The sequence below is a fragment of the Callithrix jacchus genome, chromosome 9 (genome assembly GCF_049354715.1).
Source record: "Callithrix jacchus isolate 240 chromosome 9, calJac240_pri, whole genome shotgun sequence".
Classification (NCBI taxonomy): domain Eukaryota; kingdom Metazoa; phylum Chordata; class Mammalia; order Primates; family Cebidae; genus Callithrix; species Callithrix jacchus.
Window position 1 is genome coordinate 30,378,664 of NC_133510.1, and position 144,179 is coordinate 30,522,842.

At 37.5% G+C, this 144,179-nt stretch overlaps 1 protein-coding gene, 1 long non-coding RNA gene, 1 other non-coding gene and 2 pseudogenes across 7 annotated transcripts; 3 read left to right on the forward strand and 2 right to left on the reverse strand.

Moving 5' to 3' along the window:
* Positions 1–9,901: 9,901 nt before the first annotated feature.
* LOC144577876 (uncharacterized) lies at positions 9,902–69,738 on the reverse strand. 2 transcript variants are annotated; one of them, XR_013522698.1, is made up of 3 exons: positions 69,630–69,738; positions 41,261–41,442; positions 9,902–10,106 (listed from the first exon to the last, which is right to left on the reverse strand). It is a non-coding gene; the product is annotated as an uncharacterized LOC144577876 (long non-coding RNA). The 2 variants fall into 2 exon arrangements; XR_013522697.1 differs by lacking the exon at positions 69,630–69,738 and adding an exon at positions 68,518–68,721.
* Positions 10,409–20,422, forward strand: LOC100406122 (SAFB-like transcription modulator pseudogene; annotated as a pseudogene).
* On the forward strand, positions 56,714–58,611 carry LOC100406492 (rac GTPase-activating protein 1-like; annotated as a pseudogene).
* Positions 69,114–106,591, forward strand: DBX2 (developing brain homeobox 2). 4 transcript variants are annotated; one of them, XM_002752350.5, is made up of 4 exons: positions 69,114–69,649; positions 84,319–84,414; positions 96,730–96,917; positions 104,274–106,591. In XM_002752350.5, the coding sequence occupies exons 1-4, from the start codon at positions 69,247–69,249 to the stop codon at positions 104,604–104,606; spliced, it is 1,020 nt and encodes a 339-aa protein (XP_002752396.1). In that variant the 5' UTR covers positions 69,114–69,246; the 3' UTR covers positions 104,607–106,591. The 4 variants fall into 4 exon arrangements, with proteins under 4 accessions (XP_002752396.1, XP_035111646.1, XP_035111647.1 ...); XM_035255755.3 differs by having other exon boundaries at positions 104,292–106,591; XM_035255756.3 differs by lacking the exon at positions 84,319–84,414.
* A 25,381-nt stretch (positions 106,592–131,972) lies between these two features.
* LOC118144685 (small nucleolar RNA SNORA9) lies at positions 131,973–132,101 on the reverse strand. Its single transcript, XR_004729435.1, has one exon. It is a non-coding gene; the product is annotated as a small nucleolar RNA SNORA9 (small nucleolar RNA).
* Positions 132,102–144,179: the final 12,078 nt, after the last annotated feature.

Here is a 144,179-nt window from a genome sequence, read left to right on the forward strand (position 1 = left end):
GTTTCTGTAAAGCAAAAGAAACAATCATTAGAGTGAATTGGCAACCAAAAGAATGGGAAAATTTTTTTGCAATCTACCCATCTGACAAAGGGCTAATATTCAGAATCTACAAAGAACTAAAACAGATTTACAAGAAAAAAACAAACAAGCCTATTCAAAAGTGGCCGAAGGATATGAACAGACACTTTTCAAAAGAAGTCATATATGAGGCCAACTACCATATGAAAAAATGCTCTTCATCACTGGTCATTAGAGAAATGCAAATCAAACTACATTGAGATACCATCTCATGCCAGTTAGAATGATGGTCATTAAAAAAATCTGGAGACACAGATGCTAGAGAGGATGTGGAGAAATAGGAATACCTTTACACTGTTGGTAGGAGTGTAAATTAGTTCAACCGTTGTGGAAGACAGTGTGGCGATTCCTCAAGGACCTAGAAATAGAAATTCCATTTGACCCAGCAATCCCATTACTGGGTATATATCCAAAGGATTATAAATCATTCTATTATGAGGACACATGCACACGAATGTTCACTGCAGCACTGTTTACAATAGCAAAGACTTGGAACTAACCCAAATGTCCATCAATGATAGACTGGACAGGGGAAATGTGGCATATATACACCATGGAATACTATGCAGCCACAAAAAATGATGAGTTCATGTCCTTTGTAGGGACATGAATGAACCTGGAAACCACCATTCTCAGCAAACTGACACAAGAACAGAAAATCAAACACTGCATGTTCTCACTCATAGGCAGGTGTTGAACAATGAGAACACATGGACACAGGGAGGGGAGCATCACACACTGAGGTCTGTGACAGGGGGAACTAGGGGAGGGTCAGTGGGGGAGGTGGGGCTTTGGGGAGGGATAACATGGGGAGAAATGCCAGATACAGGTGATGGGGAGGAAGGCAGCAAATCACATTTCCATGTATGTACCTATGCAACAATCCTGCATGTTCTTCCTATGTACTCCAAAACCCAAAACACAATAAAATATATTAAAAAAATAAAAATAAAAATAAAATGTGATGCCTAAATAATGAAAAAAAAAAGGAATAGAATAAGAGAAAAACAACTTCACCATCAAGCCTAAGACTGTCTCATTGTTTATCTCTCCCAAATGCACTACACTTGTAGTTAGCATGATTTGTAGGTCAGTCCCTCTTGCTAATGCATTCTCTTATTCCCATTCTTCTGTCTCTCTCCCTTGCAAAATACAGCTATCAGTATTGGTAGCAGTACTAGTTCTATTACTAGTACTGCTAATAGCTACACTGGTAATAGCCAACACTTACATAGCATTTATTGTGTCAGGTGTTTTTCCAAGTTCTTTATACATATACGAACTAATTTCATCCTTAAGCTAAATCTCTTAGATAGGCTCTATTAATAGCCCCCTTTAAAAGGTGATAAAACTAAAGTAAAAAGAGATTAATTTGACTGCTTGCCTGAGGCCACGCAGCTCATAAGTGGTGGAACCATAATTTGACCTAGGCAATCTGGTTCTAGAATCTGTGCTCTTAACCGTTATGTCTTATTAACCAAGGAAATTGGATCTGTAACTGATAGAGTGATCTAATTATCAATCATCTATCATCTGTCTATTTTATTAATTACCTTTTCCTATATATGAAAATTATTCACAATTACAGTCAGGTAGTGCATGACAATGCTTTGGCCATGATGAAGCACATATATATATGATGGCAATCCTGTAAGATTATAATGGAACTGAAAAATTCCTATTGTCTAGTGATGTTGTAATGTCATAGTATAATACATTACCTTTTCTATGTTTTAATATATAAATACTTACGATTGTATTACAATTATCTGCAAGTATTCAGCATAGTAACATGTTGTACAGGATTGTAGCCTATGAGCTATGGGCTACACCATATAGCTTACGTGTATAGGTTTGTCTAAGTACACTCTATGATGTTGACACAATAACCAAATTATCTAACGACACAATTCTTAGGATGTATCCCTGTTACTAAGTGAGGCATGACTATAATTAGTTTTTTTTTTTTTTGAGACAGAGTCTCACTCTGTCACCCAGGTTAGACTGTGTGGCACAATCACGGCTCGCTGCAACCTCTGCCTCTCGGTCCAAGTGATTCTCCCACCTTAGCCTCCTGAGTAGCTGGGATTACAGGCACCTGCCACCATGCCTGGCTAATTTTCGTATTTTTAGTAGAGACGGGGTTTCACCATGTTGGCCAGTTGAACTCCTGACCTCAAGTGATCTGCCCACCTTGGCCTCCCAAAGTGTTGGGATTACAGGCATGAGCTACTGCACCCAGCCTAGTTTTTAATGGTTTTAAATTAAAACACATAAATATGTAATTTCATTGTCAAACTTTCAGAGCAGAGCCAAGGCTTTTTCTTTGCTGATAAACATTTTTGATATGGTTTAGCTGTGTCCCTACCCAAATCTCATCTAGCTATTGGATACTGTGTTCACTATCTGGGTGATGGGATTCATGTCACAAACCTCAGCATCATGCAATATTTCCATGTAACAAACCTGCATGTGGACCCCCTGTATCTAAAACAAAGTTGAAATTAAACACAAAGCAAAACGAAAAACTTCTAGAAGATAACACAGGAGAAAATCTAGATGATCTTGGGCAAGGTGACGACTTTTTAGCTCCAGGAAAGTAATAATCGATAAGCTGAACTTCATTAAAATTAAATTTCTGTTCTGTGAAAAACTCTGTCAACAGAATGGAGGTTAACATTTACAAAGGAGAAAAACACTTGCAAAGGATATACCAGATAAAGACATTCAAGAGAATACATTCAAGATATATAAATAACTTAGAACACAATGAAAAATGAACAAACTAATGAAGAAATGAGCAAAAGATCTGAATAGGCCAGGTATGGTAGCTGACATCCATAATCCCAGCACTTTGGGAGGCTGAGGCAGGTAGATCACTTGAAGTCAGGAGTTTTAGAACAACCTGGCCAACACAGTGAAACCCTGTCTCTACTACAAATACAAAAATTAGCCAGGTATGGTGGCGCATGCCTGTAGTCCTGGCTACTGAGGAGGCTGAGGCAAGAAAATCACTTGAATCTGGCAGGTGGAGGTTTCAGTGAGCTGAGATTGCATCACTGCACTCCAGCCTGGGGACAGAGTGAGACTCTGTCTTAAAAAACAAACAAAAAAAAGTTTGAACAGACACCTCACAAAAGAAGATACATAGATGGCAAATAAGGATGTGAAAAGATACTCAACATCATATGTCATCAGGGAATTGCAAATTAGAACAAGATACTGCTACGCATCTATTAGAATGGCAAAAGTCCAACACATTGACAACACCTAATTCTTATGAGGATGTGGAGCATCAGGAACTCTCATTCATTGCTGAGGAAAATGCAAAATGGTACAGCCATGATTGAAGAAACTGTTTGGTGGTTTCTTACAAAACCATACATGCTCTTACCACATAATCCAGCAATTACATTCCTTGGTATTCACTCAAATGAATCAAAAAGTTAAGCCCACACAAAAACCTGCACCCAAATGTTTCTAGCAGATTTATTCATAATTCCCAAAACTTGGAAGTATGTCCTTCAGTAGGTGAATAAATAAATAAACTGTGGTATATTTAGACAATGGAATATTATTCAGCACTAAGTGGAAATGAATTATCAAGCCATGTAAAGACATGGAGGAACCTAAAATACATATTGTTAAGTGAAAGAAGTCTATCTGAAAAGGCTATATACTATGATTACAACTATATAACATTCTGGAAAAGGCAAAATCATGAAGACAAGTAAAAAGATCAGTGCTTGCCAGGGGTTGGGGAAAGGAATGATTTTTAGGGTAGTGAAACTATTCTCTGTGATACTATTATATTAATACATTTGTCAAGACTCAAATCTAAAACACCAAGCGTGAACTGTAATGTAAACTATAGATTCTGATTTATAATGATGTGTCAGTGTAGGTTCATTGCTTGTAATAAATGTACCATTCTGGTTTGGGATGTTGACAGTGTGTCTGTTGGGGGCAAGGTGGGGGACAGTAGGGAGTATTTTCAATTTTGCTATAAACCTAAACTTGCTCTAAAAGCAAACTCTGTTAAAAATTATTTCAGTCATCACTGTCCATTTTCTGAAGTTAAATGTCTTAAAAATCATTATTCCACGTGTGTGTGTGTGTGTGTGTGTGTGTATGTGTGATGGGAGGATAAATCAGGTCCCTATTACTCTGTCCTTAGCTGGACGTGGGAGTATCTCTTTTCTAACATCTGTGTTGGTCTCACTTCTAAAAGTACATCAGAAGAAATGAATCATAAACTTGTTTTAGTATAAAAACTGCCCCTCTGTACGTTTAAGCCAGGAAGTATAAATCTAAATTTCTTAAAGAGCTTCTAATTGTAGGGAAACATTTAGAAACAGTTTACTAATAGGCATAACCAAGCTTTATGCCCAGTTTCAAAGAAGGCAAAGTCTTTAGTACAAACCCACTCTCTTAGGTTGGGTCTTCCTCTCACAGCCATTGTCTTTGGGGCCTCCTGGCTTTCCAAAATTCCTTTCACATCCTACTTTACTCAAGACTGTACTCTCCTTTGGTTCAAACAATTTGCTCTGGGCTATGTTCTGCTCTTGTCTAATACATATTGGAGGGAAAATGCATATTATTGAGTAAACGTATTGTGTAAGCACTGTAATGGGCATCTGTTAAAAACTGTTTTGTTCGTTTGTTTGTTTGTTTTGAGACAGAGTCCCACTCTGTCACCCAGGCTGGACTGCAGTGACATGATCTTGGCTCACTGCAACCTCTGCCTCTTGAGTTCAGGAGACTCTCATGCCTCAGCTTCTGGAATAACTGGGACTACAGGCACCTGCCACCATGCTTGGCTATTTTTTGTATTTTTAGTAGAGACAGGGTTTCACCATGTTGTCTAGGCTGGTCTAAAACTTCTGTCCTCAGTGATCTGACCACCGCAGCCTCCCAAAGTCCTGGGATTACAGGCGTGAGCCACCACACCTGACCAAAAACTGTCTTAATACATAGCAATAACTTCAATTACAGAAGTTCTAGACATTCTGGGAGGTTGGTGGAAATGGTATTTTTAGGTAGCTCAGAGTTTTTATGCTCCTTTATTACATGCATTGGGCTAGCTCTTAGGGTCCTTTCTTTGGGGTCAATCCCATCAACAGATAACCTGCTTTTGGTTTCCTCTTTATTATTAAACATTAATTGGTTTTCATTTCTAAATTTCTCTGTATTTCTTTGAAAATGACAAGTAAAGTAAAATAATGCCATTTCCCCACAATTTTTTATTAGTCAAAGAGAAATGATGACAGTTAACCACAGCACTTAAGAGCTTTGGTGATTTTTTTGGTTTGTAAATGTCCTTGCTTTATGTATTTGAATGTTGAAAATAGTTATCTGAAACCTGTATGTTTTTCATCTAATTGAACCTCATCTAATTTTACAAATATGAAAGTATCATTCAACTAACCTCCAAAAATTAGTGGATGGGGCAAACTTCTGGAAATTGAATAAATAATGCAAAGTGAAATGGGAAGTTAGCAGTTAGTAACCTACTGAAAGTTTATGAGAATATATGTTAGCTGACCAATTTGACAATATCCTACCTGAAATTTACAAGTAAATGCCAATTTTTCATTTTCATGACAATTTAGTCATAGAAAAAAAAGGGGAGTTGGGAAGTTATGACTAACATTTCCCATAAATATCCATTAGATTTGGAGTATGTAGAGAATACTATGGCTGTGTCTTTAGTGTTGGGGAATAGAAACATAAAACAGCAGAAAGTAGAGACATAGTCCCGTCCTCAAATAATTTATAAACTATTTGAGTCAACTCCAATGAAAAATATTTTGTTAACCCAGCAAGAAAATAAATACGTGAAAGGCAAGCCATCATACAATATTTTTACTGGTTCATACCCCTAGGTATGAACCCATTCTTAGCCATGGGAGAGTGAGTGATGATATCGTTAATGTTAGTTTACAAATCAAATCATGGAGTGCAGAGTTTTCAGATCCTAGGTCTGCAACTTTCATTGCATCTCAGAACTGAAGTTCCACTGTAATAAAAGACAAGGGTTATTGTGATGGGCCAACAACTCCATGGATGAGGAAGTCTGGTGAAAGGGTCCTATATTTATACAAGTGGTTCTGCCTTATGATGTCATCTTCAGTGTGGTGATGTTTTACTTATTTCAAAGCAAGGAATATCTGTCCTATCCTAAGGAAACCAGATCACAGTAAAAGTAAAATCTGTTTCAATTTGAGAAAATATTCATTTAAGTATATAAACTATAACCATTATTAGGAATAGAATGCATTTCTTTTATATGAGTTTTAGATACTGATGGTATCCTCACTATAAGGGCAAGAGATTTTCAATATCTAAAAATAATTACAGATAGTCGCACAGTTATATAACTTTTTATTGTAATTTATTATTTGCTCTTGGAAAGCAAATTTATTTATTGTAATCAAAAGATGTGCTACAGGGTTATTTCATACATGGGAGATTTTCAAAGTCCTGCAATGATGACATTGATATAGTGCCACTACCCTGTTATAACCTTTGTATATTATTTAAGTGTAACAAATACTTCATTCATTGCTTGGCCTAAACTTTGCATTTGGTGACATTCTTGCTGCTGTGTTAATATCAGGTCTATTAAGCTGGACCTCATGGTCCATTACCCTTTCTTTAGATTTGACCCCATGAAGTTTAGGGGTCTTGAGCACAGTGTGAAAAAGCAAAGGGTTTCACTCTCACCCAAGGAGCTCATTAGGACTTTATAGAAACACAATAAATACTCGCACAGTACTAACATTTGAACTAAGGGATGCTCACCAGACACACAGCCTGGTGTCAGAAGGTGTCCATTGTTCCCTTTATTTAGGCCTGCACACTGATTTAGTCTGCTCACTAAAGAGAGTGCTCATTTGTAAGCTGGCATTTTTTTTCTTTGTAGGAAAGATTCATTTACTGGTATCTTAGCTTTGTGGGATTTTTTCCACCTTTCTCTGTCTTGATCCATTTTTTTAATGCTTCTACTAAAATTTTGGATTGCATAATTTTAATCAACCTCCACAATCCATGAAGGAATTCCAGTGAGAACTGCTGATAGCAGTATCTGTACTGGAGACCTTTATTCTCTCATAAACTACAATATATGATAATTCATCAATCCCATTTTCCTTATTAAATACAGTCCTATAATGCAAGTAAATATTGCTAGGTTGGAGGAGAACTGCCACCAACAGAGCTACTTTAATTTTAAAGCCCAGTATGCATTAACCCTCTGCTATATCTTCCAAAATTTTTATATTTTATAGTAAAAGGGTATGTCATTACACAGACAAATTTTTTTTTTATATTATTATGCTTAACCACTGCCAAAGCAAAGGTTTTCCTCTTTAAAATATATTTCAGTCTGACACTGTCATGATTTTCTTCCAGGGTTGCGTAGACAACATGAAATTGGATTTGTCTCCACTAGCAGAAGCAGCTTGTGACTGTGAAGTCCTTGTTTTCTAGGGATGGCTTTTGTGGGTAAGGTTGGAGACTTTCACTCTACTATTCAAATTAAGCAGATTTTCTTGAGCAGAATGCCTCTGGAACCCCCTACAAAGTCTCTTCCTCCTCAGCAAATTACTTAATGAAAACACCAGATTACACAAAACAAAAGGGTTTTTCCTATTGCTGTCAATCAAACTTTGATGGTTTTGTTTTTATTTCTACAAGAAAATAATGGGACAATTTTGTTTTACAAAGTCAGGATTCATTGCCACAACTCTGCATAACTTTCCAAAAAAATTTAACTGGAGGCTTGGGAAAAATATTGACAAGTCAACAATTTCCAGTTAATGACCTTGTGATGAGACTCAAATACAAGCTAAAATAATTATCATATTTTACCAACCAGCTACTTTTTTTTGTTTGTTTTTTACTTTTCCCCAGCTACTCTCTAAAGAGAAAAGTGACTTAGAATATAGTGTATGCTTCTATTTGGCATATGCCAAGAACATTTACTGATCCTTTATTATGTATTAGAACTCTGCAATTCATATTATGGATCCAAAAATGAACAAGAGTACTCTAGGAGTCACCAGCCTGGTGGGTAGACCCAACAGACCATCATATGACAGAGCAAGGTAGACCATTAATGGAGACTGGGCTGGAGGTGGAGAGAGGTAAAGGGGGTGGAAGAAGGGGAAAGCTAAGCTTTGAGAGTAAATTTCCCCAACAGTTAGTGGGGAAGAATGTTCTGAACAGGCAATACAGCAGGAGGAAAGACACACAGGTATGACAGTTCATGATGTATTTAGGGAGTAGCTTGTACCATATACTGAAGCAGAAAGCTGGGAAATGGAGAAGTGATGAGAAATGTATTTGGAAAAGTAGTTTGGGGCCAGAGTGCAAAGGTCTCTGGATACCATGCTAAAAAGGAATTTGGTATTTCCTCTTGATGGCCCTTAAGAATTTTGGCAGTCCATGAAAGGGAATGAATAAAACCACTAAGATGACCAGGTAGGTGCTTTATGAAGACAATTGATGGCAAAGAGGGAATAAGTTGGAAAGGAGAGTGATTCATTTATGGAGAATTATAGACTCTTGCAAGAATCAATGTAGGCAATCCATGAAGGCCTAAATGAAAGAAAATGGAAAAGGATGTGGAAAAGGATAAGAAATTGTATATTTAAAAGGCATTCATGAAGTGGAATTAATATAACCTATGATCAACAGCATATGGAGATGGGTAACAAGAGAGAAGTGAAAGTAGAGATAAGTGTGAAGTCTCTAGGCTAAGTGATTGTGTAAATAGTAATACCTAAGGCTAGTTTTTATGGCATATATGGTAAGTAAGGTTTTGGACAAAACTGAGTTTGACAAAGTAAGCAGAAAAAAGACTATACGTTATGGGATATATGTATCTAGAATTCAAGAGAAATGTCAGGCTGGTGGTAGAATTGGGGATCATCTTCACAGATGTATTATTAAATGGGAGAGAGGGACAGGGATCACAGAAAGATTTTACGTCACTTATCATCTCCAAATAATTGAGAGCTTTTTCAGGTGCTGTGTTGGGAAATAATTTAAGGCTACCCCTAGGCAGAGTGGGAAGGAGTTCCATGAATGATGACTAGTATCTACCATTGGCTCCTGAGAGGGAAGCGATTGCACCTATGTCAGATATTAGCTCTCCCCAGTAAGAGAAGGGAGAAACTTGAGAGCAAATTTCTGGAAAACAGCAATTCTTAAGGGATGGTGGGAAAGTTGTGCTGGCAAAAGAGAACAAAAAGAGCAGTCTGAGTCAGTAGAGAAACAAACCAGTATATGGTCCCTAGGGATCTCATATTAAGTAAATATTTGTTAAAGGAATGGATGAGTTAATAAAATCAAGTGTTGACAATTGTACTGCAATTGGAGCAACAGAATGATTCATAGCAAGCAGCAATTACTTAAAGAGTGTCATTGGATTGTTTGTAACTCAAAGGATAAATGCTTGAGGGGATGGATATCCCATTCTTTACAATGTGCTTATTTCAGATTGTATGCCTGTATCAAAACATAGTCCATGCCCCAGAAATATATACACTTAAAAAAGTAAAATAAATAAAATATCTAATAAGTATAATAAATATGGTGAGATTAAAAAGTCCGGAGAAGGAAGAAATCACATCAATTTTTTTAAATTTTTTATTGCATTTTAGGTTTTGGGGTACATGTGCAGAATGTGCAAGACAGTTGCATAGGTACACACATGGCAGTGTGTTTTGCTTCCTTTCTCCCCTTCACCCACATTCGTCATTTTTCCCCAGGCTATCCCTCCCCAGCTCCCCCCCACTGGCCCTCCCCTTTTCCCCCCAATAGACCCCAGTGTTTAGTACTCCCCTCCCTGTGTCCATGTGTTCTCATTTTTCATCACCCTCCTATGAGTGAGAATATGCGGTATTTCATTTTCTGTTCTAGTGTCAGTTTGCTGAGAATGATGTTCTCCAGATTCAATTTTGATTGCAGAAGGGAAGAAGATCAGAAAGACCTCTTTGGAAAAGGTAGGATTTGCACTGAGCCTTAAAGAAAGAAGACATACAATTTTAGTCAGCTGGTGGGCAGTAGGAGGTAAGGCAGAACAGATAACTTGAACAAGGGTGAAGGGGGGAAGTTGTGGCAGGTTCTGGGACAGAATATGAACCAATTGTACCATAGAAGACACTTGGGGAATCTTGAGTCTCTGACTCTGCTTATCACCACCCTATCTCACCCCTCTGTGTCTCCTTGGCTTTAGGTCAGGCATTGGCCACTTGGAGTTCTGCCAACAGAGAAAGAAGCATCCTGGCACCCCCATGTCTGTTTCTGTCACTTATGCTTCATAATGCTCTATGATGATGCCAGCAAGAGGTTTAGGAAGCCAGCTTTCCCCAGCTGTTGGAAGGAAGAATTTGCTGATGTAGGTCTGAAAAACCTCAGGGGACCTGAGACAAAAGAATGATTGCTAAAAATGGGAAGGCAGAAAATAGTTAATTTAGCTTGTGTTGTGAGGAGGTTCTCAGAAGGGACTCCAATATTTCTGGTCTTTTGGTAGCTTTCAGGATCGAAAACCATTATTTACCTTTGGATAAAATTCTCACTTTCATTTTTCTAGGAAGCATACTTTTTTTTGATGAGCATTTTAATCATGCATATGTGATGCACCCTACTTATTGTTCTAGCGGAACCCTGAGTTGGTAACATAAGCTCAGTTGCTTCTGACTGAGATAGTATCCTTGTTTGTGATGAAAAGCTGGACTTTTAACTTTCATTTTCCAGAATTTGGTATAAGCTTATTGATGGAAAGATTTACATTTTATGCTTCTTTTTACCTTCCAAAAAACCTAGCATTGTACTTTGCTCAATACATTATTTTGTGTTGACTGAATGTTGCCTGGCCATCTTCTTACTAAGTTTTATCTGAACATATAATACTGAAGTAGATATTCTATTAGCTTCCTACTAAGCTTTATTTGACCATATAACACTGAAGTAGCTCTTGTATTAGTCTGTTCTCATGCTGGTAATAAAAACATACCCAAGACTAGGTAAGTTATAAAGGAAATAAGTTAAACTGACTCACAGTTCCACATGGCAGGGGAGGCCTCAAGTCATGGTGGGAGTTGAAAGAAGAGCAAAGGGACGTCTTACATGGCAGCAGGCAAAGACAAAGCTTGTGCAGGGGAACTCCCATTTATAAAACCATCGGATCTCATGAGACTTAGTCACTATCACAAGAACAGTATGGCAAAGACCCACTGCCATGATTCAATTACTTCCCACAGGGTTCCTCCCACAACATGTGGAAATTATAGGAGCAACAATTCAAGATGAGATTTGGGTTGGGATACAGCCAAACTATATCAGCTCTGAAAAAGGTTTTTATCATCTCTTGGGAATAATGGTTTAAGTAAAACTTATTTTTTTAAAGGTATAAAATTAATATTATTTCACAATAGCCAGAAGTTGGAAACAACTCAAATGTCTAAATGGATAAACAAAATGTGACAGATACATACAATGGACCATTATTCAGCTATAAAAGGAAATGGCATTCTGGTACATGATATAACATGAATAAACCTTAAAAACATTATCCTAAGTAAAAGAATCCAGACACAAAGGACAGCGTCTTGTGTGATTCCATTTATATGAAATGTCTGGTATAGGCAAATCCATAGAGACAGAAAACAGATTAGTGGTTGCCAGAAACTGGAGAGAACGGATAATAGGAAGTAAATTCTTAATGTACAAGGAGTTTTTCTTTTGAGGTGATGAATAAGTTCTGGAACTAAATAGTAGTGATAGTTGTATAACATCATAAATGAACTTCATATACTAAATTGTACATTTTAAAATGGTTAAAATAGCACATTTTATGTTAGGTGTATTTTATTAAATAAAAAATAAACTATAAAAGTTAGTTTCATGTTCATTGTAGAAAATTTATCTCCCACAAAATTACATTCCATGAGAATTAGGGTAGCCAGATAAAATACTATACATATAGTAAAATCTAGTCATTGTTTATCTGAAATTTAAATTTAACTGGATGTGCTATGTTGTTCTTTGCTAAATCTGGCAATCCTATTGAAAGTAGAAATTTTGTTTTTATCATTACTTTATCCAAGCTCTTAGGACAGTGTCTAGAACATTGTAGTTCCTCAATATTAGTTACATGGATATAAATTTGAAGAGACATCTAAAAATAGAAACTACAGAAAGGAACTAAAAGCATTCATAGATCTGCAAACCAAGAAAAATAACTCAGAATTTTTATTTCCACCTAGAGCCTTTTTCTATTTTTCTTTCCCCCTTGTTTATTGTCATTACTATAGCATATAACTGCATATCCCTTAAATATAAGCAATAATCATAGCACCAAGCTCTCCTAATAAACATAAAATTGTAAAGCTGAACAATGGATTTTGTAGATATATTGTAATTTATCTATTTTTGTATTGTAAAATCTGTTTTAAAAAATTTCAATGCTTTATATAGTGTGCCAGTAAACATGTTGGTCTCTAAATCTTTGTTTTCTACTTCTGAAGGATAAGTTAACAGAAGAGAATTTACTAGATCAAGGACAATATACATCTTTTGGCATTGCAAAATCAATTTTCAAAGTGCCAAATTAATACACAGGTCTACCTGTGATGAATTCAGTGCTCATTTTACCACATTCTGGCCAGACTATTTAATAGTTTACAATCTTTGATAATTTGACAGAGAAAAAATAGTGTCTTGTTAACTCATAACATTTTAAAAAATACAGAAGGGGGCCGGGCACGGTGACTCACGCCTATAATCCCAGCACTTTGGGAGGCCAAGGTGGGTGGATCACAAGGACAGGAGATTGAGACCATCCTGGTCAACAAGGTGAAACCCCGTCTCTACTAAAAATACAAAAAAAAAATTAGCTGGGCAAGGTGATGCATGCCTGAAGTCCCAGCTACTCAGGAGGCTGAGGCAGGAGAATTGCTTGAACCCAGGAGGTGGAGGTTGTGGTGAGCCAAGATCGTGCCATTGCACTCCAGTCTGGGTAACAACAGCGAAACTCCATCTCAAAAAAAATACAGAAGGAACATTTCCTACATATTGGCCAACCAATCATTTATTCTCTGTTGACTAACTTTTGCCAATTTATTAGTGGAAGGTCTTTCTGTTCTCATTCATTTGTATGCTCTTATTACACATCAGAGATATGAATCCTTTGCCTGCCATTCTTTGAATAAATATTTTCAGTTCAGGCTGGGCATGGTGGCTCACTCCTGCACTTTGGGAGGCTGAGGCTGGCGGATCACGAGGTCAGGAGTCTGAGACCAGCCTGACCAACATGGTGAAACCCCATCTCTACTAAAAATATAAAAATTAGCTGGGTGTGGTGGTGTGCACCTGTAATCCTAGCTACTTAGGAGGCTGAGGCAGGAGAATCACTTGAACCTGGGAGGTACAGGTTGCAGTGAGTCCAGGCAGTGCCACTGTACTCCAGCCTGGGCAACAGAGTGAGACTCCATCTCAAAACATATATATATATATATATATATATATATATATATATATATATATATAAGTTTTCAGTTTGCTTTTAAAATTTTGGTCATGCCTTTTGTGAGAAGGGCTTTATTGAAGGATAAGATTGCTGGTTTATTGTTATGTATCTCATTATTTCCTTTGGTCTGAAACACTGGCAGGGTCAGCATCATCTGAGGGCCTGGGTGTCTGGGGAAAGACAGAGAAGATGACATGGAGAAAAAAAACAACAGAATTTGGTCACTGGAGAGTCACTATCTAATTTGGCTTTCTTTTTTCCATTCTAGGGTTTTTAAAATGTTTTTTGAGATGGGAGTCTCACTCTGTCACCCAGGCTGGAGTGCAGTGGTGTGATCTTGCCTCCACCTCCCAGGTTCAAATGATTCGCCTGCCACCACCTCCTGAGTAGCTGAGATTATAGATGTGGGCCATCACACCTAGCTAATTTTTTTGTATTTTTATAAGAGAGGTTTTTGCCATGTTGGTCAGGCTTGTCTTGAACTCCTGACTTTAAGTGATCTGCCCACTTTGCCTTCCCAAAGAGCTGGAATTACAGGCATGATCGATGGTGCCTGGCACTTTCTAGGGTTTTGTTAGTCCCAGTCAGTTACAGCCTTACTCCTTGCTTCACCTACTTAATGTGTATAGCCTAATTGTTAAGAGCCCACCTATGCCAATATGTTTGATTTATTCAAAGTTTTTTTTTTTTTTTTGAGATGGAGTCTCACATTATCACCCAAGCTGGTGATCTCAGCTCACTGTAACCTCTGCCTCCCAGTTTGACACGATTCTCCTGCCTCAGCCACCCGAGTAGCTGGGATTACAGGCACACACCAACACACCTGGCTAATTTTTAAAAAATATTTTTAGTAGGGACAGGGTTTCACTATGTTGGCCAGACTGGTCTCGAATTCCTGACCTCATGATCCGCCCACCTCAGCCTCTCAAAGTGCTGGGATTATGAGCCACTGTGCGCAGCCTTTTTTTTTTTCCTTAAGGAAATTCACTTTGCCTAGTTGAGGCTGGTGACTTTTACACTCACTGAGTGTTTTGTTTGTTTGTTTTTGCATTACAGATCAATTTTCCAGGCACTTATACAGTTAAAAGTTTAGCCTTGGAATATTCATTTAAAAATATGGTTACCAAGAGCACCTTATACTAAAAGTCCAGGACTGCACTTCAGGACAATAAAAATGATGCACTAAGGAAAACTGGACTTGGATGAACTGACTGTGTTGTGGCAATAGATTAGTGCACAGTATGACCTACTGGGGCTTGGGAAGAAAAAATTAGAATGTCTGCTTACATTTTATTTATTTATTTAGAGATAGAGTCTCCCTCTGTTGCTCAGGCTGGAGTGCGGTGGTGTGAACTTGGCTCACTGCAATCTTCCCCTTTCAGGTTCAAGTGACTCTCGTGCCTCAGCCTCCTGAGTAGCTGGGATTACAGGCACATGCCACCACACCTGGCTGATTTTTGTATTTTTAGTAGAGACAGAGTTTCACCATTATGTTTATTTTAGATCATTCTTTAAAGTGTTTATTTATCTAGTTCATAATATATATAACATGTTAGTAAATAAATCAACATACATTGAAGGAATTTATTAATTTTAAAAATAAGGATGCATAATAAAATGCTTACTTTGGAAATAACTGTCAGAGATAACTATAAAGTATAACCATTCAGTGAAAGGGGTACCAAAGAAAAGAGGAAAATGAGAAGAATGAGTAAGTAAAGCTTCATTCACTTTATTAGTTATTAAAGCTGAATGGTATCTCAATGTTACTTTTTAGGAGGTTGGAACTCTGCAAGTGGTAAACTATCAGTAATTTTAGAGCGAAAGCCTTTATGAGCTAAAATAGACTAATGTCATTTTAAATCAATTCAGCTGAGTTTTACTTCAAATAACTCTCCTGCTTAGTTACAAAGGAAGACAAACCAGTGAATAGTTAGGAGTTAATGGGATGGAAGTCTCTGATATATACATTCCATTTTGTGAATTAAACTGTTTTTGGTATATTTTCTTACTATTCTTTTTTTTTTTTTTGAGACAGGATTTCGCTCTTGTTACCCAGGCTGGAGTGCAATGGCCCGACCTCGGCTCACTGCAACCTCCGCCTTCCGGGTTCAGGCAATTCTCCTGCCTCGGCCTCCCGAGTAGCTGGGATTACAGGCACATGCCACCATGCCCAGCTAATTTTTTTTTTTTTTTTGCATTTTTAGTAAAGACAGGGTTTCACCATGTTGACCAGAATGGTCTCGATCTCTTGACCTCGTGATCCACTCGCCTTGGCCTCCCAAAGTGCTGGGATTACAGGCTTGAGTCACTGCGCCCGGCCTATTTTCTTACTATTCTTAATTTACTTGATGACATGTTTAACATCAGTGTATGACCAGATATCTAGCATTTCTACTATTTCCTATTCCAAGTTTGTCTTGGTCAAAGACAACTAGAGAATTGGTAGCTGCGGCCACCGGTTGTCCATATGTCTTTTTTTTTCAACTTGGAGGTAACCAAGGTGAAAGTTGTCTATACTTTTTGTAGCATCTGCCAAGCTCACAGTGGCCCTTACTTTCCTTCCATTTCACCGAGGCCAGGCCCCTGGATGCCATTTGGAGAAATATGCCTTGAAGGGTTCCCCCATCCCACTTCAAGAAAAGCTTTCGGTTTCTTTGTGGGGCTGAACCCAATATGGTGAGAGGACATATTCCTCCATGAAGATGAGGGTTCAGAGAAAGCTTGTGGGGAAAGAGAAAACAAAAGAAAAAAACAACACACAGAGGGAAGGAGGGCTTAGTTTGCTGGAGATTCCCATACTCCTGTGCTGCTTCTTCTCGTGAATCATGAGGCATCACTATGTCTTTGTAATAAATTCTTCACTTTCATTTTTTAAAGCTAGCCTTGGCTGGCCACAGTGGCTCATCCTTATAATCCCAGCACTTTGGGAGGCCAAGGAAGGAGAATCTCTTGAGGCCAGGAGTTCAAGACTAACTTGGGCAAGGTGTTGAGCTCCATGCTCTACAGATAAACAAATAAGTAAATTCATAAAGCTAGCTTCAGTTGGTTTCAATTACTAGCAGTCACAGTCCTAATGAGTACACGACTTACATCTGAGGCTTCACAGCTTTTGAGTATGGAGCAATACTCTGGCAAATGGAAGGCTGTATGCTCTTCTAACAGAAGGAAAGTGCAGGCACAGTCTCTCTTCTGATTAATTCCGTGTCACAGTTTCCCTCCAGGTTCCATTACATGTCTGCTAACAGTTTGTGTGATTGACTAAACTGCAGTAGCTAAAGTAGCTGAAGTCACTGGCTTAATCCTAATGACATTTATCTTTTCAACATGTTGCATGGCCAGAAACTTATTTCCTGCAATTAGTCAATTATATTACTTTAAATGTGTCTGTAGTTCTGTGGCAGTATTTTTCTGGTGAAGCTGTGGTCTCCTGGGAGTCTGCCTGCAGAAGTAAAGGATTAGAGATTTGACAGAGGCCAGACTTGAAGATCTTATGGGGTTTCTTCTCTAATGGCCTGAAAGAGGATGTGGACAGCACCCTTCTGAGGAACAATATGTTCCTTATGGACAACTGGGTGCTCAACTTATATGGCATTTGGATAAATATGAAGTTGTTTTTTGGTCAGAATGGTAAGGTCTGAACATACTAGATATACTTCTACAAATAAGAGGTTCTGCTGAACTCATCAGCTGATAGCTGCTTATATAATTTGAACTGAAGAATACTGTAAGGGTTTTCTCTACAAGAAACAATTCTCTCACAAAGCTCATCACCCACTCTTACAGGAAATTCCAACCGTTTTCGATCAGACAACGAAGTGGGAGCCAGGAATTACTCCCAGAAGGTTAGTGTTAAACTGCAGATGTTATCTAAGAGCAAAGGAGAATCCTGGGGATAGTATTGATCTCTCATTTTAAGTTGGCAAGCATTGGGGTTTATTATTAGACTAGCAAACTCTTTCCTAGGAAACTGGAAAAGAGAAGAGCTGGGGTTGAGAGGTACATGTGGGGTGTAATAAGGTTAGGAGATGTTATTAAATAGCTTGGGGTAGACGTGGATCCTCAGGGATGAGCATGGAAGGTTGGCACAACTAGTGCCCACACAATGGCCTCGTTGTGGTTGGATGCCAGAGAGGCAATAAAAAAGATCAAGGAAAGTGTAAAGAAATGTCCTGGGTGATGATTTAAAAGCAGAATGTTTCAATGACCTCAAAGGTTTGCCTTGGCTATTTTTTGATCAGAACAACTATCTATTTGAGTAAGTTATATTCATATCTGGAATGATAGCTCCTGAGTACCTCTAGTATCTACTATGTACCCGTGAAAATATAAGAATCAAGTTAGAAATGACTGGCTTTGTTCTTCTGCTCATTTTTCCCTTTACATTCCTCTTACATGAAGGGGATTCACTGTTGCTATGCACACATTGCTATGGCAGAATTAGATGGGAACAGATTTAGGCCCACACTAATTCATTATTGTCCAGAAGTTAACCCTAAACAGTTGTAAAACTGGCATGTCTTTGGACTACGGTTGCCAGATTTATCAAAATAAAACAAAAGAGGATGTCTACCTGAATTTGAATTTCATATTCAAAATTTTACTGAGTGCCTATGTTTTATCTGACAACCTTACTTTGAAACCAGTGAGAAGCATTTTTTTCCTCATAGAGGAACTTGTCATATTTATATAGAAAACAACTAAAATTGATCACTGCATATTCAATTCATGAAACAATTACTGAGCACTTTATTTTGGGAAATATTGTGCAAGCTGTGGGGGAAACTGAGCATGATTAAAATATGGTCACTATTTCACATATGCTCATAATCTAGTGGGAAAGGCATTTTGTAAATATCAATAGAATGAAACAGAAGGGGTTGTGTCAAGTAGATTGTGTGTTTTAAGACTACAGAGGAAGGAGTGATTATATTTGATGGAAAGAACCTGGATAGGATTCTGAAGAATAAGCGGGATCTCTGTCAAGGGAGAGGGGAGGAAGGACATTTCAGGCTCAGGGAACAGTGATTATGAGCAAAGCTTGGAGAAATGAATGCTCACAGCCCATGTTCAAGGTAAGTAGACTAGTATTTGGAGTAGAAAATGTGCAGAGAAATGTAGTGAAGTTACGCTGCAAAAGGTAGGTTATAGCTAGGTGGAGAAGGATCTTGGATATCACACTAATTGTGAAAATTTTATTTAATGAGGAAAGATGTGAAGAAGTAGGAAGACCCTAAAATAATTCTGTTATGGGAAGAGCATAATCCATCCTGGTTTGAGGACGACAACTCCCTAGCAATGTAAGGATGGATTGGTGAGGCAAGAGTCTAGAGGCAGGGAGTCAGATAAATAGGATGATGGCAATTATCACCAAAGAGGAATTGCGCTCATGATTTTAATAAAAATTAACCACTGTCTCTTTCGTATACTGAACTTCCTACTTTCTGGTTTTGAAGCAGAGTAAGAGCCCCTTCAATACCTATTCTGTTTTTGATCCTAGCCACTGAGGTCACATTGGCCCAAGCCTGCATTTCTCTCCCTGTAGCTGACTGCTCTGTGGATTGCAAGACACAACATTCTCCTATATATCTAAGAAGTTCACAAGACACTTTTTGGGATAACAAATATCCCTGTACCTCTGTAGATTGAAAACTGAAACTTACCACTCTGTTCCAAAAGCAAAAGGAAGTACACGATTGTGATGCTTATAGGAACTCGGGGAAGCATGAATCAATTCGTCACCAAGGACTTGCATCCACAGATCTGTGATTTGGGGTTCTTTGTAGAAAGGACAGTTTTATTTTACTATTAAAAATATAACCTCAGGTCATGTGCAGTGGCTCATGCCTATAATCCCAGCACTTTGGGAGGCTGAGGCAGACAAACTCTTGAGGCCAGGAGTTCAAGACAAGCCTGGCCAACATGGTGAAACCCCTGTCTCTACTAAAATGAAAAAGTTGTCTCTAGATACTGATGCACGATTTGGCTATGGATCTGACTACTCTTGCCAACAGAACAAATTAAAGGACTTGATCACAGAGAGAGGGGCAGGTTTCCTGAGAGTTCAGCAGCATAGTCTTCATCTTTTGAACGGTGGGATTGCTTTACTGGTCAAAGTGAGGGGAAAAAAGCACAACCTACTGAACGAAGGATAGATCCAAACTTCGAAAGATATCCCCAAAATTTCAATGACTCCAGAAGAAATGAGCTTCACCACCAAGAAATGAATTTAGAGAATCAGACACACGAGAAGTAAGAGGGGAGCGAGACAGAAGGAGAATACTGATCATTCATGACAGGCCTGATATCACTCATCCTAGACATTCTCAAGAGGCAGGGCCCAATTCTTCTATACCTACCAGCTGGAAAAGTGAAGGAAGCATGTCCACTGACAAATGGGAAACAAGAGTTGAAAGGCCCAAACGATCTGGGAGAGAAGTATCAGGGCAAGGCATGAGAGGTGCTCCCTCTGGGAAGTAGCGCTTGGGGTACAGGAGCAGAGAGGGAGACAGAGGAGTCATCATAGACCAAGGAAGTGGATCACAGCACTGACCTGAGGAGCAACATGTGGTTGAATGTCATGGATGGGACACAAGTGGACCAAGGAAAGAGTGGCATCATCCACCCTCTCAAGGGCCTAGCTGTCATGATACCAGGCGAATAGGTGATGGTTGGGCAGGCACAGGCAGGATAACCCGACATTCAAATAACGCATCCCCAATTAATAGAATTGTACAAATCAGTGGCAATTCCATACCAAGAGGAAGTGGCTCCAAATTTATGCCATTTAAGGATGGACCTCCATGATGATTCTGAAAATGAGCTATCTGCCATGGTTTTAAGATAATTTATTGAAATATCCTGTAGACTTTACTTGACTACTTATGAAAAGGACCTCTGATTTGCTTGAGAGTTCTATCATACTTTAAAAAAATTTAACATGGGCCGGGCGCGGTGGCTCAAGCCCGTAATCCCAGCACTTTGGTAGGCCGAGGCTGGTGGATCACGAGGTCAAGAGATCAAGACCATCCTGGTCAACATGGTGAAACCCCGTCTCTACTAAAAATACAAAAAATTAGCTGGGCATGCTGGCGCGTGCCTGTAATTCCAGTACTCAGGAGGCTGAGACAGGAGAATTGCCTGAACCCAGGAGGCGGAGGTTGCGGTAAGCCGAGATCGCGCCATTGCACTCCAGCCTGGGTAACAAGAGCAAAACTCCGTCTCAAAAAAAAAAAAAAAAAATTAACATGATTGCTTTTCTCAATTTTGGAGATGTTTAAATAGTTCTGTTGTAACTTTTAATAGTCTTGTGTATCACTCAACTTTTTTTCTTGCAGCACTGAGATACATTTCAAAGATAGAATTGAACTCATTTTGTTTAACGCTGTGTGAATAATAAAGAGTAGTTTGCAGTTGGCAGTGGTTTAATTTGCAGCCTTAGCTCTGTGTGTCTGACTCTAAAGTTACTTCTTTTCACCAAGCGTTTTCAGCCTCCATTTTGAAGGCTGCCTAAGCTTAAGAAGTCTTAGCTGTCTAATTTTTAGACAATAAGATTGTTCCTTGCCTTTCTGAGTGTTGTGTAACCTATTTTTGCAGAAGATACTGTTACATTAAGTGCATCTGTGTATCCTGGTTTAAAGAAAATGTAATCTTTTTTGAAAGAAAACTTCATATTCTGTATAGTTGCTAAAGTATTGAGAACCAATTTTCGGTTTAGTATAGCAGCACACTTGTTCAGGTTTGCATGGTATGAAACCAAACAGATTAATGAAATCTTGGCCATGAGGTTTATCTCGCAAGGTTCTTAGACCGAGATGTGCAGGTAAGTGCACTTTTAGGTAATCTGCACTGTTCGATGGATAAATTCCATCTCTGGGAATTGTGTGAATATTAATGTTTTCATATTCCCAACTATGTTGAGAAGTGGAAAAAAACCCAGGCTCTAGATGGTTTTAGAGTGAATGAGTTGGGTTTTCTTAATACTTGTATGTGGGAAGACATTGTTGTCTTTTTGTGAAAATAAAAATCCACACCTGGAAAAAAAAATAACCTCAGAGGAATGGTAATGGTGTCTTTATTTAAACTGAGTTTCTTTACTGACCACATTTTTATCTGTAATTCAGAGATAAATCAATACCCATAATTATAACTAAAATTCATTAAATATTATTTAACACTGAAGATTTTTCTAGTCAGTATATTAGGCATTTTATATGACTTATTTAATTTTCCCATTTATCCTATGAAAGGATTAGAGATGTAATTAAGAGAACATCTCTAATACATAAAGAACAATGAAATAATCATAAACACTATTAAAATTATAAAATATATGTCAAAAACATGCACATTATTGTTAAAAGATGCAATTTTCACTTAATAATTTGGTACAGATAACATCAAATATTAGTGCTGATAGCGTCCCATGTACTTCTGAGAAGATAAAAATTAACAAGACTCCTGAAAGGCCTTTTTAAAAATAAGTTAAATATTCATGCCTCAATGATCTTTATTTGTGAGGGAATTTGTACCAGATAAATAATTAGAAATATACACATAGATTTTTATCTAAGGATGTTGACTACAATATTATTATTGGGAAATCAAAAAGATCCGAATGTTTAACTATAAGAGATTTGTGAATCATTTTTTAATTTCATTTTTTAGTCATTTGTGAAGATGATGATTTTGTGTTCATTCTTAACATTTCCTTGGAAAAATAATATTAAAACATTTAAAAAATGGTCTTCATATAATTAAGACATTACAGAATATAATACAATATTTTAAAGAAATTATTCAAATTTCTTGATTTTTCTTTATTCTCTATTATGTTGATACATTGGAAAAGTAAATATGGCTTAAAAGTTTAGCAGTTAACTTTTTGTCTCCTTACTTAGCAATCAATTAATAGTCTTCATAACAAAATACAGACTATCATTACATAATAATCTCCGTATTTGTATCCATGTAATTCAGCCCATCAGAAAAATGCTGTCATATTATTACTGAATTTTCTCTTTGAGTATTTTTCCATAGACTTGGTTCAGACTGTAGCAAGCTAATGTTTGCTTCCCCCTCCCTTTAACATCTGCTTTATTTTTGAGTGAGAAAATAGAACAGATTTGAGCACCTAGGCAGCCCCTCAAAAAATTTCCCCGTTTAAATGAAATACAAGAGAAATAATCATCTTGAGGTCTCTTGCTACTTTAATTTGCTCTTGTAAATTCTTTACATTTTATTTCTCCTTCAATATACAAACTTGGTTCCATTTTGTAAAGTCTAGTGGGCTCCACGTCCAAATTTTTCTATCCACCTGACACTCACAAGAACTCCTGGTTTCTGTAAGGATTAAGCCAGGAAGCAGTTTCTAACTACAACAAATTGAAACGTTTGCACAAGGAAGTGCTGCTTTTATAAGTGATGGGAAACTTCAAATTTGATTACAAGCAACCTTTGGCTTCCTATCTGTTCAACAATAGGCCATGTTGTTAAGGGCAATTTCCATGCACAGCATGTGGGTCCCATTTTTTCATCCTTAGACATGGTTGTTTACTGTTCAGCACTGTTTGTGCATTTTAATCAGGGTTTTTCAGTCTCCCTTAATAAATCACTACAAAGCAAATGTACCAAAACAAGAACTATTATGTGGTATTGGTTGCCCTTACACATTATTTGCTGTCCTAGAGATTTACTCAGTATCCACATTTTGAAAAATAATGACAGCAAGAACAAAATCCATATCCCAAAGTATTATATTTAGAATTGCAACATTTCTGGCTAAATGCCCTCTTTGAGCTCCATTCTTTACCAGTAGGAGCCTGACTTTAAAATTCAGTTCAAGCAAGAATGACTTAACAATTGGAATCTGCCATCGGTCCTTGGGACTGAAAGTCTTTTTGATGGGATGAAGCTGACAGCCTAGTTCCTGCTTGGCAGGCATTCACATGAAATGAGCCTGTATTCGTATAGATAAATGTTTAGACATTCAGGTGTCTTGCTGTCTGAGAAGAGTATTACTGGTTAAGGCAATGGTAAGCAGAAGAAAAATGAGTTTTCAGGCACTTATGCCTGAGTGAGAAAGGACAATGACTTGTTAGCATCATCTGGCAAGCAGGCAAAAGAAACAAAGTTTGATCTCTCTCTTCCCTCCTAAGACTAAACTTTATTAGCTTTTAAATGAACTAAGAAAAAAAGCACATTTTTTCCTTCCAAGAGTTTTTTTGTCATTAAGTTAAATGCATTTTCTCAACTTCAGCTTCTAGCATCAAAGACTGATTATTACTAAGCTATGATATTTTAAAGCCCAGGCTAGAGGTAAGAATGCCCTGATGGAAAAAGAAATCAAGGGGTATTGTACAATGTAGATTTGCATTTCAAAACATGACTTGGCGCTTAGAATTTAGATCCAGCGATCAATACTGGATCACTGGATCTAGTACTGTTATAATGATATATGAGTCACTGGAAAATTAATAGCATATGTATGTATTATAATTTGAGGCTCGGGGGAGAGTTCACCAAATACAGGAACTACAGGACAACATTTTAAGTAAATGAATGATTCCTAAGCCAAGTAGTTATTTGGAAATGTCCATGCTAAACTGCATTGCAAAACATCTTGGATTACCCTTTGACATCACTATAAAATCCTCTGGAGGTGCTTTGCATAATTCTTCATTAACTTAGCTAGCCAAAGTGCTGTTTTGGATGTATCCTGGAGAAAATAATTCAGGAGTAAGAAACATATGGTTATGTGTTTAATTAAAAAGTAGATACAAGTGCTGAAACTATTATGAAAGCAACAGTCACACTTTTGAAGGTGTTCTTATTTTAATTCCTGCACAACAAATAGTATAGCACAAAAATATTTCATCTGAAAAATCAGAGCTTGGCATTTATTTCTAAGTTTTCTAAACTGTATCCAAATGTCCAGAAATTTACCCTTCACCCATCCTTTTTGCTCACAAATTTTTAGGTTTTTTTCTTTTTCAAATATATATTTTTCTCCAATCCAGGCTCTCAAACTTTGATCTCTTTCCTCATAATGCCTCCTAATGTTAGTGGTGGCATTAGGATAAGGCATCCTAGCAAATCTAATCTTTGCACAACAACTTCATTTAGTCTTTTAATAAATTCACTATAACTCTCTATTTCTTAATCCATAGTCCTTTGAGGCACAGACTGTTATGGTCACTCCTAATATTGATTCTCCCTTCCTCCTTAGTGAATAGACACTAATTTTGGCTGGGCGTATTTTGTACAGGTAAAGAACTACATTGATCAGCTTTTCTTGTGGCTAGGCATGATGATGTGACTACATTCTGGCCAATAAAATATAAGTAGAAGTATTGTTTAGATCCTCCAAAAAGAATTCTTAAGAAGAAGGAGGAATGCTTTCTCTCCAACCCTCCTATTCACCCCCAAATCCAACTGCCTGGAATATAGATGTGACATTGGAACTCTAACAACAGCAGGGACCTTGAGGATTTGGATGACATCTGATAGAAGAGGGATAGTTAGCTGTAAGAACCCTGACTCTCAGGAAACTTAATGTTGCAGTCATTCCAGTCCTGAGCTATGTTAGGTTTGCTTGTTATACATACTGAAATAATCTCATGCTCTAACCCAAGTATGAGAAAAAGTATGGAGGGTTTGACATGGGCTAGATTCTAGGACCTGTTGAAGCTGGGTGCTCTGATAACACTCTGAGTTGGGACTCTACAGGGCTTTGCTTTAAAAAGAAAGGTGAACCATAAATAATCCAGCACTCTCCTTTAGGATCTAGAAATATCAATTATTGAAATTGAATAAAAGTCATTCTGTATTGCTAGCATCTGCAAGTGCCTACAAATCATATGAAAATTCTTGCTACAGAAAGTAACATTATTCTAGGTCTCAACTCATTTCACAAATAAATATTTATATACAATGTGTAGTATGCAATCCAAGATAACCTGACATGTAAGTAGACTAGTTTGCATAAAGAGAATCATCAGAAACAACAAACAATGAAAATAGTACTGTAGGAACTCCAGATATGAAATTAATAGGATTGTTTTAAAATAGCTTGCTTGCCAAGTGCAATGAGATAAAAAATAATATTCACAAGACAAGATCCCAAGATGGCCGAATAAGGGGCAGCTTTGAAAGCAGCTCCCATCAAGAGAGACGCAGAAACTGACTGGTCTCCACAATTCCAAATGAGGTACCAGGTTCATTTTGTGGGTCTGGTTGGACAGTGGGTACAAACCAAATAGGGCAAGTTGAGGCAAGGTGGGGCACTGCCCCACCCAGGAGGTGCATGCAACCAACTGGAGGACCAGGGGATCTCCCCCTCTGGGACTTCTGTTTGGATAGAGCACTCCACCCAAGCCCCCTACAACCCTGTTCCTGTCAAAGAACAGGAGATATTCTACAGGCTAAAATGCCTCAGTGAGCTGCCTGAACAGGGCAGAACAGCAACTTTGGCCGGCACTGGGGCTGTCAGCATAGATGTAGCGAAGCACTGGCTGACGCCAAGAAAGCAAAAAAGCTGGAGGGCTGGAGCTACCAACACCCCAGAAAGAAGGGGAACTGAACACAGGGAAACAGCCCATACAGCAGGACAGGTCCCCTCCCCTCCCCACACAAAGCCCAGCAGGCTAAAAAAAACTCTCACTCCAGAGTTACACACCCAGAACACCAGTTAGAGAGTGACCAGGAATGATCAAGCTCAGCTGGGGGAAGGGAAGCCTCCATCGCAGAAGCCGGCCTAATTTTCCTGAGTAAATAAAAGACGCAGCAGATCCACTGAATCTGTGGAGCCCAGCAGCACCTCTGCAGGCAGACAAAGGAAAGACTGCCTCCCCAAACAGCTACCTGTTATCAAAACTACATAAATCCAATGAGATGGGAAGAAACCAGTACAAGAAGAATGAAACCATCAAAAACCAGAACGTCTCTCCCCTACCACGAGATCACAACTCCTCACCAGCAAGGAAACAAAACAGGATGGAGAATGAATTTGATGAATTGACAGAAGTGGGCTTCTTAGGTGGGTTATAACAAACTTCTCTGAGTTAAAGGAACATGTTCTATCCCAATGCAAGGAAGCTAAAAACCTTGAAAAAAGATTAGATGAAAAGCTAACTAGAATAAACAGCTTAGAGAATAACACAAACAATTTGATGGAGCTGAAAAACACAGCACAAGAACTTCATGAAGCATACACAAGTTTCAATACCCAATTAGATCAAGCAGAAGAAAGGATATCAGAGATTGAAGATCAAATCAATGAAATAAAACAAGAAGGCAAGAAAAGAGTGAAAAGAAATGAACAAAGCCTTCAAGAAATATGGGATTACATGAAAAGACTTAATCTATACCTCAACAGTGTAACGGAAGATGTTGGAGAAAATGAATCAAAGATGGAAAACACTCTTCAGGACATTATCCAGGAGAACTTCCCCAACCTAGCAAGGCAGGCCAACATTCAAATACAGAAAATACAGAGAATACCACAATGATACTCCTCTAGAAGAGCAACCCCAAGGCCCATAATTATCAGGTTCACCCAGGTTGAAACAAAGGAAAAAATACTAAGGGCAGCCAGAGAGAAAGGTTGGGTCACCCACAAAGGGAAGCCCATCAGACTCACAGAGGATCTTTCAGCAGAAACCCTACAAGCCAGAAGAGAGTGGGGCCAATATTCAACATCCTTAAAGAAAAGAACTCTCAACCCAGAATTTCATATCCAGCCAAACTAAACATTATAAGTGATGGATAAATGAAATCCTTTATGGACAAGCAATTGCTGAGAGATTTTTGACACTACCAGACCTGCCCTACAAGAGCTCCTGAAGGAAGCACTAAACACAGAAAGGAAAAACCAGTCACAGCCACTGCAGAAAAGAACCAAATGGTAAATACCAATGATGCAATGAAGAAATTATGCCAACCAAAGGGCAAAACAATCAACCAGTAATAAAATGGCAGGATCAAATTCACACATAACAATATTAACATTAAATATAAATGGACTAAATGTCCAAATCAAAAGACATAGACTGGCAAATTGGATAAAAAGCCAAGAACCATCAGTGTGCTGTATTCAGCAGACCCATCTCATGTGCAAAGACACACACAGACTCAAAACAAAGGGATGGAAGAAGATTTACCATGCAAATGGAGAGCAAAAAGAAGCAGGGATGGCAAATCTTAGTCTCTGATAAAACAGACTTTAAACCAACAAAAATCAAAACAAAGAAGGGCATTACCTAATGGTAAAAGGATCAATACAACAAGAAGAGCTAACTATTTGAAATATATATGCACCTAATACAGGAGCACCCAGATACATAAAGGAGGTTCTTAATGACCAACAAAGACACTTAGACTCCCGCACAATAATAGTGGGAGACTTTAACACTCCAGTGTCAATATTAGACAGATCAACATGACAGAAAATCAACAAGGAAATCCAGGACTTGAATGCAGATCTGGGCCAAGTGAAGTTAATAGACATTTACAGAACTCTTAACCCTGAATCCACAGAATATATATTCTTCTCAGCATATATCACACTTACTCTAAAATTGACCACATAATCGGAAGTAAACCACACCACAGTGCAATCAAATTAGAACTCAGGATTAAGAAACTAACTCAAAACTGCACAACTTCATGGAAAATGAATAACTGGCTCCTGAAGGTAGACTGGTTAAACAATGAAATGATGGCAGAAATAAAGATATTCTTCGAAACCAACGAGAAATGAAGACACAACTTACTAGAATCTTTGGGAAACATTTAAAGCAGTGTCTAGAGGGAATTTCATAGCAATAAATGCCCACATGAGGAGCAAGAAAAGATCTAAAATCAACACCTGTCGTCAAAATGGAAAGAGTTAGAGCAGCAAGATAAAAAAATCTCAAAACCTAGCAGAAGACAAGAAATAACTAAGATCAGAGCAGAACTGAAGGAGATAGAGACACAAAAAACCCTTCAAAAAATCAATAAATCCAGGAGCTGGTTTTTTTGAAAAGATCAACAGAATAGATAGACCACTAGCTAGATTAATAAAAGAGAAAACAGAAAAGAATCAAATAGATACAATAAAAAATGATATAACCACTGATTCCACAGAAATACAAACTATCATCAGAGGTTACTACAAACAACTCTGTGCACAGAAACCAGTAAACCTGGAAGAAATGGATAAATTCCTGGACACTTACACTCCCGAGACTAAACCAGGAAGAAGTTGAATCCCTGAATAGACCAACAACAAGGGCTGAAGTTGAGGCAGCAATTAATAGCCTACCAATTAAAAAACGTCCAGGTCCAGATGGGTTTACAGCCAAATTCTACCAGATGTACAGAGAGAAGCTGGTACCATTCCTTCTGAAACTATTCCAAACAATACAAAAAGAGGGAATCCCCAACTCATTTTATGAGACCAACATCATCCTAATACCAAAACCAGGCAGAGATGCACCTAAAAAAGAAAACTTCAGGCCAATATCCATGATGAACACTGAAGCAACAACTTCTAAAAAAAAATACTGGCAAACAGAATGCAACAGCAAATCAAAAGCTTATGCATCCTGACAAAGTAGGCTTCATCCCGGGGATGCAAGGCTGGTTCAACATACACATGTCTATAAATGTAATCCATCACATAAATGGAACCAAATATAAAAACCACATGATTATCTCAATAGATGTAGAGAAGGCCTTTGACAAAACTCAACAGCACTTTATGATAAAAACCCTCAATAAACTAGGTATTGATGGTATGTATCACATAATAATAAAAGCTATTTATGAAAAAACCCACAGCCAATATCATACTGAACGGGCAAAAACTGGAAGCATTCCCTTTGAAATCTGGAACAACACAAGTATGCCCTCTCACACCACTCCTATTCAGTATGGTATTGGAAGTTCTAGCCAGAGCAATCAGGCAATGATAAGAAATAAAGGGTATTCAATTAGGAAAAGAGGAAGCCAAATTGTCTCTATTTGCAGATGACATGACTGTATATTTAGAAGACCCCATTATCTCAGCCCAAAATCTCCTTAAACTGATAAGCAACTTCAGCAAAGTCTCAGGATAGAAAATTGATGTGCAGAAATCATTAGCATTTCTATACACCAATAACAGACAAACACAGAGCCAAATCAGAAGTGAACTGCCATTCATGATTGCTATAAAGAGAATAAAATACCTAGGAATACAACTAACAAAGGATGTAAAGGAACTCTTCAAGGAGAATTACAAACCACTGCTCAATGAAATAAGAGAGGGCACAAACAGATAGAAGAACATTCCATTCTCATGGTTGGGAAGAATCAATATTGTGAAAATGGCCATATTACCCAAAGCAATTTATGGAATTAAATCTATCCCCATCAAGCTACCAATGACCTGCTTCACAGAACTGGAAAAAAATACTTTAAACTTCATATGGAACCAAAAGACATCCTGCATAGCCAAAATAATCCTAAGCAAAAAGAACAAAGCTGGAGGCATCATGCTGCCTGACTTCAAACTATACTACAAGGCCACAGTAATCAAAACAGCATGGTACTGGTGCCAAAACAGAGACAGAGACCAATGGCACAGAACAGAGGCCTCAGAAGCAACACCACGCATCTAAAATCATCTGATCTTTGACAAACATGAGAGAAACAAGCAATGGGGAAAAGATTCCCTATTTAATAAATGGTGTTGGAAAAACTGGCTAGCCATGGGAAGAAAGCAGAAACTGGACCCCTTCCTGACACCTTACACTCAGATTAACTCCAGATGGATTAAAGATCTAAACATAAGACCTAACACCATAAAATCCCTAGAAGAAAATCTAGGCAAAACCATTCAGGACATAGGCATAGGCAAGGACTTCATGGCTAAAACACCAAAAGCATTGGCAACAAAAGCAAAAATAGACAAATGGGATCTAATTAAACTCCAGAGCTTCTGTACAGCAGAGGAAACAATCATTACAGTGAACTGAACAACCAACAGAATGGGAAAAAATTTTTGCAATCTACCCATCTGACAAAGGGCTGATATCCAGAATTTATAAAGAACTCAAACAGATCTACAGGAAAAAAACAAGCCCATTCAAATATGGGCAAAGGATATGAACAGACACTTTACAAAAGAAGACACACATGAGGCCAACAAACATGAAAAAATGCTCATCATCACTGGTCATTAGAAAAATGCAAATCAAAACCACATTGAGATACGATCTCACACCAGTTAGAATGGCAATCATTAAAACATCTGGAGACAACAAATGCTGGAGAGGATGTGGAGAAATAGGAACACTTTTACACTGCTGGTGGGAGTGTAAATTAGTTCAACCATTGTGGAAGACAGTGTGGCGATTCCTCAAGGACCTAGAAATAGAAATACCATTTGCCCCAGCAATCCCGTTACTAGGCATATACCCAAAGGATTATAAATTGTCCTATTATAAAGACACATCCACAAGTATGTTCATTGCAGCACTGTTTACAACAGCAAAGACCTGGAACCAACCCAAATATCCATCAATGATAGACTGGATAATCAAAATGTGGCACATATACACTATGGAATACTATGCAGCCATAAAAAATGATGAACTAGTGTCCTTTGCAGGGACATGGATGAAACTGGAAACCATTATTCTCAGCAAACTGACACAAGAACAGAAAACCAAACACTGCATATGATCACTCATAGGCGGGTGTTGAACAATTAGAACATGTGGATACAGGAAGGGGAGCATCACACGCTGCAGTCAATTGGTGGGGTCTAGGGCAGGGACAGCAGTGAGTGGGAAGGTGGGGAGGGATAACGAGGGGAGGAAAACCAGGTATAGGTGATGGGGGGATAAAGGAAGCAAACCACCTTGCCATTTATGTACCTATGCAACGATTGTGCATGATTGGCACATGTACCCCAGAACCTAAAGTACAATAAAAAAAATTAATTAATTAATTAAAAAATAACAATATTCAAAAATTTCAGGTGAAACCTAGAAACAATAAAAAATATTATAGCACATTTGATCCCTCCAAATACAAATTTTAAAAGTAAAAAATATAAAATACTATAATCAAAATTAAGAAATTAGTAGGTAGATTAAATAGCATATTAGCTACAGATGAAGAGAAAATTAGCAAACTGGAAGAGAGTTCAGAATAAAATATCCAAACTTCATATGGAGAGATAAGACAGAACACAGGGGAAAAGAGAAAAACATAGCCCATAAAGGATAGAATACAAGGTGTAAAGGTCTAATCTAAATTTAAATGGAGTACCAGGAAGAAATAACAGAGAAAATGGGAAGAAGCAATGTTTGCAGACAGAATGACTGAATTTTCTTTTTTTAATGTTGAAAAGCAGCAAATCATAGATTCAAGGACTTCTATAACTCAATTCAGGATAAATAAAATTATATCCATATCTTGACATATCATAGTAAAATAAAAGAAAAACAAGGAAAAGGACAAAAACAGGAAAAAGCAGGTTACTATGAAAGAAATAACAGCCTGAGAGCTGATCTTGCCACAGAAACAATTAGGCCAGAAGATAATAGTATGACATTTCTAATTTGCCAGAGTAGAATTTTTTTACCCAATCAAAATATACTCCCAGAGTAAATATAAAATAAATAAAAATGGAGCGATTTACTACCAGTAAATCAAGTGAATGAAATCTGAAACATATTTATCTGGAACAAGGAAAATGATACCAAATAGAAGGAGATTAAGGATGGAAAGAAAACAATAGAAATGGTAAAAATTCAGATAAATAGAAATAAATACTGACTACATAAAACAATAATATTCATTATTACTTATATAGTTTGAAATGTACATATAGAATTCAAATATATAATAATTGCATATAAATTGGGAGTAAATACTGTTAAAGTATTCCAAAGTCCTGTTAAGAAAAAACAAAACAAAACAAAGCCATAATTACACACAGCAACTGTTTTGGAAAGTAAACCAAACATAAAACAAAACAAGAATATAGAATATTCAAGCAATACAGTCAACAATCTAGATATAATGGAAATAGATGTAACACTACCCAACATGATACACATTATTTTCAACAATGTACAAAGTGTTTACAAAGATTGTCTATCTACTGGACCATAAAGCAAGTCTCAACAAATTTTAAAGAATGTTTTCTGACCAAAATCCAACTAAGCTAGACAAATGACAAGGAAACTTGAAAATCCAAAATATTAGCAAATAAAAATACACTTGTAAATCATCCATGGGTCAAGAAAGAAATTATACTGGAAACTAAAAAACTACTCTTAAGTAATTAATAGAAAAATCATACAAATAAAAACCTGCAGTAAAAGCGGTGCTTAGGAAATATGTAGCCTCAAACGCAAATATTTTTTTTAAAAAAAGAAAGCTGAAATTAATCAGCTTAATCTCTAGTTCAAGAAGTTAGAAGAATAGCAAAACAAACCCAAAGAAACTAGAGAGCAGGAAATAATAAATACATAAATACATTATATTATGTATTTATTATATTATATAAATATAAATAGTAATAAAGAAAAAAATAAATGAAATAAAAAACCAAAAGGCTTATTAAGAAAAAGATGAAAAAAAGTAGACATAAATAATATGTTAAGAATAAAAAGGACATTGTTACAAACCATGTAGAGACTTTAAAAATAGTAGGAAGATAGTATAAGTAATTTTATGCCAGTATACACAAATGAGGTAAAATAAATACATTATTGAAAAAATATATTTAGTTAAATGCTGACCCAAAAAGAAACAGAGAATCTGAATATTCTTATAGTTTTTTAAAAAATGTCTAATTTAAAAAATTTTAATTTAAAATTTTTCTACAAAGAAAGCTGTAGTTCAGACAGATTAACTGGTAAATTCTAAAATATGTTTAAGAAATAAATATTGCCATACTTTCAAAATTCTTCCAAAAGATTTGGAAAAAAAAATCAAAGAGTGATTTTTTTGAACTCATTTCAGCAAGCCAGCATATCTTCAACCCCAAATCTGATAAGGTTATGACAAAAAAGTAAAATTAAAATTACTTATAGACATGATGAAATAGCGAGCCAAATCCAGCAATATCCAAAATAGATAACACATTAAGTACATCATAAGGAACTTGGGTTTCAGGGAATTTTAGATTGAATAAATCTTGCAAATAAATTAATGTGTCATATTAACAAAATAATGGAGAAAATTCAACCACCATTTATGATCATAAAAAAATCCCTTAAGTAAATTAGGAATGGGTTTATTGATAAAGGATATCTTCAAAATCTCATACATGTTATCATAATGGTGAAATGTTGAAAACTTTCTCTTGAAATAAAGAAAAAACAAGGGTGTCTGCTGTCTTGTGTCTATTCAATATTGAATTGAATAGTATATTATTCAAGATATTTTTATGTGCAACTAACACCCAATTAAATGTGCTGAAATAACAAGGAAAATTTTTTTATTTCACACAACAGGAAACCTGGTAAGATCTGAGTTTTGTTGCCTCTTATTCTATATTTAATAGGGAGCAAAGTCTGTCTGAGAATATCTCTGGCAGACTTTCTTCACATCTCATTGACAGGATTGGAGCACAGGCCAATACCTAACTTCAAGGGACCACAGAAAAATGGTTGGTATTTTGGCCTCTCTAGGGGTGTGAAGGCTCTGTGAACCAGAAAAGGACAGAGGAGAATAGGTGGAGAATACCATTTGTGGAGGGAACAATAGTGTCTGCCCTAGAGAGCTTAAGTAACTCACCCAAGGTCACACTTCTGAGGAAGTGGTAGAGCTGGATTTGAACTCAGGCAGCTTGACTGGAGACAACACACTGAACTCCTAGGCATTCGCAGCCTAGTATGTGACTTTGAAAGCAATGCCTCTTAACTATAACTTAACTCTCCACCCAGAACCATAAAATAATGTGAGTACACTGACTTTAATGCTACTCTCAGTCTTCATAGTACTCTATTAAAGATTTACAGTAATTAATTGACAATCATTGGGAAGTTAAATAAACTAAAATTCATCTGTTTTCTACAGACAGATTTTAATTTCACATAGAATTCTTTTAGAAATAATTATTTATATTTGGGAATTTAGAAGTCAAATTTATCATGTGTGTTTGAAAATCACATACAAATCACATAAAAGGTTTATAATAATAAGATTAAGTATCTCTAAAGCAGAAAAAAAACCATAAAATACAAAGACATTTAAAAATAAAATGGGGACATCTTAAAATAAAACTTTTCAGCAAAGTAAAAATGATAAAACATGTTCATATAGAAAAAAGTTTCTAAATTATGAAATCATCATATTTTTACTTTATAATCCATTTAAAATTACGTATATACTATAAATTTCATCATAACAAAATACTTATAACTACCACCTGGTTGTAATAAAATCAGATGTAGTTAATTTAAAATGTACTCAAATAGTTTTAATTATTTAAATAAAAATTTGTTTTTTTAAAAATTTATTTTAATTTTATAGAAATGAGATTTTGCTTTGTTGCCCAGGTTGGTCCAAAACTCCTGATTACAAGTGATCCTCCCACTTTGGCTTCCCAAAGTGCTAGGATTACAGGCATAAGCCACAGTATCTGGTGGCAATTTGAATAATTTGTTTTTATAAGTGTGTGTGTATTTAGTATTTGTAAACAAAATAGCTTTGTGAAATTAAGGTACCCTTGACTGCAGCCATTACTATGAGAACAGGATCTTTTGGTTTCCATACTCTATAATTATATCTTTAGAGCATGTGAAACCTAGGTTTCTAGTGTTCAGCCAACTTGGGCAGTATTTTATTTATATGTCTTGCATGGATACTTCCATAGTCCAGAAATAAAAAGTGACTTTAAACAGCTTTTGGCTGTTTATCCCCAGAAAACACTGGCTGGGCTAGTTTGGGATTGGGGAGAATGAGGCAAAGGTAACAGGCCTTCCTCTATCTGGGTCTTCCATGGGTTATCTTTACCACCATCTTGGATACGGTGCTGAAGTCTGGAGGCCTCAGGGGAAATAAAGCAGACACTTTAGTTAGCTACATTTCTATTGACCTTTGAGTACAGTTCTAGGTACTATGGAGACTATGAGCCACCCCATATTTGCAGTTAGGAGCTTATAATCTATTGTGGGAGAAATAATTATACATAAATGAACAGGTAAATGGGAGACTATGTTAGCAATTGTATTAGTAGAGGTCTATGGAGAGATGCATAATGACTGGGTAAGAATTATGGGAAAATTTGTTAGAGGAAAGAGAGAGGAGGGATAAAACCTTTTTAAGTAGAAGGATCAGTTTGAACAAAGGCTTACAGGACATATTGGGGCAGCTGTGTATCTGGTGGGTGGGAGGTTTTAAATGGAATGGGTGGAGGATTGCAGGGAAGAATGGCTGAGATCACACTAGAAAGGTAGAGAAATCCCCTACTGAATCTTTTATGCAGTACTTCCCATTCAAGTCATTGCAGGAAGTCTAAGTCCGTAAGGTCTTCCTGCATTGCCTGGACCTCTACCGTCACTGTATATCCAATAATCCAACCCAAATTCCACCTGTCATGGATCTCCAAATCCTTCCAGTATGCTCTATGGGATTCATTGTCATTAGTAAAGTACCCTGAACTCTCAAACGCTTCCTTTGAATGCTCCTTCATCTACTTGCTCTAACCAAAATCTAGTACTTTCCTTAGAACACAGCATCACTTGAGTCTTCTCTGAGCCTGGGTATGGAACACAGAACACAGCATCACTTGAGTCTTCTCTGAGCCTTTTCACTCCTTATTGTTGTTTCCCAACCACTGTTCTTACCTCCCTTTCAAAATATTTTCTCTTCTTTTGAAGAACTATATTGGATTAACATCCTTCACTCTACCGGGTTGAAGGCATCCACAATCCTTCTGGTCACTTTTCCCTATTTGTTGTAGATTAGAGCACATCCCTCACTGCTTTTTAGATGACTGCATGTGGTTATAACCACTCCCTTCCATCTAACCTCAGCTTCTCTCATCTCTCTCCCCTAGTGACACTCACTGGCAAAACATGAATCATGCTTAAGTCCATCTCTCCACCTCCTCTGCTTTTGTTCCTGGTGCAATTAAAGTCACAGCCATAGAGGATGCTCTCATTTTAAACTTACAACCACAAATCTTAAGTAGAAGTAGGATCCCAAACTTTTACTAAACTGATTCCCTTTTTCATTCTCAGAGAAAAAAAATTTTACATACTTTTTTTTTCTTTTCAAATATAACACTACCTCTATCTCAACTCACCTATTGTTGACATTTTTATTTCATTAAACAGAGAAGTAATTGGTATTTAGAGGTAAATTGTTCAAAACAACTGTGGAGATATACATTTCTCACTGACTACTAACCCACTGATGTCTGTTCTCACACCTGTAGTCTCTGCCTTTCTACCTGTTAAAACAGAAGAATTGTCCATTCACCTGAATAAGGCCAAATAACCTGGCTGTGTGGGTAAGAATCCTCTCAGCTACTCCTGGATTTAGCTCCTGCAAGTATATCTTTTTCTCCTGAAATATCACCTTTTCCTTTTTATTGGGTTATTTTTGTCAGTAGACTGACCCAGCCTCATTCAAATGGATCTTATTCATGTAGAGAGAACAGAAATTAAATTTTTTAAAAAAATAATTGATACTGAAAAGAAAATCCTGAGGGTGTTTTGAGAGTTAAGAACATGGTCTTTAACTTTGGCTGGTTATGAAATTAGCGAGTTCAGGGAAGGCTTCCTGAGGAAGACACATTCAAGATGAGATCAGATATAAATGAGCATTTTCCAGGTAAAGCTGAGACAGAGACAAGGTTTTCAGCCAGAGGGAAGAGTATGTAAAAAGCCTCAAACATGGGAAGGAACATCCATCCTGGAGGAACTGAACAGAGAGCAGTAACCTAGTAGACAATTGATTGATATGAGTGCACAATTAATTGATATGAGACTGGAAAGGTTGCCAGGAGTCATATCATTCTAGGCTTTCAAGAACATAATAATTATTTCAGATTCTAAAAGTAAAATTAAATGAAAAGAAAGAAAATCAAAGAAGTGTTTTAAGTAGGGGAGTTACATGGCTAGGTTTACACTTCATAAAAATATTAATCTGGCTACTGTTGAAAAATAAAAATATTTATATATTTGAAAATATAGAAGAACTAAATATAATTAAAAACCTACTGGTATAAAACAAAAGTTAAAAATTACAGGACAAAATATGACATACTGATGTTAAATACATAGCTTGAGTTTTAGTTTTAATTTCTCAATTTGCATCTTCCCAAAACTTCATCTTTGCAAGGTTGGGCAAATTGTAAGAAGCAGCCACAAAATATCCCTAGGGTAATGCATGTTAAAGGCAAACTATAGTGGATTTCTACAAGATAAAACTCCATTAAAAATAGCTTTACAATCTAAAGTACTTTTAATAAAATTGCAACACATAAGGAAACAACTAACAAAAGCAAACTTTATGACACATAAAGTAACAGGTATAGAGCCTTAGGCTCTGTAGATAATAGAATTATTGATAGAACTTATAAAATGCTTAAATTATTTAAAAATATTAAAAAAGAATTAAAACATGAAAAAAGGTCAATACATTATTAAAATGGCAGGAAGATATGAAAAGACAACTAGTCTAAAATTAAAATAGGAAATGTAATCATTCCAGTAAGAGGTCCACTAGTTCAAATTAAATGGCAAATTAAACAGCTAAAGAGAGAAATAATGTATTGAATATAGATATATGGAAATTACCCAAAAGGCTTAAGAGATGAAAAGATAAAAAGAAAAATAAGGAAAATGAAAACCAGAGGAAAAGATCTAGAACTGGTCTAATAGGATTTGAGAGGAGAGAGACTAGAGAACGGTTGCAAGAGAAGCAATATTTAAGGAGATAATAGCTTTCCAAAATTACTCAAGTATATGAATCTTCAAATTCAGGCTCTGAAGAAAATATTAATAATATGTCCTGAGGAAGTTCTGAGGGAGATTTTTTAAAAGTAAAAAGAGTAATCACTAGATACATCATAATGAAACAGAGATAGTAAAAGCAACCAAGAAAAGATTACCTACAAAAGAATAACAATTAGATTTATGGCACATTTTACACCAGCCGCAATATAATCCAGAAGATAATGGAATGATACCTCAAGTCTAGAGAAGACAACTGTAAATCTAAAATATACACACAGCTAAACTATCATTCATATTCAAAAACAACAGAAAATTGGAGGCATTTTTAGTAAGAATTGCCACTCATTGGAAAAGAAGATGTACTTCATAAGGATAGAATATAAATATAGAAAAGAGTTAATGATATGCAAGAAGAAATAGTTAAGAAATTCGTAGCTGGATAAGTATATTTAAATAATCATATTAAGAATACAAAAACAAGATAGGAATAAACTACAGAAAGATAACGTGAGTAGAATTGTATTTAGAGGTAAATTGTTCAAAACAACTGTGGAGATATGTATTAACTTTAAACTAGTGTTAAAATGTTGAGATTAACCAGTAAGAGCGTAGAAATAGAGTACATATCTTTTGGTCCAGTAGAGAAGGAAAAGAGAATAAATAAAACATTAATTCAATAGCAGGCAAGAAAGAAGGAAAGAGACAGCATAATAAAGAAGGGTAAGTAGAAAACACAAAATGAAATGATAGAAATAAATTGAAAATATAAGCAATCACATGAATATAAATGAAATAATCCATTAATTAGAAGACTGACATTGTCAGAGTAAATTTTAAAATTCTAGCTATATCTAAAACATACATCTAGAACATAAGGACACAGGACATTCAAAACTAAGAATATGTAAAAATACACCAAGAAGGTAACAATACAAACAAAGCTGGTACATCTATATTAAATAGGCAAAATAGATTTAAAGACAAAACATTATGAGAAGGAATATAAATTCAAAATTTGCATATACAGTTATGTGTGGCTTGTTCTGAGAAATGCCTCGTTAGGGGATTTCATCATTGTGGGAACATCGTAGAGTGTACTTACACATATCTAGACGGTATAGTCTACTACACACCTAGGCTATATGGTAGGGCCTATTGCTTCTAAGATGTAAATCTGTATAGGATATTGCTGTTGTGAATACCACAGGCAGTTGCATTGTCTCACAATGGTGAGAGTCTGTATATCTAAACATATCCAACATAGAAAAGGTACAGTAAAAATACGGTATTAATCTTATGGAACTACCATCACATATATGGTCTGCCATTGACCAAAGCATCATTGTGTGGTACCTGACTGTAGCGGGGTGTGTGTGTGTGTGTGTGTACACTTTCTTTTGGCCAACCAGAGAAGAAAATGGTCCTGGACAACACTTTATGTAGTACTGAATTAACCCTTCAGACAAGGTAAAACACTCCATATCTCAGCTAAAATAAAAGGCAGCCTGGCTATTTAAGAAGGATGCAAGGAACAGTTGGGAAATAACTCCTTAATCACCCCAGTTGTGGAGAATCTTCTAATCCATTCTTAAATACATTTATTTATATATTTGTCTCACAGTTGTTCAATGGCTGTTGTCCAGTGTCTCAAATACTTTGACACAGCCACTTTTCTGACAAATGACTTAAAATATTCCAGAGAAACACAGAATAAAATTACACTGATCAACGCTCAACCTAAAAATTAGTCCTCCACAAATTATGTCTTGAATCAACAACCATAGTAAAATCTGGAAATTCCTTAACTATCTTTTCCATAGCTCTAGCTCTGGATGAATGAAAAACAAAAGAAAGAACTGAGAATTAAAGTTTCCACAAGCGTTTTCTAAGACAGATAGTTTTATAACCATGGTAACAGTTTGAAACCTGTTCAATATGTGAACAATAACTCCTCCTTGTTTTGCAATTCAAACAAACAGCATCAGCAACCTATTGGAAAGAGCCACCTAGTCAGGGACAAATTCACTCCCAAAATGTCACATACCTGAAGTCCCAACAAACCAATGACTGTCTTACCTGTAGTAGTAGTCACACTACTACTATAGATAATGTCAACCCACAGATGCCTTGGAAAGTCTGCCCATCCCTGAACTCCATACTGCAAAAACCCCCATGTGAGATCAACAGTCTCCTGTGCTCTGAGAGACCGTGCCTGACCAGCAATAAACTCAGATTTTTTTTTTTTTGAGAAAAGGTCTTGTTCTGTTGTCTAGGCTGGAGTGCAGTGATGCAACCACAGCTCACTGCAGCCTTAGCCTTCTGGGCTTAAGCCATCCTTCCACCTCAGCCTTCCAAGTAGCTGTGACTACAGGCTTGTGCCACCATGCTGGATAATTTTTGTATTTTTAGTAGAGTCAGGGTTTTACCATGTTGCCCAGGTTGAGCTCTGTGTTTTTACATCAGATATTGAATAGTTGTGTCATCATGCTTGGATGAAGTAATTTCTTTATATCATACCATCCATAATTGCTGATGAATTAAATATTTAATGTGAAAAACAAAAATTATAAATGTTTGTTTGAAAATATGAGACAATAGCTAATACCTTAGGATAGTTAAATATTTTGTAAACCACGTTTCAGCCATAAAGGAAAATAAGGATATTTTGAGCATATAAAAATTCAAAGCTCACCAATGCAGCACCTCATATGGATGTATGCGGAGTCTTGGAAGCTTGACTATCCTATCTTCCCCAACAAGTGGACCTTGAGAGCTTGTTTGGAGGTTCTAGCAGGAGACTGCAGCTACTTGTACACTCTTGACTGAAGACTGGTCCTCCTCTAGTGGGGATGGTTGTCCTCTTCAGTGGTCATCCTGTTTAACCAAGTGCACAGCTTCAGGAGGGATGCACATGGAGTGGTAAGGGAGGAAGGGACAATTCAGTCCTAGCCAGCCAATTCAGCTAAATCAACCCTGGATATCAATGCGGTGACAGATATCACAGCCAGATAGCTCTCACATCTGAAAATTGTATTTTGATATCTGTGGTTTCTGCCAGTCAGAATGGCCATTGTTAAAAAGTCAAGAAACAACAGATGCTGATGAGGTTACAGAGAAATAGCAATGCTTTTCCACTGCTGATGGGAATGTAGATTAGTTCAACCATTGAGGAAGTCGGTGTGGTGATTCCTCAAAGATCTAGAACCAGAAATACATTTGACCCACCAATCCCATTACTGGGTATATACCCAAAGGAATATAAATCATTGTATTACAAACATACATGCACATGTATCTTCATTGCAACACTATTCACAATAGCAAAGACATGGAATCAAGCTAAATGCCCATCAGTGATAGACTGGATAAAGAAAATGTGGTACATATACACCATGGAATACTATGCAGCCATAAAAAGGAATGAGATCATGTCCTTTGCAGAGACATTGATGAAGCTGGAAGCCATTAGCCTCAGCAAACTAACACAGGAACAGAAAACCAAACACTGCATGTTCTCACTTATAACTGGGAGCTGAGCAAAGAGAACACATGGACAGAGGGAGGGGAACAAGACACACTGGGGTCTATTGAGGGGTAGAGTGGGGGGAATAAGAACATTAGGAAAAATAGCTAATGCATGCTGGATTTAATACCTAGGTGGTGGGTAAGTAGGTGCAGCAAACCTCCATGGCACATGTTCACCTATGTAACAAACCTGGACATCCTGCACATGTACCCCAGAACTAAAAATAAAAATTAAAAAATATCTGAAGTTTCTACTGGTTCAAGTACTGATAATTCCACTGTGGTTTGTTTCTCATATTTGTTATGAAAGAAAGTGCTGTATCTCAAAGTTTAGTGAAAACAAAGATGTACATTTTTCCTATCCAAGTTCATGGACTCTTCCGAATTCTGCACAAACTTCCAATGGTTCTGTGGACCTCAGGTTAGGAATTCAGCTTCAGACACAAATCTTGACTAGAGATATTTGAGAATTCTCATCATGAAGATAGTTGTTGAGGCCATAGGGATAGATGTAAATGTACATAATAATTAGAAAAGGAGTTCCTAAGGAACACTAACATCTAAGAGACAGGCAAAGGAAGAGACAGTAGTAAGAGAAAACAAGATGTAATGTTAGAAAGGTAGGAGTAAAATTAGGAGAGACTGAGGTCACAAAAGTTATAGAAGGGAACAGTTTCAAGAGAAGGAAATGCTTATCAGTATCACCAGTTTAATAGAAATTAAGAAGACAAGGACAAAGAGTGATCCCTTAGATTTAGCAAGGGATATCACTGATGACTTAGGCAAGAGCTGGTGTATATAGGGTGGAAGAGGAAGAAGTCAGGAGGCAATAGTTTGAGGGATGAATGGAAGAAGGAAGAGACAGAAAGTAGACAACCCTTTCTGGAGAGCTAATCTTAAAGATACAAAGAGAGAGAAATGGAGTGATTGCTAAAGGAGATCTATAAAGTCACGAAGGAGAAACTCAAATATGTTTAAATGCAGATAGAAGGAGACCCGAAAAATAGTGACAGATTAAGGTGCATGTGGTGGTTAAGTGTGCAGGCTCTAGGATCTCACTGTCTTGCTCCACACAACTTTTTATTTGTGTTACCTTGAGTATATTTCACCTTTTGTGAATGGAGATAAAAATAGCACCTATCTCAATAGGATTATTGAGAGGATTTCATAAAAAGAGTAGAGAACAGTGTATGGTACATAGTAAGCCTCAGTCAATGTCAGTTATTTCTATTTGTATGTTTTAAAAAAGAGATTATTGATGATAAGTCCTTGAGGGGACAGTAAGGATCGACACTTGGGCCATCTATTGCTGTGCAACAAACTACTGCAAAATTTGGTGGCTTAAAACACAAGTCATTATTATCTCTCATGCTTTTGTGTATTGACTAGGCTCAGCAGAATAGTTCTTTTGGGGTCTCATGCCATGATCATTAGAATGGTGCCTGGGGCTGTAGCCAAACAAAAGCTCAACGGAATTGAACATTGAAGATGGCTCATTCACATAACCACTTCCTTGATGTGCCTGTCTGTTTCACTCTTATACTTAGGCTGCTTTCTCTTCTCTAAGAGGCTCATTCTCCAGAGCCTCTTCATATGGTCTGGGCTTCTCTTAGCATGGTGATCTGTGGATAGATACACTTCTTAAATGGCAACCTGTTCCAAGATGCAGGAAGCAGAGGTTCCAGGCCAGTTAAGGCTACCCACAGCACAACTGTCTATCAGCAACATCTGGAGTGACTGCAGAAGGGATCGAGTCTAATTCTGATTCAGACTCAGAAAGCGTTGAGTGATGCCTGACATCGCATTTTTACCAAACTCAACACAGGTGGTTCCTACGCACAACCAGGCTTTCACATTACAGGGCTAGGAAACCAAAGGGAAACACGAATTGCCCCAGTAAGCTTTCAGCATCAACCTGTTCTTACCCTTCCTCATCAAACTTCCCTTTCCTTTTAAGTATTATAAATTTCCTTTTTCAACTTCATGGTTCTTTCTTCAATGTGAATCATTCCTTTATTTCAGTACAATATTTCTAAAAGGAGAACACCCCTTCTTTTCTGAGTAATTTGGAACTATCAAATCAAACAAATTCAAAGTTAAACATGAATTTCACATATAAAATATCCTCTTATTGATGAGATTTTATTAGTGGGAAGCATTTTTAAATAGTCGGCTTCTTAATTGTATCTCATTTTTCTATAAAGAAGTATTTACTTCCTACAATTCCACCACTCCCTCACTATTACACTGGCTGATTTTACTTCTCTATGGATCAGCCTTGATACTCTGGCCTATTTACTCCTTTTTTGAATACACACAGTGTCTTTACCCTCCCTCACTCTATTGCACATGTCAGGAAAACCTAAAACCATCCATTTACTCCATGCACAAACGTGAGCAGCTGGAAGTTACTACAGAAAATCAAGTCATCAGGATGACTAATTTATATTAACAACTTTAACTCAAAGCTCAACCATGCCAGACAATTTTCTTTCTTTATTTTATTTTTATTGCATTTTAGGTTTTGGGGTACATGTGAAGAACATGCAAGATAGTTGAATAGGTACACATGTGGCAGTGTGATTTGCTGCCTTCCTCCCCTTCACCTATATCTGGCATTTCTCCCCATGCTATCTCTCCCTAACTCCCCACCCCCCACTGTCCCTCCCCTATTCCCCCCAATAGACCCCAGTGTGTAGTGCTCCCCTTCCTGTGTCCATGTGTTCTCATTGTTCAACACCCACCTAAAAGTGAGAACATGGGGTTTTTTATTTTCTGTTCTTGTGTCAGTTTGCTGAGAATGATGTTCTCCAGGTTCATCCATGTCCCTACAAAGAACATGAACTCATCGTTTTTGATTGCTGCATAATATTCCATGGTGTATATGTGCCACATTTTCCCTATCCAGTCTATCATCAATGGGCATTTGGGTTGATTCCAGGTCTGTGCTATTGTAAACAGTGCTGCAATGAACATTCGTGTGCATGTGTCCTTATAGTAGAACGATTTATAGTCCTTTGGATATATACCCAGTAATGGGATTGCTGGGTCAAATGGAATTTCTATTTCTAGGTTCTTGAGGAATCACCACACTGTCTTCCACAATGGTTGAACTAATTTACACTCCCACCAGCAGTGTAAAGTGTTCCTATTTCTCCACATCCTCTCCAGCATCTGTTGTCTCCAGATTTTTTAATGATTGCCATTCTAACTGGTGTGAGATGGTATCTCAATGTAGTTTTGATTTGCATTTTTCTAATGACCAGTGATGATGAGCATTTTTTCATATGTTTGTTGGTCCCATGTATGTCCTCTTTTGTAAAGTGTCTGTTCATATCCTTTGCCCGTTTTGAATGGACTTGTTTGTTTTTTTCTTGTAAATCTGTTTTAGTTCTTTGAAGATTCTGGATATCAGCCCTTTGTCAGATGGGGAGACTGCAAAATTTTTTTCCCATTCTGTTGGTTGCTGATTCACTCTAATGACTGTTTCTTTTGCTGTGCAGAAGCCATGGAGTTTGATTAGGTCCCATTTGTCTATTTTGGCTTTTGTTGCCAATGCTTTTGGTGTTTTGTTCATGAAGTCCTTGCCTACTCCTAGGTCCTGAATGGTTTTGCCTAGATTTTCTTCTAGGGTTTTTATGGTATTAGGTCGTATGTTTAAGTCTTTAATCCATCTGGAGTTAATTTTAGTGTAAGGTGTCAGGAAGGGGTCCAGTTTCTGCTTTCTGCACATGGCTAGCCAGTTTTCCCAACACCATTTGTTAAACAGGGAATCCTTTCCCCCTTGCTTGTTTTTGTCAGGTTTATCAAAGATTGTATAGTTGTAGATATGTTGTGTTGCCTCCGGTGCCTCTGTTTTGTTCCATTGGTCTATATCTCTGTTTTGGTACCAGTACCATGCTGTTTTGATTACTGTAGCCTTGTAGTATAGTTTGAAATCCAGTAGTGTGATGCCCCCCACTGTGTTCTTTTTGCTTAGAATTGACTTGGCTATGCGGGCTCTCTTTTGGTTCCATATGAAGTTCATGGTGATTTTTTCCAGTTCTGTGAAGAAAGTCAATGGTAGCTTGATGGGGATAGCATTGATTCTGTAAATTACTTTGGGCAGTATAGCCATTTTCACAATATTAATTCTTCCTAACCATGAACATGGAATGTTTCTCCATCTGTTTGTGTCCTCTCTGATTTCGTTGAGCAGTGGTTTGTAGTTCTCCTTGAAGAGGTCCCTTACGTTCCTTGTGAGTTGTATTCCAAGGTATTTTATTCTTTTTGTAGCAATTGTGAATGGCAGTTCGTTCTTGATTTGGCTTTCTTTAAGTCTGTTATTGGTGTAGACGAATGCTTGTGATTTTTGCACATTGATTTTATATCCTGAGACTTTGCTGAAGTTGCTTATCAGTTTCAGGAGTTTTTGGGCTGAGGTGATGGGGTCTTCTAGGTATACTATCATGTCCTCTGCAAATAGAGAAAATTTGGCTTCCTCCTTTCCTATTTGAATACCCTTTATTTCTTTTTCTTGCCTGATTGCTCTGGCTAGAACTTCCAGAACTATATTGAATAGGAGTGGTGAAAGAGGGCATCCTTGTCTAGTGCCAGATTTCAAAGGGAATGCTTCCAGTTTTTGCCCATTCAGTATGATATTGGCTGTTGGTTTCTCATAAATAGCTTTTATTACTTTGAGATACGTTCCATCGATACCGAGTTTATTGAGGGTTTTTAGCATAAAGGGCTGTTGAATTTTGTCAAATGCCTTCTCTGCATCAATTGAGATAATCATGTGGTTTTTGTTTTTGGTTCTGTTTATGTGGTGAATTACGTTTATAGACTTGCATATGTTGAACCAGCCTTGCATCCCCGGGATGAATCCTACTTGATCATGGTGAATAAGTTTTTTGATTTGCTGTTGCAATCGGCTTGCCAATATTTTATTGAAGATTTTTGCATCTATGTTCATCATGGATATTGGCCTGAAGTTTTCTTTTCTTGTTGAGTCTCTGCCGGGTTTTGGTATCAGGATGATGTTGGTCTCCTAAAATGATTTGGGGAGTATTCCCTCTTTTTGGATTGTTTGAAATAGTTTTAGAAGGAATGGTACCAGCTCCTCTTTGTGTGTCTGGTAGAATTTGGCTGTGAACCCGTCTGGACCTGGGCTTTTTTTGTGTGGTAGGCTCTTAATTGCTGCCTCGACTTCTGACCTTGTTATTGGTCTATTCATAGTTTCAGCTTCCTCCTGGTTTAGGCTTGGGAGGACACAGGAGTCCAGGAATTTATCCATTTCTTCCAGGTTTACTAGTTTATGCGCATAGAGTTGTTTGTAATATTCTCTGATGATGGTTTGTATTTCTGTGGAATCTGTGGTGATTTCCCCTTTATCATTTTTTATTGCATCTATTTGGTTGTTCTCTCTTTTCTTTTTAATCAATCTGGCTGGTGGTCTGTCTATTTTGTTGATCTTTTCAAAAAACCAGCTCTTGGATTTATTGATTTTTTGAAGGGTTTTTCCTGTCTCAATCTCCTTCAGTTCAGCTCTGATCTTAGTTATTTCTTGTCTTCTGCTGGGTTTTGAGTTTTTTTGATCTTGCTCCTCTAGCTCTTTCAATTTTGACGATAGGGTGTCAATTTTGGATCTCTCCATTCTCCTCATATGGGCACTTATTGCTATATACTTTCCTCTAGAGACTGCTTTAAATGTGTCCCAGAGGTTCTGGCATGTTGTGTCTTCGTTCTCATTGGTTTCGAAGAACTTCTTCATTTCTGACTTCATTTCATTGTTTACCCAGTCAACATTCAAGAGCCAGTTGTTCAGGTCCTCTATTTTTAGAGTATTTCATTAAACTCTAAAACATACATGTTTATTCTCTAAACATATATGTTTAGAGAATAAATAGTTATGTTGTTTTAATGACTGAAGAAAAACTGTGGTTTATATATGATAATTTATAAAATACATTTTAAAATTTATAAAAATATAATGCTAATTATATATTATATAAAGGTATCACCAAGAAATATACTATCTTCCAGCAGTGCCTCACATTGCATAAGAGTTTTATTAGGCAAAAAAAGAAAAATCCAGATAAGTAAAAGAAATAAAAGAAAAAGCATACCTACAAAGGTATATTGAAATAAATAATTTAATTGCATTATTATAAGTCCTTGTTACTACTCACTCAAACCAAATATAAGTCCTTACATGATAAAATTGAATTATTGCTTTATATCATTATATTTTCCTTTGATTTTACAACCTAGTAGCAATGTGTTTATGTTCTGATTTCTAACTGATTCAATATTTTCTTTAATTGGGATACTATAGTCTGTCTTTCATCTTTCCCTCACCCCCTGCTTATTGAACTCAGGCCTGGCCCATGAAATGTGAGCAGAAGTCATAGATGCCACTTCTGGGCAGACACTTTAAGAGTCACTGTGTGCTGCGCTACGCTTTCTTTCATTTCCCTCTACTGAAAGGCCAAACCTGTTTCAGATATGGGTTTCTTCCTCAGCTTTGGTCCAGGAATGAATCCTGTGTGGAAGAGAGGTATAGCTGACTCAAGATGAACATAAACTTTTATTGCCTTAAGCCATTACAATTTTGGAGTCATGTGTTACCAGAGCATAAGCTAGCCTCTCCTTGTCTTTGAATATTATATACATTTGGAACAAGCATAGAGAAAACTTACATTGATGAGGTATTGACTAGAAGAAGGCCATTTCGAATTAGTAGGAAAACAAAGTTGTAGAATATTTTAAAGAAATCAAAACTCATTATTTGCAAATAAAACAGGAACCTCAAATAGGAGACTAATAAACAGACATTAAATGCTAATAGAAAGCTAACACATTGAGACAATCTATTTTATTAAACAATATAATCTGTTAGATACAAATTGTAATTTAAGAACAAATGAAAGATGTTAGTATGCTATTTGTTTGAGTGATGTGCTATTTAACAAGTTCATTGTTGAACAAGTCAGCATGGTCAGGTTAAGGAAGAAAGCATAGTTCTAGCTGAAGTGTTAGACTGGAGGTGTTAGCAGATTGGATGAAGAAAGAGAGAGTGAAATGTATGTATAAACTTGAAAAAAGGAGAGGGTACTTGAATAACATAAGGAATATCATTTGAGAATCATGCCATACAATTTAAAAGGTTGATTGTCAAGTAATGCTCTCTTCTAAGGCTTTGTAATATCACTCTAGTTTCCAAACAAAAGGAGTTTCCAAATAAATCAAAACTGCAAAACTCAATAGAGAATTAGTAAACTAAAAAAAAAACTGTAGAAATTAATTTTTCTTTATGTGCTTAAAATGTCTACTGTATTTTACCTGACACATTCTTACCAGAGAAATGACACTCTTAAGCAAAGAGATTAACACATCCAAATCTGGTTCAGAAAGCCAAGATTCATAGCCTCAGAGCAGAGGTTCCCAAAAGATTAAATTTTCTGGGTTTGCTTTATAATTCTGTCAGTAAATGTAAAACATTTAAAGTTCATCTGTAGGGACTACTTTGGTGTAAATATTGGAGAATATGACAAAATTCATGATGCAACGTGCATCCTTGCTTTTGTTCAAAGCAGTAATTCAGGTCAAATTACAAAATGCGATAGGATCTCAATATGAATGTGAGGCACCTGTGACTTTGAGGACACAGAGATAAAGAAAAACAGCTGAAAAGACTCCTGCTCAGCAGCGTCAGAGTAATTTCCTCAAAATCTTTCAGTAGTCTCACATTTCACTTTGGGCCAAGCAGCAGAAGTGGAAAAGTGGTTAAAAATGATCAATGAGCAAGTAATGCCAAGGAAACTGAATAGCCTGGAAGGAAACTGGGAAGTTTCCCAGTAACAGAAGAAAGTCAGTAAAATAGAGCTTGAAGGTAGAATGCAGGGCACGGAGATGAACAATGCCTGAGGCGAGGCTAAATAATGCACAAAAAGCCAAACAGGGCCAGCCAGAAAAGGCATGTGCAAGAAAAGTAGGACAATAAGAGCATGAGTCCTGCCAGATAGAAATGGAAAACATATTTATAAATGTCTTTCAGAGGTGAGCCAGAGTTTTAGAATTTATTTTGAACACCCAAGAGTATCTGGGGGGTGCAGTGGGGTGGAGGGAACAGGAGAATAAGAAAGTACGGAATGATAGAAATTTAATTGAGCAATGATTATTGAAGTGGCTGAATGAATTTCTTAACGTGTTATTGTATTTTCTTTAAAATCTAAAATGTTTTTTCTCTTTGAAGAGAAAATAACTCAAGGATTAGGATATAATCTACCCAAGGCTCTGAGTTGTGAGTAGATGTTAGGCTGTGGAGGGAATGCACACAGTTAGCAGTTATCGGGAAATGATTTGTTTCTCCCTGAGTAATCATGCATCAGCCAGATTTCTAGCAGGTTACTAAAAAGGCTGCAATTATTCTCTAGAGTCTTCTCCTTTCAGTTGAGAAAAGACCCTGGCTCCTCACAGTCTCCTTTTAAAAGGTGTATATATCCAAAAGACTATAAATCGTTCTACTATAAGGACACATGTACACGAAAGTTCATTGCAGCACTGTTTACAATAGCAAAGACCTGGAATCAACCAAAATGCCCATTGATAATAGACTGGATTGGAAAAATGTGGCACATATACACCATGGAATATTATGCAGCAATCAGAAATGATGAGTTTGTGTCGTTTGTAGGGACATGGATGAATCTGGAGAACGTCATCCTCAGCAAACTGACACAAGAACAGAAAACGAAACACCGCATATTCTTACTCATAGGCGGGTGATGAAAAATGAGAACACATGGACACAGAAAGGGGAGTACTAAACACTGGGGTCTATTGGGGGGAAAAGGGGAGGGCCAGTGGGAGGGGGAGGTGGGGAGAGATAGCCTGGGGAGAGGTGCCAAATGTGGGTGAAGGGGAGAAGGAAAGAAAAGCACACTGCCATGTGTGTTCCTACGCAACTGTCTTGCATGCTCTGCTCATGTACCCCAAAACCTAAAATCCAATAAAAAATTAAAAAAAAAGATAAATAAATAAAAATAAAAAAATAAAAAAATGATGAAAAAAATTTACAAATAAATAAAAATTAAAAAAAGAACTAAAAAAAAAAAAAAAAGGTGTTTGATCATTGGAGCAGGATCTCAGATTGCAGCTGATGGCAGTAGTGAGAAGTCAGTTACTCATTCCTGGAGTTCACCAGCCCTAGTTCATACTACAGGGGCTGTGAGAAGGCTTCTCTCTCCACCAAACACAAAAATGTCTCCTGCCAAAGGGAAGAATTTAGCTGACTATGGAGGAACAGAAAAGAACATCTTTAGACTCCATTGCAGAAGTCCAATTCTTAGTGGAAGTATTGTAAGTACATGGTAAATACCGCAAAGAAATAGTCATATAATGTATTACAAACTCAATGATGTTCCAGCTCTTGGTCCTTTCAAGTTTCTATCCTGTATAAATGGTGACAATGTTCCAATATGAGATGCTAACATCATAGCTTGGTTTAGGCAATAGTTCTCTAAGTCAGTGATTGAACACAGAACTGATTCAGAATTAAACCTTCTTCTCCATTCTGGAAGGTATAAGCTTTCATGTAAAAATAGAAATATTTTTCTCCACATCTCTAACACCGTTTATTTGTCCAATGGGAAGAAAATAATTTATCATGTCAGTAGTGGTGAGTAAAACACCTTCTGGTGTTAAACGAAGGTAAATATAACCAAAGTGCTTTTGGTAGACTCTTCTGGATTTTGGTTAAATACCTAAATTTGGCTTTTGGTTAAATACCAACTAATCAGCCCTGAGGTATGTATAACCTAGAACTAAATTATGTGCCTGTATAAATCCATTTCTTAGGCTAACGTATTTAAATTACTAACCACATTACAGATACATAGCATTCCAAAGAACTACAGTAATACTAAAAGATAACTAAAATAGAACATAGAAAATACAGAAAAATGGATTTTTACATCTCTTATTCATGCTATCATATATAATTTTTTTCTCACCTATATTTTTGACAGAATTTAGAGAGATCAGTTCAAGACTGAATTCTCAAGCAGATATTCTCCTATGTAGGCTAAAAAATGATTGGTTTGCTTTACAAGCCAAATATACTGGTGGCGAAGTTAATATTTAACTATAAAAATCTGGGAGAATGATTGTGCTTTTGGTTGAAAAGATCACTGAATTGTAAGTTACAAGATTTTCCTAGAGTAGGGAGTTGATACTGCTCAAGGCAGCACAGACATCTGACAATTTTGGCCTGGGGTATAGAAAAGAAAAACTCATTTTCTGGGGAGAAATTCAAGCCAGCTGTAGAAATTTGCATAAATAATGGGGAGTCGAATGTTAATCACCAAGACAATGGGAAAAATGTCTCCAGGGCATGTCAGAGACCTTCACAGCAGCCCTTTCCATCATAGGTCCTGAGGCCTAGGAGGGAAAATGGTTTTGTAGACCAGGCCGAGGGCACCCCTGCTCTGTGCAGCCTCAGGACATGATGCCGTGTATCCCAGCTGCTTCAGCTCCAGTCGTGACTAAAAGTAGCAACATACAGCTCAGGCTGTTGCTTCAGAGGGTGCAAGCCCTAAGCCTTGGTGGCTTTCACTAGGGGTTGGTCCTGTGGGTGCACAGAAGTTCAAGAAGTTCAAGAAATGAGGTTTGAGAACCTCTGCCTAGATTTCAGAGCATGTATGGAAATACCTGGATGTCTAGGCAGAAGTTTGTTGCAGGAGCAGAATTCTCATGGAGAACCTCTGCTAGGGCAGTGTGGAAGGAAAATGTAGGGTAGGGAGCCACCACACAGAGTCTCTACTGGGGCACTGCCTTGTGGAGCTATGAGAAGAGGGTCACCATCCTCCAGACAGCAGAAGGGTAGATCCACTGACAGCTTGTACCGTCATGTATGGAAAAGCCACAGATACTCAATGCTAGTCATGAAAGCAGCGGAGAAGGGGATGTACCCTGCTAAGCCACAGGGGCAGAGTTGCCTAAGGCCATGGGGACCCGTCTCTCATCTGTGTGACCTGGATATGAGACACGAAGTCAGAGGAGATCATTTTGGAACAGTAAGGTTTAATGACTGCCCTATTGGATTTTGGACTTGCATGAGGCCTGTAGCCCCTTTGTTTTGGCTAATTTCTCCTGTTTAGAATGGGTGCATTTACCCAATGCCTGTACCCCCATTGTATCTAGGAAGTAACTAAGTTGCTTTTCAATTTTACAGGCTCATAGGCAGAAGGAATTTGCCTTGTCTCAGATGAGACTTTGGACATGGACTTTTGAATTAATGCTGGAATGAGTAAATACTTTGAGGAACTGTTGGGAAGGCATAATTAGTTTTGAAATATGAGAACATGATATTTGGGAGGAGCCAGGGGAATGATATGGTTTGTCTGCATCCTTACCCAAATCTCATCTTAAATTGTAGTTCCCATAATCCCCACATGTTTTGAGAGAGAACCACTGGGAGGTAATTGAATCACAGAAGTGGTTACCCTCATGCTGTTCTCATGACAGTGAGTGAGTTCTCATGAGATCTGATGGTTTTATAAAGGGCTTTTCCCCCTTTGCTAGGCATTTCTCCTTCCTGCCACCATTTGAAGAAGGATGTTTTTGCTTCCCCTTCTGCCATGACTGTAAGTTTCCTGAGGCCTCCCCAGCCCTGCAGAACTGTGAGTCAATTAAACCTTTTTCCTTTAAAATCACACAGTCTTGGGCAGTTCTTCATAGCAGCATGAGAACAGACTAATACAAAGGCAGAAGAAACTCACAAGTGCTTTTTCAAGCCCTCCCTTACCATCTATGGGGCAAAGGAAGTCACATGACCGAGTTCAAAGTTGGAATGTGAGGGCCTGGATGTGAAGAGGTCACTAACTAGATATTGTATTATATGTTAAAGCAAACATATAATACAATATCTGGTTGTTTATTTTGTGATACTACATTTGTTTATTTTGTGATACTACATTGATCAGTAGATTCAGGTGTTGCCTTCTCAATATGCCTATTTTTCAAGTAATGATGATACACCAGTTCTATCATTACTTCTGCATTTATGGACTTACACTTAAATTCTTCTATAAAGGAGCACTTATCCTCTATCAATTAATTGCTTATGCTAAAATACAGGGTGAATACATTTATGTATTTGTTTCAGAATAGTGAATTGGTACCATAGCATTCAAGCATTTCAAAAGGGCTAATGAGTTTTTTTTTGAATATCATTTTGAACTAATGGATTTTTAACCTGTTTGACGTGTTTGGTCCATTACAGTCATTCCTTTTCATAGTTGATATGGTTTGGCTCTGTGTCCTCATCTGACTCTCATCTTGAATTATACTCCCATAATTCCCACATGTTGTGGGAGGGACTTGGTATGACATAATTGAATCATGGGGGTTGTTTCTTCCATTCTGTTCTCATGGTAGTGAATAAATCTCATGAGATCTGATGATTTGATAAGGGGAAACTCATTTTACTTGGCTTTCATTCTCTCTCTTGCCTGCTGGGATGTAAGACATGCCTTTTTGCTTTCTGCCATGATTCTGAGGCCTCCCCAGCCTTGTAGAACTGTAAATCCAATGAAATTTCTTTCTTTGGTTAATTGCCCACTCTTGGGTATGTCTTTATTAGTAGTGTGAAAATGAACTAATACAATACTCAAGCTGTCCCATCTTTTCCTAGTGGCAGACCCTTCAATTAGGTTTCTGTGTCTTTTTGATGTGATCCCAGATAGCTTTTTTGCTTCCTTATATGACTAAATCTTCCAAGCTCATCCTGCTGCAGAGGTAGTTTCAGCCATTTCTCCAGAGCGTCCTGGTTCCTTTTACTGGGAACTATTTAAAGACCACACATATGGGTTCTGGGACATAGGAGCTTTAAACAATAGATTCTGTTGAACAACATTACACTCTTGCAACTGTGGTGGACATTCAGGTGTAATTTGTTTGTTTTTTATTGTTTGTAATATATCAACTTCATTCTTCTGGGAACAGCATTTCATCTTTTGGAAAATTGCTTTTTTTCTCACTTTAATTATTTGTTTTTAGTCATCACACTCTGACTCTCTAGGTAGAAGCACAGGCACATCACTGAAGTGCTCTGCTAGAATCTTTAGAACTGGAACTGGAGAAAGAATTAAGTTACCAACAAAATTTTGAGAGGTGCTGGAACTGTCCACCAGCCATTTTTTCTACTGTGTGTAGGAAGCTGGTTTGACATCTGATATGGTCTGGCTCTGTGTCCCCACACAAATTTCATGTTGAATTGTAATTCTCAATGTTGGGGGAGGGCCTAGTGGGAGGTGACTGGATCATAGAGGCAGATTTCCCCCATGCTGTTCTCATGATAGTGAGTTCTCACAAGATCTGATGGGTTTAAAAGTGTGTGGCACTTCTCTTGTGCACTCTCTCTCTCCTGCTACCAAGTGAAGAAGGTGCTTATTTTCTCCTTCACCTTCCCCCATGATTGTAAGTTTCCTGAGGTCTCCCAGTCATGCTGCCTGTACAGTCTGTGGAACTATGAGTCAATTAGACCTCTTTTCATGAGTTACCCTGTCTCAGGTAGTTCTTTATAGCTGTGTGAGAACAGACTAATATAACATCCTTGATGAATTCAGTGTCTATGGGGCTATTTCATCTAGTGCCCCTACCTCAGATACCTCTTACTTTCTCAAACTTATTGACTGGGACTTGTTGCCACTTTAGCCTCTCACTACCATTACCATTATCTTAGAATGTTTCATTAACTGAAACTGCTCTGCCTCTGAAATTGTAAACTCTTGCAGCCACCTCGCTGATCCAATCATTTCTTTCACTAGTGCTCTCACTTTGGTTATTTCTGATACACAAATTTTATACCCTACTGAGGTCGCTGTATACCTGACTTCTCAGGGTTCCTCCTATCTTCCCTTTCCAGTCTGTCCCACAAAATGCATATCTTTACTCACACTTATTGCTCCTGGGTTCTTTTTCCAGAGCGTGCCTCCACAACAGTCACTATGAAACAGTGCAACTCTCCCTTCTAGTCTTGGGTCCTTTTGGAGAAAAGTACACAGTAATATGTGCCTATTAAAAAGCCACTAAAAATTCATGGTCTGAGGCGTCAGCTGAGATCAACCCTCTTGCCTGGCACTTTCCTCTCTGATACGGTTAGGCTTTGTGTTGCTATACAAATCTCAGCTTGAATTGTGATCCCCATGATGCCCAGATGCCAAGGGAGAGACCTGGTGGGAGGTGATTCAATCATGGGGGCAGTGTCCTCCATGCTGTTCTCCTGATAGTGAGTGAGTTTTTACGAGATCTGATGGTTTTATAAATGTCTGATAGCTCTTCCTTCTCACACTTGCTCTCTCTCACCTGCCGCCATGTAAAATGTGGCTTAGAAGCTAGCAGTGGGGCACTGCTCTGCCATTGGGTGAGGTGGGGAGTGAAGTGAAGGGCTCCCCAAGTGAGGCCAGGCTGACTGAAAAAAGATAGATACTATGATGCTGAAAATGCAGAATCTGAGCAGCTTATGCACCAGGTGGAGATTCTCAGTGAAGGAAACGAACTCCAATTTATCCAGGTGGCAAAGGAATTTGAGGATTTCCTTAAAAAGTGGCAGAAGACTGACCACGAGCTGGTGAAATAAAAGGATCTTCTGATGAAAGCAGAGATTGAGTGAAGTGCTCTGGATGTTAAGCTGAAGCACATATGTAATCAGGTGGATGTAGAGATCAAACAGAGACAGAGAGCTGAGGCTGACAGCAAAAAGCTGGAATTACAGATTCAGCTGATTCAAGAGATGCTCATGTGTGACACATCTGGCAGCATTCAACTAAGCAGGGAGCAACAATCAGCTCTGTCTTTTCTTTTTTTATTGTACTTTAATGTGCAGAACATGCAGGTTTGTTACATAGGTATACACGTGCCATGGTGGTTGGCTGAATCCATCACCTCGTCAACTATATTAGGTATTTCTCCTATGCTATCCCTCCCGACCCCCCACCCACCAATAGTTCCTGGTGTCTGGCTTTTCTCAGCAGGGGCCAACCATCCAACAGCAATGCTAGGAACAAAGGACTATCAACCACTGATGAATCTGGTTCCATTTTATCATATATCATCTTGGATAAGACTGATGAATCACTGGATTGGGACTCTTCTTTACTGAAGACTTTCAGACTGAAAAAGAGAAAAGAGGTGCTCTAGTAGCTGACAGTTTGTTGATGGTCCTCCTGGATGTGTACAGAAAACTTGTCCCATTGGCTCCACAGTAGACCAGGGGAATGAATCCATAGTTGCAAAAATTACAGTGACTGTTTCCAATGATGGTGGGCCCATCGAAACTGTGTCCACTATTGAGACTGTGCCATACTGGATCAGGAGCCAAAGGAAAACAGGTACTTTACATCCTTGGAACAGTGATTCCACCCTAAACAGCAGGTAGCTGGAGCCAAGAACCGAGACAGACAGTGTGGGCACGACACAGAGTAACGGAGGGGAATGCACCTGCATGACTTTGTCTCTAAGACAGTTATTAAACCTGAATCCTGTGTTCCATGGGGAAAGTGGATAAGATTTGGAAAACTATCTCTGAAGTGTCAAGACTGTCATGCGGTCTCATCCAGAATATCAGGACCACTGTCCCCTTCCCTGCATTCCTACCCTGATAGGAACACCTGTCAAGACTGGAGAGGGAATGCTGGCAGACTTTGTGTCCCAGACTTCTCCAACGATCCCTTCCACTGTTGTGCGTTGTGTAAATGATATTGAGCAGAGAGGTCTGACAGGCAGGCCTATATAGGATCTTGGGCTGTGACTGCACAGTAAAAGAGTTGAAACAGAAATTTCTCAGAGTGAAAACTGTACCCCTCCTCAGCGAAGTGGATGATATCCATGGTGTCTGTAGCCTTCTAAAAGACTTTCTTTGAAATCTCAAAGAACCTCTTATGACCTTTCACCTGAACAAAGCATTTATAGAAGCAGCAAATATCACACATGAAGACAACAGAATAGCTGCCACGTACCAGGCTGTTGGTGTACTGTCCCAGGCCAACAGGGACATATTAGCTTTCCTTATGATTCACTTGTGGAGAGTGACTCAGAGTCCACATACTAAAATGGATGTTGCCAATCTGGCTAAAGTGTGGCCCTACACCAAGTGGTCCATGCTGTGCCCAGACCCAGTGACAATGTTACAGGATATCAAGCATAAACCCAAGGTGGTTGAGCACCTGCTTTCCTTGCCCCTGGAGTATTGGAGTCAGTTCATGATAGTGGAGCAAGAGAACACTGACACCCTACATGTCACTGAAAATTCAAATGCCTTTTCAACACTTACAGACACCAGATATTAATGTGAGTTTACTGGGACCTGTGACCACTCCTGAACATCAGCTTCTCAAGACTCATTCATTTAGTTCCCTGTCACAGAGAGTCTTTTCCACTCTCACAAAGAACACTCCCAGATTTGGGAGCAAGAGCAAGTCTGCCATCAACCTAGGATGACAAGGCAACTTTTTTGCTTCTCCAATGCTCAAGTGAAGTTACATCTGCCTACTACTCCCCAGCATTGACTGACTATAAGAAAGGACACACCTGTACTCTCTGCTCTGCAGCCTTCTGTACTCATTACTACTTTTAGTATTCTCCAGGCTTTTAATCAACTCTAATTGTGCATGAGGGTTTTATTAAAACTATATATATCTCCCCTTCCTTCTCCTCAAGTCACATAATACCAGTACCTTGTGCTGGTCGTTGTTGGGAGATTTTAGATGAGAGATTGGGGCAGAAGAGTTAGTATGGAATTGGTTGTGATTCTTTTTGGGGAAGGAGGTTATTAACCCTTTGGCTTAAAGCCAAATGCTGCTCATGGAATGAATGATCTTTCTCTAGTTTCATTTAGAACTAACTTTCATGAGACAGTGACAGAAACCCTACCTATATGATAAAAGTGGCTTGTCTTGGGGTGAGAAGTGGGACAGGGCATGGAGGAGGGCAATAAAAGGATGAGATCAGAGGATTTAGGATGTCTCCTTCTAAGAACCAAAAGTTTGTATTCCCCACTATGAGCTGAGCTATAACATGGAGCTTTCATAAAAATCAATACACTGAGGACAGAACTAGTGATGGGAGTATGCAGAGCTTTAATTTGGATGATTAGTTCTTAATAGGGTTGAGTGGCACAACCTTGTAAATGTGAAAGTACAACTTGCATTTATTGCGAATGTGCCACTGGCTGAACTTTGAGTTCATTTGGAGTCAAAGCCAGTTTTTCTTTTAAAATTGAATTCATTCTGATGCTTGACTCCTATAATCCCAACCTTATCCAGTAGGACCCAACTTCTAAAGGTCAATATCTCATCCTTTGGCATCCCAACTAACAGTAAAGGGTAGGCTACAAGGAAAAAATTGTCAATATTTTATGTAGTAAGAAAAGCCACAGTCATTTTTTCTTTGCACTTTGGATGCTGAAAATTTCCCATGGAAGACAGTCACATCTAGATGGATGTGAGGTTTTTCTTCTATTAAAATTATTCTTCATGTCTGTAAAAACGATTTCCTTCTATAGAATGTTTGACTTCATATTGACCCTTATCTGTAAAACACCTATTTGGGATATTTGGAAAAATATAAATAGCTTTTTCAAAATGAAAAAACATGTGCATCTTCCTTTTCTGCCATGATTGTAAGTTTCCTGAGGCCTTCCCAACCCTGCAAAACTGTGAATTAATTAAATCCCTTTTCTTTATAAATTATCCAGTCTTGGGCAGTTCTTTATAGCAGTGTGAAAACAGACTCAGCCTCTCAAGAAGCTGAGACCACAGGGGCATGCCACCATACCCAAATAATTTTTTTGTAGAAATGGGTCTCCCTATGTTGCCCAGGCTGGTCTTAAACTCCTGAGCTGAAGCAATCCTCCCACGTCAGCCTCCCAAAGTGCTAAAATTACAGACATGAGCCACCTCGCCTGGCCCTTTCATTAAATTTCTCATCCTTTCGCCTCTAGATATTTCTAGTTGCCTCTCTCCGGCTGTGGCAAGCAAGTTTGCTGACACAACAGTTATTCTTGACTCAAATCTTCCTTGCTACCATGCACTAAAATAAAAATGAAATAGTTGTTTTTAAGCCTCATTTGCATCTAAGGATGGCCAGGTGATACACTGTAGCATGGAATATTAGGTTCGTGAAGGGGAGATAGTTGAACTTAAAGGTTAATAGCAATGCATCTCAGCCTCATCACTCTGAGAGTTGTGTCGTCTTAGGAAAGTTACTTAAATTCTATGTGCCTCATCGGTAAAATTGGGATAATAGTAGTACCAATCTTATAGTATTATTGTGAAGACAAATGAGTTAATATGTGTAAAGTGTTTAGTATAGGCATACCTTGTTTTATTGTTTTATTCCACTTTACTTCATTGTACTTCACAGATATTGCATATTTTACAAATTGAAGGTTTGTGTCAACCTTGCAAGGCTATCACTGAAGAAGGCTATCAGTGCAATTTTTCCAACAGCATGTGTTCACTTTGTGTCTCTGTATCTCATTTTGGTAATTCTTGCAATATTTTGATTTTTTTCATTATTATTATATCTGTTATGGTGATCTGTGATCTTTGACACTACTATGGTTTTAGGGCACCAAGAACTGTGCCCCTATAAGACAGTAAACTTAATCAGTAAATGTTGTATGTGTTCTGACCACTCCACCAACTGGCTGTTGGCTGTTTTCCAATCTCTCTGTCTCTTTCAGGCTTTCCTATTCCCTGAGACATAACAAGATTAGGCCAATTAATAAGCCTAGCTTGTAGGTGTTCAGGTTAAAGGTAAGGTTACACAACTCTCACTTTAAATCAAAAGCTAAAAATGATTAAGCTTAGTGAAGAAGGCATGTCAAAAGTCAAGACAGGCCAAAAGCTAGGCCTCTTGCACCAAACAGCCAAGTTGTGAATGCAAAAGGAAAGTTCTTGAAGGAAACTAAAAGTGTACGGTAGGGAACCCACACATGATAAGGAAATAAAACAGCCTTATTGCTGATATAGAGAAAGTTTAAGTGGTCTGGATATAAGACTGAACCAGCCATATTTCCTTAAGCCAAAGCCTTAACCAGAGAAAGGCTCTGACTTTCTTCAATTCTGTGAAGATTTTGGGAGGAGAGGAAGCTGCAGAATAAAAATCTGAAACTGACAGAAGTTGATTCATGAGGTTTAAGGAAAGAAGCCATCTCTGAAACATAAAAGTGCAAAACAAAGTGCCAAGTGCTGATGGAGAAGCTGAAACATCTGTTCCAGAAGATCTAGCTAAGATAATTGACAGAGGTGGCTACACTAAACAACAGATTTTCACTGTAAATGAAACAGTCTTCTATTGGAAGATGTCATGCCAGACTTTCATAGCTAGAGAGGAGAAGTCAATGCCTGGCTTAAAAGCTTCAAAAGACAGGCTGACTCTCTTGTTAGGGGTAATGCCGCTGGTGACTTTAAGTTGAAGCCAATGGTCATTTACTTTTATGAAAATCCTTGGATCCTTAAGATTTCTTTCAAAATGTTACTGCTCATTGACAATGCACTTCATCATGGAGCTATTAACATTGTTTCTGCCTCTCTCAGCCTCTCCTATTCCCTGAGACACAACAAGATTACACCAGTTAATAAGCCTAGCTTGTAGGTGTTCAGGTGAAAGGAAAAGTCACACAACTCTCACTTTAAATCAAAAGCTAAAAATGATTAAGCTTAGTGAAGAAGGCATGTCAAGGTGCTACATAAGGAGATTAACATTGTTTCTGCCTCTCTCAGGCTCTCCTATTCCCTGAAACACGACAAGATTAGGCCAATTAATAAGCCTAGCTCTTGTAGGTGTTCAAGTGAAAGGAAAAGTCACACAACTCTTCACTTTAAGTCAAAAGCTAAAAATGACTGCTAATACAACATCTGTTCTGCAGCCCATGGATCAAGGGGTCATTTCAACTTTTAAATCTATTCTTTAAAAAAATTTGTAAGGCTATAGCTGCCATAGAGGTGATTTCTCTGATGGATCAGGACAAAGTAAATTTGAAAACATTCTGGAAAGGATTCACCATTCTAGGTTCCATTAAGAAATTGATGATTCATGGGAAGAGGTCAAAATAACATTAACAGGAGTTTAGAAGTTAATTCCAACTTCATGCATGACTTTGAGGGGTTTAATACTTTAGTGGAGGAAGTAACTGCAGATGTGGTATAAGTAGCAAGAGAACTAGAATTAAAAGTGGAGCCCAAAGACGTAACTGAATTGTTCCAATCTCATGATCAAACTTGAACAGATGGGGAGTTGCTTCTTAGTGATATGCAAAGAAAGTGGGTTCTTGAGATGGAATCTACCCCTAGTGAAGATACTGTGAACATTGTTGAAATAGCCACAAAGGATTTAGAACATTGCATAAACTAATTTGGTAAAGTAGTGGCAAGTTTTAAAAAGATTGACTCCAATTTTGAAATAAGTTCTACAATGGGTAAAATGCTATCAACCAACATTTCATACCATGGACAAATTTTTCCTGAAAGAGTCCATTGGTGTGGCAAACTTCATTGTTGTCTTATGTTAAGAAATTGCCACAGTTACCTCAATTTTTAGCAATTACCACCCTGCTCAATCATCAATGATCAACATCAAGGCAAGACCTTCCACCAACAAAAAGATTATAAATTGCTGAAGGATAAAATGATCATTAGTATATTTTAGCAATGCCTTAATTTTAAAATTAAGGCATGTACTTTTTAAAAGAAATAACGATATCACACACTTAATAGAATACAGTAGAGTGTAAACATAACTTTTATATGATCTGGAAAACAAAAAATTTGTATGACTTGCTTTATTTTGATATTCACTTTATGGTAGTGGTCTAGAACTGAATTTACAGTATCTCTGAGGTATGCCTGTACTGTGGCTGGCTTCATGGTGACTATGATATGGTGATGACAGTAATCATGTAATCACTCTTTTCCCTGCTCAATCTCAAATGTAACTACTTCACATCCTATCCCCAACCACTATTCACCTTTAATATTCCATTCAGGGCCCAGCACAGCAGCTCATGTCTATAATTCCAGCACTTGGGGAGAGCCAGGTGGGAGGATTACTTGACTGAAGCCAGGGGTTCCCGGAGTTCGAGGATTGTGCCTGCACTCTAGCCTGAGTGACAAAATGAGATTCTGTCTTAAAAACAAACGAACAACAACAACAACAACCAACAAACCTCAGTTCAGAGAGACTGCCTTTATTTTTTAATTTATAAAAAAAATCTCCATAGGTTATTGGGGATCAGGTGGTGTTCGCTTACATGAGTTAAGTTCTTTATTGGTGATTTGTGAGAGTTTCATGCACCCATCACGCAAGCAGTATACATGGCACCCAATTAGTAGTCTTTAATCCCTCACTCCCTTCTCAGCCATTCCCCCTGAGTCCCCAAAGTCCATTGTGTTATTCATATGCCTTTGCAATTTCATAGCTCAGCTCCCACATATGAATGAGAACATATGATGTTCAGTTTTCCATTCCTGAGTTACTTCACTTAGAATAGTCCCCAATCTCATCCAGGTCACTGCAAATGCCATTAATTCATTCCTTTTTATGGCTGAGTAGTATCCCATTGTGTGTCTGTGTGTGTGTGTGTATAAATACACACCACAATTCCTTTATCCACTCGTTGATTAATGGGCATTTGGGTTGGTTCCACGTTTTTGCAATTGCAAATTGTGGTGCTGTAAACATGCATGTTCATTTAATGACTTCCTTTCCTCTGGATAGATACGCAGTAGTGACATTGCTGGATCAAAGAGTAGTTCTACTTTTAGTTCTTTAAGGAATCTCCACACTATTTTCCAGAGTGGCTGTACTAGTGTACATTCCCACCAGCAGTGTAGAAGGGTTCCCTGTTCACCACATCCATGCTAACATCTATTATTTTTTATTTTTCAGTTATAGCCATTACTGCAGGAGTAAGATGGTATTGGATTGTGGTTTTGATTTGCATTTCCTTGACCACTAGTGATATTGAACTTTTTTCATATGTTTGTTGGCCATTTGTACAGCTTCTTTTGAGAATTGTCTATTCATGTCCTTAGCCCACTTCTTGATAGGATTGCTTGTTTTCCTCTTGCTAATTTGTTTGTGCTCATTGTAGATTCTGGATGTAAGTCCTTTGTCAGATGTACAGATTGTGAACATTTTCCCACACTCTGTGGATTGTCTGTTTGCTGACTGTTCCTTTGTTGTGCAAAAGCTCTTTAGTTTAATTAAGTCCCAGCTATTTATCTTTGTTTTTGCTGCGTTAGTGTTTGGGTTCTTGGTTATGCAATCCTTGCCTAAGCCAATGTCTAGAACGTTTTTTTCAATATTATCTTTTAGAATTTTTATAAGTTTCAAGTCTTAGATTTAAGTCCTTGATCCATCTTGAGGTGAGTTTGTATAAGGTGAGAGATGAGAATCCAGTTTCATTCTTCTACATGTGGCTTACCAATTATTCCAGCACCATTTGTTACATAGGGTGTGCTTCCCCACTTTGGTTTTGTTTGCTTTGCCAAAGATCAGCTGGCTGTAAGTATTTGGGTTTATCCTGTTCCATTGTTCTATGTGCCTATATTTACACCAGTACCATGCTGTTTTGGTGACTACGGCCTTATGTAGCTTGAAGTCAGGTAATGTGATGCCTCCAGATTTGTTCTTTTTGCTTCGTCTTGCTTTGGCTTTGTGGGCTCTTTTTCAGTTCCATATGAATTTTAGGATTTTTTTTCTTCTAATTTTGTGAAGAATGATGGTAGTATTTGGTGGGAATTGTGTTGTAGATTGTTTTTTGCCAGTATGGTCATTTTTGCAATATTGATTCTACTCATCCATGAGCATGACATGTGTTTCCATTTGTTTGTGTCATCTATGACATTTTTCCAGCAGTGTTTTGTAGTTTTCTTGTACAAGACTTTTACCTCCTTGGTTAGATATATTCCTAAGTATTTTATTTTATTTTATTTGCAGCTATTGTAAAAGGGGTTGAGTTCTTGATTTGAGTCTCAGCTTGGTCACTGTTGATGTATAAAGAGCTACTGATTTGTGTACATTAATTTTGTATATGGAATCTTTGCTGAATTCTTTTATCAGTTCCAGGAGCTTTCTGAAGGAGTCTTTGGGGTTTTTTAGGGAAACAATCATATCATCAGCAAACAGCAACAGTTTGACTTCCACTTTACTTATTTGGATGCCATTTATTTCTTTCTCTTGTCTGATTGCTCTGGCTAGGACTTCCAGTGCTATGTTGAAGAGAAATGATAAGAGTGGGCATCTTTATCTTGTTATCTTGTTCCAGTTCTCAGAAGGAATGCTTTCAACTTTTCCCCATTCAGTATTATGTTGGCTGTGGGTTTGTCATAGATGGCTTTTATTACGTTGAGATATGTCCCTTGTATGCCAATTTTGCTGGGAATTTTAATCACATAGGGATGCTGGATTTTGTAGAATGCTTTTTCTGTGTCTATTGAGATGATCATGTGAATTTGGTTTTTAATTGTTTATGTGGTGTATCACATTTATTGACTTGCATATGTTAAACCATCCTTGTATCCCTGCTATGAAACCCACTTGATCATGATGGATTGTTATTATTATTATTATTTTGCTATTTTGTTGGATTTAGTTAGCTAGTATTTTATTAAGGATTTTTGCATCTATGTTCATCAGGGATATTGGTCTGTAGGTTTGTTGCTGTTGTTGTTTGTTGTGTCCTTCCCTGGTTTTGGTTGTAGGGTGATCCTGGCTTCATAGAATGATTTAAGGAGGATTCCCTTTTTCTCTGTCTTTTGGAATAGTATAAGTAGGATTCATACCAGTTATTTGAATGTCTGGTAGAATTCTGCTGTGAATCTGTCTGGTACTGGAATTTTTTTTGGTTGATAAGTTTTAAATTATCATTTCAACCTCACTGCTTGTTATTGGTCTGTTCAGGGTATCTAATTCTTCCTGATTTAAGCAAGGAGGATTGTATCTTTCCAGGAATTTATCCATTTCCTCTAGGTTTTCTAGTTTGTGTGCATAAAGGTGTTCACAGTAGCCTTGAATGATCTTTTGTATTTCTGTAGTGTCAGTTGTAATATCTGACATTTTGTTTCTAATTTAGCTATTTGGATTTTCTCTCATATTTTCTTGGTTAATCTTGCTAATAGTCTATCAATTTTATTTATCTTTTCAAAGAACCAACTTTTTGTTTCATTTATCTTTCGTATTTGTTTGCTTGTTTCAATTTCATTTAGTTCTGCTGTGATCATGATTATTTTCTTTCCTCTGCTAGGTTTGGGTTTTGTTTGTTCTTGTTTCTCTAGTCCTTGAGGTATGACCTTAGATTGTGCTCTTTCAGACTTTTTGAGGTAGGTGATTAGGGTTATGAACTTCCATCTTAGCACTGCCTTTGTTATATGCCAGAGGTTTTGATAGGCACCTAACACTGGAGCTCTTAATTTTATAAAACAATTACTAATAGATCTAAGTAATGAGAGAGACAGCAACAAAATAGTAGTGGGGGACTTCGATACTCCACTGACAGCACTAGACAGGTCATCAAGACAGAACATCAGCAAAGAAACAATGGATTTAAACTATATCCTGGAACAAATGGACTTAACAGATATTTACTGAACATTCTACCTAATGACGGAGGAATATGCATTCTATTCATCAGCCCATAGAACTTTCTCCAAGATAGCCTCAGTAAATTTAATTGAAATTATATCAAGCACTCTCTCAGACCACAGTGGAATAAAACTGAAAACTCCGAAGGGAACCTTCAAAACCATGCAAATACATGGAAATTAAATAACCTCCTCCTGAATGATCATTGGGTCAAAAATAAAATCAAGATGGAAATTAAAAATTCTTCAAACTGAATGACAATATAGACTGTCTTTAGAAAGTTTACTCTCATTAGAAGACCTTCCTCAGATGTTACCTGTTTTTATCCACCCACCCCCCCTCCCACCACCACCACACCACCCCGCCCCTCGACTGTGAATTCCTACGAGGCAAGGACCTGGTCTTTCTTCTATGTATTCCCAAGACCACTACAAATGTTCAATAAATATGAAATGCTCAGTAAAGGGCTGCTGACTAAATCAACAAGTTAATGAATATTGGTAGTATAAATCCATCTTTAAAATAATTTTCCTCTCATTGAGCAGCAGGTCATTAAATTGTCCACCAACTTACCAAAAAAAAATCCAGCTTTATTAATTTAGTTACCTATGCTTATCTTTGAATAGGCTGGGCATTTAAATTCACCATAAGGTGAACTTAAGAATATTTATTTCACTAGCCTGGCAACTCTGATTGGCTTTTAAGTAAATTGAGGCCAGAGTCCAAATTATTCTTAGAGGAAAACTACACATGTGACTCCAAACTTCACAGATCTTAAAAAAAAAAAAATCCCATTCTAAATAAATTTATCTAAATCTGGACAGGAGAGTAGGAATGATAAGTGTTAATTGGCAGAAAATTCACAGTTTTAACACTCCACTGTTAACAGAGTTTCCTAAAGGAGCAGCTTTGAAAGTTGTCTTGTGGCTAAAAAGCAAGCTTTAATTACTTACACACACATGCACGCACGCGCGCGCGCGCACACACACACACACACACACACACTTTGCGTCTGTCTAGTTCCCACGTAGTAAAATAAATTTTAAAATACTTAAATTTTCAGGAAAAAAAAAGAGCAGCTGTAATCCCAAGTAACAGTGTTTTCATCCCTGTCTTTCTGCAGAGACCTACCCAACCACCAATGTCTAGGAGGACCTAGTGGTGGTTTTTTTCCTCTAGGTTTTGGACCCAACCATCTGTCATTTGGCATTTAACCAACTCCGACTACGATCTCCTTCTTTAGATTAAAACGTATTAGATCCTCTCTTTAGAGTGAAGGAACTGTAGGCATCTCTTCCCACAATCCTTAAAACAAATCTTATTAGAAAGTGACCGGAAATGAATCACTGAAAACAGAAATTTCTTAAAAAGTCTCTGAGGAAAACACATCCCCTTCCCTCCCATAACATAAGGGCCTCATTTAATATGCAAACAACCCCCTCTTTGAAAAGTAACTTTTCTTTTCTTTTTTTTGACGGAGTTTCACTCCTGTTACCCAGGCTGGAGTGCAATGGCGCGATCTCGGCTCACCACAACCTCCGCGTCCTGGGTTCAGGCAATTCTCCTGCCTCAGCCTCCTGAGTAGCTGGGATTACAGGCACGCGCCACAGTGCCCAGCTATTTTTTTGTATTTTTAGTAGAGACGGGGTTTCACCATGTTGACCAGGATGGTCTCGATCTGTTGACCTCGTGATCCACCCGCCTCGGCCTCCCAAAGTGCTGGGATTACAGGCTTGAAAAGTAACTTTTCAACGGCGCACAGCTGCAACAGTCTCAGTGATACCGTCCACTGACCCTGATAACAGCCCTTCCAGCCACTAGCGACTCCGTTTACTTCCCCAGGATGTCCATCAGTTGCTGAAGTGACCACCAACACTGGAGAGCCAGGGGTCGCCCAACAGGTGGTACCCAGAGGCGCCCCCGACGCCAGCGTCGCCTGCCCGCCCTCGGGGCGCTCCACGCCGGCGTCCGCCCTACCCCGCGCCCGGTGGGTTGCCCGGGCTCCAGTGAGAGAGCGACGGCTCTGCACCGCCGCGGGGAGGGGGCGAGCGCTCCCGATTCACGTCGCCTCCACGCCCACCTCCTCCCACTACTAGTCCCCTCCCCTTGCCACAGCACTGCCCTTATTGTTGGCCGCGTCTGTCATTTTGTGTGCCTGGTGACATGAATGGGTGGGCTGGACACACCTTCCGTCCTTCCAGAAAAAAACAAAAACAACAACAAAAAAACTGTCCAGATCTGCATAGAGACAAGGAGAGATTCCCCCCGCGCTCCCAGAGCCTAAGCAGCGGGCCAGGGAAACACAGCTTCCCCCTCCCACACTCACTCCTCCCATCCCTTAAAAAAACGCCCAACGCAAATAAATATCGTTCCAAGCCCGCTGCCGTCCCGGGTGGCCTCTCCTTCCCGCCCGGCTCCGCGCGCTCCAGCCCTGCGGAAGGCGGCGGCTCCTGGTGCGGTGCGGGGTGCACGGGCGAGAGGCGGGCGAAGGCGGGCGCGCAGCGGGCCAGCCCGCGCCGCACTATGCTCCCCAGCGCGGTGGCAGCCCACGCCGGCGCGTACTGGGACGTGGTGGCCTCCTCAGCGCTCCTCAACCTCCCCGCTGCGCCCGGCTTTGGGAACCTGGGCAAGAGTTTCCTCATCGAGAACTTGCTGCGGGTCGGGGGCTCCCCGACGCCCGGGCTGCAGCCGCCCGAGCCCCACGGCCCTGCGGCCGCCCTGACTACTGCGAGCGCGCAGCTCCGGCCCCTGCCCGCCAGCCCGGTTCCCCTCAAGTTGTGCCCCGCAGCCGAACAAGTGAGCCCCGCCGGGGCGCCCTACGGCACGCGATGGGCTTTTCAAGTGCTCAGTCCCTCTACGGACAGTGCGAGGCTGCCGGGCCGGGCTCCAGGGGACCGAGACAGTACCTTCCAGCCTTCAGCGCCAGGTGAGCCAGCTCTACCCTCTTTCCCCAGCTGCGCCTCCCGGATCTCGGGGCGCGGGCGGTGCGCAGTGAGCCCAGGGAGCGCAGGTCTCGGACCTTCCAGGAGCGTCTCGGGCTTTAGTGGAGATTCCACTTCCGGAGTCGGGGGCCAGGGCTGAGGCGCACAACTTTCTGTAATTCTTTTTTGCCCCGTCCCATCCCATCCCATTCCACCAGCTTCCTTCACTGTCCCCTTCTTTCAACAGGTGGTTAGTTGGTCTACCCTGACTTTTGGCCTTTACTGGGAAAATCTGAAGGTATCCCGGCCTCTCTGGATCAGTCTCAAGGGGTTTCACCAAGTTCAGCGTTTCTAACCTCCCGCTCCTATCCCCCGGGCTCTCAGAAAAGTTTTTGACAAGGAGAGCTTTGCGCAGCCCAATTTGAGGAGATTTTGTCACTCAAACTGTTAGGACAGTCGGAATAGCTCAGGAACGCGCGCAAAGATCTTTGAAAGGAGACTTGCGCAAAGTTCTGGCTTTCTCCACACATTTTGGATCACTTTAGGCTCAAAGAAATGAGGGCCGACTTTTACTTCGTGCTGAGCTGAAAAACAGCTGAATTGGCAACTGAAATAGGAAGTTCACCAATAAATAAGAATTTACCGAAAAGAAGGGCAGTGTGGGTTTATTTTAATCACCTATAAAACCCAACTAGTGGGACTGGGAAGAAGGATCTTTACAATTTAGTCAAATATTAGCTAAAGCTCGCTGAAATCGGCAATGATAAAAGGGAAAAGTCTCTTAGAGACTCGGAAGCTGAGATCCAATTGGATTTTTTTTTTTTTTTGGCTACATCCTTAAACGATCTTAACTCATTCTTTTAATCCCCATGGGTTTGTCCAGAATGACTAATAGACGCTTTTTCAGCAGTTTCCATTGTCCCTGCAAACTGCCGGATCAAATTTATTGCTAATGGCTTTATAGACTTTAACATGTTTAGAACCTGTCCTGGTCTTTTAGTTTGAAATGGCTACTAACAGAATGGAACAAATATAATTATATGAACACCGTTCTCATTCACCTAGTGTCAAACCTAAATGCTAAGAAGCCTTTTTTGCACCCTGAAAGAGGAACAGTTAAGGCAAAGTTTATGGAAATTTGCGCCTCTGTTCTTTTTGAAAAAAAATTCAGCCATAAAGCAGGTTCACTTGGACTTGAACGAGTTAATAAATAATATTTCATAAAAATAACATTTTCAAGAAAATTTGTTGATTTGCATAACTTTTGGTGGCTTGGCATTGTGTTCATAGAAGTTGTTTTTCAAGGATTACTAAACTATTTTTAATTGTAATTGTCTCAGCCATGAAAAGGTATTTAATTTTAACCTTTGCAGATTTAACAGATTACATTTAAATAAAATAAATGCAAATCAAGTGCAGTTATTTCAATAACCCTCGAAAATAATTTACTGTATCCATTCCTTTCAAAATATCGCAACTAAAGGTTAAAAGTTTTTGTAACTACATTCTTTTTATTTTCAAGAACGTATTCATTCTTGTGCACTTATTAAACTGTCCAGCTGCAAACATTGTTTTTCGAATAATTACAAGGGTTGTAAGAATTTATATTCCCTTTTGAAGTATTCTAATAGTTTAAGCATACATTTTTCCAAATATTTTATTCAATATTCATTGAAGATTTTATGTTCTAGATTAATTTTCATTTCAACAACCTTTGTTTTTTAAAAAAATATTCTTGTAAAGAATACATTAGTTTCTGAAACCAGAAAAATATCTAAAGAAGAAAAGTAAAATCTCATGAATTTTTCCTGACAAATATACTGCTTAAAACCAGAATTTATATTCATTAATTTTTATAATTGGATAAAGAATGTAGTTTTCTGAACACTGTCCCAGTTTTATTTAAATGACAGATTCTTGCTTTATCAAATGTGGGAAATTATTTTATGTAGTTTACAATTATAAAATTATAGTGGAGTGCCAACAATTTAGCTATTAGGTGAAAATTACGTGAGGATGAAATAGTGATTTGATGTTCTGGGAAGAGCATAACAGTTGGAGAAGCTCTTGTTTTCTGGAAGATAATACCATATCTTTCTGAAATGTTACCAGTTCTGATCTTTTAGATGCTAACTTGGGAATGGACCACAAAATGTGATTTTAGTAATTTATGCATATTGAGTACTCACTTTTTTCCCAGCCTTAATCTGTTGAGTGCACCACAACTAAATTTAAATAAGAAAAACCCAGAGTTATTTTTAAGTGCATTGGTGAAATATAGCACCATTTAACTGGGGGATTTATGCTTCTGCATACATTTTTGCTTCATTACTTTTCGTTGTTTTTGTTACTGACTATTAAATATACCATATATTTCATTCATTCAGTACATGTTTACTGAGTGTCTCCCATGTATCAGGCTCTGTTTTAGGTCACTGGCATAATCAGTTAAAAAAACAGATGACTGTCTCTGCCCTTCTAGAGCTTGCATTCCATGTTCTGTACTGCTTTATAGGTAGCAGCTATTTTCAAAATAGCTCCTTTAAGCCTCCTAATAAGCTAGTGAGATGGCTATGGGCATTCCAATTGTTTTTCTCAATGATAATTTCATTTGCTGATTTTGTTTTTGTCCCAAGTATCACTTTAAACATCTATGGACTTGCAGAAGAGAAAAAATTGCCCCAAATCTTAGGCTCCTACCTTAGGTTAGTCTTTCATTGACTAGAAGACAATAATGAAGGCTAATGGGATCACCAGTTACATAGTATCACAATAATAAATCAGATTGTGATTTTGTACCTCAGCCCATAATGGAAGAAATTAACTTTCCTTTTCATCTTGTTATAAAACATATTTGAAAGGTGGTGACAGTTAAACACAGTAACACAAATTTACAGGTCATGGATGAAAGTAGAGCTGTCAGTGCTTCATCCCTGAAAATTGGTAAGTTTGAGTATTTACAGCAAGAAAAGCCATACTCCATAGCTATATGTTGTCAAGTTGTTTATATAGAATAGTTTTAAAACTTTAAAATCAAGGGGCTCAGGGCTTGGGAGAGACCCATTTAGGGCAATATGGGGTAGTAAATAGGTTCTCCTCCAGGGCTTATATCTGAAAAAAGAAAAAAAATGTCATGGATCTATTACAGTTTATTAGTGGAAACCAAGACGTTTTGTGAATAAACTCTGTCAGACATCCTTCCTCAGAAGTTTCCCAATGTCATTATTTGTGACAATATTTGGAAAATATTATGCCAGATTAAAATATTAATCTGTTTGTGTATAAAAGAGGACATCACAATGTAAAATGCTGGAAGATTTAAATTTCTACTGGCTACAGAATGACATCAGTTTTCCATTGGTGGTTATGCCATCAATTCTCTTCAAAATAATGGAACAAATACTCTTGCTTATTAATAACATTTGTTATATTATGCATTTTAGAAAATGTTTGACATAAAAATAATTTTCTAAACAATTTCCTTTATCATTTATTAAATCTATTCTTGTGCTGCATATGAAAGGATTGGAAAGCAAATGTTCATTCTGGGTAGGTGAGTTGAACTGCTTTTTTAAAAAGTAGTTTTGCTAAGTAAGTCATACTGTGTAGTAAAGACATAAAAGAGCCACGGTATTTTTTCTGACATCCAGTGTGGGTTGTTTCTGACCATTGGTACTTAATGTGCACTCTAGTTTTCTTATCTACCTTCCCATCCCAGGTACCATTTACCCATTAATTGTTGACTGTCTGTAACTATTTCCACTTATGTTTTGTGCTGCAAATGGTAGTTTTTTCCTCCACTGAGATAACACTGAATGTGTGAAATACAATGGCCTCTCTTACATTTTAGGCAACTAGGGGAGGGAGAAAAGAGATTTATGCTCAAGGTGGGGATCCCAGTCTAAGTGAAGACTTTGTGATCTTATTTTTTAAGCTTGAGTTTGAGCTTTTTCTTGCTGACACTATAGTTTAGATTTGTTTGGATAAATTAAAACCACTGAATTTTTGAGTGTTGTTGATGCTGATCCAGAACCAAAATGACCACGGGGGATTCCGAACGGGATAGTGATGGGACCCGTGCTAGTGATTCTTTGCTGAGGCCCCAAAGGATGAATTTGAGTTATCCTTTGGTGGAATTTGTCAAGAATACCAGAATCATATTCTTACTGTATCTGTATATTTTCCTGTAATCCGCTTAACAGACCTTTTTATTTATATTAACATATTAATAACTTTTACCTAGTTCATGAGTAATCAGCTCTGAACAGATCATTATATGATCCCTAAGTTAATAAACACCTTCACATTCAAGGAGAAGTTCTTGCAAAGGTTACAATAAAAGAGACTCTTAGAACCAATGGAAGTAATAGTCTTTTTACATTTAGCACTAACTGAGTAAGCCACACTCCTTGCAAAATAACATCTGAGTTGGAAATACAATGAGGTAACATTTTATGTGTATTTAATTTGTCTTCAATTTTAGCACCTATCTCTCCTTTGCCCCAACACATGCTTCTCTTTTTTGCTCTAACAACAAGCAAATTTCAATCTGATAATACGTACTGAAACTCTTGAGGTTTTATAATTAAACAGGAGTATATGTAGCAGGCAAATAAGAATGTTTTAGAACTTTCCACTTACTTAGCTCCATTGCTTTAGGGATTTGAGGGTTATTTTAAGAGGTAGAATGATTTGAATGCCCAGAAATTTACATATGGACTTACATAGAATTAAACATAGGCTTTAGAGTGTTCAGGGTTATGCTACGTGAAGTCAAAGGATGCCATATGTTTTGGGCAGTTTAGAGGGATTGCCGAGATTGCACCACTGCACTCAGCCTGGGTGACGGCGTAAGACTCTGACTCAAAAAAAAAAAAAAGGATTGCCAAGGGTGATTTTATTTATATTTGTTTGCCATGGAAGTGGTTCAAATATTGGAACCTAAGCTGTGCTTATACTCCATGACAGTCCTCTTTGAATGTGCTACCTCCTTCCTGTTCTCAGTAGCCACCAGATGCCTTTTTGCTTTAAGAAGATATTTTACAGTTAGATTTGCTGCTGAACCATTAGAGAAATGGTAGCAACTTGAAGGATACAACATCCATGTATAATTTTTGTTTAATCGTTGTGTTCATAAAATCCTTTGAGAATCTTTGCTATGAAAGTTTACACAAAAATGAAATGTTATTATAGTTAAAATATTTAAACAATGTATCCTTATGTTAGGGTGGGAAGTGAATACAAAGATCTTTTGAGAGTCTTGCTTTGCAACCCTTAATACAGTGTTTGTCTACTTAATCTTCGGTTAGAAGAAACTCTAAGTAAAATTTTTCTTAATTATAGTAGTTTTTCTTTATATCTACAATGAAAGTACACAAATTCTAAGTCAGGTTAAATAACTAAGTTTTCATTCAAATACACCTGGAGTCTGTCAGGAATAAAAAGGCAAATTGTAAAATGAAACAATATGATTTTTATCTAGGAATGCTTGTTAGAATCCTCATTTTAGACTTCATTAGATCATGTTTCTATTTTATACTCTCTTAGTAAGAAATTGGATTTTTGCCTTAACATATAACATACTTACCAGACCCTTGTATATTTTATTCCAAAATATTTTATTTTACTTTCAGTAATGTTTCCACTTTAAATGAAATCTCTCTCTTTGATTCTTTTTAGCCTCCAGTCAATACTTAACTTGGCAATGCTAAGTGATTCATCACTTTATATAAAGTTACCATAGCTGATTTCATTTTTAATAGCATTATTCATTTTGTCAACCAGCTATTAGTTGCAAATATTTCGGAGGTGCACTTTTGTGAGGTATGTGAACAGTCAACTTAAGGTACTAAAATTCTCTCTGAAGTCAAAGATCAAAAAGCCTATAGGAGTTTTTAGACTTTTCTTTTAGAACCAAAGCATTCAGGAAAAGGAAAGAAAAAAAAACTTGGATCTTTTTATATAAATTTCTGACTATTTTAATGACTTTCGTGTTTATAAATATTCCACAGATGAATTAGGGTTTTCACTTTTCTTTCACATGTTCAGGCACCATGCCATAACAACCTTCATTTTTTGTTAATTCTAAGTGACCATCAGAAATAGAATATATAGTATATAGATTTCCACAGGTCCTCTTCAAAGACTCAAAAGTTCTTGTTCTTTAAAACTTTGTCTCTAATACTTTTAAAATTAAAATATGTGAAGGAGTTAATAAGTCATTCTTTGAGAAAATTTATGTACATTAAAAAAGAAATAAAAGCCATGACTGCTGGCAAGTTTTTAATAGATAACCTAGGGCTGGATTGAGTTTAGGTGTATAGAACCAGTTTTGTGGTTATATTGGTTCTGAAACAAAAAAGACCGTCTGATTCTTTAAAGCTGGAACAGAGTAACACCTATTTGTCTACATATTTTCTTTAGCTGCTTTTCCATTACAAATTGAATAGTCATAATGGACACTGTATAGTTCACAAAGTGTAAAGTATTTGCTATCTTGCTTTTTATAATGTAAGTTTGCCAGTGCTTGCTCCAACATGTAAATGGCAAATTGGGTAAATCTAAAACAACCTATAGCTGTCTGAGCTGTTTTAGCAGCATTCTTATATTTAAAAGTCTAGATTCAAGGTTTTCAGATTACTGATTCTGTAACTATAAGCAATTCATATAAATTCACAGAGCCTCTCTTTCCTCATTTCGAAATGTGAACAGTGGTAGAGTCAACATTTGACTTCAAAGCACATACCTCAAAAGCCCACTGGGAAGATACAGGAAAAGATATAAAGGATTCCTTTCCACCATTTCACCATAAGTAAAATATTGGTGAAAGGGGCATTGTTGTTTAAGAAAGCATCCCCAAACTCAGTGGCTTAAAGAACAATTTATTATTTTCTCTTACAGTTTTGTGGGTGTACTGGGCTCAGCTGGGTGGTTCTCACTTAGAATCTTGAGTGATGTTAAATGTCCACTGGGACCAAAGTCATGGGAAGGTTTGCCTGGGCTGGATGTCCAGGATGGCTACTCACATGGCTGGCACGGATGCCATCTGTTGACTGGGTGCTCACCTGGAGTTGTTTATTGCTCTACAAGTATCTTGACCTTCTTTTAGCACAGTTGCTGTGTTTTGAAAGGGAAAACACCAAGAACACACATTCCAAAAACCCATGTGTTTTTGGAACTGTGGACATTCTGGGACTTCCAATACTTAAGCAAGTCACCAAGACAATTCCAAATTCAAGGGAAGAGGAAATAGACCTCACCTCTCAATGGGAGGAGTACCAAATAATTTGTGATCATTTAAAATCTGTCCCAGGGTGAAATCAAGATAACCAGTATCAGATACAATTCCTGTTAGGTCTGTCTTCTGCCAGAGTAGACCAATGCAGGAATTTATGGAGTGGTATAGCTAGGAACTCAGGGAGGCTTCACAAAGGCTTATAGTATTCTCTTCTGTGACATAATAAAAGAGCAAGGAATCTCCTCAAGTTGAGATTATTTTTTCAGAGAGGTCTAATTGGAGGGTGAGGCAGCAGAGGTGTGGACTCTGGGCACCTGTGATGGTCACAGTGAGCTAGCGTCCCACAGCTGGAGGGAAGCCAGACCCTGTCAACTTGGTGTTGTGAGTCTAGATAAGATGTTGCTCGAAGTGCCCACACAAATGCTTGTTGTCATCTGTTGCTATAGCATGTTGTGACTATATAGTGGCCTTCCCTTTGGCCCTTCTTTATTCCACAGCATCCCATCCACCACTGCCAGATGAACTTTTCTCAAATGTAGCTTTCATCATGTCACCAAGCTATTCAGGAAAACCTAAATTATCCCATTTGACAACAGATCAAATGAAATTACTTAGTTTGGCCTTTAAGGACTTCATTCCATCAACTGCATTTAACTCTTCTAGACACATTGCTTAACGTTCACCCCTTTGGCCTTGTCCTAGTAGCCAGGCTGGTCTCCATCACCTGCCCCATGTGTCACCACCACCCTTGCCTCTTTTCCTTTGTCTCTGCAACCTTTTCTTCTTGGAATGCCTTCATTCTCTTCTTTTGCTCTTCCAAGTATTTTCCAAATCAAGGCTCTGATTAAGATGTTTCTCCTGCTTAAAGCCTTTTTTGGACAAGCCTCCCTTAAGATATCCTTTTCTTTTTATTCTATATTTGAGTAGAAGTCTGGACAATACTGCTTTTTTTAATATTCTATCTTAGTATTGATCTCAGATTATGTATTAACGGCAAGAGGAGAGACTAACATTTACTGAATGTCTACTATGTGTCAGATGTTGTTTTATGTTCTTTTCATGGCCTCATCCTTGCTCTACATTATAATCACCTGCAAGGTTTTTGAAAAAATGCAAAGTGGGTGTCCATTCCTAGCCAGCCTGATTTAAAACAACTGGTGTGGGACCTAGGCATCTGTATCTTTGAGAAGCAGCCCAGATTATTCTAATGTGTATTCAGGGTTGAGAAACCCTGGCTGGGGATGTGCACAGTATGAATTCTGTTAGATTGTATCTCCTTGGGGAGTGTGTCAGGATTCACTGAACAAAATTGAATCTGGAGTACTGAGAAATTTACATTTCATTTCATTGACCAGTAGACTCAAATCTGTAAGTTAAAGAACATTAAAAAAAATAAATTCTTCCAGGAAGGAAAATTCGTTTTTCATCTTTGTAGTCCCGGCACACAGTGCAATGCTCAGCACTTGATAGATAGATAGTACATGTTATTGACCCTGAATTAATAGGACAGAAGCAAACAGGTAGACACTGCACTTGATTTATCTTCTCATGAGCTGTACCAAAACATTAAGACCCTTTGTTTTTCTGTCTTTAAAATACTTTTGAGGTAAACAAATGCTGACTTGTCTTGTTTTCTGTTAAACAGAAAGGTAAAGGGTGAATTTACCTAACTTGCTATGGCTGGCGATTGAAGACAAAGTTTGCAGATCACATAAATGTTTAGATCACATAAATGAATAACTTTCAGATGGACTAAGTATTAAAATAAATCAAACCTCCTTAGCTAATTGATATTTCTTTGTTCTGACTACTCAAGACAGATGTTTGCTGTTTTCTGGAGTCTTGTTTTGGGTCCAACCCACCCCAGATGGTCTGCTTAATTGTGTATTATTTTCAAGTTGGAAGGTTAGATTTTTAACTTCTCTGCCCATGTACCTGGCATGTGAAGGAGGTCATTAGAACCATCCTTTTGGAATTATTTACTTTTCTATCATTCTTTCCTAGAGGTTTCTTGTTTTGTTTTGCTTTTCTCCTAGTGGTTACCTTAGTAAGATACTTTGGAACCTTCTGTCATTTCTCTTCATCCTTCTTATATGCAGTGGGCTTCCGAAATTTACTCGAAGGTTTTATTAGTGGTCTTTAGTATTCTTCCTTTGAAATGTCAGTACCATGGTTGTATTGCCAGTAAGAATGTGGTTTCACATCATTTACATATCTGATGTTCTTCTCCATTACTAAAGGAGAATGAAAAGAACAAAAAACAATTTAAAAAATTATTGATTTCTAGAAAACAGAATAATTTCTCAGTACTTAAACTTGTAACCATTCTTGGCTATAGGATACTTGTATTACAGAACCATTTAGTCAGTTAAGTTTAAAAAAATCAGGCTAGTTCACCATTAGGTTGGCTATAAGTTCCCATTTTTAAACATGCAAAATAAAAGATATCTTGTATCTGTATCTTCAAATGAGTCATATGGAAAGTTTCCTATGAATACATAATTTTAGTTATTTGGATTCAGACAGGTCCTAGTTTAGTTCCAAAAATTTTGAGTCATTTTGTGTGTAACTTATAACAATTTCACACAGAAATTGGAAGATTGATTGGTAGGTGATTAGTCAGGGTTCTCTAGAGGAACAGAACTAATAGGATACACACACACACACACACACACACACACACACACACACACAAAGGGGAGTTTATTAAGTATTAACTCACGTGATCACAAGGTCCCACAATAGGCTGTATCCAAACTGAGGAGCAAGGAGAGCCAATCCGAGTCCCCAAACTGAAGAACTTTTGGAGTCCAGTGTTTGAGGGGAGGAAGCACAGGAGAAAGATGTAGGCTGGGAGGCTAGGTCAGTCTAGTCTTTTTATGTTTTTCTGCCTGCTTTATATTCTAGCTGCACTGGCAGCTGATTAGATGGTGCCCACCCAGGTTAAGGGTGGGTCTGCCTTTCCCAGGCCACTGACTCAAAGGTTAATCTCCTTTGGTAATACCCCTGTAGACACATCCAGGATCAATATTTTGCATCCCTCAATCCAATCAAGTTGACACTCAGTATTAACCATCACAGTAAGATATGAAATTTGGAGTGTCTTGAGATGTTACATTAATAGAACCTGATGTCATGCTGTAGAACCTACCTGTTTGTATTTTTTTCCAGAGGAAAGACCTTTTTTATTTCATTCTCTGATGGAAATCTTGGGATATATGTCAGTTTTCCAGGGTCCAGCTCTTATTGAATAATTGGCAGAGTCGCTGTGTATTAAATGTCTATCCCTCATGGGTAGTAATTAATTATTACATTAAATCGTCATTGGTTTTATCATCCTTTTTTCTTTTAATTTGCTGTGAGCAGTCATATAATCACATTTTAGATGCCTTGAATGTTAATGAATCAATGAGATAGCATGCATTAAATTTGTAGCTATTCCAGTGCCTGACATGTAGGAAGCACTCCTTAAATATTATCATTATAAATGTTATTCAGTGAGCCTACAATTAATCATGATAAATGATTAAGCAACTGCATCTATATGGCACTGATCGTGTTTGAAATGCATTTTATCTAGGATCAAATTACCTTTTCTACCCTTTTCAGGGAATCTTCCAAGTAGTTCTTAAGTGTTTACAGCATATCTATCAACTTGTCACTTGTTTTCATCAAAGCTGAGTTTCCTCTTTTGCTCCTTACTTAAAAAAGTATATGGTTCACTAAAGTGAAAAGTGTGATATATATATATGTATATATGTATATATATATATATATATGTATATATATATACACACACATACATACATACATGTATACCTTCAATGCAATGCATTATTTTAAATGGTGATTTCTTAAGGCCATTCAGTGCTCCTGCAATCACATGCTCACTGGATTAGCATTTGACTTATGTCAAAGTAGGAACATGTAAAAAAAAAAAGCACTTAATTAGAATTTTACAGTGATTTTTCACATAAATCAGCTTAAACAAGGTGTATTTATGTTTAGCAATCAGGAATTGACTTAAACTCCTGTGTAAATATGTGTGTCAAAAAGGTGATTTAAAATGTTGAAAAATTGTACACAATAGAACTTCAAGCCTGGTCATGTCACAAAATGTGAAGTTCAGTTTTTTAGTCAATACTAGAACTGTTACTGTAGATTATGATTACTTTTTTTTGTAGTTACAGATTCTGATACTGTCATTTAGATTACAGCTTACATATATTAAAATAGGGTAATGTAGAGCGATATAAGAAACTGTTCAATTAAAATGGTTTTTCTGGTTAAATTCAACATTAAGATTAGATATCTCTAAACCACATTTATCACAAAGAATTTAATTGATCATTTAAGTAAACCATCAATTTAAAAAATATTTTATTTTCCCATTTAGGGCCCTAGAGTTAGGATGAGAAACATTTTGGTTAGAATAGAAACATTTGTAATATATATATGTATCTATAAGGATGCAATATGTATGCCATATGTGCATGTATATTGCATACATATTAAAATAAGGATGCCATATGTATGCGATACATACATACACATATATATCGCATACATATGGCATCCTTATTTTAATGATATCAGTAGTATGATCACATTTTCTATACCCTATATTAAGCAAGAAACAAAACCAAAACCTTTTTTTGTGTGTATATTCTGTTTCCAGTAAACATGGTAAATGTTTAATTTTATGTCTGTAAATGCAACATTGCTGAGTCTTTTTTTTCTTTTACCTCAAAAGACAACAACAACAGCAAAAGTTCAATACAAAACAGCACCATAACTATCCTTTTATTATTTATGGAATGGTTTATTTTGGAGGGGAAATAAGTTAGCTAACAGAAATGTTTGAGAATAAACATAATGAGGCAACTTTTATACTTGAAAATGTATTTCTACTTTTGGAAGTACTTCATGTATCCATAGCAATAATGAAAATGTAAATCTGCATAGATAATGCCATACTCTTGTAACATAATGTAAGATACATAACATTCAAATGAAATGATTTATAATTTCTAAGATGGTTTTATAGTCAATATTAGAACAACTTATGATAACAATACAACATCAAGAAAATTTATAAAATTTTTGAACACCAAAACTGTTTTCCTTTTTATGCCTTTGCTTAGTGGCCATATTTTCAAAACAGCATTAAAACAAACGCTTGATTCTTTAAAAACCCAAGTATTAAAAAAACCTAAAGCATTAACGTTAACAGCTTCCCATTGTATGCTAGGAGGAAGACGGCATTTGTGATTAATTTGCAATTTTAAAGCACCCAGGACCCTGAAACACTACAAAATTCTTATTGGAATCTATACTTATTTTGATACATCCTTCAAAGAAATTGGCAAAAATAAACGTAAACATAACTCTCAGTTCATTAAAATGCAAGTCTGAAATCACTGTGTTCTTCAAAAACGTATGTAGTTACATGGAAACAATATTCACTGAATGTGATTAAGAAAAGGAAAGAAGTTGTCACTTAAATATGAAGGGAGAATAATATAAATATTTATTTTCAAGTTATGTTTTAGGTGTCAAGATCATCTATTATGAAAGATACCATGTTTTAGGATGGGTCAGGAAGCAAGGGAAGAATTAATTCTTTATTTTTCTTCTTACCCTAAGACCAGGGAAGTTTTCTGTTAGTTTGGAAGACCATTTGCTCAGTTACTAAAAAATTACTGACTGTTTAGAATGTGCTAGTCACTCTGCTGAGTGTGTCATGGTATGGGCAAGCGCCCACTTTAGGCAACCTCACCCTACAGTTATATTGCATTAAACCCATTCTATCAAAGGACATTGTGTATCTAAGGACTTAACCAAAGCATGGCATACAGTAAGTGCTCAATAATGGAGAGTTATTATTCATATTCTATGACATTCTTTATAGCTGTTCTCATTTACTGAGGAACAGAATTTAACTTAAAATGGTAAATTCAAAGGCATCCTGCATCCTCTGCTGCTTTTCCAAGTAAGTTTTTATGCTTCATCAGCAATGCCTCAGTTATTCTGTAAACCAAAGCAGCAGGATTTAATGTGCTCTGGAAAACTAATTGGTAATGCAATGGTAAGGAGCTAGTTCCTCACTAAAAATCACAGCGATCCTATTCATCATTTCTGTGATGGTTTTATAGTCAAAATGCTGAACAACTTAAACTAATGAAACTTCAAAAAAATTTTATAGACATTTTTGGCCACCAAAATGGGTCTCTTTTTCATACTTTTGCACAGGACTAATCATAAATCGTTCATGTGTCTCTCCTGAAAGTTTTATGAATAGTTTATTTTTAATAAAACTATGCAGAGCAGAATTACATGGCAAGTCACTATACCAGAAACACAAATGCCTTCAGGGTGACTAGATTTCTCTTGAGATAAAATGTGATTATTCTCAAATACTTTAAATTATGTAAATGTGATCAGAAACACCATTTTTGTTATGGAATTGCTCAGTAAATTTGCCATTACCAACTTTGGAATCCAACTAACTATATGTTTCAAAGAACCATCTGAAATAAGCAAAGCAATATAAACTTTAAAAATTAAATGTAAGCACATAATATTTAAATCATTTCTTGGTAAGTAGGATATCCAGAGCTGTGCTATTTAATATAACCCCTAGTTGCATGAATATATTTAAATATAAGTGATTTTAGATTAAATATTCAGTTATTTATTATGCTAGCCACATTTTAAGTGCACAGTAGCTGTATGTGGGTAGAAGATACCATTTTGAACCATGCAAATATAACATTTCCAATCATCACAGATAGTTTTCTTGGACAGAGTTGCTCTAGGGTATTTTAAATAAAGGAATAGTTGATGTTTACGATTTATAATGACGACTGCACAGAAAATGATCTAAGAAGCTTGGGATTTCAGTCTCCTTGAGTCTTTTAACCACATCTCCCAAACCTTGATGAGATTATTTGACATGCTCTTTGACAGACAAAGGCTACTTTACAATAATTTCAATACAAATGAAAACTAAGCAATGGTTCAGAAAACTAACTGCATTTACTCAATGACTTTTAGGAAGCTGGAGTTTTGAATATTGTCCTAAAGAAATGGTTAATCCGGCCGGACGCGGTGGCTCACGCCTGTAATCCCAGCACTTTGGGAGGCCGAGGCGGGTGGATCACGAGGTCAAGGATCGAGACCATCCTGGTCAGCATGGTGAAACCCCGTCTCTACTAAAAGTACAAAAAAAATTAGCTGGGCATGCTGGCGCGTGCCTGTAATCCCAGCTACTCAGGAGGCTGAGGCAGGAGAATTGCCTGAACCCAGAAGGCGGAGGTTGCGGTGAGCCGAGATCAGCCTGGGTAACAAGAGCGAAACTCCGTCTCAAAAAAAAAAAAAAAAAAGAAAGAAAAAAAAAGAAATGGTTAATCAATGAGATCAATGCTTTCTCTGCAGCACCTTCCAAATCTTTTCTTCTGAGCGCCCCGCCATTCTACTTGGCGTGCTGCGGTGGGTCCTGCCGGCGCCCTTCATCCTCTGCTGCTTTTCCAAGTAAGTTTTTATGCTTCATCAGCAATGCCTCAGTTATTCTGTAAACTAATGCAGCAGGATTTAATGTGCTCTGGAAAACTGATTGGTAATGCAATGGCAAGGAGCTAATTCCTCACTAAAAATCACAGCGATCCTATTCAGGAGGTTTTCAGAGGTTTATCAAACCTCAGCACCCTGAGCAATTGTGAGCATTTCCAATGGCATTGAAACCCAGGGACATCACCGAAAGCAACTTGTTTTCCATTTGATATAAAAGATCTCAGAGGGACCAGTTTGGCTTTTCTGAAATGTGTAGCAACACTCCTTTAAAGAAGAGGGAAAAAGAAAGGAAAGAAGGTGAAAAAATTATGCTACGTAAAATTTCCATTCTGCTTAAAATGTGACACAGAAAGTTACTAGATGTCTATGGAAAATAATTTAAAATTGTTAAGATCATGAAAGGAGATAAATCTCTCCTTTTTGGCATCTTGAAGGTAACCAACCAGAACTGTTGAAAATATTTTCAAGAGAACTCTTCTTCCAACCTTAGAAAAGCAAAATTTTATTAGAGTCTGAGGGTGGAGTGAGAATGTCAGACTTTGAAAATCTTGCAGCGTGCACACACACAGTCTCAGACGCAAAGGAAAAACGTCGAAGTAAAATTCCCCTTGGTCTTGAGATTTCTGGGTCAGAAGAGAATCTCTAGGCAGAGAATTTGAGTTTATGGTAAAGAAGTCCAGTGGAGGGGTGCATTTCTTTCAGCTGCCCAAGAGAAAACACTTATTCAGGTTAGCAGCTCTGTCAGGTGAAAAGTGAAATAAGAGTTGAGTCAGGCTCCTGTGCCGAGCTCCATCACGGTTGAATTCAGAGCCCTGCTGCCTCTGTGCATGTGTTTTGGGAATGTTACAGGAAAGCAGTTGCTCCACAGAATAATTCCTGACAAGTGAGGCAGCAAATGCTGGCCATTTAATGAGCTGCAGGCTCTGAACATCTCTTTAGGGGGCTGATACTTTCCCACAGAGCACTTTACATGGCTGGGACCCAGCCACAATGGGTGACAGACCCGTGACCAATCATCACTTTCACTCGACTCATCCACACGCGACCTCACCACGATTTTTCACTCTGCAGATGAACTTTAGGAACCATTTCACATGGAAAAGGCTTGGGCAAGGGTCAGTTGCCCTTTTGTATGGTCATAAAGCAAGGCTCTGTGTGTCAGTCTTTTCTCCTGTCTCACATTCCAAGTGAATTTCTGGACACCATTTAAAGCACTTGACTGAAAAATAAAGCAGTGAATGAAGCTGACTTTTATAGACTCATTCTAGCTCATCTTCCCATATAACCCTGTCTACCTGAAAAGGGATTTAGTGGATGAGCTCAGTGTATACAGGACTTGCTGAATACATAGGGCCCATTATCAACTGTGGGGATTGTTTATTAACCGGGACTGATACACTACTATTTTGGAAGTGACCTATTAATTGTCCATTTAACTAGAATGTATTGAATTCAAACAGAAAAATAGAAAGCATGACTAAACCTTTTACTCGCTCCTTCAAGGTGGTCTCCTATGAGGGCAATTGAAAACTCTTGTGCAAATTAAGGAGACATTTATCACCATATATTAGCGTATCAGGAAAATACTTCTGGAGTAGAGACTTAAAACCCAAGTATCTGTTATCGTATCATATGGCATCTCTGTGGAATTGTCTTCAGTGTTAGATTTCGGGAGTGGAGATCAAAAGGGGCCCCACAGTTAGCTTCGGTTATTTCCTTATGATACAATAATTAGTTTTTTACTTCAGAAAATCTCTGGCAGTTCAGGTAAGTGGAAATGTACAAAAAATTCCGTGTAACAGGTGGACATTCTTGTACATATGTGTGAGTGTGTGTATGTACTTAGTTTATAGTGATGTTTTAAGAGTCTCAAACCATCAAAGATAATGGTAAAAAAAAAATTGGGCACATTCAATTAATAGAGCATGTAAAAGTAATGCTAAAGACATTTTCTAGAAGACTTTATCTTCTCTGCTGCTTGGAAAATTACTTTAAGCAGGTCTCATTTTCCTGCATCTGCTTCCCAATTCTTCCTACTTTGTGCCTTTTGGGTAACTGTTGTAAATTATAGTGTTTATCCTTGGAGGTTTATGAAGTCCTGTGTTTATCTTTTCCTTAAAAATAAACATACAAGCTGAAAATCAGTACAGCTCTAATCAAGGATAGAAAATGATGCACTTGGTTTGGCTTCATTTCTAAAGTTGGCATTTTAAAACAGTTTAGAGATGCCACAACTGATTTTAATAAATGACAGTGTCTCATATTATAACTCTAAAATGAATTTCATATTTTCTTATTTATAATGTTCATTTGTATTGGCAGAAAATAATAATAACATGCTAAAATTAAGCTGTCAATAAAGAATTTTACATAAATAACCAGGATACCAAGGTACAGTTAATAAGGTTTATATCTGTACAATAATCTTTAAGGCACTAACTAGGTTTTTTTTTTCTTCTTTTTTTAATAATAAGAATGATTTTTATGCCAAGGTCTTTATATCATTTTCCATTGTACAAACAAAGGAAAATAGACTGTCCAAATAAACTTGCATTAAGTTTCAGCTCAGACAGCCAAAATTAGGTTTATATTAAAAAGTTTAATAAGTGATTAAATCAATGGCTCTCATCATTATTTTACAATATTGACTTCACTCTTTTTAAAAGAGTAGGATCAGACCAACACATTTCTAATTATGCAAGTGAAATGTTATTTTGACTCTTTTAATGTGATTCATTTGCTTAATATTGATTTAGTTTTTCTTATTAACTCCTTAGATTTATGACTGACTTCTTCTTGCAATGTGGAAACAATCATTCATTCAATGGCCTTCTCACATATAGTAAATAGTTTAATAGGCTATTTAAGTGCAACCCTTACAGTGGGAAAAATTAAAAGGCAGTGGTAACAGTTCTCCCCTCCCCCAAAGCAGTGTATGGAAAATCTTTGATATTACAACCATAAGGTTCTTTTCAAAATAACGTATTTCTCAAATAACATGAAATGGAAAGTTGTGGAAATTATGTAAATAATGACTTTTTAAAAATTACTTAAAGTGTAGGAATCTTAATGATGTTGACTAGCTAATTGAATTAATCAGATAATTGTTTTGTTTCATCTTTGAGTACCCAACTTGAATTTGACCTTTTGAGAATTTTACATCTTAAAGACAAAGCTTAAATTTGGAGCAACATTATAAAGATTTGTAGCAAAGAAAGTATTCTGGGACAAATTGCTCTGCCTTTTGGGAGATGAACTTATATTCTACATTTTAAGATAATTGTACTATCTCCTCTTTATTGTTAAAGCTTAAAAGAATGTAATATACTCTCCAAGTCTGAATTTTAGGATTGTTTTGAAGACAGAAAGGAAGGGACATTATTTTTCTAGTTGTGAATGTAGGTTGGTTCTGTGAGTTTCATGGACAAAGATGGGGAATGCTCTGATTAGTATTCTTGCCACCTGACCTGACTGTGTTCTCTTTTACTGCTCTCAGCTGGAGTGACCAGTGGACCGAGGATACTGACTAGGATCTGTCAAAATCTACAAAAGGCTGCATACAATTTTTAAAAAAAGGATTTAATCTTAGCACTGTAAGATCTTCAGAGGGATGCAGAATTCTTTTTCTAATGAAAAAAAAAGCCTAATTATATTACCTAAAACATAATTGAGTTTGTGCAATATGTTGAATACGTATTGATTTCTCAAAAATACAGGGAGGGGTGTTCCCTAGATAAATGGCATTCAGTCAACCAGGGGCAATGTTTAAAGGAGTCAGAGACTCAAAGACAATAGATTTTCCAAGTTGATGGCTCTATTCAGCAGTTCTAGAGAGGCAGTGAAAGTATTGGAGTAACATTCCTGGAATGGATTTCCTTTTCTCCCCAAATGTTCTTAAGCAGTTGAAGGGTGGGTGATGGGTAGGGGAAAGGAATTGGGATGCTTGTCTCTGATCTTGTCTATAGCTCTGACTGAGCATAACATGAAGTTTAACAGGGCTGCTTATAAAGTCCCCAGTTTTGATTTCAAAAAAACAAGTGAAGCATAGGGTAGGGGAAGAATGGCTGAATAGAACAAAGCAGGAATGCATTCTTCTGTCAGCTCACTGTGTGTCTATGAATGATACAGGGTTGTTGGATTGTGCTTTTGGAAATAGACAATCCAGAACACGAAACATCGGAGTACTACTGGACTCTGAATGGTTAGACTGCCTGCACCTGTTCTGTTATGGAGAACATAAGGTACATTGAACATAAGGTACATTGAAAAGACTCTCATATAAAAACCAGGTTAAGAAGTAGACAGCAAGTTAAAATAGCAAAGACTCTGTATGACTAGTCAGGAATTTTGAAATAAAGTTGAGTATTTTTGTCCTGGAGAAAAGAATGCTAGGGAGAACATGAGAGTTTTCTTTAACCCAGGTCTACTGTATGCAAATAGATATAAACTGTAGAATTGGGACCAATAAATGGAGTTTAGGGAAAGTTAATTTTTGGCTTGTTATAAGGGAATGATTTCCAGCAAGTCAAGCTGTTTGATATTATCATGTGGCACCCCAACCTACAAGATTATATAGAGACAGGAGGATAGATTTTTAATTTAAATCAGGTTAGACAAATGCTGTGTCTTCTCTCTCCAAACTTCAAATCTACAGAAATCACATGCGTGCACACATGCACACACACTTGAAAATAAGAAAGGTAAGGAAGCTCTTCACTTAAGAGAAGCCCCTGAAAAATAAGAGGTAGGAAGTCGCAGTTGCAGGAATGTTACAGTAGAAAAAGGTGAGCCCACAGACAAGAACCATCCCCTATTTGAGGAAAACTGACTTCATGAGGGAGAGACACAAACTCAAGGTTTGAAATGAGCTACTTTTGAGGAAATAGTTAATAGAGGCTATTGGTGTTGTAGCTAGCCTGTTGAGAGGTCTGGATTAAACAAATGACCTCTTGTGCCTTCTGATTTGTTTCATCCAGGCCTCTCCAACAGGCTAGCTACAATACCATCAGCCTCTATTAATTATTTCCTCAAAAGTTTTTTTATATAGATTCCTACTGAATCTATATAAAAGGATGAAACAGTTCTGTTTCTGCAAGAGTTATTGGTAGCCTCTGGCTTGAAATAATCATATTTTTTACTAAAAGCCTTGAGAGGTCTAGATTCAGTGGTGCTTCATAGACTTATGCTGTCATTTTCCTTACAAAGCCAGGGGCATGCTGGGTTATGAATTAGTTTTTTATATGGAAAACTGTAAACTTAGAAAGCAAACCTTAAACAGCATGATTTGTTAGAAGTGCCCTTTATATAGCACTCCATGGCCTACCTCAGGGTAGCCCTGATTGAGAGCAAAGGCTGGAACAGAACAGAAAACAAAGAGAAGGCTGGTGCCATGGCAGATGCTGGAAGCTATGGTGGGCAAAGAGCGGCACTGGACATGTATGTTCCAGAAGCCTTCATAAATAGGTGAAAGGATATGGGACAAGGAAGTGTCCCCAAATGGGATCAGTGATCCAGAGATTCACATGAGTTCTTGGTTAGTCTAAACATCACACATATTGCTGACAAGCTGTTCACAGCACAAGATGCTTTTGAATTGCAGTAGTAGATAGGCCAGAACTGCAGCTATTTGTTCTCGGTCTGGTGTCTAGGAAGGGACTGGATAAGGTCCTTGTTTGTTTAGTAGTGCTTGCTGGCTGCTACAAACACCATTACCTGACTTCAGAGTTAAGTCATGTTTTCCAGAAGTTGAGGCAATAGGGAGAGGCAGTGATGACCACTAGATTGTCCAATGCTGTGTTTTTCTGTCTCCCCCCACCTCTCCTCCTTAACAATAGCATGCACTCACAGCATACCTCCATTTGTAGTGCTCTTCACACAGGGCTTCTGGGAAAGTTGGTGATTAGGGAGCATCTCAGGATCCAGGGAATCATGCCTTTGAAAGTTTTCTATCACAGGTCATCTTTTTTTTTTTTTTTTTTTTTGAGATAGAGTCTCGCTCTGTCACTCAGCCTGCAGTGCAGTGGCATGATCTTGGCTTACTACAACCTCTGCCTCCCAGATCGAAGCAATTCTCCTTGCCTCAGCCTCCTGAGTAGCTGGAATTACAGGCACACACCACCGTGCCTGGCTAATTTTTGTAATTTTAGTAGAGATGGGGTTTCACCATGTTGGCCAGGCTGCTCTCGAACTCATGACCACAGGCGATCTGCCCACCTCGGCCTCCCAAAGTGCTGGGATTACAGGTGTGAGCCACCGCTCCCGGCCTATTCTGGGTCATTCTGCTATTTTAATGTGACTCTTCCCACTTTCCCACTTCTTTCCCTGCCCACTTATACCTTTGATAATCTTTGATGTAATTTGAAAAAGGCATTGATTTACCTCCCTCCGCTTTGATGTGTGACCTTAATTGCCCAACTTAACTTTCTAGAGCCTAGTTTTTCATGTAAAAAATGGGGGCATTGGTAATTTCTTCTTCCAGGGATTGTTATAAAGATTGCATGACATAATGCATGTAGTTGGCACATATGTCAGCACATGTAAACCCAAATATATGTGAGAGCTGCATAATAATAATAATATCCCCAAATTAATAGAATCTGTAGCACCTTGAACGGTGGCTCCAGCTTTTAAAGCCTCATTTTTGCTACATGCCTTTTTCTCCATATCTGTTTATTTTTATATTATTTGTTTATTTTTGTTTACCTGGAAGTTTCCATATAAGTCAAACCTTTGTCATAAATTTATGAATATTTGGATGTGTATTTTGCAGACATAAAATTTAGGTGCTTATTTGTATGTTTAGAAGATAATGAAAATGGTATGGTTTCATCAATATGGTTTGTGGTTAGATCCAGATTGCTCACAAAAGACTCTTGGGTGAGCCATGGGAATGAGCATCAGTGGTGGTTTAGTAATAGCAGCATTGTCATGTACTTCTTGTAGGAACCCGAGGTACATCACTTTATGAAAGCAAGCTTGATTTGCTTTTGGTACTGGTATTGAGACCAGTGCTAAGAGAAACCAGGCAACTAGTAAAGAAGGGAATAATATAACATTCTTTATTTTTGGTGTATTTTTTTGCTATTGGTTGAATTCTTGTTTATTATATTGGGTGTCTATTGGTTGAATCTTGTTGGCTATAGGGCACTGAAACTTGAGGACCAGACTTCAGAGTTAACCCTTTGACTCTTACAACCACTCTAGGTCTCACCTTTCAAGATGGAGGGCTAGTTTGGGTTCACAATGCCCCAGATGTATGCCACAATGGTGAGAATAATTTATTTGTAGCTTTCTTGATGGGAATCTTCTTTTTCTTTACTTAAAAAACCTTATTTGGAAAATCTATGGGTTTTAGGGGCATTTAAATGAATTTTATTTCCCCACTATTTTATTTTAACATGTAGATCTTGGTGAAGAAGGGCCAAAATGAATAGAATCTTGAGTCTTACTTATAAAAATTCTACTTAGAAAAAAATAAGGGTACATATTTTTTCTATTACCATAAATTCATTTTAGACTCTATATATAGATGTAAAAGGTTTTATTAACTCAGAAGACATTTGCCTTTCTAAAATGCTAGGTTGGTTATGTCCTTCTTGAAAGGCTTCCCTTGACAAGTTATAACCTAAACTTGTTTCAGGGACCCTTGACCCTAATTTGTCTTTCCAGCTTTTCTCCTGGGTTCTTTCCAGTCATACCCTGCAATCCAGAAATACTAGGTTTTGTGAGATTCATAGATCTGCCGTGTTTCACACTTGTCTTCACTTGGCTTCATGCCTCTGCAAATGGTAATCCCTCTAGCTGCCTTTCCCTTGATTGCCAGGAAGAGGAGTTGCTGTTCTAGGTGATGCTCTCTTTTAGGACCTACTTTCTTGACCGTTCTAACTCAGCGGCTTCTTATCTGTTGCACTAATGCCTTCTGTGCTGTAGTCTCATCTCACTGTATTGTGGCTCTCTGTATTCTTCTTGAATTTTTCTTTTTCAGCAGTGAACACCTTAAGGATGGATTGGATTCATCTTTGATCACTCAACAACAATTCAGTAACTCTGACAGGTTATTCCCGAAAAGGTTGCTACAATGCTTGCCTGTTTTCATTAGAAAATAAAACCAAACTTAAAACATGGACAGTGAAGATGAATTATATGTCCAGAATTCTACAATACAGTAACACAATTTTGTGTGTATTTTTGTCTTTTCATTTTTTTCTGCATTTTTGCTTCGTTGTTAATGTTAAATATATCTTATATATATATATATACATATATATATATCATACTTTAAAAATCATAGTATAAGTGCTTTCTTTGCTGCTGCCTAATCTTCATAGTCCTCCTCTTTAATGGTTCATTACAATTTTACCAAGTGGATAATTTACATATGCGTTTCTTTACCTGTCGATATTTTGTTTTTTCTCCTAATTTTTAATACTTATTGCTGTGATAATTATATATTGGATACATTTACAAATTAAGAATGCCAGAATGCAGAGGAAAGAGCCACTAATTAGAGTTCAGAAGATCTTGGTGCCAGCCAGCTTTGCTCTGTGTCCTCGGACCTCAACTGCTCTGAACATGTCTTCACCTATAGCGAGGGGCATCTGTGGCATATGATTCTTGTAAGGATCAAATAAAATTCAACAATGGGAAGTGAGGTAGATTTGTGGGATCCTTAATGTGGACTAAGCACTGCAATTTTGTTATCTTATTTTATTGAATCTTGGAAGCAGCCTTATAAGATCAGCTGGAAGATACTGAATAACTTGCTTTAAGTCATGCATGTAAGGGCTGAGATCCAAACCAAGGAATGTTCAGAGAAGAGGTACTTATAAAAAGATGTACATTTTGAAATCTTCAAAATATTTTTATTATTGACCAATATTTCATAAAACTGCTTAAATCTCTGACCAGTGAATTGGCTGGGTGCAATGGCTTACTCCTGTAATCCCAGAACTTTGGGAGCCCAAGACGGGCCAATCACCTGAGGTGGGGAGTTCGAGACCAGCCTGACCAACATGGAGAAACCCTGTCTGTACTGAAAATACAAAGCTAGCCAGGTGTGGTGGCACATGCCTGTAATCCCAGATACTCGGGACGTTGAGGCAGGAGAATTGCTTGAATCTGGGAGGCAGAGGTTGTGGTGAGCTGAGATAACATTATTGCACTCCAACCTGGGCCACAAGAGTGAAACTCTGTCTCAAAGAAAAAAAATTAAAAAAAAAAAAAGAATAGGGAACCTAGTTGTCAAATCTGACTTTAAGATATGATTTTGGCATAAGACAGGCAAAAAGAATTAGTGACGTAAAAGGGGAAATAACCAATATCCTATGTGGAGGTGAATGGAAGGGTATCAATGAAAGTAGACCTTTATAGAGAACTGGGCTTGATGACATCTCAGAGTTATGGCAATTCAAAGGAGATACAGAGTTACAGAGCTGGAAGGAAAGAGGGAGAGGTTAGTGGTTCATTTGGCAGAGTGAGGATGAGTAATAATAAGATGTAACCCAGGACTTAGCCAGGAGATCTTTTAGACAAATAGGAAAGGAAGCTATCACATTGTAGAGGCCGAATTGACAAGATTTGTTGTCATTTTCTTTCTAAAATACAAATCAGATCATGTCAGTATTGTGTAGGATTAGTACATTTGTTGCAGTATCTGTCTCCTGGATTTTAAACCCTAGCTGTGTGACCTTGAACAAAGTTACTTAACCTTCCTAAGTTTCATTTTATTTCTGTAAAATGGAGAGAATAATAGTAGCATTCATGACATAGATTCAATGTGAGAATTAAATGAAATAATGCATGCCAGTGGTTTAACACAAAGTAAGCATTATCAGTGCAGAGTAAGTGTTCAGTGTATGTTTATTATTATGTCCCACCCTGCATTAACATCTTCTATTGATCTTTATTACCTACCCGAACCCTTGCAGTTCTCTGTTATCTGACTCCATTCCACTTCAGAGGTCCAAATGTTTTAATGGCCTGGCAGGTAAAAAGCAAGCTAAGCAAGGCTGTGGCAAACTTGGGCCACATACTCCATCTAAAAAAGAGGCACCTGCTACTCACTCTGAGCTCTGTGTGGTTACCTTTGAAGAGGTGTCAGAAATCTGGACTTCATATGAAACTTCCCACTTATTAAATGTGGACAACTAAATCAGAATTCGTAACCAACATGCCAAGTCAAAAAAAGCCCATTTGCAGGCTGGATATGGTTGCCCTCTTGCAGCCGCTGCTTCATGCCTTTCCCCAGCCTCAAGGACTGCTTACTTTTGCTTGGATAGACTTTATTCCTTGTGCTTTCAGACATACTAGTAACTATTTGAATTGACTTTGGTTCTTTCTCTCTTAAACGGTATTGTTCTTTTAGACTTGACTCAACCTCACTATTTTCTCTGAACTCAGTTTCCTCCTCTGTGATGCCAGTGCACTTTACAGGTCTTTCTATTCTTGTAGTTGAGACATTCACTTACTTGTGTTTTTAGTAAATAATTCTTAATCACCAGAATGCATAGTAGCTATAAGCATAAGCCTGCTTTCCTGGTGCTGTGTTACAGAGTTCATGGGTTCCCCCCTCCTATAATACGATGAGCTCCTTTAGGGCAGGGATCATGTGCTCTTTGTCTGGTTTCCAGCAATTAGCTCAATGAGCCTGATACCCAGTGTACTGGTTTCTTGTTGCTGCTGTAACAAATTACCATGAACTGAGTGTCTTAAAGTAACAGACTTTATAGTTACTGAAATGGGTTTCAAAGGGCTAAAATCAAGCAGGGTTGTGTTGCTTGTGTAGGCTCTGGAGAGAATCTGTTTCCTTGTCTTTTCCAGCTTCTTGAAGCTGCCTGCATTCCTTAGCTTCTGGCCCCTTCTTCCAACCTCACAGTAAGAATGTAGCATCTTGAAATATCTCTCTGACTCTGACCTCCTAATTTGCTTCCCTCTTCTAGTTATAGGAAATATTATGATTACATTGGGCCCACCTGGATAATACAAAATACATTCTTCATCTCAAGGCCGGTTGATTAGCAACTTAAATCTATTTGCAACTTTAATTTCCCTTGCCATGTAACATAACATATTCACAGGTTCTGGGAATTAGGACATGAACATCGCTGAGAGCCATTACTCTGCCTGTCACACCTGGAAGCAGAATGAGGGAATGAACCATGAAAGCCTGTAAACTCTCAGAGCATGAAGACCAGTATTGTGCTAGCCACAAAAAGGAGAAAGAGTAGTAGATGTCTCTGACCTCAAGAAGTTGATAATCAATGGAATTGCAGGGGAGTAACTGAGAGTCCTTCCGTTCTCTCTTCTCTTCTCAGATTGAACATCTCTGACTCTTGCAAGATTTTCCTGACATCCCAGGTTTATATCAGAACCCTTGTTTTGTGTTCCCAAAGCTCCCTGCTTAGGAATACATCACATTTTCAATGCTAGTTCAATAAATGCCCTTCCACCAGATTTTGCAGGCAATAAGGGCAATTAAACATATCTATCTTATTTCTCAATGTGTAATATTGAGCAGAGTGTCTGGCATATGTAAGTGTTCAAAATTTGAATTAAAAAATGAATAAATAAACAAATGAAAAATTAGAGAAAGATGAAGTGTTTAAACCATGTACTACTTAATCTGCATTGGGGCTTTGTAACCTGGGAACTTGGGCTTTCAGATGTGGCATGCAAAATTGGGAGGGCAAGCAAATGTATGTTTCCCCTGCAGTGGAGAGCAAAGAGCATTTATCAGATTCTCAAAGGAGTCTGTATTAGTCTGTTCTTGTTCTGCTAATAAAGACATACCCGTGACTGGGTAATTTACAAAAGAGAGAGGTATAATTGACTCACATTTCAGTATGGCTGGGGAGGCCTTGGGAAACATAATCATGGTAGAAGGGGATGCAAGCACGTCCTTCTTCACTTGACAGCAGGAAGGAGAAGAATGAGAAAGTGCAGAGCGAAATGGGTGAAAACATTAGATCTCAAGAGACCTCACTCATTCATGAGAACAGCATGGGGGAACCACCCCCATGATTCAGTTACCTCCCACAAGGTCCCTCCCCCAGCATGTGGGTATTACAACTCAAGATGAGATTTGGATGGGGACACAGAGCCAGACCATATCAGAGTCCATAGCCAAAAAGAGGTTAAGAAGTACTGCTTTAAGTGAGCAGAGTTGAAATGAGGTAATTTGACCATAGGGTAGGGTAGGAGGATTCCATATTGTCCAAGGCAAGACGAACTTCTTTCTAAAGCTAACCGGGCTTTTGTATGTTTTTCTCTCACCTTTAGGACAAGAGAGTGTGCTGCCTCTCCTGGCACAGGACTCTAATTCCAAAGCTAGGAGGGGCATTTTAAGAAGAGCTGTCTTTTCTGAGGACCAGAGAAAGGCTCTGGAGAAAATGTTTCAGAAACAGAAATATATCAGCAAAACAGACCGAAAGAAACTTGCCATCAACTTGGGACTAAAGGAATCACAGGTACTAATGAGCAGGAAGATGTCTACTGCTTCTGATTTCTTCTGAGATCAGATGAAATCAGTCATTTTCAGGCCATAGGCAACTGCTTCTGATTTCTTAAGGAACACAATGAAATCCATTTATTTGGGAAGTATTTCATATACCAGGCATGGTGCTACAGCCTGAGGTGTTCTTGAAATGCTTTTCATAATTTTTTAGTGGGTGGAGATATATGTACCATTTTCTATTTGGAAATAGGTCCATTTGCTGAGAGGTCTAGGTTTTTTGCCATAGGGCTGTTTAATTCTTCCCAAATGAAGAGAAATGCTAAGGAGCTGATAATTATATTATAAATCATTTGCTCTGTATTCAGAGAAGCAGGTTAAATAATTCTTCAAAAAGCAGGAACCACTTTGCCTTTCTCTTCATTTCCAGTCCAAAATCAAAGCATGAATGAGTGACTCATGAATACTTCTTAATGGGTTTCATGATGATTTTGCTCTTTGGGTTTATGTCAAATAGTTAAACAACATTTGCAACACTTACATACCTTCCTTGTACATTGATGTTTCATATAATTGTGAATGGGACTTTCTGGCTTTTGCAGTTGCATAATACTCCATTTAAAGTTTGGCCTATTTATTACAGATAATATCATACAGCACTAGAAGTTTCCTATTTAACTTTCCTTTAATTGTCGTGTGAAATGCACACTATAATAATCCCCAGTTTCTAAATGAAAAAAGGAGAAACTGAACATAGGTGTTGTATCATGAAGTAAAGAGGTTTCAGAGGTAGGCTCCCACCTTAGACAACCTAAAAATACCATCTGCAATTGTGCATACAGTTCACTGTACAAAGGCATCTGGCCAAAAGGGATGGTGGCAGCTGAAATGCAGCATGCACTCTGTTTGCCAGGTGGAGTTTCCTGGTGCGGGCCCACATCTGCCTGGATTTTAAAAATTAACATTAAGTGACTAAAGGGTTAGAAGAGGCTCTATCCTAACCACCATATTCTGCTGTTCTTTCTCACTTCCTCAGATGACCTATTTTTTTTATATTGGACCTTATTAAAACCAGTTATTATTGATCTAAACTCTCCTTGATCCTAGGGAAGTGATCTGTCTTCACAAGCTGCTTGCCCCAAATTTACAAATAGTAGGAAGCAGTACAAGGTGTGATAGAGGGTAATTGGCCTATATTAGTCAGTCCATACTCTCCTTGCTGTGTGGTATTGAGTCCATAACCTTAACTGATTGTTCTGTGCCTCAGTTTTTCACCAAAAACACCCAAACAAACACTGGCCGGGTGCAGTGGCTCATGCCTGTAATCCCAGCACTTTGTGAGGCAGAGGCAAGCGGATCATCTGAGCTCAGGAGTTTGAGACCAGCCTGACCAACATGGAGAAACCCCGTCTCTACTAAAAATACAAAAAATTAGCTGGGTGTGGTGGTGCATGTCTGTAATCCCAGCTATTCTGGAGGCTGAGGCAGGAGAATCGCTTGAATCTAGGAGGCAGAGGTTGCAGTGAGCAGAGATCATGCTCCAGCCTGGGCAACAAGAGCAAAGAAAGAAAAAAAAAAAAAAAAACAGAAACAAATATAAGAATTCTGTCTATGTCACAAAGCAGTTTTGCATCTATAACAGATAAATCAGCAGCTAGATCTTGATGATCTGTTGTGTTCAAGACACTGTGCTAGGTAGGCTATAACAGGGAATATTGATAAATACTGAATACAACACAGTCTGTGTATGCCAAAAGTTTCCACACCCCATGGAAGCTTGTAAAAGTTTGACAAGACTATATAATAATATAAACACCATCACATGGTAGGTTAGATATACCGCCCAATAAAAGGATCAGTAGTTCTCAAAGTTACTTATTTCTCTGGAGCCTTATGTTGATCCCCATCTCTGCAAAGGACAGCTATGTGATTGGTCCATATACTCCAGGGAGGTCTAGTGATGGAACTCTCTGATCTTAGAGGACCTGTTGGGCCTGAGAGAGGACATCAGGGGGCTCAGTAGGCCTGGCCTGCATCTCACTGATAAAAGAATCTCCTGTAGTCAGAGGGGAGAAAACAGGTAGGTTTGGGAGCTTGGGGAGCCTCTGGTTGACTTTTAATATATCAATATATCAATTACAGCACCTCAGAAGTAATTTAACATTTTCTTATTTGTAAACATATAAATTACAGTATATCAATTGCATGGTATTTATTATGGTAAATTCAATTAAAAAGGAAACCTATAAAGATAAAAGTGAAAACTCATCTTACTCTCCTCGAATTCAATTCCTTGGTTACTTCTGTCATTTACAAATGGCACTTGTTTGACTTTGTTGATACATTGTGTATTATTTTAAAAATAAATTCATATGTGTGTTGTATATACACAAACATATAATAACACAAACACTTGGATGCTTACCATGTGCCTTAACATTTGATGTCAATTAATCCTTACAAAAATCCTATGGAATAGCTACTTTTATTAGCTCTATTTTACAAAGAAGCTGAGAAGTGTGTGTGCGTGTGTGTGTGTATATATATATATTAAGAATTAAAAAAAGCTATTAACAAATTAAAAAAATAGTATATATATTACAAATTTAAAAAGCTATTAACAAATTTAAAAAATAGTATATATATGTATATATATACACACATGTACACACACATATATACATATACCTACCTACAAAAAAATTTATTGTGCAGGTATTTTGACATTTTCTGAAGAACAGTACACATTACCTGTATATCCAGCACACAGATCTAGCAGTAAAAGCCAGAAGCTCCTCCAAGTATCCCCTCCCACTCACTACCTGCTCCTTCCAAGGGTATCCTCTATCCTAACTTCTAACTCCTTAATTTTGCCTCTTTGTATACTTTTATATAAGTAGTATTATTCAGTGCGTAGACAAAATGTTGTATATCCATCCAGTGGAATCTTATTAAAAAAGAATGAAGTACTTGCTGATAATGCTACAATATGGATGAACCTTGAAAATATTATACTGAGAGAAATAAACTCGGTTGCAAGGACCACATATTATATGATTCCATTAATTTGAAAGTCCAGAATGGGGAAATCTATACAGACAGAAAGTAGATGAATCTGTGTAGGGCTGGAAAAAATAGGGAATAGAACAGAGATAGCTAAAGGGCCTGGGATTTCTTTTGAGGTGATGAAAATGTTCTAAAATTGGTGATGGTTGCATTACCTGAGAATATATGAAAACCATTGAATTGTACATTTTAAATGTGTGAATTGTATGGTATGTGAATTATAGGCTCAGTGAAGCTATTAACAAATTAAAAAAATAGTATCATTCAGGATTTATATAAGTAGAATCATAGCATGCTTCTTTTACTTAACGTTATGTTTGTGAGACTCTTCATGTTGTGTGTAGTAAAAGCTCATGTGTATTCATTGCTGTGTAGTATTACTATTATGTAGTATACCACAGTTCATCCATTTGCTGATGGTGGCCATTGTTCCCAGTTTTGGGCTATTATGCATAATGCTACTGATAATGTGTATTGCTTGGTGTTTTTTTCCCCTTTTCAAATGTTATGATTTGCTTCCTTCCATGTCAGTACATACAGATCTACTTCATTCTTTTTTTGTGTGTTTCATAACAGACCATCATTTCCCATTCTCAATTTTAAGTTACTTCCAATTTTCACTATCACAAATTTTTATGCATTTTAAAAATATTTTGTAAGAGGAAGGTATAAGTGGGATTTATGTGTTAAAGCTTATGTACATTTAAAATGTAGGAGATTAAAAATTCCTTTCCAAATACAATATTCTATCATATTAGATACTGACACATGAAAATTTCACTCTTACTAACAAACAGTCCCTTTAGGCAAAACCTCCAACATTTATGATTTTAAAAATGTCGCCACTCTCATGGGCAATGCTATTTGTTATTTTTCAATTTGAGTTTTCCTAACTACCAGAATATGAGGGGCTTTTAAATGTTTTACTGGCCATCTATAGTTTGTGAATTGGCTTTTTAATGGCTGCATCTTTTTTTTTCTATTGTATTGTCTTTTTATTGATGTATAGCAATACTTTGGCTGTTAAGAGTTTTGGAATATTACACTTAGTAAAATTTTCCTGTTTCAGATGTTGCAAAAGCCCTTTCTAAGTTTGTGGCTTTCTTTTTAATTGTGGTAAAATATTATAGAAAATTTAACATTTTTACCTTTTTTTTTTTGTTGTTTTGAGATAGAGTTTCACTCTCGTTGCCCAGGCTGGAGTGCAATGGCTCAGTCTCAGCTCACCACAACGTCCGCCTCCCGGGTTGAAGCGATTCTCCTGCCTCAGCCTCCTGAGTAGCTGGGATTGCACCACCATGCCTAGCTACTTTTTTTTTTCTTTTGTATTTTTAGTAGAGATGGGTTTCTCCATGTTGGTCAGGCTGGTCTCTAACTCTTTACCGCAGGTGATTCACTGGCCTTGGGCTCCCACAGTATTGGGATTACAGGTGTGAGCCACCCTGGCCTCATTTTAACCCTTTTTAAGTGTTTAGTTCAGTGACGTTAAGTACGTGGACACTGTTGTGAAACCATCACCACCATTTATTTCCAGAACTTTTTTCGTCCTGTAAAACTGAAACTCTGGCTGGGTGTGGTGGCTCATACCTATAATCTCAGCACTTTGGGAGGCTGAGGTGAGCAGATCACAATGTCAGGAGTTCGAGACCAGCCTGGCCAATATAGTGAAACCGCATCTCTACTAAAAATACAAAAAAATTTGCCAGATGTGGTGGCGGGCACCTGTAGTCCCAGCTACTCAGGAGGCTGAGGCAGGAGAACTGCTTGAATCTGGGAGGCAGAGGTTGCAGTGAGCCAAGATCACACCACTGCACTCCCGCCTGGGCGACAGAGTGAGGCTCCATCTCAAACAAACAAACAAACAAACAAACAAACAAACAAACAAACAAAACTTAAACTCTATATCCATGAAACAATAACTCATCGTTTCCCCCTCCCGCACCTCCTGGCACCCACTATTCATTTACTGTTTCTGTTAATGACTATTCTAAGGCTCTCATATGAGTGAAGTAATATGGCATTTGTATTTTTATGCCTGGCTTATTTTACTTAGCATAATATCTTCAAGGTTCATTTATGTTGTAGCATGTGCCAGAATTTAACTCTTTTTCAAGGCTAAATAATATTCCTTTGTATGTATACACCACATTTTATTTATCCGTTTATCTGTTCCTAGGTGCTTGGTTGCTTTCCATTTTTGGCTGTTGTGAATAATGCTGCTGTGAACATGGGTGTACAAACATCATTTATATTTCTTGCTTTTAGTTTTTTTCGGTAGTTTCTGACTTTTCCATGTTTGTATATAAATTTCTCATTTTTATGTATTCAGCTCTTCTTTATCTTTTCCATGTATCCTCTGTTTTATGTCATGCTTTCAAAAACATTAGTCTCCCCAAGACTATTATGATAGTCTCTATTTTCTTTGAAAACTTTTGCAGTTTTGTTTTTATATTCAGCTATTTAATCTATCTGGAATTTGATTTTGCATTTTTTGAGAGGTAGAACTTTTATGTTTCTCCCTAAATACATGCATCTGTCTCAACACCATTGATTGGGAGGAATCTCCTTTTATATTTCTTTTTCTTTGTGATATCACTTAACAAATATTTATAGATATGCAGAAAATCTAAGAGAAGAGGAAGATAACAAATGTGATTACAAGGGCAAGAATCACTAATGAGAACAAAAAACTGTTTCAGTGAAAACCCATTAGAAATACTTGGCATGCTTTCTAGGAGAAAACGTCCACTGCAAATAATAAATGAGTTCACAAATAGAACCAAATGCTCTGGTATGTACACATTAGTTCTCTTTTTATATGAAGAACCTTAATCATGGAGTTGTAACTGAGATGACAGTCTTTCTCACTGAATTGCCTCCGGTGGATTTCTTTTGTTGCCATTTTGAATATTGCCAATCAAATTGAAAGAATGAAGAAATTGTTTTGCCAATCTGGAAAGACAGCCTAAGCTAGAATTTGTTTCCTCACTGACAGAAATACTTGGTTGATATAGTGTAATAATTATTTATTTGGCTAAAAATTTTCTAGTTTTTGTTTTAAAAATAGAAATCAACTAGATTGTTAGTGTAAGGATGTGATGCAATACACAGGAAAGAATGTGATTGGCTTTTAAGATTCCAGAAAACCAGTTATGAAGTTTTCAGCTCAGGCACAGTTGACTACACAGTATATAAAGAGGGAGGTGAGTAATAAAGACTCAGTGGCATGGGTTGGGGGAAGTTCTGGTTCAAATTAGGAACCACCATCATAAGCACTTTTGGCTTAATTACAATTAGTTTTTATTTATTAAGCCTAATTCTTGGAGTTTGATAAATCCTGGGAGTAATCAAGACTTGGAAACTTCATAGAGCCTGCAATTTATCAAAGCGTTACAAAATGGAATCTTAATTTAGTCTCAGAAAGCTTCTGATGAGGTCTCAATATTTATAAGAGCCTGGGCCCTGGAGTCAGATAGTGGTGGATTCTAGTCTCAGTGCTTCCATTTTACTAGCTGTGTGACCTTGAGTTGGTTAATCTCTCCAAACTTCAGGTTTTCTTAAACATGTAAAATGAGGACTTCTTACAGCCACCGTGAGGATCAAATTATAAAGTCCACCTAGAGTGCATAGCCTGATGCCTGGCACAAAATAAACTCAGATGCTATTACCAGCCCATACATTTCCTTTGAGTAAATAATTCAGTACAGACTAGAGGATGTTTTAAAATATCTAAGAGTTAAATGAATTTTGAAAGCTATCACACTTATAGGGTGTAACCAATTTATCACAGTTGTTTTGTTTCAAATGTGTGTATGGGGATATTAGATTAAGATATTTTGGGCAGGGCTTGGTGGCTCACACCTGTAAACCCAGCACTTTGGGAGGCCAAGGATTACTTTAGCTCAAGAGTTCAAGACCATCCTGGGCAACATGATGAAACATCATCTCTACAAAAAAAATACAAAAATTAGCCAGTTGTGGTGGTGCATGCCTGTTATCCTAGCTATTTGGAAAGCTGAGGTGGGAGGATTGCTTGAGCCTGGGAGGCGGAGGTTGCAGTGGTCTGAGATGGTGCCACTGTACTTCATTCAGCCTGGGTGATAGAGAGAGACCCCACCTCAAAAAAAAAAAAAAAAAAAAAAGGATATTTTTGAAGGAGCCCATATGAAAAGCCACAAGGACATTGTGAGGCTGGCTCTCATTATTAGGTATTCTGTAAGAGAAAGTAGAAGCAATTACAGTTTAAAATACTGAAGTGAAATGACTTGGAATAAGTGATCATTTTGTGCAATTATTTTGTTAATAGGTGAAAATTTGGTTTCAGAACAGAAGGATGAAATGGCGGAATTCCAAAGAAAAGGAAGTGCTTTCCAACAGGTGTATCCAAGAAGTAGGTCTTCAAGAGGATCCCCTCTCACGGTCTGCTCTGGGTTTCCCTTCTCCATGTCCTTCAATATGGGACGTCCCGCAACAGCACGCAAGTCCAAGATGGAGGGAGAATTCTCCAGAACCGTCAGAAAGACTAATCCAGGAGAGTTCAGGGGCACCACCCCCAGAAGCAAATTCACTGCAAGGTGGCTTGTATTTATGTTCTGAAGAAGAAGCTGGAAGCAAGGGTGTACTTACTGGGGCCATCTGAATGGGAGCATTCCTTCATGTTAATTTAAAAGAACATTTACTAGTAACATTTGGACTCTAATGCCAGCTAGCTTGTACCTCATCAGTGCTTAGAGCCTAATGAGTTTGGAGCGATATGTGAACTAATGCTTTAGAAAACTCACTACAGTGTTCTCTTGTTTGGCCCTAGACTCAGGCTTAATTTGTAAATGGAATAGAATCTCCCAGGAAGAATGATGGAACTGAAAAGAATGAGACCAACAGCTGGCTCAGTCCCTGCTCTGAGTATGTGTATATGTGTGTGTGTCTCTATGGGTGTGTATATACATAAATTTCCATGAAATTGCATTAGTAGAAACTAGTTTCTCTTTAACTATTGCATTGACCAAATTCATTTCCTTTTATGTGAATAAAAATACCATTGACAGAATGTTATTAATTTTTTGAAGATAATGTAAAATTTGGACTTCAGTGCAAACTTTCATACCCCCAAAACATGTTTTTAAAAATTCTCTATTTTGTGGCTTCTTTTGGTATCCAGCTGTAAGTGAATTTTAACACCTTAGCTCAGCAGTTCTCATCAAATGAACCACTGGTAGATACATACACTGAAAATATATACTTAAAATGAACCCAACAAGCAAATTAGAAGAATTTCTATATATAACTATTAGTATCCTTAATCTCCAAGTCTCTGGACTTCAGGCCATTGTGAGGGAGATACTCATTTAACTATTAATTATTTTTTTATCTCTTCTCTGTAATGATGGGCCTAGACCAGGGTTTTCAAAATAAAATGACTTTAAGAGCCCGTCAGGTAAATAGAAGGCATTGGGCACCTAAAGATAATTTGAGTTAAGTAATTTTTCAAATACTGTATTGGCCAAACACTTTGTGACCTCTGGTCAAAACTAAGAAAGCTGTGGTGTCACAGTTCTTAGAATTTTTCTAACTGGACTTAAAACCACAATATTGACAGAATCAGTGATGATTTCTGTTGGCATTTCCAGTTAGAGACTCAGTTTTACACTTAGGTGGCATACACTTCATACATTAGGTTATTTTTATGTATTAACAAACACCACACCAATGTTTTATGTTTTTTGACTACCCTGAAATAGTAGCTTTCTAAAATTGCTTTTCTGGTAATGATTTACTTAGTTAATCCAGAAGTTTTTACTACAGGACCAAGAAGAAATTATGTTTCACTTTGAAGGAAATGAAACAAAAATAGGAAATGATGTGGTATTGCATTAAACCCTTATCAATCTGTGGACAAGAAACACTATGAGAAGTTCATCAAGTGGCATTTTGTGAGAGAGTAAGCTGCATAACGGTGCTGTCTTCTAATTTGCTGAACTCTGCTAGAGTCTGCGAAGTTAACGCCTTTTGAGGGTTTAGTGTTTAGAAAAAATATTTCAGAAGATAACAGTTTTAATCAACAGCAGGAAATTATTTTCTATGAGTAGAACTGGACTTGGTATGTCAACCTGTGCCTTTACCACATGATTTTTTACTTAAAAGTCATTTTAGAAGTTTGTCTCAGTGCCTCATTGTGGGGAATGGAAGCAGGGATCTGCTGAAAAAAATGTAAAATTTAAAACCTGTCTTAAAATGATTTAAAGAATGGTTTCTATTCTTATAATGTTAACTTCATTTACATTTATATGGTAATTCCTATGTGCTAGAGACTGTGCTAAACATTTAGGGTGGATTAGCTCATCTAATCCTCATGACAAGAACCCTATGATGTAGACAGAAATTACTATCAGGATTCCTGTTACCCAGACAAGGAAACCAAGGCAGAGTGTGGTTGAAGTAATTATCCAAGGCCACTAGGTTAATAAATGGGATTTGAACCCTGTCATTCAAGTTTTGAATCTTGGAATCTTACCAACCATCTGGGGATTGCATACCAGTGTGATGTATTCATGCAGCTATGGGATGCATTGTAAGAGATACATGTTGGGGATTGCAGTGAGATTTATTAAAAACATTCAGAGACTCTACTGTCTTACTTGGGGAATGAATTTATCTTTGGTATTCTCTCTTCTATTAGATTTTGAACTTTAAGGAAATTAAGAAATTGCAAAATCCTTCAACTATGAAGCCTCTATAGAAAATAGTCCCATAGGAGTTTTTAAGCATGATCACTTTTATCATGTAATATATATATATATAATTACATATATATTATTATATATTAATATATTATTAATATAATAATACATATATATATTACATTATATATATATATATTATATATATATAAAATCACTCAGTACTATAATCCTAAAATGCTTATCTGTGATCTTGAGAATAACTTGAAAATCAAGTAAGAGAAACCTCTTTCATGGCCATCTGATAACACAGGTTAGGCTAATTGGTTCTTAAATGATCTTCCCTCAGGGCCCAACCTGGCAGAGGCATCTGAGACCCAGCAAAGGCATCTCACTATAAGATTAGCTTGATATTCAAAGTGACAAATCAAGCTTTTAATTGTTTTCCACTTTGGAATATGTTAACACTTAGGAAGAGTATGCTTTAGACGGATATATTACTGGTACTTAGGAAACACATGCAATGATATACACACATGGTACGCATATGTACTCCCGTTGTGCTTTCACTTTGCTTTCACTTTCCTGAATAGCTGGAGAGAATGGCTGAGCCCCCTATCCCGTTGAAGGGTCTCCCTTCTCTCTTGTGTTCTGCTAACTATCCTTCCTCCTCCTCATATACCTATGCATTTTTCTCTGCTATCTAGATGCAGACTTCTTTTCTTCACTTGATCACATATTAGTATATTTATTGCCTGCTTTCCATACAAATACTGCTCTAGTAAGAACCAGGGCCATAGAAGCTTGGAGGCTGAAACATTTTAATTTTTAAAAAAATGTCAAATGGATCTTAAGCAGATGAGAAAAAATTGGTGAGCATTATCCCCTAAGCTTTCAGAAAGATAAATACTTGGACGGGCACGGTGGCTCACACCTATAATTCCAGCACTTTGGGAGGCTGAGGCAGGTGGATCACAAGGTCAAGAGATCGAGACCATCCTGGTTAACATGGTAAAACCCCGTCTCTACTAAAAATACAAAAATTAGCTGGGCATGGTGGTGCACGCCTGTAGTTTCAGCTACTCGGGAGGCTGAGGCAGGAGAATTGCTTGAACCCAGGAGGCAGATGTTGCGGTGAGCCGAGATTGTGCCACTTCACTCCAGCCTGGGTAACAAGAGTGAAACTCCGTCTAAAAAAAAAAAAAGATAAATACTTAGTGTTGGAAATATATAAACAGGTTAGGGATGATCACTGGCTCTGGAAACCATGAAGACCATTAATGATCATTAATTTTTAAAGGGCAGTTCTATTTTCTTAGTAATATGGTGGTTTGAATGGGGAACCCAATTATTTTGTCCAGTGGTTCTCAAACTTTAAAAGTGAATACTCATGAACACGCCATACCTTCCAACCAGTTTTGGATATGTGCTCAGATTTGGACATACACTTCATACATACTGCTTCAAAATCCATGCCACCTATGCCACCACTCAAGAATCATTAATATATACTTTTGTTAACTTTTCAAATATAAGTCACAATTAAATATGCTTGTCCAGGCCACAGGTGCTCTTTCTGTCCCACTTCACTTCTCTTTCTCATGCATTTCTTTAAAAACTGCATACTCCCCAGTGTGCTTCATGAACTCTCCCTTGATGACTAATGGTCCATGAAGCCAATTCCACTGCGTTCATAAGCTTGTTAGACACTGCATTTTGGCTATCTGAAATTCCCCCAAAATATTTTTTCTTTCTAAAATTCAGTACCTACTGGGTACTATGTGTGAAGCCTTGTCCTATCTCTATGTCAAGAAGATGATGAAGAGCATGGTTCTTGACCTCAAGGAGCTTATAATCTAGTCTTCTTGCCAAGAAGAAATTCTGTGACATTTTTCATGCTGCTGGTGACAGGATCCAGTGAATTGGGGGCAAAAAATAAGCTTCTGACATCCCCCAAAACCTCATTTCCATTTGCAATGCAAGGTTCCTCCATGATCCACTATGCAGAAAAATGCAAGCTGCTCGACACTGCTGTACTGTCCCTCTTCCATTCAGACCACAGTGGACCCAAGAGTAGCCAGAAAGAGTCCAGGGAAGAATTCAGTAGCTTCCTTTTGTTCAAGGTGTACCCTATTTCTATTTTCCTTTTTACCTTCCAAGTCTCAGATCAGCCTATACCTATAGTAAGTGGGAAGAGAGAAGAAAAAACAAGTAACTCAAGTGGAGGAAGTCAGGATGAATGTTCCTGAATACATATGGAACATTTTGCAGAGTTAATTTATATCCTTTACAAACCATTTCTGAAATAAGCAGCTACCCTAAAGACATAGCACTTGTCTAACAAAGATGGCCCTTAGCTTCCAGCTACTACTTGGGTTCTATTACATTACTATTTCTGGTTATAAAGAAACACATTTGAAAATACAGCTAACAAAGTCATGTTTATATGTTGTGCCACCATCTGGAGACAGCCAACTTAGCTCTTTTGTGAAACATTTTCAGTCACTTTTTTAATGTGTGTGTGTGTGTGTGTGTGTGTGTATATATATATGTGTGTGTGTGTGTGTGTCTAAACAAATTTGGACCATAGTGTATATTCAGTTTATCCTACTATTTTTTACTCAATTTTGTACACAGAACATTTTCCCATGTCATTAAAAATTACTTGAACTTTTATGAGAGCTGTGTAATATCACCTTGTTGCTCCTTCACTTCTTGAGGTTGACCAGGGCGTAGGGCTAGGAGATGACGGGGCACAGAAAGAATGATCATGGGCTTTTGCACCATAGAATACACTTCAAAAGTAATCTGATGTTTATCATTTCTTTGAGCTAAATGAGCCTCAGCAAACATAAGACTTAGAATGAAAAATGAAGAAATTTGGGATTATACTTTTAATGGTGTAAATATAGTATCAAACACACCAAAAGGAGAGCCTCTTCCAAAAAGCCACCATAAAACTTATCAAAACATATCCCATCGATTCAAAATTCAAGAGTGTACACAGTTGGATTTGAGTCCATAGCCCAGCAAACATAATAATGTGGGATAATATTCCTCTGTGTTATTGTGCTTTGTAGTCAAATTGATAGATTATCCAGCTTTTTGAGTATGTATTATTGTCTACAAAGTGGGGAGGAGTCAAGCAAACTAATGGGGATCTGGCATCTGTCACCACTCCAAAGCCTGAGGTGATAAGTCTGGTTTGCCTATTTTGTCTGGAATCTCCCAGTTGTTACATATTTATGGATTTTCTCTCCAAGTTGCTTAAAGAACAGGAGAAAGTCTTAACATTCCAAGGTTAAAAGGGAGCTGGGAAACTTTTAATGTTATTTACACCTAAAGCAGAAACATCAAGTCCTTGTTGTTAGTCAAAAGACAAAAACTACGCATACCAAATTTGAATAAAATACATTGACATAATTAATTCATAATGTATATCTAGTTCTTTCATTGTGAATGCCATGTCAATCAAATACTGAATAGCCATTGTAGTTTCCTAGGTCTGTTGCAACAATTACCACAAACAACAGTAATTTATTCTCCCACAATGGTAAAGACACCTAAAATCAAGGTGTCAGTAGGGCCGTGCTCCCTCTGATGCATCCAGAAGCCTGCTTTTTCCAGCGCTTGGTAGCTCCAGCTCCAGGTACAGGCATTCTTTGGCTTGAGGTTGCACGACTGCATTGTTGACCTCTGTCTCCATATGGTTTTCTCTCCTATGTGTTCTCCCTATGTGTCTATGTCCCAAATGTCCCTATGCCTTTCTCTTAAAAGAACACCTGGCGTTGGTTTTAGAGCCAACCCTAAATCCAGATGATCATATCTCAAGATATCTTAGGTTGGGTGCAGTGGCTTACGCCTGTAATCCCAGCACTTTGAGAAGCCAAGGCGGGCAGATCACCTGAGGTCAGGAGTTCGAGATCAGACTGACCAACATGGAGAAACCCTGTCTCTACTAAAAATACAAAATTAGCTGGGTGTGGTGGCACATACCTGTAACCCCAGGTACTCAGTAGGCCGAGGCAGGAGATTCACTTGAACCTGGGAGGCAGAGGTTGTGGTGAGCTGAGATTGCTCCATTGCATTCCAGCCTGGGCAACAAGAGTGAAACTCTGTCTCAAAAACAAACAAACAACAAAAAGAAGATTCCTTACTTAATAGCACCTGCAAAGACCTTTTTCTCAAATAAGCTCCAATTCCTATCTTCCAGGGCTCAGGACATGACATATTTTTTTGGTGGGGGGACACTATTCAACCTCCTACAATCATGTTCTACAATATCAGAAGAAAAGGCTTAAAATGAGAAAAAGCAAGGACTTAGACTTCCCTGGAAGCCCTTGTCATGGAATTTGACTAATATTGCTTTGACTTCAGCTTTTGTACCAACCACGCAATGCACTACTTGCATGAATCTTTGGGATACATAAATTTTTGTAAAAATTTCCTCCAGTTTGGATTTCTTTCTACACTGGGAAAATTTAAGAAAATATAATGCTAATTTTTTAAAGCCCTCACGTGGATTCCAGATGTTGACCATTTAATCCAGGAAGGTGTTTCCCTATTATACAAATGTGGTGCACATCAAAAAATTGGCATTGTTTAAATTATGACTCACACATGAACCATTGTTTTTTTGTAATGTAGTTATTTTAAGTGATTCATTAAATAATGCCAATATTTTGGACACATACCATATTTGTATAATAAGGAAACACTTTCTTGCATTAAGTGGTCAACATCTGGGATCCATGTGAGAATTTCTTTGAAATTTTAAATAAAGACGAATTAGCATGGCATAGATTTTTCTCAGAGATGCAACTAGCTGGTAATCAAAAGACAGGATGAATTTGGTACTATATTGTGATTAAGAAAATGGGATGTTGTTGACAGAAGCATCCAATAATGTTTACATTTTGAGGATGGCGTAAATGCAAGTATAGGGTGAAATGCAATAATAGTCTGTGTTAAGTCAGGAATCAAAAATCAACTCATGTGTACTCTTTTATTATTATTATTATTATTTTTTTTTTTTTATTGCATTTTAGGTTTGGGGGTACATGTGCAGAACATGCAAGACAGTTGCATAGGTACACACATGGCAGTGTGTTTTGCTTTCTTTCTCCCCTTCACCCACATTTGGCATTTCTCCCCAGGCTATCCCTCCCCTCCTCCCCCTCCCACTGGCCCTCCCCATTTCCCCCCAATAGACCCCAGTGTTTAGTACTCTTCTCTCTGTGTCCATGCATTCTCATTTTTCATCACCCACCTATGAGTGAGAATATGCGGTGTTTCGTTTTCTGTTCTTGTGTCAGTTTGCTGAGGATGATGTTCTCCAGATTCATCCATGTCCCTACAAATGACACAAACTCATCATTTCTGATTGCTGCATAATATTCCATGGTGTATATGTGCCACATTTTTCCAATCCAGTCTACTCTTAGTGAGAGTGTAAGTTATTAAATACGTCCTGTAGGGCAATTTGGTAACACAAGCAACTTGAGTTTGCCTATGTGCTTTTTTCTAGACAGGGTCTCTGTCACCCAGGATTGAGTGTAGTGGTGTGCTTATGGCTCACTAAAGCTTTGACCTACCAGGCTCAAGTGATCCTCCTGCCTCAGCTTCTGGAGTGGCTGGGACTATAGGCAAGTGCTACCATGCCTAGCTAATTTTTTAATTTTTCAGAGATAGGGTCCCACTATGTTGTCCAGGCTAGTCTTGAACTCTTGGGCTCAAGAGATCCTCCACCTTCCTGCCTAGGCTTCCCAAAGTGCTGGGATTACAGGCATGAGACACCATGGCTCATTGAACGTGTGTTTGGCCACCAAGCACATACTAAATGAGTATTCCCTTTGAACAGACAACTTCATTTACTGGAATTTATCTTTAAGGAATAGATGTGCAGTTTTATATCCAAGGATGATGACTCTCTATGCACACACACACACACACACACACACGGCTTTGATTTTAGAGCAATTTTAGGTTCCTGGAAAAACTGAGTGGAAGATACAGAGATTTCTCATATATCCTTTACTCCTGCATATATTTACCACATCCCTGGCTGTTAACATCTCCAACCAGATTGGTATATTTGTCACAACCAACAAACCCACATGACATATCATTATCACCCAAAGTCCATGCTTGTGGTTAGGAAGAATCAATATTGTGAAAATGGCCATACTGCCCAAAGTAATTTATGCATCATAATGGAAGAATCAAATTCTCACATAACAATATTAACCTTAAATGTAAATGGGCTAAATGCCCCAATCAAAAGGCACAGACTAGCAAATTGGATAAAAAGTCTATAAATATTTTTAATCATTGCATTTTCAGAAATTTTACTCCTCTTTACATTATTTCATGTTATTCTCTTTTTTCCCTTTTATGAATTATCCATATTAACTCTCTGTATGGTATTTATCTATGTCATGTTGTTTTTACCTTTATAATATTTGTCTTGATTTACCTTTACAAATTTATAGCTTGAGTTTTTTAACTTTAGCACTGAAATTTATTGAGCTTGTATTGTGAGTTCCTCAGTCATTTATTAACTTCATGATTTATTCAAAATTGACTGCATCTTCCTCTCCAAAAGAGCTCCATTTCTTATACAATTAGTCTAAATAAATGCACTACCTTCATCACAGACATCTAAATCAGAAACCTGGGAATAGTCTTGAATATCTTTATCTGTCTACTTCTCTCTCGCTCTCTTTCTCTATCTCCAGCATATAGTTTATCACAAAGTACAGTCAACTCTACATTCTAAATATTTATTCATTTTTTTCTATACTGCATGTACTCTTTCATTCCAGGCCATCACCTCTTACCTGACAACATTTTAACTGGTCTCTCCATTGCCAGTTAAATAAGAGACCAACTAGCAAGAGTCTATTATTAAACTCTATACCAATCTCTCTAAAACAGGGGTGTGTGTGTGTGTGTGTGTGTGTGAGAGAGAGAGAGAGAGAGAGAGAGAGAGAGAGAGAGAGAATAAATTTAATATATAAATATTGGCCTATTCCCAGATGATGCTATTTCATTTGCTAATTTGAAGAGTGCAACAGCAAGGGATGATTTATCAATGCGAGTGCCACTCTGATGTGTAACTTGTTCTCAACTCCATGGATACTTATGCAGATGAGAGCGTTCTATTGAATCTAAAGCATAGTTTAATTTAAAAAAAGTTGTTTAAGCTTTACCTGCAGTCATAAACTTCAATCTGAAATTAAACATATATTTTCTTAGCATTTTTCTTCATAGTGATCTCTATTCCAGTTTAGTTAAGAAAAGTAGTTAACAGCATAGGTCACCACCCTAACTGCTTACATACATTACCTCATTTAATCCTGACAACAGCTCTACAAAGTACATATAATTATCTCCATTTGCAGATGAGAAAAGTGAGTGAGAGAGGTAGGGCAAGTTGGTTGTTTCTGTTTTTATTTAAAGAGTCAGAGTTTCGGCCGGGCACGGTGGCTCATGCCTGTAATCCTAGCACTTTGGGAGACCGAGGCGGGTGGATCACAAGGTCAAGAGATCGAGACCAACCTGGTCAACATGGTGAAACCCCGTCTCTACTAAAAATACAAAAAAAAAAAAAAAACTTAGCTGGGCATGCTGGCACGTGCCTGTAATCCCAGCTACTTGGGAGGCTGAGGCAGGAGAATTGCCTGAACCCATGAGGCAGAGGTTGCGGTGAGCCGAGATTGCGCCATTGCACTCCAGCCTGGGTAAACAAGAGCGAAACTCCGTCTCAAAAAAAAAAAGGAGTCAGAGTTTCACTCTAAAAACAGGGTTTTTAAACCTTGGCTTTGTGGCACTTGGGGCCGGATAATTCTTTATTGTGGAGGGTTGTCCTGTGCCTCACTGGATGCTTAGTAACATCCTTGGCCTCCACCCATGAGCAAATCCTCCCTCACCCCAGTGGTGATAAGAAAAAAACCTTTCCAACCATTGTCAAATGTCCCTGGGGGAGTAAGAAGAATTGCCCCAAGTTGGGAACCACTGCCTTGAAATATTGATTTGATCATGTCACTCCCCTCCTATTTCAGTATTTTCTTATTTAATTCATTCACCAAGAATTTGCTATGCACAGCTCTGTGCTCGTCTACAGGAATATGAAGCTGAACAAGTTAGATGTGGTCAAGGCCCATGAAAATTGTATTCTATTTCAGTGAACAGACAATCTCAGTCCACAAAAAAATGTAAGTTATAATAAGCTCTACAAAAAACAAGGTTGGGCTGGGGCAAAATTTACTCTGGATGGTATCATTTCAGGTCCATCCTGGAGGACGAGAAGAAGCTAGATATGCAATGAGTGGAGGGACGAATGTACTAGGTAGAGGAAAAATCACATGCCAATGTTTTGAAGCAGAAGAGCATGCTGTGTCTGAGGAACAGAGGCAAGACCTATGGGGATGAGTGTTGATCAGTGAGGGGGAGTCTATAGCAGGGGTTTTTTGGACTCAGTTGCAGAAGGTATAGTAAGGGGTTTGGATTTTATTCTAAGTGAACCACGCAGCCATGGATGGGTGAAGGAATAATCGTATTTTTAAAATCACTTCCTGCTCTGTAGAGGATAGAGTGGAAAATGATGGGCAGGAAAGAAAAGAGAGACCAAAATGGGAAATGACAGTGACCTGGACAAAGCTGGGAGCATACTAACTGGAAAGAAATGGACATATTTGAAGTAGGTTTTGAAGCTAGATTCAGTAGATCTTTCTGATGGCTTAAATGTGATGGATGAGAGAAATAAAGCGATCAAGAAGATCCTGAGGCTTTTGAGCTAGGAAATCAGATGAGCGATGAGGGCATCTACTGAGATGATGGAGGTATGGGGGTTTGGATTGGAAATTCAATTTTGGACTCATTAAGATGGTAAGACTTCCAACTGGACATTGATTAAGGTTGGTGATGGGTATCTGGGGTTGAGAAGAAACATCCATACTAGAGATATCAACTTTAGGAATCATAAAAATATAGGTGGTAATTTAAACTATTGGAGGGGATTTTATTTTTTTGAAGTGTAAATAGGAGAACAAGAAGGCCTCTGGAGTGATTCTGAGGAGCACCAACAAATAGAGTTTGAAGAATACAGCAAAAGAGTCAGGAGTAGCAAGTGAGGTAGGAGGAAAAGTAATTGTGTCAGGAAAGTAAACAGAAGATTCTTTTTTTTTCTTCTTGAGACGGAGTTTTGCTCTTGTTGCCTAGGCTGGAGTGCAATGGCGCGATCTTGGCTCACCACAACCTCCGCCTCTCGATTTCAAGCAATTCTCCTACCTCAGCCTCCAAAGTAGCTGGGACTAAAGGCGTGCGCCACCATGCCCAGCTAATTTTTGTGTTTTTGGTAGAGATGAGTATGGTCTCAATTTCTTGACCTCATGATCCGCCCGCCTCGGCCTTCCACAGTGCTGGGATAACAGGCCTGAGCCACCGCACCCGGCAGAAGATTTCCTAAAACAAAGAAGTTCGTCTCTTCTGAATTGCTGCTCAGAGGTAAGATAAAGACAGGAAGAAGTTATTTGAACTCGACAAGAGAGAGGATGATAATAATTGACCAAAACAGTCTTAATTGGAATGGTCGGGAGGGAAAACCAGACTGGAGTGGATTGAAGAGAGAATGCAAAGTAAGAAAGAAGACACTGAATATAGAAAAAGTTGGAAGCAGTTTATCTGTGAAATGGAAAGATAGAGTGGAACCTGGAGAAGTTTATGCAAGGAAGTGAGACCTTTTCTTTAAGTTGGGAGCTAGTAGAGAATATTAGGATAACAACGGAATGATTTAGTTGAGAAGAAATGATGATAATGAAGGAAACAGAGAGAAGGATTGGATCAAGAGCCATGTTTGGAGGAGGGACCTTCCTTAGAAGGAGTGAGCATGTTCTCCCCTGCACTTGTAGAGAAGAGCAGTGCAAAGGCAGGTTTGTTGGCAGGAGGAGGGTGAGATGATGAATCTTCCCATATATGGCTTCTCAATGAAGTATGAAGTAAAGTCATTAGCTGAAAGCAAAGATGAAGGCTGAGGAGGGGTGTGGGTTGTTAGAAGAAGAGATAAAATCAAAGAGGCAGTAGGGGAGTGAGTCTCTTAGAGAAACAGTAGGATTTCTGGATCTTACTGAGTACCCATTTGTGGTCTGTGATGTTAATTTAAAGTGAAACAAGTAAGTCTACATGAATGATATTTCTCTACCAATGTTCAGCTGTCAGTACATATGTGAGGAAGGCAGATTGACAGTTGGAGTTTTGCTGGGACAGTAGTGTGGACGGATAAAAGAGAAGGGAGCTGAGGGTCTTCAGAAAGAGTGTGATGGTAGCGGTAGATCATGGAATGTAGAGTGGACAAGGGAAGAGATGAGGCAGGCAAGGGCTTATTGTTACTGAGAAAGTGATGCGATTAGTGTAGTAAGTGCCCTGGTGAAGGTGAAGGTTTTTAGCTGTGGGAATGCAGAAACAGATGATCTGGTAGTTAGAATGTACATCATTTGAAATTAAGATTTCAGAATTAATACAATATCTAGTGTTGATAAAGTCTAGAATGGGACCATGGGGAGGACTGAAAGGTTATTGGAGATAAAGAGGTCAAGCAACTGGAAGATTTCATACTGCTTTTATGATAAAGTCTAAGTTCTTTAACAGAGCCTACACAGATATTTATGAAATGGTCACCACTTAATTTGAAACCCAACTTCATCATTCACCACCATCACTTCACTCTAAATTTTTTTTTTAGCATGTTTTGCTCTTTATATTCTGTCTATTGCTTTAAGGTCTTTGCCTATGTTTTTTTCATTCTGCCAAGAGCACTCTTACGTCTCTGCACCTCATGGCACCCACCTCAGTAGTCCTGTAGATACTCAGGGGAAGAGCATTTCAGGCAGAGGTAATAAACAGTGTTAAGAATTGAAGAGTTTCTAAGAGAATATAGGTATAGATACTGATAGGTGGGAGTTTATATGTTATGTTCGTAGGACAGCAAGAAGGCAGTGCGACTGCAGGGGTGTGGACGACAGAGTGTAGTAAGAGATAAGGTGAGATAATAGGAGGTGAAAATTATTTTAAGGTCTTTAGCTTTTATTCCCAGTGAGGAGAGCGGGGAGTGATGTGATGTGTTTAGATTTTCAAAGGGTCACTGTGGCTATTATGTTTAGAATAGAATAAAAGGGGAAGGAGGGAAGCAGGAAGTCCAGTTAAGACAATAGTGTGGCAATCCATGGAGGAGATAATGGTTGCTGGGATAATGGTATCAGTAGTGAAGGTAAGGAGAAGTGAGCAAATTCCTGATATATTTTAAAGAGAGGCCTAAACGTTTCCTGACAGAATACTGGGGTATGAGAGAGAGGGGTCAAGGATGACTCCAAGGTTTCTCCCTGGGTTCCTGGAAGTAGAGAATCATCAATAATTGAGATAGGGAAGTTTGTGGGTGAGTTAGGTTTTAGGGGGATGAGATTAGAAGTTAAGTTTTAGACAAGTTGAGTTTGTCATGTCAATGAGCTGTTCAAAAGGAGATGTTGAGTAGGTAGTTGTATATGCAAACTTGGATTTCCAGAGATTCCTGCACTGGAGATAAACATTTGGAAGTTATTAGCAAATAGAAGGCATTTAAGCCTCAAGACTCTATGAGGTTGCCAAGGGAGTGAGTATGGGAAGAGGAGAAAGGATGACTAATGGCTGAGCCCTAAGAGTCTCCAGTTTCAGGAGGTCCAAAAAGAGATGAAGAACCAATAAGAGGCTGAGAAGAACCAACCTTTGATATCAGAGGAAAGCCAAGGACGATTTTTATTCTAAAACCCAAAAAGAAAGTGAATAAATCAGAGGGAGTAATCAACTGCATCAATGCTTATAATAGTATTATAAGATGGGGACTTAGAAATGACCATCGGATCTAGCAATTTGCAGGAGATTTTGACTAAACGGTTTCAGTGGAATAATGGATGTGAAAGCCAAACTATAGTAGATTTGAGAGAGTCAGAGGAGAAGTATTGGGGGATAACTGCAGTGTTACTACAAAGGGGAACAGAGAAAGGAGCACTATTTGCAGAAGAGGTGAGGAAAATCTGATAAGAATTCTAGTGTAATGACCAGCAGAATAATATAGAAGAGAAAGGAGGCCTTTTAGAAAACAGAAGCTAGAAGGGATGGGACCTAGTGCATAAGGACAGGGACTGGCTTTACATAGGAGCACAGATAGTTATCTACAGTACATGTGTGAAGGCAGAGTGGGTGCACATGCTGGCAAGTGGGAAAATGTGATAGAAGAAGCCTGGGTAAGTTCTTAATGCTTAAAATTTCTTAGTGCAATAGCAAAGAAATCATCAGCTGAAAGAGAGGATAGAAAGGAGAGAGTGGAGGCTTAAGTAGACAAATTGATATGAAATATTTTCTTGTAGAGTGTAGTGTATTAACAAGGTTTTAAATATATATATATATATATGATTAAGCTTGTTAGTGGTTTTGTCAAATATTTATATACATATTCATTTGGGGTTTGACTTGGTTACTGAGAATGTCGTGATAAACATTTCACTATAATAGAGGATTTGACAAATTGCTTGTGTTGTTCAAATTTTGCTTTTCATATTTTGAAGCTATTTTATTAGGTATATGTAAGTTTAGATTTATTATATATGTTGCAGTGAATTGAATCTTTTGTAATTATGTGGCAAATTTCACTTTGTTGTTGCTACTGTGCTTACAATCCCCTTCGCTACAACAGCTTTTTTTAGGGTGACTGTCCATAATTGTCTTTTAACTTTTTTAGATATTATGTCTTGGAATGTTTATGGTAAACAGTATATAGCTGAATTTTTGTTTTTCTTAGTCCAATCTGGCAATCACTGTGTTATATTTATCACAATTCTTGATATATTTTGGTTTGTTTCTTATGGGTTGCTTGCCAATTGCTGCTCCTTTCTAAGTTCTCTCCATAGTGTGGATTTTATCTTTTTTTTTTTTTTTGCAGATATTTAGCAGCTCTTTAATACTCTGGATATGTTTAGGTCACTGTCTCATCTTATGAGTCCTGCCTCTCTAAGAATAAAACCAGAATACTTGATTCCCAACATTTCCTTTTGTAGCTAGGACAAAGCAACATGACCTGGATTTTCCTCATCAGATTCACCTCTGCAAGACTTCTGTGGCTCTAGTCTCAAGATGAATGGGCAGAATCCATTTTACTGCTGATAGTGGAAACACAAGAATCTGGCTTTTGATGATGGCAGTGGGTACATGGCTACTTCCCTCACATGATGGCTGTAACATTGAGCAGCAGCAGTAGTGACTTCTTTATATCAGACCAATTCTAGTGACTGAAAACTGGTTTTCTAACCCTTCCAAAAGAATATGAGTTATCTCAAATCATTTCTCAAAGACTGCTAGCTACTCACCAAAATCCATGTTCTCTTCTTCTTTCTGGGGCAACAGCTAGGCAACATTTCCTTGTTAGCCTTGCAGTTTGGTGTGTCATGTGTCTGAGTTCTGGCCAATGGAACACTTTCAAGCCTGAGCCACATACACCTCCCACACATGTCCCTCCATGCTCTTTTCTCTTTCACGGAGTGGTTAGAGACCCCCTTGGTGAACTTGGAAGACCTGTATTGAAGATTGCAGAATCTCTATCAACCACGGTCCCTGAATGACTGTGTGGAGAAAGTCACTCTTTCCTTTTCCTGTTTAGCAGTATAAGATGTTCATTTGGTCATTTGGTCTCAGAATATGTACTTTTCAAGTTCCCAGATGATTGTGATGCTTCACATGCTTGGCCCAGCATTGGGAAGCCACAGATTCTGACAAAAGCAGGGCTAAGAAAGAAAGGTGTAAGCTTGGTGAGCTCCACCGATAGCACTAAAGAGAATTGTCAGTAAAATTTCCAGTTAACATCTGAAAGAGTGGTGAGGAATTATAGACTAGCAGAAAGATTATGAGACATCTGTAACATTACAGCTTTATATCTCTTCTTATTCATCATTTGTATTTTTCTTTTTTGGTTTTCCTGTGAAACACTTAGGTTGAAAAACATCTTTAGGTTGTCATGGGGTAGGCAAGAAAATTGTGTGTAGGTTGGGGGGCGCATATAGGGAAAGGATGCTGGAAAGACTTTATGTCACTTTGGAATTAGGCTTGGAAAATAACATCAAATACAATGGGTGTTGGTATCTGTTTTAAAGAAAAAAGGAAAGCAGGTTGAAATTCACGGACTTGTTGGCAAAAGGAAAGGGAAGCATGAGAACTATCCTGTATTTCACCAGGGTTTCAGTGGAGGTGATAAGAATACTATGGATGTTACAGAACTTCACGGATACCTGTGACCTGTATATGGGGCCAAATCTGTATGGAGCAAAGAGAAAATCCACTGCCCAGGATTCCAAGTTAATGGTGGAATGTACTCACTGGACTCTGTTGTCTCTAAGGTGGATCTCTGAGACAAAAGGTTTACTGAAAGCAGAAAGAGAAAAGCAGAACTTTGGGAAGTAGTAACTTCAGAACTACCTCATTCCTATAGATTGTTTTAATTAAAAATAAACAACTACAGTTGCCATGGGTTTCATAATTCATTGTGCATTTATTAACCAAATACATGTTGATTATATGAGTTAGGCATTGGGTTGTGTGGTGGGGAATCCAAACAAGATGAGCAAAGTGGGATTCCTGATCACAGCAAACCTAGGAGGTTTTTAAGACTCTCCTTTAAATGTAGCCTTTAGACTTTCTGAAGCTATTCAGCAATTGGGAGATCTGAAACAAAAGTTTTTGAGGGAACAGATTTTCAGGTGATGGAGCTTGGAGAGAATGGTCGTGGGGATATATGACTCTGCCTGAAATGAGAATAATAGCAGCAGGTTTCATTTTTGGATGAAATCTGGGGAAACTCTCTCAATAAACTAGGTATTGATGGAACTTATCTCAGAATAAGAGCTACTTATGACAAATCCACAGCCGATATAATACAGAATGGGCAAAAGCTGTAAGCACTCCCTTTGAAAACCGATAAGAAATAAGGATGGCCTCTCTCACTACTCCTATTCAACATAGTATTGGAAATTCTGTCCAGGGCAATCAAGCAAGAGAAAGAAATAAAAGGTATTTAAATACTAAGAGAGGTAGTCAAATTGTCTCTGTTTGCTGACAACATGATTTTGTATTAAGAAAACCCTATCATCTCAGTCCAAAAACCCTTTAAACTGATAAGCATCTTCAGCAAAGTCTCAGGATACAAAATCAATGTGCAAAAATCAAAAGCATTCTTTTACACCAACAATAGACAAGCAGAGAGCAAAATCATGAATGAACTCCCATTCACAATTGCTACAAAGAGAATAAAGTACCTAGGAATACAGCTAGCAAGGGACGTGAAGGACCTCAAGGCGAACTAGAAACCACTCCTCAAGGAAATAAGAGAGGATGCAAACAAATGGAAAAACATTTTATCCTCATGGATAGGAAGAATCAACATCATGAAAATGGTCATACAGCCCAAAGTAATCTATAGATTCAATGCTATTTCCATCAAACTGCCATTGACCTTCTTTACAGAATTAGAAAGAACTATTTTAAATTTCATATGGAATCAAAGAAGACCCCATAGAGCCAAACAATTCTAGACAAAAAAAAAAAAAAAAGCTGGAGGCATTACACTACCTGACTTCAAACTATACTACAAGGCTACAGTAACCAAAACAACATGGTATTGATACCAAAAAAAGACATATAGACCAATGGAGCAGAACAAAGACCTCAGAGATAACACCACACATCTACAACCAACTGATCTTTGACAAACCTGACAAAAACAAGCAATTTGCAAAGGGTCTATTCAGTAAATGGTGCTGGGAAAACTGGCTAGCCATATGCAGAAAACTAAAACTTGACCCTTTTACAAAAGGGTCCTTACACCTTATCAACTCCAGATGGATTAAAAACTTAAATGTAAAACCAAAATCCATAAAAACCCTAGAAGAAAACCTAAGGAATAGCATTCTGGACATAGACATGGGCAAAGACTTCATGACAAAAATGCCAAAAGCAATTGCAACAAAAACCAAAATTGACAAATGGGATCTAATTAAACTAAAGAGCTTCTGCACAGCAAAAGAAACTATCATCAGGGTGAACAGGCAACCTACAGAATGGGAGAAAATTTTTGCAATCTATCTGACAAAGATCTAATAGCCAGAATTTACAAGGAACTTAAACAAATTTACAAAAAAAAAAAACAAACAACACCATCCAAAAGTGGACAAAGGATATGAATATACTTCTCCAAAGAAGACATTTAAGCAGCCAATAGACATGAACAAAAGCTCAACATCACTGATCATCAGAGAAATGTAAATAAAAACTACAGTAAGTTACAATATCACAGCAGTCAGAATGGTGATTATTAAAAAGTCAGGAAACAATAGATGCTGACCAGGCTGTGGCAAAAGAGGAACACTTTTACACTGTTGGTAGGAATGTAAATTAGTTCAACCGCTGTAGAAGACAGAATGGCAATTCCTCAAGAATCTAGAACCAGAAATACCATTTGACCCAGCAATCCCATTACGGGGAATATACCTAAAAGAAAATAAGTCATTCTACTATAAAGACACATGCACATGTATGTTAATTGCAGGACTATTTACAACAGCAAAGACATGGAACCAACCCAAATGCCCATCAATGATAGACTGGATAAAGAAAATGTGGCACATATACATCGTGGAATACTGTGCAGCCATAGAAAGGAATGAGGTCATGTCCTTTGCAGGGACATGGATGAAGCTGGAAGCCATCATCCCCAGCAAACTGACATAGGAACAGAAAAACAAATACTGCAAGTTCTCACTCATAAGTGGGAGTTGAACAATAAGAACATATGGACACAGAGAGGGGAACAAAACACATCAGGGCTTGTTGGAGAGTGGGGGATGAGGGAAGGTAGCTTAGAGGAAGGGTCAGTAGGCTCAGCAAACCACCATAACACAAATATACCTATGTAACATTAAAAAAAAAGAAATCAGGGGAAACCTCAAAGGCCAAACCAGCACACTTACCTATGGGTTCCAATGGGTAGGTGACTAAATGTCTTTGTCCACACACTAACACAGTCACTCTTAACCTGTTTGAGAATCTGTTAAAAGCTATGGACCCTCTCTCTAGATCAGTGGTTCTCATGAAGCATTTACAATGTCTGGAAACATTTTTGATAGTCATGATCAAAGATGCTACTGGCATCTAGTAGGTAGAGCCCAGGGATGCTGTTAAACAACCTGCAATGCACAGGACACCCTTTACAGCAACGAACCAGCTGGTTCTAAATTTCAGTAACGTCAAGGCTAAGAAACACTGTTCTAGATAACAGCATGACACACAAAATTCTGAACATAATTTCAGGGACTTCCCCACGTCTATCCATAGACCCACTCTGAATGCATTGATCCCAGGTCAAAACACCCTGCAGAGAGGCTCTAGCTAGTCTCATTTCAGGAAGAAAGACAGATGCCTCCAAGCCTTATTTCAAACAACTGAATTAAATTTTAGAAGGGTATCGAATATGTGTTTAATGGTGTAGATTCTTTGAAATAAAGCACACATTTTTATAAAATCTTTCCCTTTTATTTTCAAATAAATGTACATTTTAAGTCAAACATGATACAGATGTTTTTGATTCATATACTAATATATTAAGAGGTTATTTTGAATGGGTCATTTGATGTTAGCAAAGTTGGGTGAACCTTCTTTTTAGTAAGTCCCAAAAGGGTCATTTAATTTTTAAAGGTAAGAGGTCATGTTTTTCCATTATGAAATTCACTAGTGCGGGTTCAATTCATGTTCACGTATGCAGTCCCATCAGGATTTGGTGAAAACAAGCAACTTCTTCCTTATTTTATATCGTGCTTATCCCATATGCAAAAACTTGGAGAATGACTTAAGTGATGGCTAAGTGGAACTTTGTTCTATTATATTGCCAATAAAATTTAGGCAAAGTGTAACTGCTGCCTCATTAAAGCAGTTGAAAATCCCAGGAAATGGTGTAAAGTTCTTAGTGGAACAAGTGTGCTAATAACTTTCATAAAAATCTCACTAATTTGGAATCCATTAAACTTTCTGCTGTGGTCTGGGGATTCATTAAAAAGCTGATGATATCAGCCCTGCCTATACATTAAAAAGCACATTTTATTGATTACTCAATAATGTGCTCTGACTTCAGAAATGTTTTATTAAATACATACTATTTACTATTTATTGTTCTGAGATTAAAAAGTGAACGGGTTTAAGAAAAACACACTTCACATCATTGAGCAATCTTTATATTTTTATGCCATTGAACAACATAAATGCTACTCCTTATGCTTTTAACCTTGGTTTGCATATGTTTTTGATTGTTTGTACCATTTTCCCCCTCTGAATATGAGCTTAAAATCCTAGAGATCACAATGTGGTTGCAGTTTAAAATGTTCATTAATGACTATATTTGTGTTTGAGAAGTGAAAATGTAGTGCTGAGCCAATGGTTCAGGTTTTATCCATTCGGTAATTCATTCAACAAATATTTATTTGTTTTAGATGCTGAACTAGGAATTTGGGGTAATATAAACATGAATTGAGCAAGTATCTTCTCCTTAATAAGTCAGTAATTTGAGGTAGGAGAAAGAGCAGACCATTAATTTATTCTACAAGTTGTTGTTGAGCTCTTATTATGCTATGGGCACAATTATAGGCCTAGGAATTTATCTGTGGGGGAAAAAAGCCAGAATCTCTGCCTTTACCAAGATTTCTCTAAGTGAAGAAAACACTGGGATAATTTAATGAGGGAATAATGGGAAGAAGTTTATTCCTGCAAAAGAAATATACAAGCAGTGCTAAGACCATACCCTGTACTTGTTGAGCATCTGCTTTGTGCCAGATACTGAGATAAGCTCATTTAATACTTTAATATCTACTAGTTATTATAATTTTACTAATGAGTAACCCAAGGTTTAATGAGATTAGATAGTTTTTCTGTATTATTTACTAAATTTGAATAAAATTCTGTCTACTTTCAGACCAAGAAGAGCATAGTTTTACATTGATATTCAGCAGCTATCAAAACTTTTTGAGCAGAGCTTTAGGAAGCTTACTTTGGTGATATTTGTATAATATGAATAGCAAGAAGGGGTGCAAAAACTTGCAGTCTAATTTCCTCCATATATTTTTCTTGGGAATTCTCTCCAAGATGTCTGATTATCAATGGCACAAACACAGATTGTCTTCTACATGTTAACTTGAGTATATTTAATTTCACAATTTGTTTTACAGTATCTTATAGATTTGTATTTGAGAACATTGTCATCTTCTTGAAAATCTGTGGAAAAGATAAATGATTTTGTCTGCCTAGTAACCCTTATGTTATTGACAAATCGCATCCATTCCCGAGAAGAACCCATTCTATAAGATTTGAGCATGGATAACTCTATTTCCCAAGTACAGAAGAGGCTACATGCCTTAGGCCTAACTAATTAGAGCACCCCAGGGCCCTGGGCTTAGCACTTAGTTCAGGAAATATTGTCTCTGCTTTCTTTCTGTGGAGTTGCTAAGAGGGTGTGCAGCTGTTCCTTATGCCTAGAAGAGCTAGAAAGGGAGAGTGAGAGCTATACTATGCCTGGAGCTAGAAACCTACAAATGCCTTATTTATTTAAGCTAATAATTAGTCTATTTTGCTTAACCTGGTTTGAGATGGGGTTTTATCACCAGCAACTGAACGAGTTCTGATTAATAGAGTGGCCATGGCATTAATTTCTCTTCTTTTATTCACTATGTTTTGATCACAACATTCTATCAAGCATCAACTTTTTGAATTCAATTAGTAATATATAAAAAAATGCAAAATACATAATACTTGTGTAACTTGGATAACTACATTAGTTATCTACTTCATGTTTTAGCCACATTGCAAATTCCCAAGTGATGCAGAATATGGTAGTAGAATTTTGCTTTTAAATAGAATACTGGCATTTGGGTTGTTGAGGCCACTGTAACACAAATTTCCAGGGGAAACTCGGCAATTCAAGTATGTTAGAAACTTGATGGAGATAGTAAATATTAGGTTTACGAGAAGCAGTTTCATTAAGTTTACGAGAAGAGTGTTCAAGTTCTGAATCACAGAACACGTTTTCATCTAAGGCAGAGTAGCATATAATATCTAACAAATCAGAAACCCTGTGGAAACTTCAGAAATCATAGAATCAAAGTCACGAATATTATGATAACAGGCATGAAGCCTGGTAGGGGATAAGACTGGGACACTAGATTGATACATTGATGAGACTCTGAGATGAAGCAACAGATGGTGATAGCATTGGGAGTTGAGTCATGTTTGCCTAAAATTATTGCCTTCTGACATGCACAGCAGGGTGAGCATTAGTAAAACCTATTTGTCAAATTTCATCTGCATATTTGGCTTCATGTCTGTTATACTTGTGTGCTTAAAAAAGTACTTTAAGAACTGTTGCTATAGAGAAGAGGAATTGAACAAATATCCTAGGGTCTTGGTAGGACTAAATGGTTCCACGGAGAGGTTTGAGAATGTTTCCATGAAGCCAGAGACCATAGCTTTATAACTGGGAATAGCAGGTAACCAGTGAAATGGCCTTTCATCTTCCTGGGGAAAAAAGCAGCATTTTATTCTATTCATTATTAGTAGCAAAGCAATTGACAATATTTTCTTAGCACTAATTATGTGCATCTCAATTTGCTATTCTCTCACTGATTCCATCCCCAAACCATGCTATACACTAGTGCCATATTATTTTGCTTAAAATACTCATGATACTATTACATGTCAATCTCTAGTTGGCACCAGACACTGTGCTAGAGGCTCACATACATTTTCAAATCCACACATCAACACTGAATAGTTGATGTTAGTATAACAATTTTATAAATGAGACACCCAAGGTTTAGACATGGTAAGAAAATTCTTCTAAATCCCAAAGCTATAAAATTGCAGAGCTAGAATTCAAACCAAGATTGTTTGACTCCAGAATTCATGTTTTCATTTCGTCACTGTGTACGTTAAAACTTATGGTAGCTTTCCATTGATTCCAAGATAAACAAAAATTGTGCAGAATATAACAAAACTCCTTGAGAAAGTACTCAAGACTCATAATCTGATTCTGTTTTCCTTCAGGTAACATTTTTCTAATGAGGAAATTGAACTGTTATGTTCAATTTTGAAAACAGAACTTACATATTCCTGTTATTTGCTTAAAATACTTTAAAATAATTTCCCACTTCCAGTCTAAATCCAATAGACCTATTAGGAACCTTTCTCTGAGAACTGCATTTCTATAATATTTATTTCACATTTCAATTATTAGGGCCAATCACCTAATGGAATCAGGTCTTACAATGGCTCTTCAGAAGACTCAGAGTTTGGGCTACAGTTAAAGAGTCCCCTCTTTAACTGGGCAACAGTGTTATGTAATAGGCCTGGTATTTCATATCTACTTCCAGACAGATAATCTGAGAACCAAGTTTATCTATTACCTACAATTTAATTGTTTTTAAGTTTTAATAGCTTTATTGGAGATACCTACATATAATGAATGACACATATTAAAATGTATATGTTTTGATGTATTTATACACATAGGAAACATAACCACAATTAATGTAATGAAAATAGGTATCGCTTTCAAAAGTTTCCTTATGTCCCTTTGTAACCCCTTCTTCCTAATGCTCCCCCTTATCCCCTGGGCTCATTTCCTAAATAACCATTGTTCTTCTCTCCTTTAATTTGCATTTCCACTAATTTTCTTTATTTTAAAATGTTAAATTCACATATAAACATTCTATATATTTTTGGAGTACAACATGTTTTGATATATGCACACACTGTAGGATGACTAAATCAAGTTAATTAACATATGCATGATCACAGATATGATTTTTAGTGGTGAGGATACTTAAGATTTTTCAGTAATTTTTAAGTATTATTATTAATAATAGTAACATACCTCCATAATCCTCCCATCTCCCAGACTCTGGTAACCACCATTCTACTCTCTATTTCCATGAATTCAACTTTTTTAGATTCCACATATAAATGAAACCATGCAATACATGTCTTTCTGTGCCTGGCTTATCATCCATGTTGTTGCAAATGACAGAATGGTAAAATTCCAGTGTGTATATATGCTACCTTCTCTTTATGCCCTCATTCATTGATGGACACCTAGATTGATTTCATATCTTGGCTATTTTGAATAATGCTATAGTAAACATGAGAATCCAGATATCCCTTCAGTATATTGATTTCACATCTTTTGAATATATACTTAGTACTCATAGTGGAATTCCTGAATCATATAGTAGTTCTATTTTTAACTTTTTGAGGATCCCTCATACTGTTTTTCATAATTGCTATACTAATTTACATTTCCATCAAGTACAAGGATTCTCTTTTCTCTACTTCCTTGCCAATACTTGCTGTCTTTGTCCTTTTGGTAACAGCTAATAGATGCGAGTTCATATCTCATTGTGGTTTTAATTTGCATTTTCCTGATGATTCATGATTTTGAGCATTTCTTCATTTACCTGTTGGCCATTTGTATATCTTCTCTTGAGACATGTCTATCCAGGTCCTTTCACTATTTTTTAATTGTACTATTTGTTTTCTTATTGCAGAATTTCTTTCCTTTAAATTATTTCCATTAATTTTCATTTTCAATAATTGCATACAAATGAATCAAACAGTATGTACACTTCAGCCTGAGTTATCTTGATGAGCATAATCATTTTGAGATTCATTCCTGTTGTAGCAAATCAATAGTATATATTTTTTATATTGCTGAATAGTATTCCACTGAATGGATTTCTACAGTTAAATTTATTTATTTGTCTATTTATAGACAATTGGATTTTGGATATGATAAATAAAAGTGCTATAAATAATTGTGTACAAGTGTTCATATAGAAATATACTGTGATAGTTAATTTTATGTGTCAACTTGACTGGGTTAAGGGATGTCCAGATCACTGACAAAACATTCTGGGTATGTCCATGATAGTATTTCTGGAAGAGACTAGCATTTGAATCAGTACACCAAATAAAGAAAATGATGTCACCATCGTGGGCATACATCATCCAGTCCATTGAGGATATGGGTAGAACAAACATGTGGAGAATTTTCTCTCACTTTGAGCTTGGACATCTATCTTCTCCCCTTGGATATTAGAGGTACAGGTTCTTGGGCCTTTGGACTCCAGGACTTATATACACCAGTGGTCCCCAATCCCTGCTACTACATTCTCAGTTTTTTTAACCGTGGACTGAGAGTTACACCATGGGTTTCTCTGGTTCTCAGGTCTTCAGGCTTAGAATGAATTACTCCAACAGCTTCCCTTGTTTTTCCTGCTTACAGATAGCAGATTGTGGGTTTTCTCAACCTTCATAATCATGTGACCCACTTCCAAAAAGAAATCCCTCTTATATATCTATACATATTCCATTCTTTCTGTTTCTCTGAAGAACCCTGGCTAATATATACACTTTCTTCTTTTTTAAGTAAATACCTAGAAGCAGAACTGCTGGATCATAAGAGTATGCTTAACTAAAGAAACTATTAGAACTGTTTTCCAAGGCAGTTTGTATGCATATTATACTCCTACCGATAGTGTCAGAGTTCCAGTTGCTCCACATGCTTGACAACACTTGGTATGATCAGTATTTTTAATTTTAGACATTCTAATAGGTGTATAGTGGCATCTTGTGCTACATATTTGCATTTCTGTCATTACTAATGATGTTGAGTATCTTTTCTTGTGCTTATTTCTCATCCATATATCTTCTTTGGTGAAAAATCTGTTCAAATCTTTGCCATTTAAAAAAAATTGGGTCTTTATTATTTAATTTTTGTGCATTTAAAAATATATTCTGAATACAATTCTTTTATCAGACATGTATTTTATAAGTGTTTTCTTTTTTTAATTGCATTTTAGGTTTTGAGGTACACATGAAGAACATGCAAGATTGTTGCATAGGTACACACATGGCAGTGTGATTTGCTGCCTTCCTCCCCATCACCTATATCTGGCATTTCTCCCCATGCTATCTCTCCTCAACTCCCCACCCCACACTGTCCCTCCCCATCCCCCCCACAGACCCCAGTGTGTGATACTCCCCTCCCTGTGTCCATGTGTTCTCATTGTTCAACACCCATCTATGAGTGAGAACATGTGGTGTTTGATTTTCTGTTCTTGTGTCAGTTTGCTGAGAATGATGGTTTCCAGGTTCATCCATGTCCCTACAAAGGACACGAACTCATCATTTTTGATTACTGCATAATATTCCATGGTGTATATGTGCCACATTTTCGTTGTCCAGTCTATCATTGATGGGCATTTGAGTTGGTTCCAAGTCTTTGCTATTGTAAACAGTGCTGCAACGAACATTCGTGTGCATGTGTCCTTATAGTAGAACGATTTATAATCCTTTGGATATATACCCAGTAATGGGATTGCTGGGTCAAATGGAATTTCTATTTCTAGGTCCTTGAGGAATCACCGCACCATCTTCCACAATGGTTGAACAAATTTACACTTCCACCAACAGTGTAAAAGCATTCCTATTTCTCCACATCTTCTCCAGCATCTGTTGTCTCCAGATTTTTTAATGATTTCCATTCTAACTGGTGTGAGATGGTATCTCAATGTAGTTTTGAAATGCATTTCTCTAATGACCAGTGCTAGTGATGATGAGCATTTTTTCATATGTGTGTTGGCCTCACGTATGTCTTCTTTTGTAAAGTGTCTGTTCATATTTTTTGCCTACTTTTGAATGGGCTTGTTTTTTTCTTGTAGATATGTTTTAGTTTTTTGTAGATTCTGGATATTAGTTCCTTGTCAGATGGGTAGATTGCAAAAATTTTTTCCCATTTTGTTGGTTGCTGATTCACTCTAACGACTGTTTCTTTTGCTGTGCAGAAGCTGTGGAGTTTGATTACGTCCCATTTGTCTATTTTATAAGTGTTTTCTTCCAGCCTGTGTTGTCTTTTCATTTTTTTAACAGTATTGTTTGGGGAGCAGAAGGTTTTTTATTTTTATGAAGTACACTTTATCCATTTGCTCTTTTATAGATTATTCTTTTGGCATGATATCTAATAATTTTTAGCCTAATCAAGATCAAAAAGATTTTCTCTTATTTTTATAAAGTTTTATAGTTTAGGTTTGTGATTTGCTCCAAGTGAATTCTTAGATATGATGAGAAGCACGGATGCAAATTCATTTTAAAAATATGGACATCTCTTTCTTTCAGTACTATTTGTTGAAACATTATCTTTTCTTCTTCTTCTTCTTTTTCATTGTCTGAAATTTCTATAACCTTGCTCTGGATGGAGCAGGGCAAGGCATCAATTTCAAAACTGTTCTAGCAAGCATTGAAGGAATGCATAGGATCACTGCAGAACCAAGCATGCTGGAGGCTTGCTAGAAACACTATCTTTTGTATCTTTATAAAAATTAGTTTTTTTATCTTTATTTTTTGTATCTTTATAAAAATTAGATCCATAGGCTTGTGAATGTATTTCTAGAGCATTCTATTCTGTTCCGCTAATTGTCTATATTTATACCAGTAGCATGCTGATTACTGTAGCTTTATAATAATTATTGAAATCTGGTACTGTTAGACCTTCAAGTTTTTCTTCTATTTGAGAATAATTTTGGCCATTGTAGGTCCTTGACATTTCCACGTGAATTTTAGAGTCAGCTTGTTAATTCCTACACAAAAAGTCTGTTGAGGCTGATTATTTTCATGATGGTTCATGTCTTCTGGCTTTACTGTATCCCTGGTAATCTTTGTTTGAATTACCTGACATTGTGAATTTTGCTGTATTGGATGATTTTGTATTCCTCTAAATAATCTTGAGATTTATTCTGAAAAGCAAGTAAAAATGACACAGTTAAGTGATATTTTTACTAAAGAATTATTTCAACAGGTTTTTATTGGTAATGTCCAATATTCTCAATTTGTATTTTAAATTTGCATTGTAAAACCTCTTAATCCTTGTTTTGAGGCAATTATTTATAATCTTTTTATAGATTAAGGAAAATTAAAATACATTAAACTATGAAAGCTTATCACTTTTCTGCTAGTATTCTGATGAAATTTCATACTTACAGTAGGTATTTAATAATACTTAACCACAAAAAAGGATAATTAATGGCTAATAAATGAAATTATTTTTTAAAGCTAGTGACATATATCATGACCAAGTATGAGACATCTATGCAAGAGGAATGAACTGACTTGTTTAGTGGGAAACAAGCCAGTCACAGAACCTCTTTGCAAGTGTCTGAATGAGAGGGACAGAGAGCAATACTAATGATACAATGGCCCAGAAGTAAAGTGATGCTCCATGAGAAAGTAGAAAGAAGAAAGTAGAAAAATAGAAGACTTTTTTTTTTCTTGTAAGTTTATTTAAATTTCTTGTAGATTCTGGGTATTAGCCCTTTGTCAGATGGATAGCTTGCAAAAATTTTCTCCCACAGCCCCATCAAAAAGTGGGTGAAGGATATAAACAGACACCTCTCAAAAGAAGATATTTTTTATGGCCAAAAACATATGAAAATAAGCTCATCATCACTGGTCATTAGAGAAATGCAAATCAGAACCACAATGTGGTACCGTCTCACACCAGTTAGAATGGTGATCATTGAAAAATCAGTAAACAACAGATGCTGGAGAGGATGTGGAGAAATAGAAACACTTTTACACTTCCACCACTGTGGAAGACAGTGTGGTTATTGCTCAAGGATCTAGAACCAGAAATACCACTTGACACAGCAATACCATTACTGGGTACACACCCAAAGGATTATAAATCATTCTACTATAAAGTCATATGCACATATATGTTTATTGCAGCAATATTCACAATAGCAAATACATGGAACCAACTCAATGTCCATTAATGGTAGACTGGATAAAGAAAATGTTGCAAATATACACCATGGAATACTATGCAGCCATAAAAAAGGATGAGTTCATGTCCTTTGTAGGGACATGGAAGAAGCTGGAAACCATCATTCACAGCAAACTAACACAGAAACTGAAAACCAAACACTGCATGTTCTCACTCGTAAGTGGGAGCTGAAAAATAAGAACATATGAACACAGGGAGGGGAACCTTACACACTGGCACTTGTCAGGGGAGGGGGGGGCTAGCGGAGGGATAGCATTAGGAGAAATATCTAATGTAGATGATGGGTTTATGAGTGCAGCAAACCACCATGGCACATGTATACCTGTGTAACAAGCCTGCAGGTTCTGCACATGTATCCCAGAACTTAAAGCATAATTAATAATAATAATAATAAAAGAAGACATGTGTAAGCAGAAACAGTGAGTAATAAAGAAAGAAAATAAGGAGCGGTTTACTCATTATTGAAGAATTTGAAGGCCAGGTGCAGTGAGTAGCTCGTGCCTGTAATCCCATCACGTTGGTAGGCTGAGGTGGGAGCATTGCTTGAGGCCAGGAGTTCAAGACTTGCCTGGGTAACATAGGGAGACCATGCCCCTGCCCCAATGCCATCTCTATGAAAAATTAAAAATGGTTTACTCATTATTAAAGAATTTAAAGAACAGGTGCAATGGCTGACACCTGTAGTCCCAGCCACTTGTGGGGCTGAAGTGGGAGGATCATTTGAACCAGGAGTTCAAAGCTGCAATGAGCCATGATAGCACCACTGCCCTCCAGACTGGGCAACAGAGAAAGACTCTACCTCTCTTAAAAAAATTTAAAGAACAGAGAATAGATAGGGAGGGCAGAAGAATAGAGCTGTTAGCTTGGCAGAAAGCTAGGGTTGCTATCCACTTATAAAGGCTGCCTTTTGAGTACAAGATACACTGCTTCACACTGAACAGCCAGGAACTGTGTTACTATAAGCCCTGGCTTGTTGCCGATTCTGATTCTTTAGAAATTTCCCAAATTTCCTTAAAATGATGACCATTAGCTGATGTATTCCGACTTCATGTTTATTTTTTAAAACCCTAAAGTTGTTAAAATTTAGAAATAGTTTATTCTAATTTCTGAAGTAGGACTAGACCCCATCAAATTGAAGTATGGTCAACAGATAAGCACATCCTCTTTACTGCCATATTACAGCAATTTCAGAAAGCTTGAAGAGTTGGATAGCTACTCTTCAAAACTTTAAGCATGTAAATTCTTGAACAATAATATCAACCAGCTTAACTTATTTAACATTAATAGAATACTCTAGTAACAACACATTCTTTTCAAGTACATTTAGAACATTAACAAAACTATATTATATACTGAACTATAAAACAATTCTCAAAGTTTAAAAAGATTCAATTCCTTTAATAAATGGTGTTGGGAAAACTGGCTAGCCATGTGCAGAAAGCAGAAACTGGACCCCTTCCTGACACCCTACACTAAAATTAACTCCAGATAGATTAAAGACTTAAACATAAGACCTGGCACCATAAAAAACCCTAGAAGAAAATCTAGGCAAAATCATTCAGGACATAGGAGTAGACAAGGACTTCATGACCAAAACACCAAAAGCATTGGCAACAAAAGCAAAAATAGACAAATGGGACCTAATCAAACTCCACAGCTTCTGCACGGCAAAAGAAACAGTCATTAGAGTGAATCAGAAACCAACAGAATGGGAAAAAATTTTTGCAGTTTACCCATCTGACAAGGGGCTGATATCCAGAATTTACAAATAACTAAACAGATTTACAAGAAAAAGACAAACATGTCCATTCAAAAATGGGCAAAGTATATGAACAGACACTTTACAAAAGAAGACATACATGAGGCCAACAAATATATGAAAAAATGCTCATCATCACTGGTCATTGGAGAAATGAAAATCAAAACTACATTGAGATACCATCTCACGCCAGTTAGAATGGAGATCATTAAAAAATCTGGAGACAACAGATGCTGGAGAGGATGTGGAGTAATAGGAACACTTTTACATTGCTGGTGGGAGTGTAAATTAGTTCAACCATTGTGGAAGACAGTGTGGTGATTCCTCAAGGACCTAGAAATAGAAATTCCATTTGACCCAGCAATCCCATTACTGGGTATATATCCAAAGGACTATAAATCGTTCTACTGTAAGGACACATGCACACGAATGTTCATTGCAGCACTGTTTACAACAGCAAAGACCTGGAACCAACCCAAATGCCCATTGATGATAGACTGGACTGGGAAAATGTGGCACATATACACCATGGAATATTATGCAGCCATCAAAAACGATGAGTTTGTGTCCTTTGTAGGGACATGGATTAATCTGGAGAACATCATTCTCAGCAAACTGACACAAGAACAGAAAATGAAATACCGCATGTTCTCACTCATAGGTGGGTGATGAACAATGAGAACACGTGGACACAGGGAGGGGAACACTACACACTGGGGTCTATTGGAAGGAATAGGGAGGGACAGTGGGTTGGGGAGCTGGGGAGGGATAGCATGGGGAGAAATGCCAGATGTGGGTGAAGGGGAGGAAGTCAGCAAATCACACTGCCACGTGTGTACCTATGCAACTATCTTGCATGTTCTGCCTATGTACTCCAAAACCTAAAATGCAATTTAAAAAATGGCTGGGTGCAGTGGCTCGGGCCTGTAATCCCAGCACTTTGGAAGGTCAAGATGGGCAGATTGCTTGATGCCAGGAGTTCAAGACCAGCATGGCCAACATGGTGAAACCCCATGTGTACTAAAAATACAAAAAATAGCCAGGCATGGTGGTCCATGCCTGTAGTCCTAGCTACTTGGGAGACTGAGGTGGGAGAATTGCTTGAGCCTGGGAGGTGGAGGTTGCAATGAGTGGGGATCACACCACTGCACTCCAGCCTGGATGACAGTGAGATTTAAACAAAAGAGAGAGACAGAGAAATCAAGCTGCACAAATGCATAGAGAATAACTCCATTTTAATAAAACAAAGAAATCCCCTTTTTTTTTTTGAGACGGAGTTTCGCTCTTGTTACCCAGGCTGGAGTGCAATGGTGTAATCTCGGCTCACCACAACCTCCGCCTCCTGGGTTCAGGCAATTCTCCTGCCTCAGCCTCCTGAGTAGCTGGGATTACAGGCACGTGCCACCGTGCCCAGCTAATTTTCATATATTTTAGTAGAGACGGGGGTTTTACCTTGTTGACCAGGATGGTCTCGATCTCTTGACCTTGTGATCCACCCGCCTCGGCCTCCCAAAGTGCTGGGATTACAGGCTTGAGCCACTGTGCCTGGCCAAGAAATCCCATTTTAAGTGTATTAAAATTCATATACGTTTGTGTGAGTATGGAGAAGGTATAGAAGGATACATGCCTGGAGGACTGCAGTAGGGGGTGATGACTAGCTTTTCCTTTCCGGTTTTTTTTTTTTTTTTTAATTTTCAAATAACTGCAAACACAGAAAGTTACTGCAAAAAATTTTGAAATAACTGCAAAAACAGTACAAGGAATACCTATATACTTAATATACTCAGATTGACCTGCTTTCCTTTGCTACTTACTCCCCTCCTCCCTCCCCCATCCCTTTCTCCTCCCTCTCTCTCTCACAATCTCTGCACATGTGTGCACATGCATGCACACAAACACACACGTTTCTGACCCATGTGAGGATAAGTTACATACATCGTGGCAGTTTACTCCTAAATACTTCAGTGTATATTTCCTAAGCACAGAGATAGTCCATTACATAAACACAGCACAGTCATAGGTTTCAGTACATTTAACATTAAACAAAGTATGATCCCTCAAAGAGAATTAAACTAAAAATTGGTAACAGATACATGAAAATTCCCAAGATATGGAAATAAAATAATGCACTTCTAAATAACCTGTGTGTCAGAGGAAGTCACAAGAGAAATTATAAATACTTTAAATTTAACAATGTTAAATATTAAGGGACTTTCATCTTATCTACTGGTTCACTTTTCCTTTGCACACTGTTTACAATCCTTTACGTCATTTGTCACGTGACTTTATACAAACACTCACTAGAGATGGTGGAGGTTATTTCTCCTCCCTGATGATTCTGGGCTGGGGCACGTGACTTGCTTCGGCCAAGGAAAGGGAACAGAGTGACAACATGCCCATTCCCTGACCAAGGCCTTGTGTTTTTCCACTGTCTTGTGCCTCTGCTATTGCTGTGGGAAAGCATTCTCCTGGTGCCTGTTGCAGTGTTGCCATGAGACCCAGAAGGAACATGTGTGGGGCAGATCTGAGCTAAACCCAGCAGCACACAAATTGCGAGGATTTTTTTCTTTTTTTTTTTTTGAGACAGGTTCTCGCTCTGCCACTCAGGCTGAAGTGCATTGGCGTGAACACGGCTCATTGCAGCCTTGACCTCCTGGGCCTGTGTGATCCTTCTGCCTTAGCCTCTCAAGTGGCTGGGACTATAGGCACACACCACACCAGGCTTTTTTTTTTTTTTTTTTTTTTTGTAGAGATGGGGTTTTCACCATGTTACCCAGGTTGGTCTTAAAACTCCTCGGCTCAAGCAACCCACCTACCTCTGCCTCCCAAAGTTCTGGGATTACAGGCATGAGCCAACATGCCCAGCCACACATAGATTGAATTACAGTGGCCCAACCAATCCCTGCCAACCAAAAAAAAAAAAAAAGTATGTTCTTTGAACACAATAAAATTAAATAAATTAGAAACTAATACATAAAGATTTCTGAAAATCTACAAATACTTGGAAATATATGACACATGCCTACATAGTCCATTAGCCAAAGAAATTTTACAAAGAAAAATTACAAAGTATTTTAAATGGAATAAAATAAAGCATAGCGTATCTAGTTTTGTGAGATGTTGCAAAACCAGTACTTAAGGGGGGATTTATTGCACTAAATGTCTATATTAGAGAAGAAAGTTCTCAAGTCAACGAACTCAGCTTCTACCTAAAAAAAATTAGAAAAAGATAAGCAAAATAACCCAAAATAAGTAGAAGAGAAGAAATGAGACTAGAAAGACATTTTAAAATTAAATAGAAAATGGGAAAAATAGAAAAAAATAAAAGCAAAAAGGTGGTTCATTAGAAAGGTCAACAGAATTCATGCATTTATAGTCAGACTAATGAGGACAGAAGAGAGAGACAGAAATGACAAATATGAGAGAGGTGACATTACTGCAGATTATACAGATATTAAAAAAAGGAAATATAAACATTATCATAATGATTAAGAAACTTAGGTAAAATGGGGAAATTAATGATAAAAGGTACCCAATTGGCTGGGCACGGTGGCTCATGCCTGTAATCCCAGCACATTGGGAGGCTGATGCAGGTGGATCACCTGAGGTCAGAAGTTCTAGACCAGCCTGGCCAACATGGTGAAACCCTGTCTCTACTAAAAATAAAAAATTAGCTGGGTGTGGTGTCATGTGCCTGTAGTCTCAGCTACTTGGGAGGCTGAGGCAGGAGAATTGCTTGAATCTGGGAGGTGAGGTTGTAGTGAGTCGAGATCATGCCACTGCACTCCAGCCTGGGTGACAGAGCAAGACTCTGTCTCAAAAAAAAAAAAGTACCCAACTTTACACAAGAAGAAACAAAGAACCTAAACAGTTTTATATCTATCAAAGCAATTAAATATGTATCTGGAAACTTTCTCATGAAGAACATTTTTGAGGTCCGGTTAGTTTCATTGGTGAATTCAACTAAATATTTAAAGAACTGATAGCATTCTATGCAAACTCTTCCAGAAAATTGAAGAAAAGGGAATTTTGCCACATCATTTCATGAGGCCAGCATTATGCTGACGCTAGGACTAATAAAGACATTACAAGAAAAGAAATCAACAGACTGATATTCTCCATGAACAAAGATATACAAATTCTAAAACTCTGTAGCAAATGGAATCCAACAACATATAGACATATCATGGCCAACTAGGGTTTATCCCATGAACATAACTATGATTTAATATTTAAAAATAAAATCAGTCATTGTAATTCACTATATGAAAAACTTAAAAGAAGATCTCCCTCATGCATAAAAGATGCATAAAAAGGATTTGACAAAAACAATTAACCTGACTCAAGGAAGAAAACTTTCAGCAAAATGGAAATAGAAGACTTCCTCAATCTAATAAAGAGCATCTATGAAAAAATACAGTTAGCATCACATTTAATGGAGAAAGACTAAGTGCTTTTTCTCTAAAATTAAGAAAAAGACAAAGATGTCCACCCACCACATTTTTTTTTTGAGACAGAGTCTTGCTCTGTTGCCCAGGCTGGAGTGCAATGGCATGATCACGGCTCACTGCAACCTCTATCTGCCAGGTTCAAGCGATTCTCCTGTCTCACCCTCTTGAGTAGCTAAAATTACAAGTGCACACCACCAAGCCCGGCTGATTTTTGTATTTTAGTAGAGACAGTTTCACCATGTTGGTCAGGCTGGTCTTGAATTCCTGACTTTGTGATCTACCCACTTTGGCCTCCCAAAGTGCTGGGATTACAGATGTGAACCACTGCGCCCAGCCCCTCAGCACTTTTATTCAACATTATACTTAAAGTTTTAGCTTATTCAATATAACAAGAAAAACAAAGGGGGACAGATTGAAAAGTAAGAAGTACAACTGTCTTGTTTGCAGAAGGTATGATCATCTATGTAGAAAATTTTATTAAAGGTAAAAATATGTGTTTGAATGAAGAAGTTACTTTATTGAAGTTTCAGGATATGAATCAATATACAAAAATTGATTGTATTTCTATATGTTAGCCTCAAGCAGAAATTAAAGTTAAAAATACTGTGTACAATAGTATCTAAAACTACTAAGTACTTAGAGATGAATCTGATAAAATATGTAAAAGACATGTACCATGAAAATAACACAATATTACTGAAGGAATTTAAATAACATGTCATTTAATGGAAAGATATACTGAATTCCTGGTCAGAAGATGTAAATTAAACCCAAATTGACTTTTAGCTTCAATACAATCTCAATCAAAACACCAGCAGGTTTTTATATATAAATGGACAAACTGTTTCTAAAGTTTATATAAAAATGTGAAGAACCTAAAAAGGCAAAAATAGTTTTGAAATAGAACACAATTGTAAGACAAACACTAGCTAATTTCAAGACTTGTATAACCAGAGCAATCAAGAAAATGTGGAATTGGAGTGAAGATAAAAAAGTAGATCAATGGAAAATAATAAAGTTCAGAAATAGACTCACACATATATGTACAACTTTCTTTTTTACAAAGATGCAAAGGCGATTAAATGTATAAAATATAGTATTTACAATAAATTATGCCTGAATAATTAAAAATCCATAAAAATTAGCTTCAATCCATTTTATGTATAGTATTCAAAATAACTCAAAATGCATCACAGACCTAAATGTTAAACCTTAAATGTGAAACATTCAAAGAAAGCATAGGAGAAAACTTTTGTGACCTTGGGTTAGGCAAAACTTACTTATGTATATCAAAAACACAATCCATTTAAAAAAAAAAAAGATAAATTGGGTTCCATCAAAACAAAGATTTTTACTCCTCAAAAGGCCCTGTAAGAGAATAAGAAGGCAAGCCACAGACTAAGAAAATAATTGCAAAGCACATATCTTGTGTTTAGAATATATAAATAACTCTCAAACCTCAAGAACATAAATAACCTAATTAAAGGAAAATTTTTTTAAAGATTTAAACAACAGACCCTTCACCAAAGAAGATATATGGGTGGAAAATAAGCACATAAAAATGCTTACCATCATTCTTCATTAAGAAAATGCAAGTTAAAGCTACAATAAGATGCCGGCATACATACATTTACCTTTATAATTCAACCATTCTACTCCTAGGTGTTTAATGAGGAGAAATGAAATGTTCAACAGACAAACAGATGAAATGATGATATCTGTGCTATGGAATAATACTCAACATTGAAAAGGAATGAGCTATTAATTTGCTATAACATAGATGACTCTCAAAATAATTTTGCTGCATGAAAGAAATCAGCCCTCCAAAATATATACTCTATGATTTGATTTATAAAATGAAATTCATGTTTCATGATGAAAGCAAAACAATGATTATTACGAGATTGAGTCAGGGAGATTGGCAAATTGGATTATAAAGGAATCCAAGGAAATTTTGGGGGATGGAGATTGTTTTACTATCTTAATTGTGTCAACATATGTCTTAAAACTTATTAAGTTGTATACTTTAAATTTGCACAGTTTATTGTTTGTCAAAAGATGGTAGATCTCAAGTTAAGTGTTCTTATTGCAATTTTAAAAATCTCAAATCCTCAGGAAAGCTGTTTTAAAAATATAAATTTCTTAGGTTAAGTAAAGAACAATGGTTTTAAGAACATTTCGGTTATTTTATCATTATGATTTTAACTAAAATTGTCATTTTATAAGTAGGTTTTCTGTATGAATATGTGTATTCTGGAATGAATTTAGAAAGATAAAATCGTCATTGAAAAGCAGAAAAGCAACAAAACAAAGGTCATTCATCTCAGTAACACCAAAACAGTAAGTAATACAAATGCAAGCACAGAGGCTATTTTAATGATTCAACAGTATGCATATCAAAGTAAGAAGGTGAGATGGGCAATGCATAGACAAATACATGAAAAGCCAGAAAAATGAAAAGGCCAGTATTTCAAGTGCAGAGAAGTTGTGTTTAATATACTCAGAGAAAGGGCACAGGCATAAATAGATATTCTGGTTATGATATAAGATAGAAAAAAGATCAGTTGCTTGATTTATTCACTTCACTTCTCCGCCTTGGGTGTATGACATGATTCCCTTGTCTGTGTACTTTCGTACATAAAAGTTCCACCATTTCAAAGTTCGTTGTTTGGAATTTTTCCACTGAATCCCTTAAAGACCCCCTTGTAGGTCAAGAGCTCAGATACCCCAACCTACAATGGCTCAGCCACTTTTGGGGAAGGCTGATGGGCATGTTTGAAGTGATTTTATTGCTGTTTTTGCTGATAGGTAGAAACTTCACTGCATTGAGTTAAAGGAATAAACGAAAGTGGCCCTTTTGATTTTCTTGCTTTTTTGAAGCTAGAGTGAAGGAACCCAGACCACATCCCTGGGCTGTTCCTCTTTCTCCCATGAGGCTGGAAATTGGTGTATAGTTGGGGAGTTGCCCCTCACTGGGGGTGGTTTGGATATTTACCCTGCCCAAGTTTCATGTTGAAATGTAATCTCCAGTGTTGGAGGTGGGTCCTGTTGGGAGGTGGCTGGATCATGGAGTGGATTTATCATGAATGAGTTAGCACCATTTTCTTGGAACTCTTCTCATGATACTGAGTTCTTGTGAGATCTGATTGTGTTATATAAATGCACCTTTCCCTCTCACTCTTGCTCCCGCTTTCACCATGTGAAGTGCCTGCTCTCCCTTTGCCTTCCGCCATAATTGGACGCTTCCTGATGTTTCCCCAGAAGCTGAGCAAATGTCAGCACCGTGCTTCCTCTAAAACTTGCAGAACCACGAGCCAATTAAACCTCTTTTCTTTATATATTACCCAGTCACAGGTATTCCTTTATAGCAATGCCAGAATGGCTTGATACACTTTCTTTCTTTGGCCCGCCTCTGAAACCTTTGACTTTGTCTCACTTGGCTAACATAAGAGAATGTGAGTAGCTCAGAATATCTGAGTGGGATGGGTAGACTAAGCCTGCTCTTCTCTAGGCATTAAGTAGGACTTTCTAGCTTGCTAGTTCTCTCTACTTGCCAGCAAAGTTCTCTGGATCAGCTTTTCCTTGCTTTGAAGTAGAAAGATCTGAGATTAATGTTTCTGCTTCAGAGGGAAGAAGGTGAAGTAGGGGTTTCAGCTTTATTTAATTTGAGGCCTCTCAGACCTTCCTCACTCAGGCAGTCTTCTACACAGTCCAGGCAAGCACACTGGAGTTTCAGGTTAGAGTGTGGGTCTAAATCCCTTGTTAAAAACAGTGTTTCCCTGGGGAGACCAGATTAGAGATTTCCCAAAGAACTTAAAATAAAACTACCTTTCCACTCCTCAATCCCATTATTGCGTATATACCTGAAGGAAAATATATCCTTCTACCAAAAATACACATGCACTTGTATGTTCATTGCAGCGCTATTCACAATAGGAAAAACATGGAGTCAGCCCAGGCACTCATCAACAGTGCATTGGATTAAGAAAGTGTGATATGTATATATGCACACACCATAAAATCCTATGCGGTTATAAAAAGAATGAAATAATTTATTTCACAGCAACATGAATGCAGCTGGAGGCCATTATCCTAAGCAAACTAACACAGAAAAAGAAAACCAAATACTTCATGTTCTAACTTGTAAGTGGGAGGTAAACATTGGGTGCGCATGGACATGAAGATGGCAAAAACAGACACTGGGGACTATTAGAGGGTGGGATGGCAAGATTTGAAAAACTATCTGTTGGGACGACCTGGATGTGGGTTCAGTTATACTCCAAACTTCAGCATAATGCACTATACCTTTGTAACAAACCTGCATATGTATCCCTGAATCTAAAATAAAAAATTAACAAAGAAACAAAACAACAAG

Excerpts from the sequence above, each read along its gene's own strand:
- DBX2 (XM_002752350.5), top strand. The coding sequence starts at position 69,247 with ATGCTCCCCAGCGCGGTGGCAGCCCACGCCGGCGCGTACTGGGACGTG. Across the intron at positions 69,650-84,318 it reads CTTCCAGCCTTCAGCGCCAG|CACCTTCCAAATCTTTTCTT; the intron begins GTGAGCCAGCTC and ends CTTTCTCTGCAG. Across the intron at positions 84,415-96,729 it reads ATCCTCTGCTGCTTTTCCAA|GACAAGAGAGTGTGCTGCCT; the intron begins GTAAGTTTTTAT and ends TCTCACCTTTAG.